Source organism: Hirsutella rhossiliensis (genome assembly GCF_020360975.1).
Source record: "Hirsutella rhossiliensis strain HR02 chromosome Unknown scaffold00003, whole genome shotgun sequence".
Classification (NCBI taxonomy): domain Eukaryota; kingdom Fungi; phylum Ascomycota; class Sordariomycetes; order Hypocreales; family Ophiocordycipitaceae; genus Hirsutella; species Hirsutella rhossiliensis.
The window spans coordinates 4566056-4701240 of record NW_025408669.1 but is presented as its reverse complement, the minus strand read 5'-3'; the positions used below and the strand labels follow the sequence as shown (position 1 = coordinate 4701240).

Genomic DNA, 135185 nt, shown 5'->3' with positions numbered 1-135185 from the left:
CGTTGCTGCACCTCAGTTGCCCCACGGGCCGCGCGTGACGCTGCCCAAGGATGGATCCTTGTTTTTCTCGTCGATCGAGCTGGTGCTTCTGGATGACTGGCCCAAGACCCAAGACGACGGTCCAGACAGACGTGTTCCAAGATTCGCCGGGCAAGGGGTCAAGCCGACTTGCCCCGGTCCATCAGACGGCGTGGCTGTTGCGGCATCTCGTGCCAGCTCGTCTTGCAGCGCCGCCGGCATGCACACGATAATCTGCTGTCGGTGAATGAGCACCTAGCATGTCGGATGTGGGCAAGAACAAGAGTCTCTCTGGCTCCCTCTCGTGGTGCATGGTGCATGGCTGGCGCCGCTGCAGCTATCCAAAGTGTCACCAAGAGAGGCTCAAGACATGGTCGCTGAAGCCGAGAGCTGGGCTGCCGCAAGCGCCGGCGCCATCTGATGCGTTCCGAGGGATACACTTACCAGACCCGCGGATCCATCCATCCCAGGTGCTGCTGCTGACTTGCATGCCACGGGATCGGGCTGCTGCGGCCCTGGTGCTCACACAACCTGCCAAGATGGCAGCCGTGGCGAATGTATGTATCCGGCCGCGATGACAAAGCTTCGCGGCATTCGCCCTTTTTTCTCGTATCTAGATGCCCAGGCGGTTGACGAAAAGCGCTCGAGGATGCACTGCGCCCCCCGGGACAGGCCCGTTTGCCCAGATCGCTTCGCACAGGGGGCATCCGCTGACTGGACCGAGCAAACCCCCTGGAGCTCATTTCCTTCTCTTGGAGAGGGCCGGTAGCACCTCGATCTGCTCAGCACCATGTCACGAGTCCCCCTATCGAGCACCTGTTGCACTCGACCAAGTCCGCCGGCTGAGATGCGCGTCCTGACATCGTCGAAGCCACGGCCAACAGGCAAGTCGTCGGATGTCGTCAAAATGGCTCGGGGATATACATGCATACATGGAGGAGTGCCGGGTAGCAGCGAGGGTTCACCGATTCAGTCAGAGGAGCTGATTGCAACGCCGGCTGGAGAGAGACAAATCGATGGATCATTCGATTTGCGCGGCAACGCCAGCATGTGCGAGCTCAGGGAGCGCCGTGCACAGTATTGCACAAGTAGTTCCGTGACACGGTGCGTCCGGAATTGGGCTTCAGCTCCGCGAAAGCTTGTGCGAATTTCCTGAACGGTGTTCCAGAGGACGATATCGATAGCCAGACAATGGCGCACGGACCATGCCCAGAAGCGTCTCTGGCGTCTTGCTCATTTCAGTAGGTACCTAGGTAGATAAGGTAGGTACTATGACCCAAGGTACGTACCCCCCACCAACGATATTCTATCCGTAAAGCACCTTGGCGCGCATAAACTCGAAGAAAAAAAATCCATCGTGCCCTTCACCGAGCGACGCGCCCAAAAGCATCTCAAGCTCGCAAGCCTCTCCAAGTAAAAGACGCAGACATGTTTGCCGTTCCGGGCTGGTCGGTCTCCGCCGACGCCCTTCAGGCTGAGCAGGCGCCGTCGGCGGCGAGCAGGCCTACTGGCGCCAGCTCCAAGAAGCGCAAGAGAGCTGGCGGCGCATCGGCCACGGAGAGCGTGACAGCCTCCAACGTCATCGACCTCTACGAGGCCGTCGTCGAGGGCAGGGGGAAGACGGGCGACGGCGGGAAACGGGTCCGGGCTGCCAAGAAGCAGAGGGGAGACGCTGATGCTAAAAGGGGGGACAAGAAGGAGGTCAAGCGTGATGAGACGCGGTCAAGCGACAAGGACGGTGCCCAGCATGAGCTCAAGAATGAGGCCAAGGGCAAAAAGGACAAGAAGAAGCAAAAGCAGCGGGATGACAAGAAGCGACAGTCTCCTGCCCCCGGAAGAGAAGACGCGCAGGAGTCCAACAAGGCACCAGCTCCAAACACCGACACCGTCGCCAAGACAAGTCAACCACCAAAGCCCCCGAAACCAGCCAAACTCACTCCTCTGCAGGCGTCTATGAGAGAGAAGCTCATCTCGGCGCGGTTCCGCCATCTCAACGAGACCCTCTACACGCGGCCCTCGGGCGAGGCCTTTACGCTCTTTCAGGAATCCCCCGAGATGTTTGACGAGTATCACGAGGGCTTCCGGCGGCAGGTCAAGGTCTGGCCTGAGAACCCCGTCGACAGCCTCCTCGAGGACATTCGGGCCAGGGCGAGGATAAAGCCGCCCCACGGCAAGGGCAGGCCGGGCGCACCCCCAGCGCTGCGGGCGAGGACTCCGCTACCGCGGACGGCCGGGACCTGCATCATCGCCGACCTGGGTTGTGGCGATGCCCGGCTCGCAGAGTCGCTGCAGGCCGACAAAGCTAAGCTCCGGCTCGACGTCAGGAGCTACGACCTGCAAAGCCCCAGTCCGCTGGTGACCAAGGCCGACATTGCCAACCTGCCGCTCGAGGACGGGTCCGTCAACGTCGCCATCTTCTGCCTCGCCCTCATGGGCACCAATTGGCTCGACTTTGTCGAAGAGGCCTACCGCGTCCTCCACTGGAAGGGCGAGCTCTGGATCGCCGAGATCAAGAGCCGCTTCGGTCCTGTGCGCAAGAAAAACGCTCCCGTCGATCACAGCGTCGGCAACCGCAAGCGCGCCGTCGGGAAAAAGGCAAAGGGTGCGCGCGACGGAGAGGGCGACGCCGCTGACGGTGAGGACCTTGCCGTCGAGATTGACGGCGCCGAGGACCTCCGGCGCCAGACTGACGTCTCGGCCTTTGTCGAGGCCCTGAGGAAAAGGGGCTTTGTGTCGCACGGGGACCGCGGCGAGGCAGTCGACATGTCCAACAGGATGTTTGTCAAGATGCACTTCATCAAGGGCGCCGCGCCAACCAAGGGGAAGGGCGTCAAGCCACAGGAAGCGCCGAGGCCGACAAAGGGCGCTGCTCTTAAATGGACGGCCGACAAAAACGACGATGACGGCGAGAAAGAGGGCTCGGGGGAGGCGGCCATTCTCAAGCCCTGTGTGTACAAGATTCGCTGAGGCAGCGAGGTTTTAACTCGTCATTACTTTTGTCCAAGTAGCTAGTGTATACCCAAAAGCATGGCGGATAGACCCAGACAACGTAGATGACGAGTGAATTCCTGAAAGCACCTGGCGGAGGATGCGGTCACGACTATCTGCGCTGGGCGAGTCTTTCATCCTAAGACCCTGGACCAACTTTTGAGGGACACCTCTGTCCGATCCCCCACACGCCTCGGTCTTTCGTCTCTAGCTCATGAGAGCCCCTTTCCCCATTCCCCTGTAAGCCAAACCCGTATGCCATGCCGGCGATGACCCCATGCGCTGCGGCCCATGCTTAGAAGAAAATCAGGCTGGCGGCCACGTCTACGTTGTCCTCGGCGGCCTGGAGCGCCTGGACGGCCTGCTCCCTCGTAGCCCCCATGGCCACAAGGCTGTCGACGTGCGCCGCCGTCACGTTTGGCGTGGAGGGCGCAGGCTGGGCTTGAGGAGGCGGTGCCGACGCTCGAGGTTGGAGGCTGGGCGCTGGCTGAGAGGACGAAGGGTTAACTTGCGACTGCCGGGCCTGCTCGGGCGGCAAGACGACTCCCGACCGCTGGCCGATGGCGGTGCCATCCGGGCCAGGTATCGTGGGCTCCTGCGCCGCAGCAGCCTCCTCGTCCTTGGGGATGTCGGCCTCTCCGAGAAAGGGAACCTCTTCGCCCTGGATGATGAGCCGGTCGCGGGCCAAGTCGAGGGTGGCCTGATAGCGCTTCAGCATGTCCAGGCCAAGCAGCAAGTCGGTCGTCTTGCCCTCCATGACAGTGAAGCTGCAGGGCAAGTGCAGGCTGCCAATCTTTATCTGTGCCGAGTGGACGCGGCCAATGATGTTGGCGGTGCCGACGCCGCGGGCAACGCCGGCGAACCTCGTGTCAACGAGTCTCATGATACCGCATGCTTCGGCACAGGAGGGGGAGATGATGGTGGCCTGGGCTCCGGAGTCGACAAATGCCTTGACCTTGTGGCCGTTGACTTCGACGTTGACGTAGAGCATGTGAACCCTTCCAAAGACTGGGAAAGAAAAGAGAGCACAAGATTAGTCTGGCTGAAGCGAGTAGAAAGCGGCAATTGCCGTTGTCGTCTGCCTCACCTTCGGGATTATGCTCCATGGCATTCTGCAGGTTCTCCATGACGCGTTCCTGGCGTATCATGTCCTCAATCTTCCTCTGGTTCTCAATATTGAACGGGTCGTCATTGAGTCTCTCGATCTCGCGCTGCCTGTCGAGTCGTTCTCGCCGTTCGCGATCTTGGGCCTCATGCAGTATGCGGGCAAAGCGCGCGGGGTCTTCGACGGCAGCGGCGAGCTCGGGCTGTTGGCTCTGAAGCTGCTGCCTCAAGGCGGGGTTTCCAAGGACCTGGAGACGCACCAGCTCGGGGTCGTTGTCGCCGCCCTGCCGTCGCCGCGGTTGCGCGGGCTGTTGCTGCTGGGGGCGCTGGGCCTGTCCCGGAGCAGCGGTGGAGCCCCGGGTCTCTCGTACGTGGACTGCGAGCATGTCGCCGTCGGCAATCTGCAGCTGCTCCATGGTCTTTGAGTCGTCGGAGATCAGGCGGCCGTTGTGGTAGATGTGCTGGGAGGAGGGAGGGACGTTGGCATCGGCGTGGATGGACTCGCGCAGGGTGGAGATGGTCATGTCGGGAAAGATGTCAAGGCTCAGCAGACTGTCCTGGTCGCCGGCTTGTGGGTTGAATATGTTGAGGGTGATGCGCCTGCGGCGAGTGCTGGGTCAGTGCCTGAATGCTGGTCCATGAAGGAGACAAGAAGCTGTTGGAGACGAAGGCGACTCACATGGCTGCTCGCGCGGGGGCTTTGATTGACAGGCAGGTAGGTACAGTAGGTAGATGCAGAGGATGGGGAGAGGCGGAGGGGAATCGAGCGGGTCGAGCGCAAACAAGGCGCCGTTTGTCGAGCGGGCGGCGTGAAGGACGATGAAGAGAGCTTCTCGAATGCCGTTATCGTCAGGTACCGGCGTGCAGTGCTCGATGCGGTGCAGTGCAGAGCCTCAGAGGCATCGCTGGAGGGGCAGCTCAGAGGGTTGGGTGGTGACGACAGAGCTCTGGGTGCCTGTGGCTGCCTGCCATTGGATGGGTGCTGCCGGGCCCGGCGCCTCTGTGGCTGATTGGATGAGTGCCTGCTGTGGAGGCCTGCCTGCGTCCGCAAACACCAATCACAGCTCACAGTTTATATACAGTACCATGCAGTAATAGTTAGTTAGTTAACTACTGTACGGTACCGTCCTCGGTCACAAAGCATCGCCTTGAGTGAGGTTGAAGTTGATTTTATCATTTTATAATTACCTCTTCCTACGCAACAGTGCCTATTTTGTCCCCTTATCTCCAAGAGCCAGTCTTGAATCTTCTCTTGGCCATGCACAATCCTCAGCCTGTCACGGGGTATGATGGATTTACAGTGTCTGAGTGTGGCAGACAGCAGAAGCTCAGCCTACATTTGCTTGCAAAGCGTGAACCGCCCACCCCCTTCCCGTCGACAATAACCCCATAAGGTGACCCCAGTGCGGAAATCTTTTCAACCAATCGGTGTCTTGAGTATCCTCAGGCAAGTGGTCTGCTGACGGGATCAGCACTGGGTGTTGGACTGTTGGTCAACACCAGCCGGGAAGATGCCACAAAGTTGCTCGACTCTCTTGAATCCTTGATCGCACATCGTTTGCTACTTCTACATTCAATGCCTGGTCTTGTTCCACGATGCCGCACTCTTGTTATTTCGAAAGCGCCTGCTTCCAAGGTGCCGTGCTACAAGGCGATTCCTGCCCACCACAGGTCACAATCCCCTGTCCAAGTCCATCTCTTGACTGTCTCTACTTGGCCCCCTCTGCATCACCACATGAGTTTGCCCAACGGTGGCACACTAGCCGCCTGGTTGGACCCGCCAACTACCATGAGACTCTTGGCAAGGCCGTCGCACAAGGGCGTTCTTGAGCTACTTCAAGGCCTTGCGAGTGTTCCTACCAGGACATGTCCACGGGTACACCTTAAAGTCACTTGCCGCTTCCCTGAATCCGTTGACGAGGCATCTAGATTAAGTCTTGAGAGCGCCGTTGTGCTTGCCGAATCGGGGCAGAATGTGCCGCCTATAGGCCTCGTTTATAAGTCGGCTCGCTCGACTTCCCTCAGCACTCGCCGCTCAACTGCCAGCCTCGTATGTGCGATCCCAAACTCGCACCGCTCGTTGTCTCCATCGACCAATGACGGACTCTATGCCTATCTGTCGGAACCATGACTCCGCGACATGCCTAATAGGGCCGTGGCAGGATAGAAAGCAGAGCAATAGGCATGCGGCATGAGAGGCATGGAGCCGATGGCTGGCGCCCGCGGCACAAACGCGGTCGAGACGATTGGTGGGCCCGTTAATATAAATGATGTTTCCAGCGCGTCGATAATTTGTGTGCCGTGTCTGCATGTGCTATCCAGTCCGTCTGCAGCCTTCAATGAAGACACCATCTCCCACGAGAAATCCTCATCCAATCTTTCCTTGAAACTCGGCGATTAAATCCGTGGCGGGTAAGACTGCGCGAAGCTCGGCATTTGCCGGGGTCTACAAGGCAGGCGACGGTGCGTTTCGAGTGGCCATCTTTGCAAACTCTACAGAGGAGGGAAACAGTTCATGCGGGCTTGCTTGAAAACGAGCAGTCTTCTCGACAATCATTCACCTTACGGACGGTACGGTGGAAAGGAAGCCTACTTGCTAAGGCTGCACAAGACCTGTCTCGACGATGAGAAAATGTCGGACCTTCGGGCCAAGCGCAGACGGCAGGTTGGCCGCCTTGTGAGCCTGAAGGTCACCTGCGTCTCGATTCGCCAGCCATCTCTCGGTGCATTGAAATGTTTGCCGCGGGATTGAAGGGACTACTTGTCGCCATGGCCCGGGCTGGTCATAAAGGCCTAGCGACACGTCGATTTTCTGTGCCGCAGGCTCCGGTCGCGATTGAACGCAATGCCTTGAAAGCAAAATACACCGCTCGACCTCAGGGGTGCGTACGGAGCAGACGGCAAGACATCTCGGCTGAACTGTGCGACGGAGGAAAGGGGATCATGAACGCTGCGCCTGGCAAGGTTGGGATTTGTGTGCGGCTTCGATGCTGCCAGCCCCGCACAGCTGCTGACGTTTTGGTTGGTTCGGTTGGGAGCATTCCGTGTCGTACATCTACAGCAGAATTGCGAGGGCGGGTACATCCCACAGACTCACGATGCAGAGGTGGGTGGACATGCTCGCGTCAGGAAACTGCGCCCTTGACGGTTACTCGCCATTGGACAGGAGGATTTGCATTCACGCGCCAGTAAGCGCGCGCGTTGCCTGTGATTTTTACGCAGCGCCCAGGCTGTTCCCCGATGGAGCGGGGCTCCTGGCGGACCAATCAACCATTGGCAACGCCATCATCGCTTGTCTTCCCCCGAAATCTATTCTGCATGCCTGCACGACCAGACATAAAACGACAGTCTCACGCGCCTATATCCATCATGGCAAGCGCCCGAGGATGCTTGGTTCATCCGTCCGACCGACTCCTCCTGGCCGGCGCAAGCGTCGAGTCCCCTCTTGCTCGGGTTGGGACAAGAACCAGCCAGCTCAACCTTCATCCAAGAAGCAAGAGCTCCAACATCCAACATTCCCACCTGCGAGATTCTGGGACAATCTCTCCGAGATTCCTCTCACGCGAAACGCACTACGAGAGCTGGACCAAAGGAACACCAAAGTCTTTTGCGGCTCGGCACCCCCCCGAAACATTCCGAGGCGCACGCTCATTCGGGACGCCCATTTGTTTCCTGGCAAGTCTTCACCAGCTTATCTGAAGCGCTTTGCGAGGCACGGCGGCCCGGATTTGACAGGCCTGAGGGAGGTAAGTGAATATTGTGCGCCCATTGTGCCTGTATTGACAGCAAGCAGTGCCGGACACGAGCGGCGCCGCGAGATAAGATACAAGACGAGATGAGCTCCAGTCAGTCGAGTCTCGGGCGCCGGAAGAGGGGCTTGCAGTCACCGGAGAAAAGGGGTGGCCAATCTACGTCGAAAAGCAGTGCCCTGCCACAGACAACGAGCACGAGGAGCACGGGGCCATATGATCGTGCTTTCCAGCAACACCTCACCTGATCGACCACAATATCTTTGTTGATGGTTACGAGTATTCAGATGGTCGATTACCACCGGAGCCCGAGAACATGGACGAGATCCTTCGCGCATTGGCTCAGCCTAGGGCCTCACTGTCTCCAACTCGGTTCTCGAATGATGACTTCCGGAGGTTCAAACGAGCGGATACACATGCGCCTAAAGAGAGACAAGTTATGACAACTGTTATCCCGATTATCGAAGGAGATGTTGGTGATAGCAAATATGTTGGTGGCGAGGTACCCTTCACGAATCTCGACCCTTTAACCGACGGTACGCTCGTGCCAGGCAATCCCGATTTATATTACGGCGCGCGTCCCGAGCAGCTTGACCGGAGCATTCGTGGACAGCTGAGCGGCAGGATCATCCCTTCCACCCAACATGATCTACCTATCGCGCCAAACTTTTCTCTGCAAGTAAAGGGGCCTGATGGAAGTCTCTCAGTCGCATCTCGACAAGCGTGTTACGACGGTGCGCTAGGCGCGAGAGGGGTTCACAGCCTGCAGTCATACGGACGGTTAGAGCCACAATATGACAATAAGGCTTACACCTTCACTTCCACATATCACGGCGGCACCTTCAAGATGTTCACTAGTCATCCAATACCGCCATCCGCGCCTGGGGAGCAAATTGGGTTTGCCATAACACCAGTTAATTCCTGGAGCGTAACAGGGAACTATGAAGCATTCCGACAAGGCGCTGCTGCGTACCGTAATGGCAGGGACTGGGCTAAGCAACAAAGAAACCGAGCGATCGAGCAAGCGAACGAGAGAGCAGCTAGACACCAAGCCGCTGCGTCTCCTCAAGGTGGTGACTTGGGGTTGGGCTTGGCAAGTGAGGCGTCGGCTGGCGGTCCGACTGTCACCAGCCAAGAGACCGGCCTGAACCCCAGTTCCCATGCACCACCATCCCTTTGCGGGTCCGATACCTCCGAGGATGAACTATCACGAGATTTTCGACCGCCAGCCAAACGCACGTCACGTTCTCCGCAAAAGAAACACTAAGATATTGGCATAATTGAGCTTTCCTGGATGACTAGGTCAAGATATGTGCTGCTCACCCCTCTGATAGACCGTCCAGTGGCCTCGAGGAGGACGTGAGTGCCACAAGAGATGGGAGAAACCCAGGTTTGAGCTGTTCCGATAATGCTGTGGACGTTGGGAAGAACGACGCAGGTGGGGGGAGAAGACAGATGGGCTATTGCTCATGACCATGACCTCGGCTATCTGGGCTACTGCGCTGTCATGATCCCATTCGGCCTATTTCTGGGCCTTGTTTTCCTCCATTTTATCTTGACAAGCGTTTCCATCGCCTCACTCCTCGTCTCGTTTCCATCGACAAAATTCATCGACCTGGTTGGCCATAGGCTGGATGGACTCATCTGGAGGGCGAAAATTGGTGGTTCCCTTGTACTCAAGGTGGTAAGTTCCACCGCTTACCGGCGCCGTTACGGCCGTTCACTGACGAAGACAAAGTTATGGGACACATAGCCTCATGAGGAATCCCGATATTGGGCACTTTAACGAGATTGCCAAAATGATTTGCTGCTTCAAATGATGCAGTTTGCAGTTAAATATTATTCTAATTCTATTTGACTTAACCCTAAGCCTAAAAATATTCAACAATGCGCTATGCAAGATGCAAGCATTTTCTGACGAGGGGTTGTCATCGACAGCGGTTTCGGGATACACCAGGCGCTGTTGATTACACTAATGCGCTACAGACGAGAAAATGCTTTGGGTGGACGATAATTAGTGTTAAGAAGCTTTGCATAATTACTGCATTATAATTCTTGCCCCCTGCCTCTAATAGAAATAGACGGCAGTACCCGAGAAATATAACCGGCTAAGTCCTAAAGTATATACCTAAACATTAGTGCGGTCTTGCTGTAGGTGTCCTGTAACTCCAGTTGTATTTCTATTTTTTGGCTTGGATGGTTTTGCTTAGTCCCCCCTGCGGAACCAGAAGAACCTTGGGATCTTGTTAGACCTGGTTGATCTTATATTTCCCTGGCAAGCTGCGTGGTCCTCCTCTCTATACAGGCGACGACGCATAAAGCAGTGATGCCCCAGAGAACACATAACAATAATATCTTGACAAAATACGATAATATCACTGCCAGAAGTGGATTCAATCGCGTATTTCTCACTCAGTATTCACTATTCGATGTGTCCTTGCTCAGTGTTATGAAACGCAGAGACATAAGAGAAGCACTGTATACTACACACCTGCCGACCAAAGATGTTTAGTCTCCTTCCTGAGGCAAGTTGGGCATGTAATACTGTTGACAGTCTTCTTACCGTTAAAAGGTTCACACTTTTTTCTGCTTGTTTGTATGCAAAGATATAGTTAGATGCAACGCTGCAGAATGATGAATGCATAGGAAGAGAATGCCATACGTCAGGTGGTCAGGCTGTCATATTTAATAGGTATCCCATAAAGCAATGAGTACCGCTGCCCAGCTATCAAGAGTGCTCTTAACCAGAAAAATCGAGGTAGCCAAGCAGTTCCAGACCCCGCAGACGCAGTCAAAAGAGTTAGTGAACCAACTGTAAACTTCACACATCCCTCGATCTGCCCAGCCGTCATGATCCGTCTGTAATGCGCCTGCATAGTTTTTCTTGAGACCGAAATGATCTAGGAAAGCCTATAAACGAGAACATTAAGCAATGCAAAGTCAGTGTCATAGGATTCATATTGCTATGTGACTGATGTGAGGTACACCGGTCACGAGACCAGTAGAGAGAACGGTTGCAAACAGAAGTGCGGTGATATCGTGCCCATGCGTAAATCACTGATCAAGAGCAATTGAAAGAAACAGATAGCGAGTTGGACAAGAGTAATGAATAGGGGCTTGGTGATAACCGTTGCGAGGATCACCCAGCATGTTCGGAACCAAAAGGGCTATCAGCAAAGCTTCATTGATAACCCTTTCATGTCTACGTGCCCCTGTTACGTTCCAGATGCGCACACAACCCGGTTTGGGAACAACCTCGCCTTAATGCTAACGCCTCTGTTCACCACTTGACCCAGGTACTGTGGAGTCAATCGCGGAGAGCGTGACTTGGTGCGTTCGGATGAGGATTAAAAGTTGTCGGTTGACGGGTGACCATTGTATCGGCCGTTGTAGGTATCAGCGACTGATTTCAGGCGTGGTCATCAGTGCGGCGTGTTTGTGTATATAAGTGGAGGTTACAACACTCGACCTTCAGCGGCAGTGGCCAGCAAACTGCGAAATCGCTGCCGTCGCATTTACAGGCCGGGGCGGGCGCCCATGCATCCGCCTGTGTCGGCTGAAGAGTAATCATCCGCATCCAAGGCAGCCCGCTTCCTCGGCCTCCTCGATGGCCCTGACTTGGCAAGCCAACGGCGGAGATACTCCCTTTGCCTGTTTTGACAAGCCCGTCTAGACAGCACGGGCTTAGACGTACGGATGCGTTGAACCTCCCGTGTTGGTAGAGCTTCTAGCGCGTGTTGATATCAACCAACCAACTGCGTTACTTGCTCAACTCGCTCGCCTTGCGTGCGGTTCTCCCAGTTCAGATGTCGTGTGTCAAGGTACTTCTTGTTCATCTTTCAAGTTACCATGATGCCGACTTGCAAATACCAGACCTTGGACCTCCCGGCACTCTGGGACGCCCACTCCCTCGACTCGGGGACGGAACTGGGCCATCATGAGACTCGGTCAAAACTGTATCGAGTACACCCCCCCCGGGGCGGATCGAAGCATCTGGCCAACTTGAACCGGCGCAACTCTACGCAATTCAGCACCAATGCCCTCTATATCTCCCCGCGCGAGCCCGTTTGCATGACGCGTGCCAGCATTCTATAGACGCGGAAAGGAGGAGACATGACCTCTAGGATCTACATATCTCTGGCGTGCCTTCTAGTCCGTAGCCTTGTATTTCTGCCGATACTCTTCGGTCCGCCTCACGTCGTCGGCGGAAGCAAAGCTCTTCATGCCTTGAATGATGTCGTCTAACGTCAGTATTGCGAGTATCGGAATGCCGTACTCCCGTCTGAGTTCGCCAATGGCGCTGGGGCCAGGCTTGGTGTCGTCGCCGTCTGCTGCAGGGAGCTTCTCCATGCGATCTAGGGCCACGACGATACCCGCCACGATGCCGCCCTCGTTACGAATCTTTTCGATGGCGTCTCTCTTGGCGGTCCCGGCGGTGATGACGTCGTCGACAATGAGAACTCTCTTGCCCTTGAGGGGCGCTCCGACGATATTGCCGCCCTCGCCGTGGTCCTTGGCTTCCTTGCGGTCAAACGAGTAGGAGATTCTGTCGAGCTGCGCGGGGTCCAGCTCGCCTATCTTGATGGTGATGGCAGAGCAGAGAGGGATTCCCTTGTACGCAGGCCCGAACACTACGTCAAACTCGAGGCCGCCCTTGTGCTGCGCGTCGATGATGGTCTGGGCAAAGGCCGAGGAGATGGCTCCGGCGAGGCGCGCGGTGTGAAACTCGCCGGCGTTGAAGAAGTAGGGCGATAACCTCTTCGACTTGAGCTCGAAGCTGCCGAACTTGAGAACGCCCCCAGCAATGGCGGCCTTGAGGAAGTCCTGCTTGTACGCGGGCAACTGAGACGCCATCTTGGCTGCGCGTGTATCCGTCGGTATTCTAAGTGTCGCCAAGGAGAGGTGTGTGTGCAGAGGCTCTTGCCAAACGCACCAGTGCCCAGGATCGCCAGCAATAGCCAACGCTATAGACGGAATCAGACGTGATTAACCTTATAGTAAAGATCAAGAGAGCTTTCGTGGATGAATTTTCTCCCAATTGGGTGGGGTTAGATGCCGACATGATTCCTGACCCCTCACCCCTCCTTTCCAATCGTATCGATTGTAGCTTATCGATAACGGTTTCGCCAAAAATGCCTCCACCCAAGAAAAAAAAATCGATTCACCGCCCGGGCCCACCAGTCTTGGAATTCGCATCCTGAACTCGAGAGCGCTTGTGGTTGCATCCTCACCCACATCACCTCCCCAAACAAAGTCATCATCCACGATGAAGACTACGTGGAAGGATATCCCGCCGGTGCCGACGCAGCAGGAGTTCCTGGACATTGTCCTGAGCAGGACCCAGCGCAAGCTTCCGACTCAGATCCGCGCGGGCTTCAAAATCAGCAGAATCAGAGGTGGGAATCTTCCTCCGAATCGCAAGTGGCAAACTGCGACTGACCGCCCGCCTAGCATTTTACACGAGAAAGGTCAAGTTCACACAAGAGACCTTTTCGGACAAGTTTGGCGCAATCCTCGAGGGCTTTCCTCGCCTTCAGGACATACATCCTTTCCACAAGGATCTGCTCAACACCCTCTACGATGCCGACCATTTCCGCATTGCTCTCGGCCAGCTCTCGACGGCCAAGCATCTCGTCGAAACAATCTCACGTGACTATGTCCGTCTGCTCAAGTACGGCCAGTCCCTCTTCCAATGCAAGCAGCTCAAGAAGGCTGCCCTGGGCCGCATGGCCACCTTGGTCAAGCGCTTGAAGGACCCGCTTCTCTACCTCGACCAGGTCCGCCAGCATCTTGGCCGTCTGCCGTCCATTGACCCCAACACCCGCACGCTGCTCATCTGCGGATACCCCAACGTGGGCAAGTCGAGCTTCTTGCGCAGCATCACCCGGGCCGATGTCGATGTCCAGCCCTATGCCTTCACCACCAAGAGTCTGTTTGTGGGTCACTTCGACTACAAGTACCTGCGCTTCCAGGCGATCGATACTCCCGGTATCCTGGACCACCCGCTGGAGGAGATGAACACGATTGAGATGCAAAGGTGCGCCTGGTTGACCTGATATCGTCGTGGATGAAGCTGCTGACTCGGCATGGCAGTATCACTGCAATCGCTCACTTGCGCTCTGCCATACTTTACTTCATGGACCTGTCTGAGCAGTGCGGCTACTCTGTCCAAGCCCAGATCCAGCTCTTCAGGAGCATCAAGCCCCTGTTTTCGAACAAGCTTGTCTTCCTCGTCATCAACAAAATCGATGTCGCTCGGCCTGAAGATCTCAGTGCCGACGTGCAGGCCGAACTACAATCTCTGCTCAAGTCTGGCGAGGTCGAGATGCTCCAGCTGTCCTGCAACACGCAAGAGGGCGTGCAAGACGTCAAGAATGCGGCTTGCGATCGCCTCATTGCAGATCGGGTCAATCAGAAACTGAAAGCGGGCACCACAAACAACGGTGCTATAGGCGGACGCCTGGCGGATGTCATGGCTCGCATCCACGTGGCTCAGCCCATGGGCGGGCAAACACTCGAGACATTCATTCCCGAGGCCGTCAAGAACATGTCCAAGTACGACAAGAATGACCCCGAGCGCCGGAAACTGGCACGGGATGTCGAGGTTGAGCACGGCGGCGCGGGCGTTTACAATGTCGACATGCGCGCCGACTACCTCCTCGAAAACCCCGAATGGAAGTACGACAAGATCCCCGAGATCTTTGACGGAAAGAACGTTTACGACTTTGTCGACCCCGACATTGAGGCCAAGTTGCAGGAGTTGGAAGAGGAGGAGGAGAAGCTGGAGCAAGAGGGCTACTACGATTCTGATGAGGAAATCGACGACGACGACGAGGCCGACGTTTTGCGAAAGGCCGAGCTGATTCGCGAGAAGCAGCAGCTGATTCGCAACGAGGCGCACATGAAGAAGAGGTTGAAGAACCAGGCCATCATACCCCGCAAAGCAATGAAGAAGCCGTTCTCAGAGCTTGAAGATGCGCTCGATCAGCTGGGCGTCGACACAACCAACTTGGCTGAGAGGGCCCAGCCAAAGGCCCGCACCCGCGGCCGCTCCATGTCCAGGAGCCGTCTCGGCACCGAGGATGCCGACACCATGGATGTGGACAAGACTGCTCGGGACCGCATGCGCTCGCGGAGCAGAGCCCCGACCACCAACCGCAGGGATGACGGTGTGCAGAACGACGGGTTGCGGACAAAGGCCGAACGGCTAGCCAAGTTGAACCAGAAGAAGATGAACAGGATGGCGAGGCAAGGAGAGGCAGACAGGCACACCACGGCCTCCATCGCCAAGCACTTGGTGAGTTGTGAAAGAATCAAAGAAGCACGAGTGCCCTTGACTAACGTTTCCCTCAGTTTTCTGGCAAGCGCGGCATGGGCAAGACGACGCGACGATAAATACGAAGGGTCATGGATCGAGCGGTGCGCGTGTTTAAAAAGGGGATTGTTCTGTGCTGTTTCATTCCTTATGAGAAGTTACACCATCGTCACCGGTTTCCGTGGAGTTGGGCGTCGGCACTGTTGAATGTGATGTCGAGGCTGCCGACCCTGATAGGGGCCAATCAAGCGGCCGGCCCGGGGCGGCTGTACAAGACCATGCTATCCCCAGAAGAGAAGATGCTTTCCAGTGCCGTGGCCGTATCGTCTAGTGTTTGGCGTCCTATCCGTACTTGGCACGAGTCTATGCCGTGCGACCAGCCAGACGTGGCGGTGCTCTGCTCCTGCCAGTCGACAATGTTGGTGAGCAAAGCCCAACTCCAGCCAAGAGTTCACCAAGTCCACTGGCACCTTGGTCAACTGAGGCTGCCCTCGGGCTCTGCCACGGGCTCATGGGCAGGGGCAAGATGCAGATTGACCCTTGGAAGGATATATCGGCAAACAGGCGTCACCCTCGGAAGCTGTCGCCACTCGTCGACGGCTGAATCATCCCACACGGCAAACCTCAATTTGTCCTAGGAACCCAATGACGGCATCCGTTTCATGTGTCAGTGTCCTTGCTGCGAGCCTGACGAGTCAACTGTCGGATCCACCTTTGAAACGAACCTCCTCTCTCGGTCTCTCTAGGTCGACGACATTTTCCCGAGCTTCCCCGCTTGCAACTCAGCCCCGAACAAGGGAACGAGATGTTAAGAGAGGGCGCCCGTCAGTGTGGCCGAGAGGTCAGCAGCGGCCGTTCGGTGCAAATCCAACAGCCGTCCGCGTCGCCTCAACTCCTTTTTCCTCTCCACGGCACCGGCCTTTCCTTTCCTCTGCTTCTCTTTGGTTCTGTTTTATGAGATACGCCTTGATTGTCGTCCGTATTGTGATTTTGGCCGCGTTGAACGCGTTGACCCTTGGTCACCTTCATGAGTCGCATTCAGCACCCTCTTCCCTTCCTTTTTCTACTTTGCAATATGCAGTTTAAAAGCACCTTCACTTTTCTTTCCATCGTCGGGCTCGTGTCAGCTCTGGCCGTTGAGCGACGCCAAGGTGAGAGCGAGATGCTCACGTCCCTGGCTTTCAAGTCGGGGAAACATTCCCCTTCACGAGATGCCCCTTCCGTCACTCAGCCCTATGAGATATTGATCGATTCTGAGATTGAAAGCTTGAAGTCAATCTATTTCGCGCCCTCTCTGGAAACCACATAGAGAGCGCAAGGAACTCTGCTGATGAAACCCAGCAGCAAGCCCAGACGCGCAGTCCCCCGAGCAGTTCGAGGCGTTTGCCCAGTTCTCGTTTGCCTCGTACTGCCGGGAGCTGCACGATGGCAAGGTAGATACGGCCGTCTGCACGACGGACAAGCAGGGGACGCCGTGCGCGGGCTTCGGGGACGTCAAGACGACGGCCGAGTTCACCGGCGACGGCAAGAACGGCATCGGGGGCTACGTCGCCGTCGACAAGGCACAGGGCCGCATCGTCGTGGCGCTCAAGGGGACGGATAATATCAAGGAAATCGGGACCGACATTGCGATTGCTCAGGTCGATAGGTGAGTGTTTTTCGCTTTGAGTCTTCTTCTTCTTCGTCGTCGTCTCCTTTCACTGTTTGGTATGGCGACCGCTGATCAGCTCGAACGTTGCTCGTGCAAAGTGATCTCTGCGATGGTTGCAAGGTGCACGAGGGCTTCAACGAGGGCTTCAAGAGCGTCAAGGCCCAGCTGGAAACGGCCCTCAGGGCCGAGACGGACAAGCCGGGCCAGCAAGCCTACAGAGTCGTCGTGGCGGGCCACTCGCTCGGCGCGAGCGTGGCAATGCTCGCCGGCGCAAGCCTGCGGAAGCAAGGCGTCGCGCTCGACATGTATCTCTACGGCTGCCCCTTCGTCGGCAACGCCAAGTTTGCCGAATTCGTCGCTTCCCAGCCTGGCCTGACGGCTCGCATCACCAACAAGGACGACCTGGTGCCGGCCGTGCCCAAGCGCGGCATCCCGCCGCAGCAAACGTACGAGCACGTCTTCCCAGAGTTCTGGTACGAGCGCGGCCTCGCCCTGCCCGGCCTCTACCGGGCCGCGGGGCCGCGCGTGTGCCGGAGCGCCGCCGAGTGCACCAGCGCCGACTGCAGCAAGCCGCAAAACGGCCTGCTGCTCTCGGGCTGCAACCTGACGGATCACGGCCTCTACGCCGGGGGCGCCGGCTTTCGGCCTTGCGCCGGCGAGCCTGACGCCCTGGGCACGGCCTTGGCTTCCCTGAAAGGAGGTCGGCGGAGAGGAGCGGGCGGGTGATGGTGAGGATGACGGTGGTGACGTCGAATCATGAGGTGGTTTCGTTGTTGCTCAGCCAGCAAGGCAAGGGGTCGGACGAGGCGCGAGTCGGGACAGTCAAAGTACTAGAGTCTCATATGAGTACTATTATCTGTCCACCATGCTCACCTTGGCAAATAGCTCGTTAGTGTCTGCGATGCAGTTACTGGCAGCAAAGGTCATGAATAAGTTCTGCCGCGCACGAGACCGCGTCGGGAAACCAGGCCGACATTAGCCTGCGAGCCACACGGTGAGTTAATACTCTCCGATGTCATCCCGATGACAGGCACGACGAGTAGACCAAGGCTTGCCAAGATGCATCTACATGGAGCTCCATGGTCGTTTGCGTGCTCTCTTGCGTCAAACGAGTGAGTACCCGTACACAGGCGACGCGAAACCAAAGGAATTTCTTCATCCGCACCTCTGCGGTCGTGGAAACGCACATGCTCGATGCCCTCCTATTCACATACGCAACCTGTCTTAAACGGCGACAACATCCGTCACATTGCCTCACCGGGACCCTGCGCGCCTCGCCTTTCTCGCGCGGCTTATAGCTCCGTCGCGACAGTGATGCCCTCCCTCAGGCCCTCCACCTTAAGCTCCTCACCGGTGCAGCGATAGTAAATGTCCTTGACGTCGTCCGTCGTCGTCTCAAAGTGGCTGGTGGCGTCGTAGCTCTTGGATATGAAGATATTGTCCTTGGTGCCGTTTTCGAGGGGCTCGTACATGGGGATCGGCGGACCCTACCCAGCACGCAATGGTTAGCACTTTGAACAGGCACCCAGACGTCATGTGGCGCGGCCGAGGCCCCTGTACGCACCATGAACTGCTCCTCAACCTTGCCCAGGCGGTCCAGACCGGGCTGGAGCTCGAGATGATGGTTGGCCGACGACTCTGCAATGGTCGACACAATGGCGATCCAGTAGCCCTTGGGGCAGACGTTGTGCGCAGACGATACGCAGGCAATGTAAATGTCTGTGCTCGTTAGACACGGCTGGCTACTCAAAGGGGTGCTCCAGCCATGACGTACCGTTCTTGCGGCCAACCTGCGACTGGGGAATGATCAGCTGGCACGAGTCGCTGTCGCTGGTGCCGGCCAGGGGGTGCTTCAAGATACAGATGGCCCGCAGCACGTGGCCAATGACCTTTGTCTTGCTGGCAAAGTACGAAGGGTCGCCGAGAATCATCTTGGCCTTGGTCTCGAATTTCATGTCCTCGGCCCCCGTGCTCATGGTGGCTTTGATACCCACGGCCTTGTCGCCATCGTAGAGCAGCTCGTCGACGTTTGTGTTGAGCATATAGGTGCCACCGTAAATGGCAGAGAGGCGGGCAAACCCCTGGGGTAGCTCTCCGAGGCCGTACAGCGGGTAGATGTAGGGAGACTTGCCGTACCGGGCCACCGAGTTGCCGTATAGGCGAATGCGCTCAATGGCCTCGGGGGCCTGGCCCTTGGCCGTGATGTAGTCGTCGGTCAGGTACAGGCCCATGGCGTGGCCTATAAAGTCTTTGGTCGTGGTCTCGAGGCCAAACTTGTCGTAGACGTCCTTCATAGTGCACTGGTTGATATCGAGGCCTGGCGGTTTGGTCAGCACGTCCACGGTCCCCAGCAGCGCGCCACGACGGTGTTGACGAACCCTTGTGAATGGCCGGGTCCTTTTGGTCAAAAGAGCCAACCCACTCGATAAAGGACTTCATGCGCCGCTTCTCGAACAGGCCCATGAGAGGCGATTTGAGGGCCTCCGCAGCGTCCGATGGGACCTTTGCCACAGTGGCCTTGGGCCCGGCGCCTTGCTGCACGTAGCTACCGGCGACCTGCTTGAACTCGAGGTAGCGGGTGACATCGGTGGAGACGAGGATGTTGGTCAGCTCGCCTGAGGACATCAGGAACTTGGGGATGAGGTCGATGTTCCAGTCGTTGGGACGGCCGTATTGCTTCCACGGCTCCTCGCCCTTTTGGTAGTTGCCATATTTTTTGAAGAGCTGCGGATGGCGGTCGCGGTCAGAAACCGAGACGAAGGCAGTTTGGGGTGCGGTGGAGCATATTTACCGTCTCGAGGTTGACAGATGCTGCCTCTCTGTGGTTTGGGACGAGCGGTCAGCGGATGGGGACAGGGAGTGGAAAGGGGGGGATTTTGGTACGCCCAGAAATGCCAATGAGTGGCATTCGTGCCGGGAACTCACCCTCCGTAGTGATCGTTGCGGTCAATGTGCAAGACCTTTCTGCCCTTGACGCTCAGGACACTGGCAGCAGAAGAGACCATCAGCTTTCAGCCCTATACGAGGGAAGATGGCCATGGAGCAGTGCCTGGCCCGGCTGCGTACCCGGAGAGAATGCACTCGGTCAAGCCTAGACGAACCAGGACCAGTCAGCAGGGCCGTGGCAGCAAGAACCGGCGCTGCAGTGTCGCCAGCGCCATGCAACCGAGGGAGGGCGCGGAGAACTGGTGCAACTCACCGGTGCCCACCACAATGACGTCGTACTCCTTTGCAATCTCCTCCATATTGTAGGCTCGAGGGTTCGGTTCAGGATGATGGTATCGCGGTCGTGCAAAGGGGGCGTCAGTCGGGGGTCGGAGCTGGAGGGGTTGATGAAGGTCTGTCTGAATTGGCGGGGTTTAGGGGCGAGGAGAAGCGTCGGTGAGGTGGGGGAGACGGGCCGTCCACACCCTTACCCTGGCTCACCTCTGCTCACCTTGATTCGCCTTGTCCTCACCTTGACCTCCCTCTCCGCTCTCTGCCAGGCAAAACGGGGTCCCCTCCTTGGCATCGCCGCCCTTGGAATTTGCAATCAAGACATGGCGAGGAAGCAAATTGTCCCGAACACTGGTTGAAATTAGCCAACGGGGCCCGCACAGTCCTCTGCGCCCTTTCTCTTGCGGATACAGTGCAGCGTAGTGCCAAATGACCTCGTCAATCCCCCATTGACGCCGACGATCGGCTTCTCCCATGCGGTTGGGATAAAACAGGGAGGGCGAGGTCATTCAGCCGATTGCTTGGCTGGTACTGCGATTGTTCACTATCTGAATAGCAGCACCCCTTGTCGAGCCGTTTATGTCCATCCGTCCTGTCGTTCCAACATTCAGGTGGGCGCCTTTTCCTCGTCGTGGAGCTCATCGCACGATGCCGCCCCGACCGTAGTAGAGGAGCCTGGCTAGGTAGTCATGCTTGCCTAGCCGTGTCATCTACGCACGCAACTCGCGATACATATCGTACATGGTTCTCCTGCATGTATGTACTCCATACTCCGTACATGTGGTCCAACCCCATCTTTCAGGGCATACGTCGCAATCTCAGCTTGCGACGGCCCAAACGGTCAATATATCACCGTCCCAGGGTCGTCTGCTCGTCGGGCTCTCTCCCTTGGGAAGTTGCAGCGTTTCCGTCGGCTCTCCTCCCGGGCTTTGACCAGCTGTCCGGCTCCGGGATCTCATCCTCGTATTCGGATGGCTTGTACACCTTTCCGTTCGCTGCCTCAAGGTCAATCTCCGGGTCCGACTTGGCGACGTCGTTGGCATCCTGCCACAGGTAGAATCGTTCCGTCAACGTGTGCTTTATGCGTCGCATCGTCCTCTGGACCTGAATTGGTTTTGTCAGCCCGGCCCTAGCGGAACAGACGTTCTGGGACGACAGACCTCGCCGTCTCGGAGCTCGAATTCCCGCTCGCCGAAGCCAAGCTTCCCTCTCTCTAGCTCGGCCCGGGACGTCGCCAGCATATTCCTCTCCTTGCAGCACACCCACCATAGCGAGTGCAAGTCCTCCCATGACTTCTTGCGAAGCTCCTCGACTGTCCACGCCCGTCCGTGCGACTCGGCCTCCTGGGGTGTCGGCAGCAGCTTGCCCCGCGCGGGAAAGAATCCCCAGAGGCCATGATTCTCGTCCACGGCCACCTTGGGCTTGAAGTCGCGCGGCTTGGGCAGTGGCACGTCCGACATGGACAGGTGCTCTCGGGGTCCTGAGCCGTACAGGCTGCTGACACCGCGCTTCTTGTTGTTGTCCTTGGTTTTGCGTTTGCACTGCCAGGCTGTGGTCGAGAAGGCCGCTGTTCGCATCGAGGGCGGATGGAGCGATGGGAGCTGGAGGGGGCGGCTCAGCCTCGACAGGCAAGCCGCCGAGGGCCACAGCGCATTCTGCGACGCCATTGAGCCGACGATGGCTGTGCGGGAGGCTCGATGATTCGGAGGACCGGCTTGAAGCTGCTCGCGGCTTCAGCAATACAGGTCACAGTTTTTGGGATGCTCGTAGTGAGGGGCCGTCTGATTGGATACTCGACCCCGTGCCGTGGCTCCACTCTCAATGTCTTGTCTTGAGGTGACTAAGCCATCCAGCCCGTCTTCCCTACCCTATAGCGAGACTCAATCCGACTTTCATGTTCAGGAGAACGGCCAACGTGCAGCAGGTGTCAAGTCTCGACGTTGTTGCCGCTCAAGTTTCTCTTTCAGTGTTTTCTTCGTGCCTTCTCGGGCAATTGCTGCGTTTGTGGGATTGTTGCAGCTCATGACATCTAAACATACAGATCTTCAAGTTTGCTGCTCTGCTGACGCTTACTTTCCTAACCCAGAGCTTAACGTGGCAGAACATTTGCTAAACGCCGAGGATGTATGTCATTTACGTACAATTTGCTGCAAGTCTTGCAGATGGACTCGAACATCGAAACAGCGTGGCATGCCTCTTGACATCAGTATCGCTACGAAGCACTCTTGGCAACTGCTGAGGCAGAACAGGCGGACACAGACTTGGTCTGTCTGCCCGCGAAACTTCATACATCGACTCGTACACCAGCCACGCGTAGTTCCTGGCACACATACCGGAGAAATGTTGGGCGTGCCGGTCCGACGAGGCACAAGGACTACTCCAACCCCCAAGAAGCCTTCGACTCACTTGTCATGACTTGAGAGCCTAGGCATAGGGGGCGAAAAGACGAAATACCGAGAGACAGTGTGGTATACACACACATACATACAACTTACGAGGAAACTCATCACGAGAGCTTGGCACTGCAGCTTCAAAGTCCAGGTCAGACCACGAGACGCTTCACGACACTGCCGGAGCCTCAAGCACACACCACATGCGTGACGCGACATCCCACGGTACACGCGTATCTCTACCAATACATACAGTACATAGACTCAGAGCGAAATATACATCTCCGAGCATCAACACCATGAGCTATGTGCGTTTACGTACAGAGCATGTCGCTTGCATTGTGCGTCCATGTACAGTACGCGTCGCATCGACACGAACGTTGCCGGATGCAATGAATGGCATGTGAGCACAATGTGCATAGACGCATCGTCGTACATACTATACACTGAGCCTGGGGGGGCTTGGAACCGGCGCAAAATACCACTGTACGGTACGCCTTGCTTTGCACATGACGGCATGTGGCCTCCCTCGGAGCATGCTCGTATCAGAGAGCCGAGCCTTTGCATGCGTCGCGATGCTACCTGTCAGTTCTGCGAGCGCTGAATTCCCAATGCATGTGCGGGCTGTCAAAGGTCCACAATGGCTGATACTCGACGAGTTGGCCCTGCGCAGTGACTCAGTGGTCATATCGTACAGACATATTCCCACGTACAGACTACAGTATGTACGTATATTGTATAGACTGCATGGGGGCAGTCGAGGCGTGTTCGTGTCGGATCCCACCAAGCGCGTAGACAAGGAGAGCGTCGTCGTCGCACAACATGCTGCAGCAACTCTATCCTGCAGCACAATACAACCCGGATGGAAGAGCACGGGTTCTTCCGTGAGGCCTGCATCTCAACGCGAGCCTTACTGCATCATCTCGCATCCCCATCGCAGGGCAGTGCAGCATCGTACATATCATAGGCCAACCAGAGGCCTACCATGCGTGGCGGAGGAGGCTGAATCGTGATGAGCGCATGTGCGAGGGACGGTATGAGCGCAATCTTGTCTTCCCCTGGCCATGGTCGACGTGAGCTTGGAGGCTCGCCAGACGGACCAAGGACAAGTGCCGTGTGCACTTATCCGCAAACAGACAGACGGGCAAAGGGGAAAACTTGCGGTCAGCCGAGGCGGAAACTGAAACGAACATCGCAGCTCGCCTGGGTGCCCGAGCCTGCAGCAACTGCCCATGGTTGACGACGCCCTGGACACATGCTGGCTCACGCCGCTTCGCAGGAACAAGGCCCGTTCCGCCAACTCGTCCGCCATGTGTCGTGTATTCAATGTCTGTACTGCATGTGTTGACATTGATACGTTGACAGAGGCTGCAAAGCTCTTTGCCTGTATGTACTTGGCAACGCGAGTCCAAGGTCGTGGCGACAGTGGCAGAAAGACTTGGGCTCGCACGGCAGACACCGGACCGACGGATGAAGCGTGGCCGGGGGGCCTTCGCTTTCGTCAACCCGACATTGGCCAACGGAGTTGAATCGTGTGGGATTGTCCCTGTGTGCAGATGCATGTCATGTCGTCCTTGGCTGGTCCCCCTTCGCGGCCCCTGCCTTGTGCTCATTAGCCTCACCGCTTCCGAGATCCGAACAAGGTTGTGTGAATATCATGTCTGTCCGGGCGCTTCTTTCGTCCTCCTCTGCATGTATCTTTTCCTGTTTTTCTCTCTTGGACGTACAGTACAGCCAAGGAGGAAAGAAAGAACGCTTAAGTAGAAGGGGAACACGACAAGAGCTGGCAAGGGTGACGCCCTGAGCAGCCCGTGAGTGCCTTTCGGAACCCACCTGGATACTCAACATGGCTGAGCCGAGATGCGACTGGCTGGACACGCAAGGAATATGTCCGTTAGGTATGCGTATATATTAGATACACAGCACAGAGTGCTCAACTTTACCCTGTGCTGTACAGTAGTTGTCGAATATTCCCGCCTTGCCCTTGAGCTATAGCACACGACACAGTATATGTAGACTATTGCCAAGGGTCGTGTGACGCGAAGCCAAAAAAATCAAGAGAAAAACAAACCAAAACTCGGTACGCCGCGGCCGTGACTCGATGCGGAACCCGAGAGCCGGGCAGGCTCGGTGGGCATAGCCTCAACGGTCTATGGCGGCAGGGCGTCGTCGGGTCAAGGGATCGAGGGCGGCAAATGAACGGGTTGCATATCCGAGATGAAGGTGGCCTCTCTCGGACTTTGTGGCCGAGGGTGCCAGTCATGGGCAAACCGACACGAAACGGCAGGCCGCAGTTGGCCAAGCTTTGGCTGCGCGTGGGCGGGATGTGATTCCCTCTCTCTCAGAGCGTGTGTTGGATCATTGGCGTGTTGGCCGGATGGATGGATGGATGTATGCGTCCTCCGGCTATCTAACAAGTAGATGCTCTTGGCTCTTGTATAGGTAGCCATAATACACGACGGAAGGCTCCTTTCGAATAACATCAGCACAGTACAAGCATCATGATGGCTCGAGACCTGAGAGCTAGCAGACGGGAACAAACACCTGCCCCTTTTGCACCCTCGACGCTGCGCGCACCCCGTCGAGAGCCATGCCATCGTTGCTGTACGAAGTGAGCGCATGTATGTATGTTATATGCACGTCGCCACGCTGCGGAGAGGCGTCGTGCATCCGCGGGGCCCCCTTGACGACGAACCAACTTGTCAGACATCTTGGAACCCAATGATTTACCCGCGCCAACACCCTCTCGGACACGACGACACTTTGGAGAAGCGCAGTCGATGACGACGAGGGTGGACGACGAGGGTGGACGACGAGGGTGGACGACGAGGATGGACGACGAGACGAGGGCAAGGATCTCTCTCTCTCTCGGCACGAGGACACGCATCATATTGCTACTTACAGTAGGTACAGTACCCTGTTAGCTGTACATGGTAATCGCGCGAGGGCGCGCTATAGACACCAGTACAGGCGTACACGGCACAGTGCATCACAGTGCACACCACTAGCCAGGGTTCCAATCTAGACGCTTCCCCTTCCAACGCACTACCTGTATGGGGCAGCCCTCACCGAGCAACTTGCTGCACTCGCAGTCTCCGGGTGCCTCGAGGGAGAATGGTGGCCACAGGTACCGGGGACCGCCGCAAGTACTCAATACTAGCAAGGCTGCGTGCGGCTCCGTCTAGAGCAACAGCCTCAGACTCGGGGCGCCTCAGAATGGCAAAAGCTCAGATACCATGCTTGTGTGGCCCCGGCGGTGGCGGGCAAACAGATCCCAGGCAGCGTTGGCGTCACCATTTCTCTGTCTGTTGGGCACTCACGCTGTTGTTCTGCGCACCGCAACAGACGTACGGAACTTTCCAGCGCGCATGGGCGGGCATGTGCAAGGTATAGAGTACAGAGCGTCTACCTCGCTCGTCTTGAGAGGGGGGGTGTGTGTGCGTGTGCGTGTGCGTGTGTGTGCGACCCGCACAGCAAGATGAGACCACTCCCACGTGGGAATTTGATCTGATGCTAGCTGCTACATAGCACGGAGTATCCACCTTTGGCAAGGTGCCTCAACTGCGGCACAGTACATGTCTGTCTTTGCGGTGTGCGAAGTACCGACCTCTTCGTTTTGTCCGAGCATGAATGAGCTCATACGTGGAAATACTGGCCGCGTCTTCGTCAATGTCGCATGTTGCAATGCTCTTTCCTCGTGGTCCAAGGAGTAAAAACAAAAACAGGGTCCACCAAATGACGTGGGGGGTTTCGGGGCCGACACCACTCCTTCCAGCGGGTCCCGCGCGTGGCCCATTGCTCCCACTGGCACCTTGCCTGCATCCCCTTTTATCTCGTCTTTTAAAAAAAATAAAAAAATCTCGCCCACTAAAAAGGGGGGGGGGAAACCGGGGATGGGCCATAGTCTGATCTACGAGGGCTTCGAGACGAACGCCAGCCAGGCCGGCCGCCATGTCAAAAAACAATCGAATGGATACATGCAAGCGGAGTCGACCGCCACGGCGGTAGCCAGAAGCGCACCCCAACACAACAGCGAGGGCGTCCTGTCGGCGGCTTACCATCCGCCCCCCCTCCCCGCCCCCCCCCCCTGGGCCGACAGAAGTGACTGTACTGTTGAGCAACTACCTTGCTCGTTTGCGCAAGACTCTGGCAATCCTCGCCCGTCATGCCAAATACCTAGCTAGCTCTGCACTAGGACGAGAGCGGTGGGAGAAAAGGGCAGCCAACGGGCACGTCGGCCATGGTCCGAGGTCGGCCTTCCCGACTCCTGTAACAGTAACTACTGTATGTATGTATGTTCGCGTATGCCTCGTACACCGAGGTACACAACGTCGGGTGCCGATTAGATGCTACAGTACCTTTGTTGCCACGAGCCTGTATCTGGTCACGGCACGACGGAGCTCGAGTCTCGTGAGACGACCGAGTACCGGGGGGCATGACTCGCGCGTGCGTGCGCCTTTGTCTGCAGGCGAACTGAGCTGTCTGCCGCGTGCATGCGCGTTCTGGAAACTCGCGAGCGACACTGACCAAAGAGCGATGAGAGGCCTTGTTTCCGCGCGTGACAATCGACGGGGGTGCGAAGCCCGGTGTAGGCACAATTGGCGCGCGCGCCCCCGAGGCCAACGAGCAGCATTGCCGACCAACTGGCCGTAACATTGAGACCGGGCCAAGGGGCCGTCGGGGAGATCTCAACACCCACGGGCTCCTCTTCAGGGCAGCTTGGTTGTCTCCCCGCTCTCCTCTTCCCCTGGTCTCCCGCCGTTGCACTACAAGCGCGGCACTGCCTCTTTGCAGTGAGGCCGTGTGGGACGGGAGCGAATGGGGTCCTTTTCTCTTGGAGACGGCAATGTCTGGACCGCCTCCACATGAGGCTCTTTCCAGTCCCGCTTGGCCAGGCACGCTGTCGAATGCCGTGCTGGCGCTTAGAGCAAGAATTGTGGTTCTTGTCCAACGTCACAGTCGCGCTCCGGACAGCTGGGATCTCTCGCTGCAGGGCTGCGCTGCGCCGACGCCAACGGCCAGAGACAGGGCCACCAGCTAGCCATCCTTGTGCAAGCCGACCCAGACTGCCTGCCTCACCCTCGGATTCGGCCCTCTCTGCACGCGTGACACCAAACCCCAACCCTCCGATTATGCACGACGGCGGAGCCATGTCTGATGTATGGCTATGCCGATGTGCGTGCGTGTGTGTGTGTGTGTGTGTGTGTGTTGGGGACTCTCCGTCGCACAGAAACGGGACAACAAGGCAATCGGCATCCGCCCAGAACCACGGACCGCTATCTGGCTGTCCGTAGGTGCAAGAGAAGGGGGTGCGAGAGAGTCGGGATCCCGCTTCTAGCAGGTCCGCCGACGGCGGCCGAAGCAGGGAGCGAGCGAGCGAGGGAGGTGGCCAGTGCCCCGACAGCCGAAGTGCGGCTCGAGACGCAGCGACTGCGAGTACATGGCCCGCTCGTACGTAACTCATGGCTACTGTGCAGCACACCAGTTGAGGGTGGAAAATGCTGGTGCCTTGTCCGGCAGCCGGCCGGGTTCTCTGCTGGAGGGGTCGAGATGTCGCAAACGGACGTGAATCCCGATTTGGCCTTGGCGCAGTGACAAAGTGAGATTGTCAGCCCATGCTCGTCGCCCTTGCCGACCAACAGCCAACTAGGGAGGGACTCGCTCGTGTGTGTGCGCGGCGTGTTTGTCTGAAGCTTCAGGGCAGCACATTGTCCTTGTCTCGCCCGCACACGCGCTGAAGGATGTATCAGGTTGCTGTCAGAGAATCCGCCGCCTCTCTGTTGACTCGCGTGGGCCAAGAAGCGGGATGGTGATTGGAAGCAGCTCAAGAGCGAGTTGCACGCACGCACGCACCCCCACCCGTGCCACCAAAGGGAAAAAAGCATCAAGAGAAGCCGCGGGAGCTTGGCGGTGAGAGCTGTGCTTCGTACTGCAGAAACGCCCCCGTCTTCGGAGAAAGCTCGGTCGGGCTTCGAAGCCGCCATTCCGCCACCCCGCGGAAATTCTTTCACCTTGTCTACCTACCTATGCAGACATCAGCTATTACTACATAACGTTCTCTCAAGGTGCTCATACGTTGGCAGTACCGGTAGTCGTCGACGTCGGCGCGCCGCCTCGTTGCTTTTTGCGTCTGTACATACAGATACGTACGGAGTACGTACCCTTCCTCGTGTTTCTTCCCCTCGTCAACGCCAGGAGATGACGAGACCAGCAGCAGCATCTCCGCAATGCGCACTTCAGTCCATGTACAGTGCAGTAGGACACTACACGGCACGGTACATAATAATAGCGGTTATTAATTCGAGCAAGGTGGCAGGGTCTTGCTTGATTGCTTGACCTCTGTTGTTTTCCCGCAAGCATGCTCTCTGCATGCGAGGTCCCAAGGTGCAGGGATCAGGCTACAACAGCGCATGGGAGAGCGATTCTCGGCCTTTTGCCGACCAGAGCAGTCGGCGGTTGACCATGCCGATGCTGATGCGCGAGGTCCGGCAGACCTGGCTGCCTGGCCTGGGCACATGCTGCACCAGAGTCGTCGCATGGAGCGTTTGCATGCGCCCGAGGCCGGAGATACTGCATGTGCTTGTCCGTCGGTGGTGGACACGAGATGGCGGCCTGCCTCCGAATTTCTCCAAATCTGCGTCTCGTCGCGGCAAGGACCCCGCCGTTTGGGGACCGCAAAAAACTTCTGGATCACTCGCCGAAGCTTTTGGCGTCCCCATTTCCGCACTGGAACAGCAGGCTATTTAGAGGGGTTGATGGGGGGCCGCCGGTCCCTTCCATGGGGAGCAGGACTGGACGGTCCACCGATCTGCCTTGTGGGCTCGAACGACGGCCTGGGAGGCGACGACAATCTTCAAGGTGCCGACGCGCGTAGCACGCCACGCGTGCGTTTCAGGCACCTGCCTCTCGACCTACTGCATCGCTCCCCTCCAAGAACAGACGCTGCGAGAAGAGCGCGGCACGCCGGCAAAAGCATACGGCAAGTGGCATGCGATGTTGATGCCCTACTTTGGCATGTACATGATGGATGTACAGAGACCTGTACGAGCAACAACCTGGAAGCAATACACAGTGCGTGTAGACGACTAGAACTATAGTACGCTCTGCATGGGCCATGCCAAAAGGCGCCGTAGTGCAATCGCAAGGAGAGTCGTCATAAAGAAAAGAGTACTATTACTATTTACCCCGGAGCAAATATCTATTCGGCCCAACCCGCTAAAGTGAAAGTACCTAGATGTTACTAGCTAGGACTTTATATTGGCTATCTCTTAATAGAAAATTCCTGGAAAATTGTAGAGAGCTCTAACTTCGGAAAAGCGTACTCGAGCGCCCGAGCCAGTAGACGAGGGGTCCCCCTTAGGGAGGGGCCCTACTGTGGGGGTTTATCCCCCGCGCGAGGTGAGCGCGACGTACAAGACGAGACTTGAAGATACTTAAGATATCGCAATGATGACTAAGATATATATCATCCAATTAAAAAAGAGGATTTCTAGAGAATCCGGGCCGAATAGAGATTTGCTCCGGGGCAAATAGTAGGTATTAATTAATACTCAAAGAAAAATGGATCTCGTCCCCCCCAGTACCCTGGTCTAATTACAAAAGGTATCCCGGGTAATGGCTGGGAACGTGCTCCAGCAACGCTTAAGCACCCGACGGCTTTTCCCTTGACTAACGCGCAGGGAAAAGGACCGACGAAAGACTTGGCAGCTGGCAATGCGTCGCGGGAGCCTTGACTCGTGGATGCTGCACATCATGGCCTCGGAACGCTTACGAGTCGACGATGCATACCAGAGGTACATACAGGCTTGGATACCCCTTCCTCTCCTCCGTCTACTTGCATGCCAGAGGCATCTTGCAGCCCAGTTAGGTACCGGCCCTAGGCGCATGCGTTACCGACACACCTTTCTGTCAAGAGTCGGCGACGACATTACTCGGCCTGCCCTTGTACCTACCTACCTACCTACCTTGCCTTTGGTGACAAGTGCATACGGCTACGGGCGGCCGGCGTCGAAGTCAGTTGGCCGACCTCTCTCATCGATTTCGCCAAGCCCCAAATGACCCCCTAGCTCGCTCGCTCGGGCGCGGCAAACCTCGACTCGCAGTTGCGTGCCGGACGTCTTACCAGAGGTGGAGGACAGAGTCTGGGCCAGGGCAGAACATCAGCTGATCAAGGCCGTCGTCATGGTTTGGACGTCCAAGGTTTCGAACGCGATCCCACCCAACCACCGCAAATACCGCACAATACACCTGCAATGCCTTGCTTGCCGTTTTGCCATTGCCATATCCAACACGGACAGACGCCAATTAATAAACCTTATTATTGGCGCGGCACACAAGGTCCGTAGGTGCATGCTTCGCACATTCTTCCACGCATCGTATCACAAGGCTAACCATGCCTGGGCTAGCAGGCACTCCGTTATCTGCGAGCAGCCCGAGCATGCAATACCTACTGACATACGACGCACCACCACCATCACCACCACCATCACCACCACCACCACCACCACCTACCTACTGTTTCTTTCCCGCCAACAGCAGCCTTCTACAGCACGGGCACTTGGCAGTGATGGTACACAGGTGCCAAAAAGAGGCGCTGAAGGGCCAAAGGCACTATTAGATGGCGCGCGAATGGGCGTCGTCACAGCCCCGAGGCTCGGTCGGCGAAGATCCGCGGGCCATCACCACCGTCGATGAGGTCATGCCCTGCAGGGCTACTTTCCGCTGGCCATGGTTCTTGTCTCTGTAGCCAACCGTGCGTCTGTGTCGTTGCCTTAGCAGCTGGCCGCAGACTGTCGGTGCAGGACCAGTGAGGTAACATCGACTATATGCGGCCTCGCATCGTATCGTCATTGAGGTTGTCGGCATACTGTACATACGAGGAACGGTATTGCGATGGGTGAAGGGCCGGCCGTTGTCGTCCCTCGTACTGATGAGGATGAGGATGCGCAAGTGAGAGCATGGGGAGCCCCGTTCTTGGCACGTGTGTACTCGATACATTCATGGTTTACGCCCCTTGCTTCCACCCCCTCCCCCTTTCTGTCGCTCGTCCCAAGCTGGCGTGGCGCATGGGTTTGGGTTTGTTGCCTCCATCCCTGACCGAGCAGTTTGCCATGGCTCGCTGGCATGGTTCGCCCGGCTGCTTCTCAAACCACCGGAACGTACTGTGCCCAAGGCAGTAGTTCGATGGCAGCAACCTCTGTCCTATGCACAAGATGTCCCGAGCCCTGAACCTGGTCTCCTCAGGGGGTCGAATGCAGAGCTGTACATGCCGAGTACCTACCTGGACCTCTGTTGATACTAATAATAAGGTACCTCTTAGTACTTGGGCCCCAAGCAGGTACTGTACAGTACAGTGCCGACGCTGTCTGCACAAAATGTTGGTGGGGAACTTGGGCTTGGAGGCATCTTTGGTACAGAACACGCCCCCTTTCCCCCACCGAAAATGGGCAACTTTGCCATCAGCAGCACAAACGCAAAGCCGCCTGCTTGTGGCGGCTACATGGTGTGGCGGTGCGCCGTCTCAACGCTAGGGCCTCGCTCCCTCTCTGCATGCAGACGGTGAGGCATTGTGTGTAATCAAACGAGGCCGAGTACAGGCATGATGAGCACGAGTAGTCGCATGTGTCGTAGAGATTAAAAAAAAGCCGTCAGTGGCCGAGTAGACGACTCATGCTTTACGAATCGCGAGTAATGGAAAAAGTCAGGCACGGCAAGCCTTGAGGTACTCGGGTACGCTCGCGGTACAGCCTGGGGCGCCGCCTGAGTCCCGAGAAGGGAAGGTGGGAAGGTAGGGGTCGAGTACCGAGGACCTGGTGAGCCGCCAACCGCCGCAGGCAAACTATTCAGGCAGGGTTGAAAAATAGCCCTCGGGCCCATGAAACTAATAAACGGGCCATAAAACTCGATTCAAACCACACGCTATGGAGAGTTTGATTTGCGGAGAGGCGAGAACGACAGAGCCAAGCAGCCAAATCAAGGGCGTGCTGAAAGTGAGTAATGCCACGACTAAGTGTGCGATGCGTGCTGTGCTTGCTTGCTGATGCGCGAGCATGGCGAGGGATCTGGCCTGCATGTGTGCCGGGTGCGTGCGTGCACACTGTACTGTGCAGTACGTTATTCTCGCACACACGAGCTGCAGCCGGCGAGACGCAACGAGACAAGGCAAGGAAGGGTGTGTTGGTCCGTATCCGGCATCAACCTCGTCCACGATGGTTTCTTTTCCCTACGGCATAGCACCGAGGGAGTGCGCATGATGATAATCATGGCTAGCAGGAGAGCTGCCATCTCTTTCCCTTTGCGTTCTTCCCTCTCCCCTCAGCAGGGCGCGCCAAGGAAGAGAAAGGTACTTCCAGGTACCCGGGTGGCAGGCGGGCAGGCAGGCAGGCAGCAACGCGCAAACGCTAAATGTCGCCGCTACACGCCTCCTGGGGCGCGTTTACTTGCCCAAGGCCGGCGGTCCTGGTACCTACTGCAGCCACTCCCCGCACGAGGTACATCGCACACACCCTTTGCCCTCACCTCACCTCGTAACTGGTCCGCTGGTTTCCGACCTCTCACTTTCTCTTTTTCCCTCTCTCTCCCTCTTTCACTTCCTCTTCCTCCATCCTCCCCGGCAAAGCATTCCCTCTGCCATCCCGTTGCAACAAGAGCCCTGCGCCGCCGCAACAGCCTCACGTCCGACCCGCGTGGATTCTGCATGCGCGCGCCATTTGCCAGTGCAAACACGGAAACAGGAGCCCCAGGCGAGGAAAAAATCGGCTTCGGTCTCGTCTTTTTACTGGATCCCAGTACCACCTTTTTCTGCTTGCGGTCTCTGGCAAGGGCCCACTTGCCATCATCGAACAGGCATCAGAAAAAAAACGGTCCCGCTTCTGCCGCTGCATCCACCATCGAACACACACACGCGCGCGATACAAGTACCTTCATCTGGGTCATCGCCAAAGGGCTCTTTCACCACCTCGGACCTTGAATCTCCACCCACATTTCCCACTGGGTTTGGCCTTGCGCGCGCGGTTGTACCTGACAGTCGCCGACCCCCCCTCCTCCCCCCTCCACCCTGAGAAAAAAAATTATAGAGAGCCCCCCAAGGGAAGGAAAAAAAATAAAAAAGGATCGAGACCCGGTCTCCACTCTGGAACCATCCCCCAACTACCACACCTTCCAGAGGGACCTGCTTTGAGCCACCTCATCCACCTCCCCGGAACGCCTTCTCGCATCGTCGCGTGGGCCTTGCAGCCGTTGCTCGCGACTCTCCATCTTTTTTGCATCCATCTTGGGGTCCCGATTTCATCCCGTCGTCCAAGATCCAAGTCATTATCGACCGCTCGAGCCGTCGCCAGTTCGCCTCGCCCTCACCTCTGTCGCCCGACGCCCGCCTTGCCCGCTTCACGACGCGTCTCGCGCACTACTATGGACGGTTCCCAATATCCTTCCAATGGTATAAACGCGACATCTGCGTCACAGTCATACCCGTCGCCTACGGCCCTGTCTCCGAACCAACTTCACTCGGGCTCACCGCTGCCGCAGACGCTCCCACCTCTGCAGCCTCCAACCTCGGCCATGCAGCCCATGTACGGCAGCCACCCGCATACGCCGCGAACTCCGGGAACGCCAAACACGCCAAACTCGACGACCAACAATCTGCCTAGCTACCAGAACACGTCGCAGCCCGCCTCGAGGCCAGGCGTCTACTCGATGGCCCAAAACCCGTACCCTCCCCACCATGGCTACGGCACCTCGGCCGCCATGATGCCGCAGTCCACCACGGCCGCCGCGCATCCCCAGCCGATTGCCCCCGCTCCCGCTGGCGGTCGTGGCCCCCCCATTTTGCGCCCGATGCCTCCTGGCGGCATCATGCCGCAGCCCGGCGTCTCTTCGCCCTACGGACCCGGCTCCATGATGCAGCCAAATCCGGTCATGCAGGAGGGCGATCAGCCTACGCATGTTGTCGGCTCGCAGGGCCGCAGAGGCATCCTTCCCAGCGCCCCCGGACGTCCTGCTGCCCCTGCAGCCGGTACAGGCGCGGCCAAGAGCACCGTCATCCCGGTCAAGGATGCGGATGGGAAGTTCCCCTGCCCTCACTGCACAAAGACCTATCTCCACGCCAAGCACCTCAAGCGCCATCTGCTCCGACGTGAGTGACGATCCACGCCCTCCCGCGTGCTGTTTACGCTGACAAACTCCTGCAGACACGGGCGATCGTCCCTACATGTGTGTACTTTGCCGTGATACGTTTTCGCGAAGTGACATCTTGAAGCGTCACTTCCAGAAGTGCTCGATCCGCCGGGGAAATCCCACCGGAGCCAGCCACTTGTCCCACCCTCAAGCCCACGTTAAGAAGAACGCCCAGGCCCAGAAGGCGGCTGGCCTCAACGAGGGCGACATGAACCATCTCAATGGCTTGAACAACATGCCCGGGGACGGCATGGTGCACCCTTTCGGCATGGTGCCCGTCTCGGACGGGATGAACAATATGCCCGGTGACCAGAGCCAGCTCTCTCGGTCAAACAGCATGAACAGGATGGAGAACGGCGGCAATCAGGATCGAAGGAACATGCCTGCCATGGGAACCTCGCAGCCCTACGGCGGTGAGGTCCCGAATTCGATGCACAATCAGCAGATGCCGAGTTACAGCATGCCTCCGGGACAGAATGGGATGCCCATGTATGCTGGTTCCAACCCCAGCCAACAACCCGGCCTTGACTGGTCTCAGATGTTCCAGGGTGCGCATCAATCTCCTCTCCAAATACTGATGGCATCACCCTCCTAATCATGGACAGAAGCAGATCGGAACCAAAACCGAGCCTAATACCTCGACGGGAATGATGGCGGATCGCCGACCCCGAGATCCCGTCATCGGCTCCAAGTGGGGCAAGCCGTCGAATGCCGAGAATCCTCCAAGCCAGCTCTTTCTACTAAATCCTTAATTTTTCTTTATCCACCCATATCGAGTCGATGGACCCACACCTCACCGTTACAACCCCGTGTCTGTCTTTGGTGGCGGATCCACGAAACCCTGCACAACCATGCACGACGGCCCTGCTCTGTCGCAACGTTTCTCGAGTGGAGGCGCGCTCTAGTCCTTTGCTCAAAGTGTCATCTGCTCGCAATCGCTCGGGAACCAGAATGCGGTGGACAGAATTGCACTGCCCAAGGGACTCCAAGCAGCCGTGGAGCGTATTTCGCATCAAGGATGAGTCCGGGCGGCAACACCAAAGGGGCGAGACAGCTACTCCCAAATTGCACGACAGGCGCCACCAGTACTTGTCGCGCGAGAGGCAGTTGCGCCTGGTCAGATCTACTCCCTACCACTAAGCTGCATGGAGTGTGTTTTATGTTGGGAATGGGATACCGACTTGGACAATGCCCCATGGCTTCTGCGGCTTGCGGTTCTCGAGTGTCGGATCCATCACACCGGATCTGCAGATGTGTGGGTTGCTGGGTCAACATGGCGGGCTATCAAAGCTGGGCAACTTGCGCAAGACAACCGAGCGACTAAATTCGACCCGGAATATGCGTTGCGCACGTCTTCCGTCTGGCCTAGCTTGGCCGCCTTGAAAAAGTTCGAAAGGGGAGTGATCGAAACGATTTGAGAGCATACGGGGCAGCATGGCATTGAAGATTGGACGTTTTATTGGCGGTGTATTCACCACTGTTTCTCTCGAGGGGCGGGCATGAGATTGGAGCCGCATCTACCCTCAACATCAACACCAGAGATTCGAAGGCGACATTTTATGATCGACAAGGAGCATTCAGGGGAGGAGGTTGCATCTGGTGGCGTTGAGATTTTGTTCGTGTTTTGTTTTTCAGTTTTCTTTTGCCTGGCTGTCGAGGACCCATTGCGGTTTGGACGACAAAGGACGGCCCGGGGGTTGACTCGGCTCATGACGCCCGACTGGCCAAGCTACGCGGGACATCGACATTGGCGGCCCAGCTCTGCAATAAATTTCCAAAAAGGGATAGACAAGGTGAGGGGAGTTGAGTGTGCATTATTAGACTTTCGATCAAGATAGAAGGGACGGTCGGTCGGCTGCTGTGGTTTCGCGGTGGGCCATGACGACTTGCTGGCCTGGACTGATCAATGACTTTGTCGCGTTGCGCTGTATGTATTTGGGCTTGAATGGACTGGTGGTGGCAAGCTTCACGGCAGGATGATGAAAACGGGCAGTTGACGAAGAGGAAAAGTGAATAAAGTCAAGTTGTAGCGATGGCTGATTGGACCACGGGCTTTTGCCGACGCGGCGCCCCAATGACTTGACAGTAGGTTGCTAGAGGCGTGGCTTGAGGCGAGGACAAGGCCCCCTGAAGCGACTATGAGGAACGGTGCTATTTGCCGTCTGGCTTGTCAACTGCTATGACTCGCGGTGTCCACTTGCGTAGCAGCTCCTTGTCCTGGTCGGACGGGGTGAGGCCGAATTTCTCCTCGGCGCGGTCAGAGAGGTAGAGGCCGGCCAGGCCCCAGGCGATGACGCCGACGCCGACGCCGAGGCGGAGCTTGGGGGAGAGGTTTTTGAAGGTACTGGGAAAAGGGGGGCGGAAGCAGTCAGCGCCTACTCAGAAGGAGACGGTTGAGGGGGGGGGGGGTTGAGACTTACCTCAACATGGCTGTGAGAGGGAAGGGACAGGGGAGCTTGACTTGGGCTTCTTTTGTTCTTGTCCAGCGCAATATCGACGTGCATTGGCCACGTCTACGGCGGAAGCGGAGGGGGGAGAGAAAGCATTCGAGATGTGGTGTGTTCAGGCTTTCGGACGTGAAGGAAAGGGGCGTGATGATAATGTGTGGTGGTGGCGTGGTGGATGTGAAATTTGAGTTGAGGCTCAAGGGGATTTCGGTGTGTGGGTCCCCGGAGAGGGGGGGCGTGGGGGCGGCCGGAGACCATAGGTGCCGCTGCGCCGGAGCCCGAGATTATTGGCGGGAGAGGGAAAGCCCGTCCGTCTCTCCGGCCCGTCCGGTAGTCACTCAATGGGACTGGAAAGGTATCCGTTACCTTTGGCTTATCCCAGGCAACACAACGGATAAAGCTGTGTAACGACAGCTTTTCTCTTTCTCACGTTTTGCTCTCCCTCTCTCGCCCAGGGCCTTTGGTAATGGGAGGGAGAGAAGGACCAGACTTTGCGCATTCTATCACTACGATTTATCTTCATGTCTACGAGATTCTAAAGCATCTTTACCAGCCGGATGTGGACGGGGAGATATGGATATGGGCGGTAGGCTTCGTCACGTGGCTGAGCGTCGTGTACGCTTCAAGGGCCCGATGCCCCCTTTTGGGTAGGAACAGATGGAGCTGGGAGACAGCGTCGCGGTTGCGGATGAAGCGGACTCTTGAATCCGGGAGGGCTGAGCAGACGTCACGGGAAGTGCAGCGGCCGTCGGTAAATGGGGCGTGTTGAGATTTGATGACGATGAGCGCAGATGGCATCTTGATTCACGTGAACCGTTGGTGATGTGAGCCTTTTTGCTGAGACGGCGGAGATTGCGACGACACATGTCACGTTGGACGAGGACAGAATGCGCAAGATGCCGATAAGAGCCGGGAGGCAGCTGAGGACCCCTGGCGGGCTGAGGTTCTTTTGTCTTGGGGGCTTTGAGCACGATGACTCTTCAAGGCGAGAGCCTGGCTCGGCTATCAGACGGGGCCGGCCCGCGTATCTGAGATGCCGCCAAAGGCCAGCCACGGCGGTAGATGGGGCGACGGGAGTGGCTCGACCGAGGGGACCCTTAGTTTCTTCTGTCTCCGATGGTGAAGCAAGGAAAGAAAACTCCGAGCGAGGGGGGGGGCGGCTAGACCAGAGATCGCGGGCGTCGGGGCGGTCGGTCGGAAAGCAGGGCCGAGCGAAAGAAGCCGGGGCCTAGTACGGAGTACTGGATATCCCGCAAGGAGGGGGGAGCGGAAAGCAGGGGGAAAAAAGAAAGGATCAAGATGGAGAAAGAGGCTGAAGCAGCAAAAAGAAAGAAAGAGGTCAGGGAGCAGGGTTCTCCAGCACCGGAGCGGAGAAGAAAGAGGGTCAGTGCGGTCGACGTTGCTTGATAAGGCACTTTGTTGTTAGCCGAGGGACGCGCTGTAAGTTACAGCCGGAGCAGCGCTGGACTGCACTGTATCCACAGGGGTTTCGGCGCCGGAGGAAAAAGAGATGGACGATAATTAACACGTGTGAAAAGGGCAAGACGCGCATGTGGCGCAGAGGGAGAGACGAGAGATGAGGTGCGGGTCTGGGATCGGATCGAGGCTCTCCCCTTTTTTCCTTTTTTTTTCCTGTCCCTCCCTCGTGATGAATCCACACAAGTGACAAGCAACCGGGGAAGCAGATGGGCTGGGTTGCTTTTTGGGTGGGACGCGCCGGCGAGGTCGAGGTAATGGCATGCCTCTAATGCCACGGTTGTAAGTGCCGTGCCGAGCCCTTGGGTAAAAATCACCAGGGACACCAGGGACACATCATGGCGGCAGGGCCTTTGAGAAGGCGCGAAGCGAGCTTCTGCTGTGGCATCCATACGTCGTCGTCAATAACGTAGCGGTGCATGTAATTAGCAGGTCTGCCTCATCCGTCGACGTCCGGCATGCTAGTCGTCTGATGTAATAACCAGGCACCAGATATGGGGGGTGTTCTGCAGGGAGGGCCTTGCGGGATAAACCTGGGAGCGTCGGTTCTCGTCGCGTCCAGGAATAGAAGTAAATAAATTTCGCCATTACGAGGGCCCTACATGTCTTGAGCCTGACGCCAAGAGCCCGCCTGTCCGGAAGCGAATGCTCAGGAATGCGAATAAAAAGAGAGGTTCCTTTGCAGGCCCGGTTTGCTTTTTATAGTTTTTGCAACCCTCGGGCGAGTGACACAACGGCGTACTGCATGTACAGTACAGTGCACGATTCGCACCCGCCGTCGCAAGCATTTCATGTCGATATCCGTTCGTACTGGGGCGGCGGCGGATGCAGCCGTCAGGACGGGGCCGGCTCGCAACGACGGCGGGTGGCGCCGCGAGCGTACGCGGGAAGACGAAGAGACATGTGAGATGCGAGATTCTAGATGAAGATGGCGGCCAACACGTCTTGGCCATGGCAACTTGGGAGCTTCAGAGGCGGCCAACAACGCCTGCAAGCCTGGGCGGTTTGGGAGTGCGGTGTTGGTGATGATGAGAATGAGCGAGTGTCAAGCACGGCGGCGGCTGCTTGCCTTGTCAGCGACGTCCAGTAATTATTACAGTACATTAGGTACTACGGATACATGCGTGAGCAGTATCGAGTCGCAGAACATGAATAACGTAGGTACTGCACTGTACAGTTCAGCACTACCTTTGATGTCTTTTGCATCTCGTGCATTCCCGAGGCGTTGATGACCGACCCTCGGCAGGTGTCGATGCAGTAACGTGCCGGAGCTGCCTTTGTCTACCAAGTCCCACTCCAATGATACAAAGAAAAGGCCTGGAGGACTGTATCCGTACTGTACGTGATTCCTGGTGATGAGAAACATGCAGCGACTCGCTAAGCCACACTCCCCTTCATTCCTGGCCTCTTGGTTCTTTGTCCATCCGAGGCCTGTCTCTTAGCGTCCGTCTAGCGCTGGCCGGCAGGTACCCGCCCCGCCGCCACACTTGTTCCCCATCAGGAGGACTCACTGGTGCATGCATAAGCACCACATGCGGCCACTTTTCTTTTCTTTTTGTCTTTGGGCGCGACTTTGTTGCAGTGGGCCGGCCGGTGGCTGCTTGGGCCCCCGCATTCTGGCCTTTGATTGCCTCGTCGTTTGACTCGGAGGGAGATGCGCACGGGATTCTTCAGAGGCTGCCTGGAGGACTGGGTGCTACGGATACTGACTGTGCTCGATCGAGGCTCCAAGTATAGCCCATCGGCCGATGCCAGCCAGCCTCTCTCTCTCTACAGGACCGTCCCAACACCGAAGCCCTGCGCAGGGACCGCCCTCATTCATGGCGCCAACGGCCGGACCCCTGCACGCGCTCTTGGCACTGCTCCCTGCTGCTTGGACCAGATCGCCCGCTACCCGTGTGCCCACGTCACTCACTGGCCGGGCCCGCCCCTGAATTTTCGTGTTTGTTGGTGACTTGCTTGGGTTTGTTGTCGTCCCAGCCAGCAGCAGCCACTGACTGACTGACTGCCTGGAGCCAGCCTTCCTAGGCAGCCGGCTACCTAGGTAGGTACCTTACCCACTGTAGGTCAAGGAACATACATACCATGTCCATGGATGCGCGCCAGGGTCATCGCTCTGCACCGACCGCCAGCACTCCTCTGTGTTGTATGTAAAAGTTACCTCGAGACGAGCTCAATCTTGCACCAGCCTACCTTCCTACTGTACCCTTTCACCTCCAACAAAGGAGGCGTCAACGATGTACCGCCGGCAAGGCATGCAGCCAAGACAGCTCCCGCTGCCCTCTGCCAGGTTTCCGCCTACCTGATAAACTCTCCAGCACGGTACGAGCTACCTTTTTAGCTAGCGCCTTGCCGTCAGCGACAGACGCCCACCCCTCGACTTCTCTCATTTCGCCCGCTCCACCGCTATCCGCCCGTCCCATCCATCATAAACATCATCACTTCGCCTTCCTTCGCCATCGAGCCCAACTTCAACCCCCCGTGGCTCGCGGCCTCGACTCGCCGACCCCGCCTCTCGCCCCCTCGTACACCATTTCGCCTGGCCACACCGGCCACGGCAGAGAGGCGCTCGCCGGCCACGATGCAGCGCGTCTCTGCTTTCCTGCCGTCTTGGGACAAGAGGAATTCGGGCGCCAGCAACAAGCCCACCGGCTTCTTCGGCTGGACACATCGAAACAACCACGCCCCAAAGCTCCCCTCCAGGATCAACATCGCCGCTGCAAATGGCCATCGCGTCCACCGTGAGGCCTACTGGCCTGCTTCGCTCGACGTCGAGTGCGACAAGGCCGCTCGCATCCTCAAGTCCTTTTGCAGTACGCCCGCCCATATCGCACCCTGCTCCCCTTCCCCCGTCTCGTGCTGACATTCGGTAACCCCAGCCGATGGCTACCTCGTGCCCGACGACGCCCCGGCTACATCATCCACGTCGTCCGCAGCAGACTCCCCTGGCTCCCCGGCACAGGCCCCCAGGAAAATCCCAAAACGCATCATTCAGAACGCCGCGGGCATCGCCGTCTTCTCCTGCATGAGGAGCGGCTTATGGATGACGGGTTCCGGAGGCTCCGGCATCCTTATTGCGAGAAAGTCGGACGGCACCTGGTCACCTCCCTCGGGCATCATGCTGCACACGCCCACCCTCAGCTTCATCATTGGCGTCGACGTCTACGACTGCGTCCTCGTCATCAACAACCTTGCCGCCCTCGAGTCCATCACGCGCCCCCGAGTCACCCTGGGCGAGGATGTCGGCCTGACCAACGGGCCGTCCGTCCTGCTGGACTCGGACGAGCTGCACATCAACTGGCGCGAGCTCGGCAACACCGTCCTCGCCTACATGAAGGCACGCGGCCAACACCAAGCCGTCAACCTGCATGGCTGCATCCTAGCCGAGCGAGCCAACGAGAATGAACGCTTCTACGAGAGCAACTCGACCCAGATGGACATTCTGGCCGGAAATGTGGGGCGCCATGTGGACGAGGCCAAGCCCCTGTTCGAGGTCATCAAGATGGCCGAGGGGAGGACCGACTTTGACTCGGCCGTCATCGGCAACATTGCCTTCCAGTCGGCGCCCGGAGACGCCGTAATTGCCACTCCCAAATCGACGTGTGGCTCTCCCCGTCCGTCATTTGGCATTCCCAAAGCCGACGATCCGGATCCGTTCGGCGTCTTGGCCCTGGAAATGGCCGGCCTCGAAATCCGCGAGGCCGGAACTCGTCTGAGGCCGACCAGCAGTCAGCTTGAACACAGTTCCGTCCCGCTGAGCCCCTCCATGTCCAAGTTTAGTCGACAGAGCATCGAGACGTATGCGACGAGGAGCAACCGAGCCAGCATCATGTCCTCTCGGACCGTCAAGAGCCAGGCCACGGATGCCTGCACTCGGACCGATGCCGTCAACACCCCCGAGACGACGCCCAGCCCGGGCCAGAGCGACGATGGCCAGGGCCGAGCCTCAATCGACCGTATGCCCGAGGTCAAGGAGGACGAAGAGGTTGACTACACCCAGGTCGACCTGCCCCCCCTTCGCAGCCTCAGTCAAGAACATTCGATTGGCGCCGTTCTCGCCGCCGGCTCTCCAACGTCAGTTCCCGAGCCGTATCTGGCTCTGCCCGTGCCCAACCATTTCGACGCAGACCAGGCGTCGCAGGCTTCCAGTGTCTACACCAAGAACGGAGAGGAGGAGGAAACCAACGACGCGGATGATGAAGATGACTTGGACGACGAAGACGCCGAGGAGCCAGTCGTAATCGAAGTGGCGGCGGTGCAGCAGACCAGCACACGCGCAATTGCATCGCGGGTCATTCAGGCGCGAGGCAACGTGGTCACGATTCAAAAAAGGCTTCCTCCGCCGCTTCCGAAGAGGAGCCCGGCCAGGAACTCGCGATCGGACAAGGCCGAGATCGAGGCCAAGGTGTCCAGCGTCGCAATCCCGCTGCGACGGTCCTTGGGGGGCGCAGATGGGAATGTGGAAAATGGTGATGACCAAGTCACTTCTGTGGACCTGAAAACAGAAGAGATTGAAGAAGGCAGTGTTGCGGAGCACGAGATCGGTACGGATAAGACCGGTACGGACACGGTCGACCAAGCCGTTTCCCAGGAACCCGAGGCCGACATGACCCCGTCTAAGACGCGCGTCTCCATTAACTCAACCATGGACGCTGCTGTTGCTGGGCAAGACCAGGCGGAGAAGGCTTCTGGGGAAGAGGACGGGGAGCTCGCGGATGCGGAGCAAGAGAGGGGATCTCTTGAAACCCAGCTGACAATCAAAGTGCCTGGCTCTGCGGAACGCCAGGACGGAAAGACTGAGATGACACAAGCCCGAGAGGATGGCTGCAAGTTCGATGAAGCCAACTCTCCCGAGGCGGCCCTGGACAAGTTTGCAACGGACGAGACAGACGAGGATGCGGTCCGAGATGGGAGCGGGCACGAGCAAACGGACAACTCGGACTCGACCACTCATGAGAAGCACACCTCGTCCATTTATACGGGGGCGACAGAAGATCGCTGGAGCTGCGACGGATCGTCTGTCACGACACCCACCTCGGAACGGCGGTTTTCCCTGTTGGTCGGTGAGACGGAGGGAGACAGGCCTACAAAATCGATGAAGGAGGAGGAAGCGGAGGCGCATGCGGCGGCGCAAAAGTTGATGAGCGGACCCGAGAAGACAGTTCTTGAGGCTGTCCCGACGGCTCACGCGCTATCGACGACGACATGATGACTTGCTACACCTAGAGCGAAAGCACGACTCGGGTGGATGATTTGCCACGAAACTATGGATTTCTAATTCTTAACCGTCCTCGGATAAGGCCGTTTACTTTCATGTCAATACCTTGGGGGGCAGGCGCTGTAAAATATGGGATTCTTGAGTACGGGGATGGGCTGCTTTGGGAGGAAACGGGCGTTTGGAAATCTGGAAAGATACATTTTGGAGTTGGCAGCCCGCTCAATCCAGCGGGCGGATGAGGTCGCCATTGAGGGACTCTGGCGCATGACGATGGGGTGGAAGCAGCCGCGGGGGGTATGGCGCGCAGAGGGTACTGGAAGCGCTTGGGATATGAGTTTGCAAAGGGCTCGCGATGCCTCGGTGGCGGCCATTTCACCGAGGCAAAGAAAGACTTGGCTCACGACAAGGAGCCGGCGGCAAAGCTTCTGTGCTACATATTCGCAATGCTTGGTATATAAATCTACTTACATGTCAACGCAGTAGAACTAGACATGCTTTATCACGAGTCGACTATATGGAACAAGTGCGTATTGGGCCTTTCCGGAGGGACATGCTTACTTGGTCAGTGGTGACTTGGCTGCCCCAGATTCCGTGTATGCAACGGCGGTCGTCGAGGTGCGCGTTGCCGGGGCGAGGGCAGCTGTTCATTGAACGGGGAGGATTTTGTTTGAACTCGCTGGCAGGCTTGCCAACGGGCCCTTTTCTCCCCTCTCTCCATGCGTCGAGTCCGATATGCCTGAAAAGAGCACTTCGGCCGCGCCCCTGTCGATCTGCTCAGGACCAGAGACTCTGTTTCACGACGGCGCCCGCATCGTCGTCGCCGCCAAGCGCCGCCAAGCGCCGCCAAGAGGATGCCACAGAGAAATGGTCACGTGCGGCTGGCGCCGAGGGCGGGCGGCACCGCCACACCAGTTCCAAGGGCATCCGCCACAGAAGCGCGGCTGACGCCTCGCGGCCAGACGCCTCGCGGCCAGGAGCGCAAAGACTGGTGCTCCGCATCGCCGCCGTCTGCCACACCGTCGCGACGCCGCAGCCAGCGCATCGTCAACAGGAGCAGCAACCGCAGCAGCAGCAACCCGGTGTCCCTGGCCAGCGACGACCACGTTCTCGGCACTCGCTCCCACGACGGCGGCAGGGCAAACGGACTCGCACGGCTGGCCGGCATGGCGAGCTCGGCGGCCAAATGGCGCGAGGAGCAGATTCTCATCATCTGCCCCGGCAGCCGCACCACCATGGCGCAGCTCGGGTGCAGCGAGCTGACGCCGCCCTTGCACCGTCTGCCCACGCGCATGTTCCGCGATGGCGACGAGTGGCGGCCCTATCACACCTACAAGCGCTCCAGACTCGTCGGCGGCGTCGAGCAGGTGGAATGGGTCGAGGACGTTGACTCGGACGAGGGCGCCGTCTTTCCCATCGAGGGTGCGTGCCGCTCGGTCGACCCTCGCGACGTGTATGCTGACCATGTATCCAGGCGGCCGCATTGTTCACATGGACTCCTTCCTCGCCTTCCTCGACCACGTCCACGGCATGCTGGCCTCGACCTACCACAACACCCCCATCATGCTCATGGCCTCACCCCAGTGGACCCGCCCGGACTGCGAGACCATTGCGCAATACATCTTCGAGAAGACGCGCACGCCGGCCCTGTGCCTGATCCACAGCGGCATCGCCACCCAGTACGGCCTCAGGTGGCCCAGCATGACCGTCGTCGACATTGGCTACGAAAAGGTCGACGTCACGGCCATTCACGACGGTCGCGTCGTCAATCACATGGACCTGGGCTCGCCCAACCCCGACAGGCATATAAGCGGTGGCCAAGTCTTCACGCAGAGGCTGCTCAAGCTGCTCGAGGCAAAGGGCTTCAACCATGACATGGCAGAGCAGCTCAAGAGGAGCGCCATCTGCGAGGTGCTGCCGTACGCCCCGGCGGAGACGGCCCTGGCAGAGCTGCCCAGGGAAGACACGGCAGGGGCTCCGCCAGCTCTGGCGGTGCCTGCGACCACACCAGGGGCAGAGGCCGCCGCCGCGGGCGAGGCGCCCAAACCCCCCGAGGTGAGCCGAGATGACGACGGCGAGAACGCGGGGAACAACGGGGACGAGGACGGCGTGCTGGATGTCGCCGCCATTGTCACGAGCGGGCAGACTAAGGAGTTCCTCGCCAAGAAGGAAAAGGAAAAGGGCAAGCCGGGGCGCAAGGCCAAGGACAAGGAGGGCGAGACCGGGGCCGCCAAGCTCGCGAGGCTGCCCAACTGCAAGAGGACTCACAACACCTTTTTCTTCGAGGAGGTGATCCAGGAAGAGGTGCCCCGCGAGCCGAAGCCGGGTGCGGCGGAGAAACCGGCCGGAGAGCAACCGCCATCGCAGAACGGCGTGGCCGTGACCGGTGGCGCTCCGGCGGCAGATGGCGCCGCGGCAACGAATGGAGGAGAGGCGGCGCCCCCGGCGAAGCCTGCAGACGAGACGCCGGCGGGGGCCAACGGCGCAACGACGGAACAGCCGCGACCGGAGCCGAGCAGCGCCACGGCCAAGGACACGCCGGAGACGAGGCCCAAGCGCATCCGGCGCGACGTCGAGGTCGGGCTGGAGCGCTTCACGTTTGCCGAGCGCGCCGAGATCGACCGCATCGTCGCGACCATCTACCGCACCATCCAGGGCATCGACGACATGTACATGCGGCCGGCGTGCTGGGACAACCTCGTCTTCGTGGGCAACGGCGCGCGGCTGCGCGGGCTGCGCGAGAACATCCTGCAGACGCTGCAGGCGCGGCACATCATCTCGCCCTCGACGGCCACCATGTTCACGTCGGAGCTGCCGTCCAACATGGCCACGCCCTCGGGCACCGGCTCGCAGACCCCCACGGGGTCCTTCACCGGCATGCCGCACCAGCTGCCCTCGAGCGGCGTCAACCCGCTCCTGCAGGCGGCCACCACGGCCAGCACCCTCGCGGCCGTCGGCGGCGCCGGGCTCGGTGGCGCTGCCGCCGCCGCCGCCGCCGGCATCGCCACCACCCCGGCCGCCGGGTCCGACGCCGCCGGCCCCGCCGCCGGCCTCCAGCCGTCGCACCACTTCCACAGCCAGACGCCGACGAGCATCAAGACGGCCGCCCTGCCCACGTACCTGAGCGAGTGGAGCAAGAACGGCTTCGAGGAGGCCATGTTCCTCGGCGCCCAGGTCGCCGCCCGCATCGCCTTCTGCATACACTCCAACATGGACGCCCAGGGCGTCGAGGCCCAGCGCCTCATGAGCCTCAGCAGGGTCGACTACAAGTGAGCAACCCCCCCCTTTCCTGCCTTCTCCCCCATCCCTCTCTCTTCGTCCTCAAGCGCGGCGACGACTAACGGACGGGTGTAGCGAGCTTGGGCCCAAGGCCATCCGCACGCATTCCATGCTTAGTTGACGCGGCATCACGACAGCCGGGGGGAGGCGGGAAGCGGTTGCTCGTCGGCCCCAGAAGCGCTCTCTTTCTTGTCTTCTCTCTCTTTTCATCTTAGAATCTATTCCTCGCGTTGGATTTTTTATTTTATCCCCCTTTTTTTCGCCCGCCGAGAGCCGTGCCATGGAGTTTGGAGGGGGCGTGGGAAGCAGAGCCTGAGAAGCGCCCGTCACGCCGGGGAAGTAGAAGAGTCGGGCCCGCGGAGCTCATGTATGATAGCGCAGAGACAGGGGCAGACAGAAGGAAATGAAAGAGCAAGGGGGAAACGCGATAGTCCAACCACGGGACCATGTTCACCAATCCCTAATGTGCCTCGGGCTACTACTACTCATACATTGACTGCTATGTTATATGCTCAGCCCAGCCTCTGGTGAACTCCTCATCTTCGGACAAGACTTCCCCTCCTTGCCTGTTCCAATCTTTTCCCCACCTACCCAAGCCTTGCATGTAAAGAGAGTGCCGCGTGCCTCGCCACCTCCACCTAATCCTCCAGACTGACAGCCTCGAAAGCATGCCAAAGACGCTCGCCCGGCGGCTCAACCAACCACCGCTGCAAGGGATGGAAAAGGAAAATGAGTAAAACCGAAAAATAAATAGTACTGCTTGCGTCCGTCGCTGGGGTATACGCCGAGAAGGAAGACGACTCGCGCAAACGCCTGCTTGTGCCGGTGCAAAAAAGAGAACAAAACCGAGTCGATGAGAGCACAATCCTACCCCGCGGCATTTCTGGCTGCTGCTTCCGCGGCCGCCTTGTGCCAGTCCGTGCGGAGTAGGTAAGTGTACTCGATGATCGAGACGCTGCGTCGGGAAGCCATGGTCAGCTTGGTTTCAGTTCCCAGGATCCGACTCGACTTACACAATCAATCCAACCGTCACACCGGCCCACATGCCCTCGAGCTTCCAATCGGCGGCAAAGGCCAGGGCGAGTGAAATGGGCAGCGAGATGACGTAGTAGGAAATGAGGTTGGCCGGCCCGCCGATGGACTGCTTGCCGATACCACGCAGCAGCCCGTGGGCCCCGGCGCTGAGCCCGTCCAAGACCTGCATGACGGCGACCAGAGGTAGCACCTGCGCGACCAGCTCGATGACGCCCTGGTCATTGGTGAAAAGAAGGGGCAGGTAGAACCGCAGCGTGCTGAAGATGGTCAGGTTAAGCAGGCCGAGGATGCAGACTGCCGCGACCGTCTAAGCAGGCCCATCAGTCAGCAGGTATCACAACAAGGTGACACAGGATCCACACGTACCACTCTGGCTGTCGTCTTGGCAGCGTCGACCATGCCGGCGCCAATGAGATTTGCTATCCTCGTCGACGCGGCAATGGACACGGGGAAAGGGATCTGGTAGGAGATGGTGGAAAGCGTGGCCAAGACGCTCTGAGCCGCGAGATACTCGGTGCCGAAGCGGCTGGCGAGAAGAGTCATGACCTCAAAGGCGAGCCATTCGGCCTCGACCATGATCATGCCGGGCAGTGCCAGCCGAATCATGACCCACCAATTGGCAAAGGCACGCTTGCTGAACCCTCCCCAGCACTGAGAGCCGCCAAAGAGCCGGACGTACAGCACGAGGAGCACAGGCAGCAGGTTCTCGGTGATGACGATGGCAATGGGAGCGCCGACGAAGCCCCAGTCGAGCTTCCACACGAGGAGCCAGTTGGTGAAGATGTTGACGGGCGCCGCGACGAGGAGGACGTACGTGGTGGCCCGGAACAGGCCCTGGGCCTGGAGGAAGCGCTTGCCCGTCTCGAAGAGGATAATGCCCGGGATGGCGAATATCATGACGCGAAGATACAGTCCGGCCAGACGCGCGCTTTCCGGGTCTGGGACGATGTATACGAGGATGCGCTCGGAAAACAGCCACAGGACGACAACGGGAGCGGATATGCAAAGGAGGAAGGCCGCCATGCGCTGACACTGGAGCCCGACGAGGTGCTTGTGGCCGGAGCCATAGGCCTGGGCACAGAGGGTGTCGAGGCTCGTGGCCAGCCCTTGAAAGGGCGCCAAGCACGAGACTGCGGCTGACATGTTGGCCACTGCAGTATATGATTAGCAACGGCTTGGCCCATGGGCCGGGAAACTCACAGGATACGGCGCCCAGCTCAACCTTGCCAATGCGGCCGACGGCGAAGATACTGGCCACGTTGATGGAGTACTGAAGGAAAAAGGTGCCAATGAGGGGCGCAGAGTAGGCGACGACGGTCTTGGTCTCGCGCTGCCAGGTGGTGCGGAGACGGCCCGAGGCCACGGCCTCCTCCCATTGCTCCTCGAGGTCATCTCCCGAGCCCGACGCCGAGTCGGGATGGACGCCGTTGAGAAGTGGCGATCTTTCGGTTGGCTGACGCGAGACAATGGGCCCTTCGTCATCGTCTCTGGGCGGCAAGCGGGTGCTGAAGAGACGGCGATAGATGCGGCTTCGCAGGCTCCGGCCCATTTCCTGATCCTGGTGCTTGGGCGGCAGGACACGGTTGTCCCTGAGCAGGCTCCGCTCGGCATCGCGAGACTGCTTCCTCTCGAGGGGGGTCAGGATGGGCTCGTCTATCTGCTGGCTGAAGACGGGCCGCGAAGTACCGTAGGCGACACCACTAGGACGACGGTACATGCCGTGCCCAATGGGCGGAAGGTCCTGGTCGAGGAACTCGTCATCGCTGGCCTCGAGGTTGCCGTCCTCCGAACAGGCAGCGATGTCGTCGGCCAGGGCTTGCTCGGCCAGAGGGGAGCTCGACAACATTCGACGGGTACCCGAGTTGGACCTGCTGTCGGCGCCAATCTTGGGCGAAAGAATGGGTCGTCCGCGATCCATGATGATCTGCAAGCCGACAAGGCGCTGAAGCGGTGTCTCACAGAAGCAATCAGGGACGGCCTTTGAGGGAGGTATTCGGTGATGGTGTCTCTGTTCAGATTTCGAGTCACCAGCGAGGGTGGGGGAAAGACCAGAAAAAGAGGGGGGGATATCCCAGTCGGCGAGAGGATCCGAGCGCGCTGCAGGACCGCTCGGACTCGAGGGTATGGACACTCGACAGGCGACGATAGCGGAGAGAAAGCCGCGAGGACGTCGAGGCCGAGAGGAGGAGCGTTGACGTCGGTCGGTGGCGGACCTGAAAAAGCCAGGGAAAGGATGTCTAATGAGTCGGCTAGTGCTGCGCTAATGCACGATTTATGTCGGTGATAAACTGATTGCCTGACTAATGAAAGAGTGAACCGTTGGCGTGGATGGCTGGTGCTGGTGCGTCCTGGATGCACAACCATCATCATTGCATACACGCGATGCGACTCTCTCTCGGGACGCCCCCTGGCAAGCGCACACTTTCCCCCCCGCCCGCCAGCCAGCCACAGGCCGTATCGTAAATTAAAAGTCCGTTAATATACGTGGCTTCGCAATCACTGCGTCACCTCCAGTTGTCAAGTCGTTGACAAAACAAGCATGGGAACGTTCATGCCGTGCCACCACCCCCCGGCGCCGCCTGCCGTGTTTGACCCCCTTTGCAAGGGCGTTGAATACAGTGTCCAGGACAGTCAACGGCTGCCGCCCAACAGATGCCGACTGTCTTCCTATCTTCCCGTCGTGAAACCAGTTGCTGCTCCTCCAGCCGTCGAAGGCTTCCGTCATCGGCGCCGTGCCTCTCCCGCTTCCCCATCACACATGCTCAGACCCGTCTCTGCACCTCCCAGATGCGACCCTGGCAGTCGGGTTCGGAGTGATTCATGCTGGCCACCCATGGCACCTCGTGCGGACCGTACCGCTGCAACGGCAAGCTGTACGGGATGCGGAGGCCCACGATGGCGCTGCCACCCCCTGCCCCTGTCTCCGGCCCGCTGCCGGGAGTGTCCGACTGGAACGAGCCCACCATGACACTGCCCTGCCCATATAATTCGGGCCAGACCAACACGCCAATCTCCCACGACGCTATTCGCATTTCGCCCGTCGATTTGCCCGCCTCGCCCCACGCCTGCCTCGACAGGTTGGCCGACGTGAGCAGGGCCCAATCGATCGTCCTCTTCTCGTTATACCGTATGTACGTCTTCACGTGCGGGGCCGCGCGTTGCCGCCCGCCGTCTAGAATGCCGCTCCCCGACGGCAGCTCTGTCAACAGTCAGCCGACTTCGGTGCGTCCAACTCATCTGCTGCCACAGCCAAGAAAACCTTACCCCTTCCATCATGGCTGTCATTGGCCCAGTGATGGAGCATTGGCTCGAGGTAGCCGAGTTGCTTGGCTTGCTGTTGAGATTGAATCTTGGTGTGGATGGAGCCCCCGGATGCATAGCCGTCAAGCGATCGCCCGACTTCATCAGCCGTCGGGAAGACCACCTTGAAACTCGGCCTCTTTGCCGTACCTTTTCCGCCGCCGGCGAGCGAGCCGAACAGCGTCTTTTGTAGCCAGTCGTCCTTTGCACCGAGAGTGGCCATGGACGATATCTGGACGACAATTTCCGAGTCGCCCTCGTCGCACGAAATGGATTGGAGGCGTGACTTGAGGGCCGCCCAGCCCCATGCCGCCTCCGGTTGGGCATTCATGTCGTGTTTTCCCGGCACGCTTGCCACCAAGGCTCCCTTGACACTGAAAAAGTCGTGCTGAGCGAGTTCGTCCGCCAATGGCTTGCAGATTCGCTTGTGACGGTCGTACGACTTCAGGTATCTCAACAGGTCTGATTTGAACCGATGCCCGCTCCCAAAAGGGGCAAATGCTGAAGCTTCCGATGCGGTGCTGCTTGACTCGTCCAGCTTTGGCAAAAGGGGAGACCGCCAGACGGCGTTTGTCATGTTAGTCCAGTCCTTTGCAATCATGTTGGCTGTGTGGATGATGACTTGCGCCGTTCCGTCATGACGGAAGAGAACCATCATTTTGGAATGGTGCGTGCCAAACATCTCGGGCATTGGAGCGGAATGCAGGCGGACGTTGCTGAACTCGGATGCCTCTTGCTGCCGGGCGTCAGCCCACGGTACCAACGGGATGGTTCCCGACCAGAACAGAATGCCCGATGCTTACCGAGAGCATGAGTCTGCGGGGATCATCCGACTTCCAAAACCCGTGGACAATGTGGACCTTGACGAGATGCCTGGTGTCCGGGTCGAAGGCGTTCATGAGGAAGGGCACATCATGAAGAAAGTTGAATTGCCAGCATTCGCGTATGAGAGGATTACCCAAGAGATCCTTGAGGGACAGAGCATCTTGGTTGAGATGTGGGGGGAGGTCACGAATCCAGGTGAGCTGGAAAGGAGACCTGAAGACTCTCTTTTCGGAGGCACGCTGACGTTTGTGAGAAGGAGGGCTTATGGGTCTCGACAGAGAGTCGGGAGCGGCGCCGTCTGTCCGTTGACGCTTGAGGGGACGTTGCATGGCGTCTCTGACTGCGATGCTGAGGCGTCGAAACTGCCTGAGAGTAGCCCCCAAGAGCTCCCATCGGCGAGCGGCTTCAGGCCGGTCGGGTCCAGGGTGAGCGTGATGAGATGGTAATCTTGTGCAATCCGTATCCCCTCGGTAGGCAATCAAGTCAGGGATGTTGGAGGAAGAATGAGGCTTGTTTAATCACGTGTTCTCTGGCATCCATCCTTTAACGGGTGGCACGGTTCATTTCTGTAGAAGGAGTTGCGGTGATCGGCTGGGGAAGGGACGATGCGAGCGCGCTAAAATCAAACGGTTTGATGGCGCCGCCGCTGTGGCTTCCTTGGGCGACCTTGTGTTTGTAGATGCGCGGCCGCGACAAGTCAGACACCGGGTTTCGCCCCGGGCATGTAAAGGAGAGACGGGCGTTTGAGTTGGATGGTTCAGTTTCTCGCATACCGTCCGCAGGCATGTGCCTCTAATTACTGCGTTGCTGTGTTCTGCAGTCGCAGGTGGTCTGTGGCCGTGCCTGTGGCTGGTGCTCCGTGCCAAGCTGCAGCGTCCTAGCGCCTAATTTTAGCACCTGCAGCCCTGAAGCCAGTTTTACAGCACTGTAGCCCGCGAAACGCCAGGCTGGCTTCCTGCGTGCCCAAGTCAATGCGCAGCGCTGCCACTGCACCGGGTAACTTAGTCCCCCCTGGCTCTCTCGCCCTCCTGGTCTCTCTCACGCCCCCTTGCTCTCGTTGCATTCCACGTCGTTAACTTTTGCCCCCCATCCGCATCCGCTGACGACCCGGAGCCTCGCCAGGCAGCGGTCCCCATATCCATTGCGGCGTCCTCCATCCTATGCCGCTCGAGACGCTCTTCAGCCCTTATTGTCTATAGATACAGGCCGCGTCGCACCATCCGGCCCTGAGCAACCTTGGCTCGACTCGGCCGCCTGCTCGAGGCGCCGCCACGTCCACCCGCCTCTTGCGAAACGCTGCGCTGGCCCTCGCCTTGCCCGGCCTTGTCCTCCCTCTCCGCCTCGCCTGGGCTGTTGCACCTCTTTGCCTCCGATTGACCCGAGCTCCTCTGCGCCCGACGAGGTGCACCCATATCCTCTCGCGCCATGCGGCTGCACGTCTTCGCCCTCCTCGTTGGACTCGCCGCCCCTGGCTGGGCGCAGTCTTCCGAGGAGCAAGACGCTAAACCGCACGATACGATCTTCGACGGCATTACCGTGCCCCCTCTGCTTGAGCTCACGCCCTCCAACTGGAACGAAGAGTCCAAGAAGACAAGATGGCTCGCCGTCAAGCATTACAGGTATGCGCCCGCCCTGCCGCCCCTTGGCCGCCGGCCCCCGTTGACCCGTCAACAGCCCTTACTGCCCTCACTGCATGGACTTTGCCCCGACCTACCAGACCATGTACGAGTTTTACTACACGTCGAAGCCCGCCGGCGGGGCTACCTTTTCGCAGTACTACGACTTCCGGTTCGCCACCATCAACTGCGTCGCTTATTCCGACCTTTGCGAGGAGCATGAAGTCAAATCTTTCCCCACGACTGTCGTCTACGAGAATGGCAAACAGTTTGACTTAGTCAAGGGAAACAGAGTCATGCCGGAGGTCAGCAAACTCATCGAGCTCGCTCTGGAAAAGGCCAAGCCCGGCTCGCGGCCCAAGAGCTTGACCCTGCCCGAGCCCGGCGACACAACAGCCCCCAAGGGCGATGGCAAGAGTACCACGCCGGAGCCTTCGGGCCTTCCCAAGGGCTCGGACGAGACCGCCAGCAAGCCCTCGGATGACAAGGCCTCCGACAAGGGCAAAGGGGCCGACACGGACAAGACTGGCAGCGACGGCCAAAAGCCAACCCCTGTCGACAAGTCCAAGGAAACCGTCTCCAAGAAACTCGGGGTCACGCCCAACCCCAGTGGCGTTTCAGTTTCCCTCACCGCCGAGAGCTTCCAGCAGCGCGTCACCATGTCGCAGGAGCCCTGGTTCATCAAGCTCTATGCTCCTTGGTGCCACCACTGCCAGGCCATGGCACCCACCTGGGAACAGCTGGCCAAGTCGATGCGAGGCAAGCTCAACATTGCCGAGGTCAACTGCGACAAGGAGCCTGTTCTGTGCAAAAAAGGTGTCAACGTCAAAGCCTTCCCCACCATCATGTTCTTCAAGGGAGGCGAGCGAGCCGAGTACACGGGTCTCCGCGGCCTGGGCGACTTTGTCCAGTATGCAGAAAAGGCCGTTGACCTGGCCAGCGGCGTCCCAGACGTCGACGCCGAGTCGCTCAAGGCGCTGGAGCAAAAGGAAGACGTCATCTTTGTCTACTTTTACGATCATGCCACCACGAGCGAGGACTTTGCGGCTCTCGAGAGGCTGCCCCTCAACATGATTGGCCATGCCAAGCTGGTCAAGACCAAGGATCCACAGCTCTACGATCGGTTCAAGATTACCACGTGGCCGAGGCTTCTCGTCTCGAGGGAAGGCCGTCCCACCTACTATCCACCGCTGACTCCGGACGAGATGAGGGACGTGCGCGGGGTGCTCGACTGGATGAAGTCGGTCTGGCTGCCGCTGGTGCCCGAATTGACGCCCTCGAACGCGCGCCAAGTCATGAACGGCAAGATTGTCGTCCTGGGGGTGCTCAACCATGGCGATCAAGACGCGTTCCAGAGTTCTCTGCGCGAGATGAAGAGTGCAGCCAACGAGTGGATGGACCGGCAGGTACAGGAATTCCAGCTCGAGAGGAAGAAGCTGCGAGACTCGAAGCAGATGCGAATCGAAGAGGCGGAAGATCGCAACGACCAAAGGGCGCTGCGCGCGGCCAAGGCCATCCGCGTCAACATGGACTCGTCTGGCCGCAAGGAGGTGGCCTTTGCCTGGGTGGACGGCGTCTACTGGCAGCGCTGGATCCGCACCACGTTCGGCATCGACGTCAAAGACGGAGAGCGCATCATCATCAACGACCAAGACGTAAGTGGGCCTGGCACATTGCATGGGCAGCCTTTGCTAACAGCACACAGAACCGGCGGTATTGGGACAACACGGTGACTGGCAACTACATACTCGTGTCGCGCACGTCGATTATGGAAACGCTCGACAAGATTGTTTATGGCCCCAATGTCATCAAGCACAAGCTTACCGTGTCGGCACCGGAGAAGATGCTGTTTGACATTCGCGTTGCCTTTTCGGAGCACCCGTTCCTGTCGCTTGGGTGCGTCGCTGGCATCGGCTTCGGCGTCTTTTCGTGGTACCGCGGGCGCAGCCGCAGACGCGGGGGGAACTTTCGACTCGACGACACCATGGGCATCAAGGAGCTCAAGGAAGGGTTGCTGGGAGCGAATGGGAACCAAAAGGCCGACTGATGGGCCGGGGGCAGCAAGAGTTGGAAAGAGTGAGTGGAGCGAGGAAAGGCGTTTGTTTCCGGTGCCATTTCAAGTCGAAGTCGCGGGTTCAGGATGAAGAGGCGGGATTGGAACCCGAGTGCCGGGGGTCTCATCTGCCCCCGAGGGTGGGCGAAGGGTGTCTAGCACTGGCATGTGTGTGTCGCGATGGTGGTGCTCGAATGGACAGGGAGTCTGATGCAAGGCTGTGCACACGGCACCCGACGCTGCTGGCAGACGGGCCATGATTTTACCCGAGACGCTTTCCGGCGGTGGAAGTCTCGAGGATGGTATATGTAGGCCTGGATATGGGGAGATGGGGGTGGCAAGTATTTATACATGTATTCCAGCCCGGCGTCGACTCGAGGTTGATTGATGATGGGTGATGGTGAAGTGAGTGGGTGAAGTGAGTGGGTGAGAAGTGAGTGGGTGAAGTGAGTGGGTGGAGCAGGCGCGGTGGGGAGGGGGTGGAGCCCGCCATGCCGCGCCGTCCCGCCATCGCAACCTGCGCCAATCCAACGTAAAGGCCGAGAGAGAGCTCGACAGCTGCTGCCCGGCGATGAAACGGTCGTTTTCCTCGCACTCGTTGATGATCGGCTGACGCCCCTCGTCCTGCCTTTCCTCTCCTCCTCTTCTGCTTCTTCTTCTGCTTCTTCTTCCTCGTCTTCTTCTTCCTCAGACAGCGTGTCAAGATTCTGCGACCGGATGATTCGGCCAGACAGCCTGCGGTGAGCCTTTGAGTTCCCCCCTCTCTCTGTGCTGTGCCGAGGACGTCTCTCACGCAGCAAAGACAACAGTCTCTGCCCTCCTCATTCGCTATTCTGCACGGACGCTGCCTGTCGCTGGAGCACCGCCCTGGCTTGGGATACCCGAAGCATCCTCTGTCCGACATCAGCCGGAACCTCTTCCCACCGAACCGCCACGCAGCAACACCTCATCGTCATCATCGCCACTGCCGGCGTCTTTTGTCGCAGTCAGTCGCCGCTCCACCCACCCCCCCTTCCCCCCGGGGCATCATGTCGCATTCCGGCACTGTGCTCCCCTTCAGCGCAAAGGCCCACGCCCACCTGACGCCCTACCTGGCCGCCATCCACGCCTCGTGCATCACGCACGACCGCGCCATTGCCACCTTTCTCCCGCCGCTGTCGCACGAGAAGCTGCTGGCCTGGTGGAAGGAGCGCATCGCAGAGGTCAGGGACGGCAAGCGGCTGATCTGGATCCTCGTCAGCGGCGAGGTTGACGGCCCGGCCCGGCCCGTCAGGGGCACCGAGGTCATGGGCGTCGTCATGCTGTCCTTGCCGAGCTCCGAGACGGGGCCATTTCGCGGCACCGTCGAGAAGCTGCTGATACACAAGAGCTTCCGTGGCCGTGGCGGCGCGAGGGCCCTCATGGCTGCCCTCGAGAGCGACGCCGCCCGGCTTGGCCGCACCGTGCTCGTACGTCCTCTTGGCCCTTGTTCTCCCTGCGACCGTCTGACCCTGGTGAACCTATAGTTGCTCGACACCGAGACGGACAGCCCGGCCGAGGCCGTGTGCAAGAAGCTGGGCTACACGGAAATGGGTAGGATTCCCAAGTACGGCATGAGCCCGTCGGGTGAGCTCAAGGACGGCACCTTTCTTTACAAGCACCTCTAGTAACATGACGGGAGAAAGGGGAGAGAGATGGGTCCCACGGCTTTGGCAAGGGGAGGACGGGTTCCAACTGGCGTTCGGTGCTTGCCTGATGTTTTGAGAGGGCAATGCGTGGTTTCGATTTTGATCATAGACGACCAATGTCTACGTATACCTTAATGTTGATGACGACACTGCGGCCGGGCTTGGTGGATTGGCCGCGTTGTCTGTACAATGAAGTCTGGTTCAGAGTGTAATGGACATGTTCGAAACGGTCGCCTATTGCTCTTTGGTCTTTGATAAAGAGCCGGCTTGGACCCCATCCCAAGTCCCCTCACCCGCGTCCCACTCCCTCGCGGCAAGACAAGCCATCCTTCTCTATAAGCTGACAGCTATAACCAGCTGGCTGCTTTCTCCGCAACATGTGGCCAGCGCCAGCCCAGAACAAGTCGCCAGGCCGCAGCGGGCGGGCCGCCCATTGGCCCGTCTGCAACGACAGCCAGCTGCAGGAGGAGGAAGCCGATACCAGCAACGGCACGACGGGCATCGCGTGGGCTACAAAAAAAGCCGGCTGCCCGCCTACCGCAGCTGTTGTTCCCGGCAATCCGACTTGTCTGATTCGACCCGTCTCTTCACCGTCGTGTACAGTGCAGATACCACGTCCTGTACCCCCGTTGGCACGGCCCTGGAACCAATCTCGGCCGACGACCATGCATCACCGCACCGCAGTCGCAGCGACGGCGCTGGTCCGGCTCGCGGCCGCGGGCCTGTATCCCGGCATCACGACCGCGAACCACACGTGTGCGCTCGGTAAGGCTCGATGCTCGCTGGCCCCGTCTCCGGTGTCTTACTCGTGTGTTCTATGCCCACGCAGCCGAGCCGGTGCTGTCGTGCTCGCCCGGCGCGCTGCCGGACAGGGCTGCGGATAGCTGCTGCACCGAGACGTTTGGGGGACTCGTGGTTGGTGTGGCCCTGTTGCCGAGCTGGTCCGGCACCACGGCTGAGGCAGCGAATGGCTACCTAGGTTGCTACCCAGCTTTGGAACACGCATACCGGCCTCGAGAGCAAGGGGCAGGTCTATGCAAAGAACGCCTGGTCCATCCACGGGCTCTGGCCCGGTGAGTGCAGAGTTGCTGTGCCGCCGAGACGGGCGGTGGTTGTCTAACTAAACACCTGTTCCATTCAGACTTCTGCAACGGTGAGTCTCGCTTCGCAGACCGAGCATCATGGACGCTGACGTACACGGCCCCAGGGACGTATACGCAGTACTGCGACCTGAGGTATGCGCTCCTGGTGGCGTAACATGCGTCGGCTCACCACCTCTAGTCGACAATATGACCCCCAGCCAGTCCCCAACACCACCGACGGCACCCCCTCGGGCGTCCCCGTGCCGCCATACGCGGGCGAGCCCATCGACAGGTGGTTCGGGCCCTACGGCAAGCTCGACCTGCTGGCATACATGCGCCGGCACTGGGTCAGCCAGCACGACGCCAACTGGGTCTTCTGGGCCCACGAGTTCTCCAAGCACGCCACGTGCTTTTCCACCTTCCAGAGAGGGTGCTACGTGCGTTCTCCCCGTCTGTGCGCCCCATCATCCGACGGCGGGCAGCCCGAGTCCTGACCCGTGTGCTCCCAAAGGGCCCCAGAGCCCCCCCGCACGCCGACCTCTTCGACTTCTTCGACGCCGCCGTCGCCTGGCACCGCCCGCTCCACACCCACCGCTGGCTCGCCCGCGCCGGCATCCGGCCGTCCAACGCCACCGCCCGCTCGCTCGCCGACCTGCAGCGCGCCCTGGCCGCACCCGCCTCGGCGAGGTCTGGTACTACTTCCACGCCAGCGGACGTCCCCAGCGCGGCGACTCACGCGCTCACCCGAGGCTCGGCGCCCACGAGGCTACCCTCGACGGCACCCTGTCCAACTGCGCCACGGCAGCGGGCGCCGTGTGGTATCATGAGCGTGCCAGGGGCAGCGAGCAGTGAGCACATGTTCGACGAGCACGCAAAGGGGGGCCTTGCTCTCGCGTCACCCTTGATCCTACAAATACAAGATGCACGGGCAAGGGGGCCCGGCCTGGGACACATGTTCCTTGCTGTGTGTATGCTTTTGGCCACCCCTGAACTAGGGAGCATCGGCTTCCTCTTGGAATAAAGGCTCTCAAGCTATGCAAGTGCCGCATTCGCTCCCGCGCCACCGCCAGCTCCTTCTCACCCCCCCCTCCACCACTGCGTGTGCAAACGCAGAGTCCTCCCATCCGCGGCGTCCTCCCTCTTTGGATACCCGTCGCCTGCGCATACCCCTTTCCTCTCCATGATCAAACGGCCTACTCGTCGTCGCCCGGCTCCTCCTCCACCTTGGGCGCCGTGTAGTGTCGCTGGTGCATGTCGCCCGTCTGGATCTGTGTGTCCGTGCCGGTAGTCGTAGCCGTCGTGGGCGCCACCTGGCCTGTGGCTGCGGCAAAGGTGGCATTCGTGCCGGCGCCAGAGGCAGCTGTCTTTGACTTCTTCTTTGACTTTTTCTTCAACTTCTTCTCCTCGGCCGTCTGTCGATGAAGTCAGTGAGGTTCACGGGTGCTATCGGAAAAGGCCCGGGGAGAATGAGCTTACCTCGTGCCAAGCCCAGACGGGTCTGAAGCTGTCCATAAAAGAGACATCTTCCCACAGATTGGGATAGAGCCAAAAGCCGGGCGGGACGGCAAAGTACGTGATGCAGAAGAGGATGACACGGAAGATGGCCATGAGAAAGAAGAGGCCCAGCAGGCCCAGCAGGCCCCAGCTGAGGTAGTAGACTCCTTGGCGGAGCTTCAACGGCCAGAGCGGGTACAGGACAATGATGAAAATGATGAGGAGGGCGAGAGCGGCGTACAGCTGGCGCTTGATCTGGCTGCCCTCCCACAGCCAGGCGTAGTACATTTCTTCTTTGGCCTCCTGCTGCTGCTCGATGCGGACGTTCCATTGGCCCTTGACACGCTTGGCCTTTTTGCTCGAGTCCGACTCGATTTTGCTGACACGCAGGGCGAGCATGCTCAGCGGGAGCAGCTTGAACGTGTTCTCAAGAGAGGCGCGGTCGTTGATCTCGGGCAACAGCGGGTTCTTCTTGCGCGCCTTCTCGTAAGCGGGCGACTGCAGGGCCCGCAGGGCGCGCTTGACTGCGGCACGTGTTAGCAAACCGTGGCTGAGCGCTGTCCGGGGATTCTCTGGCCACGTGCCCTTGAACATGTCCTTGCGCTCTCCGTTCAGGATGCTTGTGCGCGGCTTCAGGTCCTGGCCCCTGAGGAACTTGGCGACAGCGATGGCCTTGGGGTTGGGGGGACCGGGGGTGATGGGCTGCGACTGAGAGTGATGGTGGTCGTGGTTGCAGTTGGGGCCGTGTTCGTGTTCGTGGTCATGATCATGGTCGTGATCATGGTCGTGGTCGTGGTCGCAGTCGTGATCATGGCCGTAGTCATGGTCGTGGTCGTGGTCGTGGTCGTGGTCGCAGTCGTGGTCGTGGTCGTGGTCATGCTGCTGATGCTGCTGCATGCGCATGCGCTGCTGCTCCATGGCCTGGCGCTTGATGTGTTCGATAAACTCGGGCACAGTCATGCCCGCCTTTTGCGCGTCCTCTGCCACCCTGCGCTGGATCTCGGCGATCTGCTCAGGGGTTGGGCGCTGCATGCCCGGAGGCATCTGGCCAGGTGGCGGCTGCGCAGACATTGTGGCCGCTTCTGCTGATGCTTGCGGGGCGGTTGCAAGCTGTACCGTTGGGGCGAGAGCCTGTGACAGCAGAATTGGTACGAGGGAGGTGGACGATGGGAGAAAGGGAGGAAAGGGGAGAAAGGGGGCGAGGCCGAAGAGCGCTCTGCTTGGACTGAGGCTGACTGGAACTGACAACAGGGTGTTCACTTCCCGAGTAGTTTGGTTAGGGTGCCTCGGATCGTTTTTTGCCCGCAATCCGGGGTACGGTACGGCTACAGTGCGGGAGACAGTGCGTCGCCCCTTGCGACTCGCGGCGCGGCGCCAAGCCCGTTCGGCGCTTGACGAGCCTCTTCAATCCACCTCCGGTCTCGCATCCGGCCAAGGATTGACCGCATAGCCATCGTGCCGCGATGGGGGACCGACTCACGCAGCTGCAGGATGCTGTCGATCAGGTACGCTCCTTCTCTTGACGCCTCGATCCTTTCGGCAAGCACGCGCTGACCCGACGAATAGCTAGCCCAGCAGTTTGTCGCATGCCTGCACTTTGTCCACCGACGACACGACCTCGAGACGCTGAGCCCCACCGACAAGATTCGCGACATCAAACAGGAGCCGCACCAAAAGGAAGGTTGGTCTCGCGATACCGCTGCTCGGCCGCGCGGGCGCTCACCCATCTCTTTCAGTTGATCCGCTTCCCGCCGACGAGTTCCAAGCCGGTCTCAAGGAGCTCTCGAGAGACCTCATTGTCAAGGAGCAGGAGATAGAGTACCTCATATCCTCGCTTCCTGGCCTCGATAACAGCGAGAAGGACCAGGAGCGAAACATCAAGGATCTCGAAGAGGATCTCAAGGCTGCCGAGGCGCAGCGGCAGGATGCGCTGAGGGAGAGGGACCAGATCCTGGCTCAGCTCGACACCGTCATTCGCAGTGTCCGGAGGCCTTGAGAATCGCCTTTTGCGGCCGCCATGGGCCGTGCGTGATTGTGGACAGAGCATAGCGCGGAGTTTGGGTCGATGGGTTTCGGTCAATGATGGAGCATCTCGGGGGTGGCGGGTTTGGTCCTATGAGGGTTGAGACAACCAAATTTTAGCCATCTTCTATCGTGAACAAAGTCTATGGTGCTACTGTGCTTCTCCTTCCTCTATCCTTGCCCCAACGTCCGCCCTATCCTGCCCAGTCAAAGTCCACGGAAGAAACTCCCATGCAGCCCCCATTGGCCTGTAGAAACCCTCAAGGTGATGGCAACTTGAAGAACTGGGGGAAAATCTTTCGCAATTCTCGCAAGTGCCGGATCTGGTATTGCGAAGCTGGCGTCTTGGGAACCGGCAAGTCGTCCTCGACGAGGTGAGCGACTGTCCAGCCAAACTCCTTGGCTTTCGTACAGTTGAGATGGGAGTCGTCTAGTACCAGTCAGGCGCTGATGCAGTGTCAAGATGGGAGGGGTAGAACGCACCCACGAAGAAGCAGTCTTGGACGTTTTCGACGCCAGCCTCGCGCATGGCCTTTGTGTACATTTCAGGGTCCGGCTTGCAAATGAGCGGCCGCGCCGCATAGTCGCAGTACGTCAGCCCTTGGAAGAGGTCCTCGACGCCAAGCAGCCGCACGACGCGCTGACCGTGGGTGACGTAGGCGTTGGTGAGCAGCCACATGGTGACCTTGGACTTGTCGATGTCCTCGAGCAGCGCGCGCAGCTCCGGGTCTGGCTTGATGATGTCCTCGAGGGGCAGGGCATCGTCGACCTTGGCGTTGTAGTCGAGGGGGTCAATCTGGTGGTGGCGCACGAGGCCCTCGATGGCCAGGCCGTAGTTTGTGTAATAGTCCCTGTGCAGCCTCGCCGCCTCCTCGGCAGGCACGTCGAGATGCTTGACAAAGTACTGATCAATTAGTTCTACCATGTAGTCGTGGACCTTGGCGCCTGCACCCCACGTTAGCGACTGTCGAGCGTGAGTCACCGCCAGATGCAGCTCACTCCGGGAATAGAGGCAATTGTCGACATCACTTGCTCGGCATGTCAGTTTCGGATTGGATCGAGAAGTAAGCGGGAGCAATGTGCGCACAAGAACAGCACCGGTTTGGGGGAGCCGGTCCCGTTGACGACGGCCATGCTTGCGGCGGCGGTGGCGGGGCTTTGGCGGAAGCCCGAGAGACGAGGTGCCGAGGGGGGGGCTGCCTGTGGCGAATAAAGCAATGAAGAGAGACCGCGAGGGGAGAGGGAAAGGGGGGAGGTTCGACAGTATGGCAGGCCAAGATGGGCTCTATATAACGACTTATTGCTGGTCGGTTGTAAGGAGAATTTGGCAGCGTGGGCTAGGTGGAGGCTACGGCGTGGTCGCATGCTGCACCGGACGAGACGGCCGCAATCGGGCCCCAGTGCAGAGAGTGGTCAAAGTCTCGATCGAGGGAGCACCCCATGGCCGTAAATCACGTTCATGTTTTCAACGACCGAGTGATTCGTCCATTGGCTTTGGAATGGACTCTGCGCTGCCTCGATTCAACAGCTTCATGGCGACGCCAGGGCTAGCGCCTGTTATTATTCCCTGAGGACGGACGGGACAACAGCTAACGGGGTACCGAGACAAATTCTGCCACCCACACCGCCCAGTTCGTCCGTTGACAGCTTGGGCCTCGGCCGCCTGAAGTCTTTCAACCCCTGCCTCAACCTCTCAACGGCCCCCTTGCCCAAACACTTCCCCTTCTCTCTCACTCACGCGCACTCTTTCGAGCGCGCTCATGGCCGGTTTGGGGAACTGAGGCCCCTATTGCCTGCTCCCACATCCTCTCCAGCTTCTGTCGCAAAGGCCAGCTGGAGACTCGTGCCTCGTCAAGGGAGCATCAAGTGACGCATCGTGGCAACCTGCGGACATGGCGCAGGTCGGAGATACCGAGGCCTCCTTGGGCACCCCGGATGCTGCTCCGCGGAAGCTCACAGACCAGGAAGCCTACGAAATCCAGCAGTATGCCAAGATTGTGCGCTTTCGAGACGCCGTTTTCTCGGGCGCCCATCCCACCATCAAGCTTCCCAACCTCGCCAGCTCTCTGCCGCTGCCGTCGCCTCGCGCCGCGGCCACGGCTGTGCCGCTGTCGCAGGGAAATGGCGCTCCTCTGGGGATCCTCCCTTCGTCTCGGCCGACGAATGCAAAGGACCAAGACGCCGCTAAAGGCACTGCCATTGTATCGTCGGCCATACCGAAGCCCTTTGCCTCTGGCCAGACTGAAATCAACCCCATTCTGCTTGAAAAATCAGACGAGCTCATCAGAGCAGAAGTCGCCCTCCAGAGGCAGCGGCTGGAGCGTGCTTTGCGGGATGAAGTCGAGCAACGCCGCTCCGCAAAGACTTCGCAGTCGGAGCGCTACACTGACCTCGACATCTCTGACGTGCTGGCCAAGGCTTTGACCTTGGTGCCGCAGACTGCTGCTCCCTCACCTGTTGGTGAAGACTTGACTGCTAATCATGATGCCGCGAGTGACTCTTTTGACGAAAAGACCTTTTACTCTTCACAGCACGACACTCCCCAGTCGCAAATGACGTCGCGCGTTCGCAACGACTCGGTTGAGCCGCAGAGCTCTGGCGCCGTGCCTCAAAAACCAGACTCCGCTTCGCAGACTGTCGACGAGACGCAGCATGGGCGAGCTCAAGCCGTAGTCGCGCCAGAGCCTCCGGCGGCCATTCCGACACGGCAAAAGGACAGTCAGCACGGCGGCTTGTCTGCCAACCCTGTGGTGGCTGCGCCCTTGGCCAATGTCGTCCCAGGGCTTAACAATTACGTCGGAGCAGGGGCTGTTGCGACTCCGCCCAGCCAGAACACCGCGAGCGGGGCGCAAAGCCAGTCCGAGGACTCGGCGAATCTGGAGCTTGACGCGGCGAGAGTCGAGGTTGCCAGGAGTCACACGCAGCTACAGCGTAATTCTTACGTCGATCTCCATCCTCCATCTCCCCTCATTAGAGGTCATGCTCTGCAGCCTGTCGCCCCCCAACCAGCCCAGATCTCTCCCTTGGCTGTCCCGGGACAGGGCCACGACGGCCCCTCCCAAGCCGTACCGCGTACAAGGGGTACGCCAGCGCAAGTTGCTGCTCTCAGACAAGAGCCGTCGGCTGCCACCAGCCCCGACAGCTCGTCCCAAGGCGGGAGGGCGTCGGAAAAGAGAAAGAGCAAAAGGAAGAAGAGGAAGGCGGACCGGCAAGCGCCAGAGGTCGAGGCCAACCCATGCATCAAAGTCGAGCCCCGGTCTGCTTCCCCATTGACTGCGCCGTCGTATGTCCGGGCAAACAAGCGTCAGCGCCAGTCTCAGGGGCAGGCGATTGAACTTGAGTACGAGTCAAGCTACGAGAGGCCCCTTGTTCATGGCCCAGACGGCCAATACCTGACGCGGCAATACAGAGACGAGCAAGTTTCCTTGGGCTACGACAGTGCCAGGGCGCACCCCCAACGCGCCGTGAGCACGGCCTTGATTGGCGACCAGCGATACGGAAGAGAGTACCTGGACGAGCGAAGGCTGCCCGCCGACGGCCACGTCCGAGGTTACGGACTGCCTGGCCCGGTGCCGCCATACCCGTACTCCCCCAGAATGGCTTATCCCCCACGCCCAGTCTCGCAGGTGTTTGCGGGCGATGGGTATCGGGAACCCCCGCGCTCCTTTCGTGAGTACACCGAGGGAGGCCGCGTGAGCGTCCGCCCTGAAGGCGACGCATATGCGGGGCAGCCGAAACCCCCTCAGCCACGGATGCTGGTGGACGCATTCGGGCGTGAGTATTTCGATCCATCTCATCCCGCCGTCCACCGCCCCAACGCTCCTTCGGTCGGGCCCGGCGAGCCCGGTCTCGTGTATGAGCGGCTGCCTCCGAGGGCCGTCTCTCGGCATCCCGGCCCAGAGCCGTATGGAGAGGGGGGCCTTGTATACGGCGGCGCCCCGGCAGCGTATGCGATGCCCAGACGCGTCGTGACCCAGCCGGCCGAGTACGCCCCTTATGAATACAGAGACGGTCGGCACAGAGAGTACCAACCACGGCCGATGGCACCGCCCGGGGAATTTATGGAAGTTGGAGACCGAAGACCTGTGAACGAGGCGCCGGGGGGGTATGCTACGAGGGCCGCGAGCATGATGCCGGTGGAGGCGGTTCGATACGAGGTGCCGCAGGCATACGGGCGAATGCAGAGTGTGCGCCCCGAGATCCCGGGACATGAATACGCACCAGGTGTACATGCAGAGGGCCGGCGCGAGGCTGCGCAGCCGTACGTGAGGGAGTATGCGGCGCGGCCCACGGAGCCGTACCACCGACCGCAGGCTCCGCGAGCCGACGAGATTGCCTTCATCGAGCGGCCCCGAGGCGCGACGCAGGAGATTGTATATGCAGACGATGCGCGGAGAGAGGTTTATCGCTGAGGAAGGGCGCGAGACGAGGCATCATGATCGTTTCAGAGGTAGCAGAAGCGTCGGGTTGGAGATTACATACAAAGCTTTGCACAGTCGGGTGGGCGGATAAACGGATTAGCACCTCGATACCCCGGAACAATGAAGCTCTTGTTGAGATGGTGAGCGTAGAGGGGGTCGCCGAATTGTGGTGTCAAAGTTGAGGCGATGACGAAAGCAGTAGCGCTTGGGTCTGCCACCAGGGTGGGAGCCGGGCCGCCGTCGTCGCGGTACAAGGCCCCGTAGGGTGGAAGGGGGGAAGGGGGGTTTACAGTTTGGGCTGGGGCTGCAAGTCGACACAAGAGCGAGCATCCGAGGTGAGAATACCAACTGGTTCCCCGTAAAGTGGGAGGGTCCGGAACCAGCGGAAGTGGTGCGCCGAGGCTTGGAACGCACGAAGCTCCATTTTCCATCGTTGGGGAAGTTGCGAGACGGGGCCATGGGAAGAGCTGGGGGAGGACGAATTGAAGAGACGGGTTGTCCTGACACGGCGGAGAGGATGGAAGCCGGCGGGAGGCTAATAATGCACAGTGCCCTTTGGGTTGGGCTCGGGCGCTGGGGCTGAGGCGATAAGGAGCGTAGCCTATATAGTATCGTCGTCTGGCACAGATGCACGGTGGACGGGCAGTAATACATCGCTTGTGCTGCGGACGCGGCCAAACCGACGGGAGTGTTTGGAACCTAATCCTTGGCGGCTGTGCTCGAAACAGCCTCAAGAAGAGAGCAAGTCGCTAAGAGTAAAGGCGGAGGAGCGAATGGATGCTAGCCCGATCAATCACACAGTAGGTATCACGAGCCCGGACCTAATCTTCAGCAGTGGGAGAGAGAGAGAGAGGGTCGAGAAAAAGCTACGGCTGTTGGGAGCAAAAGGCACGCCACCAGTCCTCCCAGTCGCTGTTTTGGTGACGGCTTGCATGTGCTTTTGAAGGCCAATTATTAGGTACTACCTAAGGCCCGACTGTCCCGGCTTGAGGAAGAGGTATGAGGCATGTACATACACATAATACTGTAGGCTGTAGGTCCTACGTGACAGTGCTATCAAAATACCTACCTCTCTCCTCTGTCTGGCACACCAAAAGCCCCCGGGCAATGATTCACCGGCATCAAACAAACACGTACGTACGGTACACCCCTTGATTCTGCGACATGGTCCGGGAAATCTCCCTTCCTCAGCAGGTTGATGTCTTCCCTGAGCAGAGGTGCCGCTCTTTTGGCGGGTCCACTCCCGAGGCCGCGCGTTGTCTGGGGGCTTTTGACTTTGCTCAGCTTTGGCTAACCTTATTATCTTGCCGTGCCCATGAACAAGGAACAACATTATTCCCGTACGTTTGGCGAATGGATGGAATGGTGGCTCTGTGGCATGCAGAAGCCTCTGGCGTCGGGTGCCCATGCTACCCTAGACGGGTATTTGTTGTCGACGGTCCACGTCTTGATGAACGACTCGCAGGTTGAGAGCGTATCGGGGGATATTGAAGCTGTTTGATCCATGGGGCTTTTGTTGCGGCGGCTTGGCATACGTATGCACTTGCGCACTCCACTCGCTTTGGTGCGTCGGCGCTCTCAACACGAGCGCGAAACAAGCTGGGCGGTACTCGGTAGGCATAAAGTGGAGAGGCAGCTCAGGGTTCACCGGCACCCGCCAGGCGGGCAAATCCACACGGTGCATCTCTTACCGGTAGTACTGCCCTTACCCCGTAATACCGTGGGTCTTGTGGGCGTATCCGTACTGCGTGCCGCGTGAGCGCTGTGCCTCCTCCCACAGTGTGTGCATGACTCCGGCTCTTGGTACCCAAGTAAGGTAAGGTACTATTGGCATTCGATTTAACATGCCCATTCATACCCTTGAACACTCTGGCTCGCGTAGGGCGGGATTGCTGCTATTTATATTTCCACCAGCATGTCACATATCTCCTTGCTTTGACGAATGCCACACTCCCTCCCTACGGTATGGAGGAGCGGGAGGCATGGACCGAGGGGGTTCAGCCCGCACCTCCAGGTGCACAGCAGTACTACTTGCGTGCGTACTCTACGGTTCCTCGGTGTACGGCGCCGCGTTCCAGCCCCAGTACGATGGCAGGGCTGTTGGTGGAGCTGGCACGCGCAACTTGTACCCGAGGTCAACGACTTGCTGGGGAACTGCCGGCCGTGGCTGCTTTCAGGTGGGCAGGGCAAGGGCTCATGGAGCACGGATGAGTTTATCTCGGCCACCTCGAGCGCAATCATGGGGCCTGTTGCATGGGCCAAGGAGGTGAGACAGATGAATATGGCACTGCATTTCCAGCCTGTCGTGCAGTGCAATGACGGCGCACAGGACAACCGCCCCAGCACGGTGCGAGAGACTCCACAGGCTGCGCGAGGTACCTGACCAGCTGCGGACGCGCTGTGCTTCGCGCCTCCCACAAACCGGGTATTTTGCCGGGCAGCCCCAGCCAGCAGCGCACTACGCAGCAGGCCACCGCTGCATGAAGCGAGTACTGGCATCCTGGCATCCATGGATGGCACGTTAGGTACCAGTACAGTGGCCTGCCTGGAGGCAGTAGGGCCCTGCCGGTGCAAGCTTAAGCGTCGAGGTACAGTACTTGCGGCTGGTCCCCCCCCCCGGCCGTGCGGGCACATGCCCTGGTTGGCTGCCAACACAGTGGAGGGCCGGTGGACAGCGCCGTGAATGGCTCCCGTCCCTCTGTCTCTGCCTGTGAACTGCCCTGCTGGCGGCCTCGATTTCGACGACTCAAGGGCTCGTCCAACCAAGCCCCGCCCCATCCACCCACCCACACCCTCTCCTGTCTCGCCTTATCCTGCGCGCCCAAGTGTACCTACCTCTCTGTCCTCACGGCTCCTCCACCTCCCGCCTCCGCCTCCGCCTCCACCCTCATTCACTCTCACCCTTGGGCCAGACAGAGAGAGGGCTTTCCTTTCCTTCTCCACCCGCGCCCTCTTCTCTCTTCCCTTTGCATCACCGCCTCGCGCCACCACCCTTCGACAAGGAGCCTGGAAGGACCACGAGCGCCAATTCTTGCTCTTGCCGCCGTCCGCTTCCCTCTGATTTTCTCGTTTTTTTTTTCTTTCTTCTCACGACCTGCCTCTCCTGCGATACCCACCCCCATCCCTCTCGACCTCACCTTGTCCCCTTGCACCTGCGGCTTCCTTCGCTTCGACTTCGACGCCTTGTTTTCCCTGGATACCCATCGGCCGTCTCCCCTCCTCGCCGCTCGGCCGCGTCCCCTCCGGTCCCTCATTACCGCCCTCCATCGATACTGCCATTGTTCGCTCACCATGAATAAGTTGGCCAACATGCGTCATTGGTCCGAGAGGATGAGCCCCAATTTCGGCATGGGCCGTCCCAACATGCCCATCAATCCCCTCAACCAGCACCCCAAGAACACGGCACAACCGGGCGGCCCCATTGCCCCGCCCCAGGCTGCCGATGCCACGATTCACTACTCGTTCAACGTCCCCTTCTCCGCCGACCTTGCCGGTCCGAACACCGAGGATATCGTACACGCCACGACCGATGCCGTCCTCCGATGGACGCACCCCGAGGACGCTCCCGACGACGTCCAGGTGCACGAGCTGCCCGCCCACGCACAAAACATAGCCAACCTGCGCAAGCTTTGCAACGACTTGTCCGTTGGACCGCTGCCCGTAGAAGCCCATGTGCTGTCATCGTCGGCCAAGAATGGCAAGGGCCAACAGGTCACCACCGTCTGCCTCTCGGGTTCCCCCGAGCTCGTCAACAAGAGCCGAGAGACCATTTTGAATGAGATACCCATTTCCATGGTACGCCAGTGCCTCGCCTGGCAGATCGGTCGTTGGCGGGCTGTTCAGAGTGCTAACGTGCTTGCAGCGCTGCACAACCATCGACATTGATGGAAACCTCGTCTGTGACCTCGGAGCTGGTGTGCTCAAGAAGCCCGTCGTCGAGACACTCGACTACATCTCCAACTTTTGCGGTGTCGACATCTTCCTGCTCGGGCCGAAGCTTACACCGATGGTGGACGGAATGACAGGTGACTCGGAGATGCGTATGGACCAGAGATGGCGAGTCGCCATTTACGGTGATATCCTTTCGTCGGAACACGCCAAAGCGCGTGTTCTGATCCATATTGACACCCTGGTACGCTTCACTCTACCTGTGTTCCCTCACCTATTCCCCCTTCTGCTCCTAACCCTATCACAGCTTGGCCGCGTTGTAGACGTCACCAAAGTCGAACTGTCCCTCCAACAGCTTGTCTGTGGGCGACATCGAAAGAACATTAAGCTCATCGAATCCTCGACCGGTACCGCCATCTACTTTCCGCCCCTGTTCTCTCAGATGTATCGTTACTGCCCCCCGAACTCGCACCGCCGAGACCCTGCGGACATCTTCATCACCGGTGAGAGCCCTCATGCGATCGAGCTAGCCAAGCAGAAGTTGCACGAAACCGTCTCTCGGATCCGGCTTTACGTCAAGGACGTAACTATTCCCGCAGCCAAGATTGATAGCATCCTGCTCTCGCGACTCGACAAGGTCCGAAAGATCCTCGAGGCCAACGGAACTTACATCATGTTTCCCCCGCTCGCCTGCCAGCGCACCATGGTTCGTGTACAGGGAAGCGAGGGGCTACCGGTGGAACGCACTGTGCGCGAGCTCATGTCCTTGGTAGGTGCTGCCTCTGAGCGTTGGCACATGTTGGTGTCTAACTTGTCTTCAGGCCGGTCAATTCTACGGTGCGGGATGGTACACGCAACAGTCTGATCAGAGGCAGCTTCCTGGCGCCGCGGACATTCGGACCATGCTGGGCGACATCTGCGCCAACTCGGACGCTGACTTGTCTTTCGACAAGGTGAATTTCAGCGTCACTGGATCTGACGACGCCGTCAAGTCCGCCTTGACGGTCATCTCGGAGCTTCGATTCGTCACCCAGTCTCCGTACCAGATTCGCGTCAAGATTGAGCTTGCCAACGAGCACAAGGAATTTGTCAGCGGCAAAAAGAATGGCAAGATAAACAAAATCATGGGACAGAGTAGGTTCCGCCAATGTCCTCGGTTGATATGACGAAGCCAAAACTGACGTTCGCAGGCAATGTGCAAATCATATTCGACGGCTTCAACGAGTACAACTTCAACATCGATGTCATGGCGGCTAGCTACGACTCGATGAAGCAGGGCCTGACTCTGGTCGAGCAGGAAATGCCCGCATCCATCTCCTTTCATGTTCCTGACCAGTATCACAAGCGCATCATCGGCATCGGTGGCCAGCATATTCAGCGAATCATGAAGAAGCACTCTGTCTTTGTCAAGTTTTCCAATGCGATGGATCGAGGTAAGCCAAAGACACCCACACACATCACCGCATCGTTCCCCTTGCTTACAGTCCTGCAGGAGGCATGAGCCGCGAGGATGACGACATTAAGGTCGACAACGTCATCTGCCGCACACCTGCTCGCAATGCTCAGAACTTGGACGCAGTCAAGAATGAAATCCTGGAAATGGTCGACAGAGCAGTAAGCCGTGACCCAAGCATCGGGAAGTCTTGTGCAGATGGCTGACTGGTTCCTCAGGATTCCGAGTACACAACTCAAGTCGCCAGTGTCGATCGCCTTTACCACCGCGAGCTCATTGCTCGCCTTCCCGAGATTGACGAGCTGGAGCAAAAGTACAACTGCAAGATCAACTTTCCCAGCACCGAGGAAGCGAGTGATGAGGTGACGGTTACTGGCCCGCAGTGGCAGGTTCCCCACTGCGTCGACGAGTTTCTGGGCATGGTTCCCGACAGGCACGAGCTGGTTTTTGCCCGGAGTTTCGAGCTTGTCAAGTTCCTCGAGTCGGCCGAGTTCGCCTCTGAGCTCGTGACCAAGTTGAGGGTCCAGTACGAGGTCGAGGTCACTGTGCACCATACCCCTGACGAGGTTACAGAAGACGGCTCTCCAACCGTCACCTTGTTTTGGGGCTTCACCCGTAACAACGCTGGTGGCCTCCGAGACGCCATCGACCTCCTCCAGGCGCAGCTTGCGGCTGCGGGCGTCGAACCCAGCATTGTTAAGGGATCGATTCCTCGACCCAAGTCGGACTCGTTTGAGGACTCTCTTCAGTACTTTGATTCGAAGCTGCTTCAGCACGCGCCCACTTCCGTTGCCGCCGACTCTCCCGTCAAGGCTGCTTTTGGCGCCGAAGTTGCTCGTGAACGAAGCAGCATCCTCGACCGGCTCCGCAGGCCCGGCAGCATGACATCCATTTCGTCCTTCCTGGACCGCAGAAAGAACAGCTCGCACTCGATCAACGCCAACTTCTTCAAAGGATCGAGCAACGTGTCCAAATCGTCTCTCATTTCTATCGAGTCGACCCGCAGCTTCAATGCTGACCGAAACCCCTGGAACGATAGTGGCGTGAATCTTCCAGACGACGACCACCCGTGGGCCCCGCGTCCGATGAGCAAGCACATTGACAGCAAGCTGGCCATCCCGCAGCCCGGCGATGCAACGCCACGCCACGGCAACCGCGTGTCTGGAGACAGCGGTCGCCCTTCGACTTCCCATTCTTTGAATTCTGGATACCCCGCCCCGGTTGGGCCTTTCCGTTAGATGGCTTAGAAACACATGATGCGAATACCCGGCTGGATATACCCTGGCGTAAAGAATACCCCCAACGTCTTGATTCTACATCGGTCGGCTCTGATTTTGCTCCGATTCCTGCTTGTTGCTGCCTGTTGATTTTTCTTTTCTTTTGAGTGCGCCTGTGCCACCACGCTGCGAATGTCGGTGAAATTTGAGATTTGGTTACAGGATAGGTGGTGTCGATCTTGACGACTGACGTCCACTCTTTATACCCCCGCGAGTGACAAAAAAGCGAGAGAAATGGAAGTGAAGAGAATACCCCTGGGATGCCACGCAGATACAACGCTGCAGACAAATGGAAGGAATTATCTCGAGCGACGTAGCGCAGAAGAGTTATACCAATGAACACGGCCAAACAAGGGCATAGGACAGTCGTCTGGGCTGTGCCCGTGTTGTGATGTGAGAAGGCGGAATCTGGGCCTGATGTACGTGCGGCAGTTCTTGAACTCGATCTTTGCTTCGCCACAGCCTGTTTCAGGTACGTCTCCAGCCGAAAGACTTCAGCGTTGACGCTCGCATGAGGCTGCGACAACCAAGAAACCTTTTGCAATTCTCGGGTACTGAGACCAAGTTCAATCTTGAGATGAAGGAGTTTACGGCACGGAGATGGCGAGAGTAGAGCAATGGGCACGAGTGAGTAGCTTGAAACAAAATTTTGCTTGTGAAGCGCTCCTGGCTCAGATAAGAGCTGTCTGCTCCCGGCTCGAGTCGAGATTGACCTATGCAAACATACTTGTGTTATACAACCCGTGTAAGCCACGGTTCTTTTTTATGAAGCCCATCAAATCACCGATGGTATATCTGCACAACTAAAAAAAAAATCAAATCAATCGCGGCGTGCGGCGCGGTGCCAAAGTCGCGAGGCCGACCGCCCGGCCGCTCAAGCCATGAGAGGTCCGACCCTCACTTGCTCGCGGCCCTGCCTTGCCTCCAAAACTATGGCCTGCCTCTCGCGCTTGCGATGCTGCGCCTCCATCTTGGCGAACTGGCCGCGGGCGCCGTGCTTGAGCTTGGTAATCATGTCGGCGACCTTGCCCTTTGTCAGCTTGGGCGGCGTGGGCGCGTCTCCGCGAAGGCGGTCCAGAAAATTCAGCTGGCCCTCTGTCGGTGGCAGGCTTCGCCAGTACTGGTGGCGATGGATAAAGGTGTGGGGAAACGCGTCCGCGGCATATCGGTCGGCGCCGTGGACGGCGTCGCTAAATGTGAGCGCCGTGAGGATCTCCCTCGGGGCGGCGTAGGGGGCCTTGGAGGTGCCCGGGGGCAGGGCGCGGACCTCGAGCGCTCGAAACTTGGGACCGGGGCCGGCGCCCATCCGCTCTATTCTAATGTAGGAGCCGCTCGGGGCCGAGAGCACGAAGCGATCGGGTCCTACCTGAACCCAGGCGTATTGGCTGATGGCGCGGATGTGCCGCTCCCCAGACGTGTCGGCGATGAGGTCCAGGACAGACGAGTAGTCTGTAAAGGTAACAGCCGCATCCGAGCTCTCTGCCTGCCCCTGATATGGAGCGCGCGCCTCCTGCTCGCTGGCCTGCGGGGCTGTCTGATGGTCTTTGAGGGACCGCATGTCGCTGACCGAGGCCTTGTCAACCAGCTCGCTGGGGTCGAGGCCGAAAAGGGTTGGCGTCGTCACGATGCCGGTCTCGAGACTGGAGACGAGATCAATAATGTGGCAATTCTTCTTGCCCGGGTGCAGTCGCATGCCTCTCCCGATCATCTGGACGAGCAGATTCCGCGACCTCGTCGGCCTCCCCAGGACGATGCAGTCGATGTTGGGGATGTCGGTACCTTCGGTGTAGACGCCGCAGTTGACGAGGACGGGGAACTCTCCCCTTTTGAAGGCCTCGAGTATCTCGCTGCGCTCCACCTTGTGCGTGTCGCCCGTGACGAAGCGAGCGTCGAATCCGTATTGGCGGAACTTGTTGGTGAGTCCGGCAACATGAGCCAAGTCGACGCAAAAGGCGAGGGTCGATTTCCTGTCCGAGGCCTTGGCCATCCAGCTCCGGACCGTCATGTCGTTGACCTCGTCCGTGTTGACGACCTTGGAAAGCTCGCCAGTCTGGAAGTCACCGGTGAGGCCCCTCTTGACCTTTGAGAGATTGGCCGACGAGGCAACCGTGGTGAAGACGACGTCGGAGAGCCACTTGTCGGAGATCATGTCGACATAGTCCTTGTGGTAGACAATCTCGTCAATGGCGGCGCCGAGCTTGACGCCGTCAAAGCGGGAAAAGGTGGCCGACACGCCGACGAGGGTAGGCGAGTTGGGCTGCTTCTGGTCGAGGCCAAAGTGCTTGAGCGTCTTGAGATAGCCCGGGGCGACAATGTGATGGGCCTCGTCTACGAGCAGCAGCTTGTACGTCGAGGGGTCGAACTTGTCCAGGCGCTCTCGCGACGTGATGCTCTGGACGCTGGCGACGGTGATGTCTGCAGTGCCCGAGGCGTGCAGAGAGCCCATTTCGATGTCAATGGTCTTGTCCGGGTAGGCGACGTGGCAGTGGCGCGCAGCCTGCTCGACCAGCTCGCGCCGATGGGCGAGGATGAGGGTGCGATCGCATCCGCCGGGGCGCGAGTTGACCTCGTCAATGAGCTGGGTGAAGATGACCTGGGCAACGTCAACGGCGAGATGACAAGGGGCACCAAGCGCACGGGGGGCTTACGGTTTTTCCGCTGCCCGTGGCGAGTGAGATGCCGACACGTTTGTGGCCCTGGCGCAGAGAGGAGAGGACGGACTTGATGCATTCTTCCTGGTAGTCTCGGAGTTTGGGCTTATAACTCGGGGCAAGTGTCGCTGCGCCGGCTCTCAAGGAACCCAGACCAAGCAGCTGGGAGCCTGCCGCAGAGACCGACCGGAACGCGCATCTTGCAGCGATGCGTTGCATCGTACATGACGACGTGACAACGTGGGCGGCTTGGTGGCAGGCAAACTGTTGTCGGCCGGGATAAGGACAAGACGGGCAGGAAAAAAAAAGGCCTTATCGAGAGCGCCTGGACGAGTAATTGTTAGTGCAGGGTCAGCGCGAGGTCAGCGCGAACGTGTCTTATGTAAGCGCCCTTCAGGGGTCCTATCCTTGCCTGCCCGCGCTGGGAGGCAGGCTCTTTGCGGAAAAGGCGACAAACAATCCCCGGAGACGCCTCATTATGACTTCTCCTCCATCCACCGGGCGTCTCGCGTGGCCCAACCCGCAGCATCGCTCGAGGCTTCGCTCCAAACGCTGCTCGAATAGACTCACTTGCTGCTACCATGGGCCCGCCCGTCTCGGCTGCATACGACGCTAATCAGGGACCATGGACCCTGACGGCGACTTTTCCAGTCATCACGACGAATCAGACGGAGAATCACAGTCTACCCTAGCACTCGAGCCAAGCAGTGCTGACGAGCGCTCGCATCACAACAACAAGAGGCTCATCCAAGACAGTGCTGCCCATCGACCGTTCAAGCGCCAAAAGGGCCGGTTCAATGCCGACTATCTCGAGCTCCTCAATCGGGACATCGACGACGCCGCCCACGGAGTCTGCCTCGACGATGACTTTGACCTCCCGCGCACCCAGCTTGGTCTCACCACCTGGTCGACCCTGGAGAAGCGACAGTTTTTCGAGGCCCTCGCACGTCTGGGCCGCCATGACTTACCCGGCATCGCGTCGCGTGTCAACAGCAAGAGTATGGTTGAGATCAAACACTACATCAACTTCCTGGAAGAGGCCCATGGTCTCCGCCGGCGGCTGCAACGTCGTTCATTTCTCGAGACCGCCGAATATCCGGCAGCCGTCGAGCTCAGCCAGCCGTGCTGCCACGCGCAAGAGGAAGCTGCTGACGCCATTGCTCTGCGCCAGGAGCATCGGGAGACGCAGCGTGAGGAGAAGAAATGGGGCTGTCATTGGGACATTTCACCCATGGTAGCCCAGAGGCTCGACCATGGCCACGATGCCGACGCCAGCCAGCCCCTCCCCTTTGCCCAGCTGTTTCACCTTGGCCGTTGGCTGAGGCTCTCGGAGCGCTTCTTCATGAACTCATCGATTCCAGGTGGCAACTGGACCTTTGTCGACCATGTTCCGCCCTCGGTGTGGGCCACAGCGTTTGACGACTTCTACTCGCTGGTAGTGTCCATCACCAGGCGGCTTGTTCAGACAACGTTATTCATCAGCATGTCGAGGATCAGGGCCAAGAATGAACTCATCCCCAACACGAGGAACATTGTGAGAAAAAGGGACGCCGAGGCCGCAGTCGCTTCCTTGGGCATGGCTCCTAATGCACGGCAATTCTGGCTCAAAAGTGCGAGAAGGCTGCGCCTGAATGTCTACCAGGAGCTGCTGGACCAGGAGGAAGGTAGCGACGAGGAGCCCATGACATACGACCAAGTCGAAAGCTCACTAGACGAGGGCGATGGGGACAAACCAGTTGAAGCAGGGACCATCAAACAAGAGGCAGTTTCTGACCATGACCAAGACGACCTGTCAGATGACTCTGGAGAGGACAACGTGTCGCCCGAAAACCAAGAGCAGCGCGACATCAGCCGCGAAGCAAACGAGGTATTGTGGTACTCTGCCACGGATTTGCGAGACTTCCGGGGCGCTCGGCGGGCGCTCGAGCGGGCCATCGCCATGGAGAGACGGCAGGAGGAGCAGGCCGAACGTGGCGACGAGTACGCAAGCTATCAAGCAGAAGTCGAAATGTGGGAGGTTCTGCAGAGAAAGCCGCCGATGGATATACCCAAGAAACAGGACCCCGGCCCGCTAGAGAGGTCCAATGTGGACGTGGAGAGCATATACCCCATGAAGAGAGATTGGACGAGTCAGCTCAAGTATCGCAGCGAGTGGGAGGCGTGGGACCAGGACCGATGACGGAATTGGTCTGAATCCGTGTTGGAGTTGGCGGGCGCAAAGTGGTGAAGAGAGATGGAATTTCAATAAATAGTACACTAGTATCGTGGCTGGGTATCTGTATCGGCCGAGGGACATGCAATTGGTCCTCGCACATCCCCATCTAGCCCGCATGTGTTGTGCGCCGTCATCGCCTGCCGCCGCCCCTACGCCCCCTGCCTCTGCCTCGTCCGCGACCCCGGCCGGCTCCTCTGGTGGTCCTAGAGACGGGCGTGCTGCGTTCCTCGACACTCTCTTCCTCGCCGTCTTCCCCCGAGTCGCTCTCGTCGTCGTCGTCATTGCTATCCTCTTCTTCGGTCGTCTCTGCCTTGTCCTTTTCCTTGTCCTTTTCCTTGTCCGCCTTGGCCTGGTGGCTGGCGGCCCTTGTACGGCCCCTAGCACCTCTGGCAGGTCTGGCCGCCGGCGATGGCGCGTCGGTCGCGTCCTCGGTGTCTTCGGCCGAAGCAGCTCTGGCCTTGGCCGCACCGCCCCCGGCGCGCCTGCGTTTCTTGTTGGCGGGCGAGGGGGCGGGCGACAGGGCGAGCTGGGGGGGAGACGTGGGCGCCTCGCTGGGGTCGGCAGGGGCGCGCTGCAGCATAGACGCGAGGAACTCGGACTTTGGCAGGGTGAAATCGACGTACTTATCATCGGAATCTTCGTCGTCAAAGGACTCGCGCTCGTCGATGGCGTCCAGGTTGTAGTAGGTGCGGAGCTTCTGCCAGATATGGGGGATGCGCGTGTGGGGGTACACGTCGGGATCGAAGCCGTGGTTGCGAAGGTGTTCAGATATTGCTATCATTCTGAAGTGCTTGTGCATGCCTGGCGTGCGGAGCCGTCAGTCAAAGCGCCTCTGGGAAGCCCAGTCCCTCTTATCCCGCGGGGAGAAGACGCACCGGCCGGCTTCCAGCGAATGACGGCCTTGAAGAGCGACGCTATCTGATCGTCGGTCCAGAGCTCGTTGTACTTGAGCACGTCGGCCTTGGCCGCTGGTGCGGGCGCGGGCGTCGCGGGGGTGGCCGCCGACTCCCTGGCCGAAGCTGTGGCCGCCGCGGGAGTCGCACTGGCTTGGGGCGTGTCAATGTCCATGGCATCGTCGCCGGCGCGAGCGGCTGTGGGCGTGGCAGCTGCGTGGCCGCCGCGGGCGCGCTTCTTTGGAGGCATGACGGCTCGATCAATTGCCTGCCGGTGGAACGAGCTGTCGCATGGCAAAGGGGGATGCGCGCGGAGGGGTAAATGCTGTGCGGTGGCAGTGACTGATTAAACAGCTAAAGTGTAGAATCTCTGGCTGTCAAGGTGTAGGCGCTCACATATATAGCTCGACGAGCAAAGTGATGAGGTGGGAGAAAAGTAATGCGTCCGACAGCGGCGCGCGCGGTGGGATGGAGGTGAGATCATTAACCGTCAGGTACCGTCAGGTACCGTCAGGTACCGTCTAATTTTAGCGCCAACAAGGGCAGGCAGGTAATTACCCGCTGCCCACCAGACGGAAGGTGCATTAGGTCAGCCAGGCCGGAACGCGATCGCGTCTCGATGCCTCAATCCAATGACTTCGTACTGTACACCAACGGAGAACATGGTTGCTTCGTCTACCCTGGCTCTGCGTGACGACCAATGCCGCACGTATTTGGCCGGCGCAAAATGAAGTCATGGCCCGAGGCGACCCCGAGGCCGACGTCTTCGCCGTTCCCGACTTCTGGCAGACGTCGAAATGGCTGCAACAGGTGATTCAGGATGCGCCGCCAACCCTGTTCACAACGGACCTCGGTGGCCTGCCTGGAAACCCGCCGTTTCGTGGTGCTAACGCTAGCAGCAGCGCTGGAGCTGCTCCAGATGAATCAAGCTCAGGCTTCATTACCTTTGATACAGTTGCGCTCCAGCAGGAGGGCTTCTTCAAGCTCCCTTCGCTCTGCCTTGTCGAGCCCAAGCAGACGGTCACTCAGCCAGAGCAGCAATGTGCCAGCACTGCTTCCACCAGCTCGAGCAGTACTGAAGATGCCCAAGATGTCTGGATCGACACTGCAGAGCCGTCGGATGACAAGGTTAGCTTCAGGACATGGGATGCTTTCAAAACCACAGAGTTTGCGGTACATCAGCCCATGTTCGTGAGCGAGGCTGGCCCAGCCGCCTACGATGCCTTGCTGCGCCAGGCCGCAGATCCGCCGGAGCTCCAAAACTCGGATGCTGCCATCGTGGAAGCCAGGACCTACATCTCTTGCTTATTGGCACTGGCTCTCGGCCGAGACTCCATCTTCTTCAAAAAGGACAACAAGCTGCAGACATTCCACCCTGCGCTCCCAAGCTTTCGCATCTCGGGATATTCTCGACAAGTCCTCGAGGGAATCGAAAGTCAGGCCCTCCGGTGCGGGGGCTCTTTCTTGCAGCTGAGTGCCTTTGTCCGGAGCGCCTATGCCAAGAACTCGAGTCGCTGCGAGGTGGCTCTCGCCAGTAGCATCTCCCACGTCTTGCAAGCCGTGGAACAGAGGCTAGCTGTAGATGGCATCAAGCCCCGTTCCCTCTTGCAACTTCAGGCGTCCATCCGGGACGTCTCAACCGCATTGGCTCCTCCTCAAAGACTCGTCTCGCGGCTGCGTCAAGAATTTTCAGACGAAGAAATTTTGTCCCTCATTTTTCATATGGCGTCCTCCTTGGACGACGGCCAAGGCTTTGTTCGAGTCATCGTGCGCGAGATGTTGCGGCGAGTGTCTGCCCCATGGATCGAGCTATTGGAAGAGTGGATCGGAACGAAGCGAGAGGAAGGCATTCCGCTGTCAAAGTCTTGCGTGGGAGAAAGCAGAGGGTTTGTCAAGGTTGAAGCGGAGACGTACGTGGACGATTTCGGCCGCGAGGTAGAAGACGTCGACTTCCGACTGGATCATACCAAGGTGCCGGACTTTATGCCGAGCGATGTGGTCGAGTCGATGTTCGAGACGGGGCGCAACTTGCGTTTCATCAGATCCTTTCACCCAAATCATCCCTTGGCTCAACAAGCCGTGATTGAATCAACGCAGCCGCCAAAGGCCGAGTGGCTGTACGACTGGGCCTCGATATTGGAACTCGAGAGACGAACCGCCCGGTATCGCGACAACCTCTACGAGGTCCTGCGAGCAAGTCGCCGCGACTCTTGGTCCCGCACGCATGGCATTGGAGCCGTTGCGCCTGCCCCCAGCTCGACGTTTCAACTCGATTTCTTTGGACTGGATCAACATGGCATGGAAGAGAAAATGTTGGCCTCAATCAAACAGCTGGACCAACCGATGACTGGGCCGAAAGGCGAGGATTCTCTGAGCGAACTCTTGCGCGAGCGACTCTTCGATATGCACGGTGCGGACATGGATCGAGCCGACGCCACGCCGCACTGGTCGCTTCTTTCCGTTCTCTCATTCGGTGGGATTGCCTCGGCACAGGCTCAGATAGTCAACCGTGAGAGCCTGCGGTTGCTCTTCGACGCACACGACATTCGTGGGCAGTTGAGGCTGCAGCGAGACTTCCATCTTTTCGGCAACGGAATGTTCTGCAGTCGCTTGTCACACGCATTGTTTGACCCCGACTTGACGTCGGCGGAGAGGCAGGCTGGCATCGCCAGACAGGGAGTCATGGGGCTCCGCCTCGGTGGGCGGGATGCCTGGCCCCCAGCTAGCTCGGAGCTGCGGCTGGTTCTTATGGGGGTTTTAACTGAAAGTCACGCTTCTCGAGACAGCTCGAGCTTTAGCCTTCAGACTGGCGACTCTTCTCTGCCGGGAGATCTAAGTTTTGCGGTTCGGGACCTGTCGACCGAGGAGATTGACAAGTGCATGAACCCAGACTCGCTCGAGGCGTTGGACTTTCTTCGGCTTTCCTACAAAACGCCGGCGGAATTGAGCGGCATCATCACCCCCATCCACCTGATGCACTACGACCGCATCTTCAAGCTCCTCTTGCGGGTGTTGCGGATGCAGTACGTTACCAATCAGCATTGTCTCAGCGTCAAGGCCCAGGGTGACAGCTGGCAATGCCCGAACAATGCGTCATTGCGCTTCAACAGAGAGGCCCATCACTTCGTCTCGAGCGTGGCATCGTATTTCCTTGATGTGGGCGTCGCCATTCCTTGGCAGATGTTTGAGCAAAGGATGGGCCAGGTGCGGGCCGACCTCGAGGACGGCAGCGGGGATGTCTCGACCAAGAAGCTCCAGAGCCCCAACGAGCTACGAGAGCTTCACTCACAGGTTCTCGACCGCATCATGTTTGCGTTGTTCTTGCGCAAGCGGCAGCAGCCGGTGCTCAAGCTACTGGAGGAGCTGTTCAGCATTGTGCTCCGGTATGCAAAGCACGCGAGGTTGGAGGCCTTGGGGAGAGGCGGCGAGACGGAAGAGAAGGCGGACGCCGCGGAGCTGTACGCCGAGTTCAAGAAGAAGATGCAGGTCTTCCTGACGGTCTGTCGGGGGGTGTCGGAGAAGGGCCGGGCAGGGAGTGGCAAGGCATACGAGGAGCTGGGCGTTGGGGAGGACAGCTTGGTGGCGCAACTGCTGATGAAGCTGGACATGGGCCACTTCTATGTCGCGCAGTTCAGGGGCTAAGCCGAGGAATTGACGGATATATGTATGAATAGGATGAGACTTGGCTGGAGCATCTGCCATGGGCTGTGGTCGTGCCCACAGTATTATGGTGTTGTGCTGCTCGGGCGCGCTACTCCGTGCCCCGCCAATTCCTTCACCTCCATTCACCACCCTTACGCGACGGTTCCTCATCATCCACACTTCGCTTCGAGCCTCAACACGCTCTCTCGTGCCGCCTCCGCAAAATGGCTCGTCCAAGCGCTGCAGCCCGCAATTTGTCACTGACAGAGGAGCTCGAGAAGCTGGAGCAATCCATCACACTGACATTGCAAGGTAAGACATGCCGACTCGCAATCCGCCACCGTCCAAGCTCACCAGTCGACCAGAGATTGACCACAACTTCAGCAAGGCCCACAGGATCGTCACGACCAGCATCCTCCCCGTCGTGGAGCAGTATGGCGAGCACTCGCGCGCAGTCTGGGAGGCGTCCAAGGTGCGGCGGCGGCATCCTACGACTCGTCTGGTGCAGAAGCTGAACATTTGCAGTTCTGGAAGCAGTTCTTCGAGGCGTCGGCCAACGTGTCACTGTCGGGCTACGAGGAGCTTGCCAACGACGACGACGCCGACACCACCACAGCCGACGACAGCACCGCCATGAGGGACGATACGACGGCAGACTACACGGCTCGGCACCAAGACGACGTGACCGGGACCTCGGGTGCGGAGCAGTCGACATTGCATGGCGAAGACGACTCGCTGCTGGACGACGGTGATCTTACGGGGAGCACCCCTCGTCCCCCGGCAACCAAGACGATGCAGGCGCAGCTGTCCAACCTCGAGTCTCCCTACGAGGCCATGCGGCGCGAGATGATGAAGGAGGAGGAGACGAGCACCACGAGGCTCGACGAGGACGAGGAAGACTCGACGGTTCTCTTTGCTCAGCGCACCGCCCGCCTGCCCGACATGTCAATGACGCCCCGAGGATCCCTGGAGCATCAGGACTTGGGAAAGTCGGTGCAGCGGCACAAGGATCCGCTCCTCCACCGCGTCCTCGACAAGACCTACCGTCTCCAAGCCACGCCCCATAAGCCCGCATACCGCATCTCTCCGCTCAAGAAACCAGGCCAAGACAAGACCAAGGAGACGACGCACGCATGGCAAGACTCGCCCATGTCGTCGCCAGATATGGCGGTGCCGACGCTGCGCAGCGAGGCCTTCATGTCGCCCTACAAGTCCAATGCCCGGCAGCGCCTGGCCGCGGCGACGCGAGGCCCCAGAACGCCCGGCGTGAGCGTCCAGACGCCGGCGACGGCCAAGGCGTCCCGGGACGCGTTTGCAGGGGGTGGCGAGGACGCGACGGAGCACACGCGGGGCAGGCAGCGGTACGAGATTGACTGGGAGAGCGATGACGAGGGCGACGACGGGGACCTCTACGCCGGCATGAGCCCGCCCAAGACGATACAGTTTGCGCTGCCGCCGTCGAAGCTGCTGCAGACGCCAGGTGAGTGACGCCGACGCGCGTGCCTGCTTGAACGGGGAACGGCGAGCTAATATGGATGATTCGATCGGCAGCGAGGGAGGCCAGCAAGAGGATTGTCGACGACATTTTGATTGATGCGGGAGCGGATCCAGCGTCGTCGGAGTACAGCCCAACCATGGTCAAGATCAACGAGGACATTCTCAACGACAGTTTCTGAACGGAAGTGGAGGGTGGTGAGATGGGGGATTCAATCCGACACAGAAAATGCGCAATGGTTGTGGCCGCGATGAATTGTCTTTGGCTGTGCCAAAGTTGGGCTTGTTTCATTATCTCGAAGCGATGACATCGTATGCACCCAACATGAGAGACAGTTCTAAGAACGACGGTCCTGCAATCCAAAGCCGGCAAATCTATCCGGTGGCCCTCCATTTTTCGTTCTGCAGCAAAGCACAACCCCCCAGCTGAGCGTACTCGAAGCTGTACCTACTGGAAGAGTGACGCTTGAGCTCATCTAATCATACAAACGCACACATATCAACGCCGCCGTCGCATCTTAAGGTATATATATCATCCGTGGGGGCGCGGGTCGAGCGAACTGCCCGGCCCCTGGTTTCGTCAAGGCCGTCATGAACAAGTGGGTCTTGGTCGCTATCAGAGGTCGAGAAGAGGTCTAGTTGGAGAAGCGCATCGGAGGCATGATGAGAGTAGGGACCGATATCTTCTCCTTGTTGGGCTTCGGGCGCATAGGCGTGGATGATTGCCTGCGGGCGTCGTCTTGGCTGGAGGAGCGCCACGAGGCGACGGAGCTGGTTTCGCCGATGAGATGGCGCTTCTCGTCGGCCGAGGTGCTGGGGCGGGAGGGATGGAAGAGGTTTGACAGTGCAGCTTTTGTGGACGGCATCTTGGAAGTGGATGTGATGGTGATGGTTGAGGAGAACAATGTGGTGGAGAGGGGGAGCTTTGGAGATGGTATAAAGTCTTTTCTGAGAATGGATTGTTAATTCTCTCCATCTAGGAAGAGGCAGGATGATATACGTCTTTATATCTATATACACATGTATCGAGTCCGAGGCTGGATGCCGTGGTCGTGTAAGCCGGACTCTGCCTCCCAGACTAGCCCAGTCCAGGCCAGTTCCGAGGATGCGCAGCGCCAATGTGCAGACACTAGGCACCAAGGTTGCAGACGGAAGGAGAGAAAAGAGTCAATGGATGATGGATGGGTCACGGTTTGCTCAGCCGCGTGTGTCGTGCATCGTGTCGTGTCTGCCTGCCGGTCTGCGTCATGGCTGTTGGCCCCCCCCCCCTTTCACTCTTCAGGAGGAGTTATGACACGATTGGCACGATTGATATGAGATGACTCGACATGCAAGGCTTGGGTGTGACTCATGGCGGCGCAGTGACGCACGGGTTCGCGGCGAGGAGGGGGGGGGGAACGTTGACGCTGACAGCAAGGACCTGGTACTGTGTAAGTAAGCTGGAAAGGGTAGGGCAGAGAGAAAGGGCGGGCTGACGACCAAGTTTGGGTGCAGCGTGCTAGAGCATGCCCGCCGCGCGGCAGGGGTCGCAACAAGAGTCATCGTTTCGGCAAGGGCAGAACAAGGCGGTGATGAAGCGCGTTCGTCTCATCGCAATCCTCGAAGGACAGTACCATTATTCGTTCGAGTGCGTAGATTCGAGTTGGACATGGGCCCTGCGAAACCCCCCGAGGCCTTGAAGTCAAGGGCGTCGTTAAAACGGACGATGATCTGGATAGCCACAAGATCCGCTCTTGAGGTTATTTCGAGTCGATGCCGTCGCTGGTACCGGCGCCGACTTGGCCAGGAAAGCCGTCTGGACCGACCCAGGTCCGATGTCCACCGGGTTTTGACCCCCGGCATCCATTGGGTCATGGGCGGGCCTGGGATCCCCTTTCGGCCGACAGCCCTGTCCGCGGACGCCTGCAAGGAATCCACATGTACGGATACCGGCCAAGAACTGGCCTGACGCCTGTCCGTTCAGCCATGTCTCACGGCGAGCTGTCCCGGGCTTGCTGCACGGCTGTCCAGGCACCCGCTAGTCCAGCAGGTTCCCCCCCCCCGTCAGCCGAGGGCACCTCGGCCAAGTCCAGCAGAGGCGGGTGGTGATGGACTTGGGCATGATACTCGTCCCCCATCGTTGCGCAGTTGCTGCCGAGGGCGTGTCCTCGCCCCGACTCATGGAGACGACACGAATCGGCAGCGGCAAGGTGATCTGTTGTCAGTCAGGGCACCGACGTGGCACCTGTTGGAGCGTTGATTTTGCCTTGTCCGGAGTGATTGTGCTGGCTGTGGGCCAAGGGAAGACGACGTTCCTGCCGGTGCGCGTGCATGCCCACAAGGCTGACTAAGCCAGTCCCGGCACCTTGCCCTCAGACAAGCTTTAAGGCATCACGATTATAATAGCTCTCTTCACGCCTTGCAAGGTATTCGCTGAGACGTGAAAGCTGCCTCTGGATGTCACAGCTCGACGCCTTTTGCGAGACTTCCGCTTCTGATGATAGGATCAATCTTGGTAAAATCCATCCCTGGTTGGCTGAGCTGCCAAGCTACTAACCACGCTCTACTGTAATAAATCGACGTGCCTTTTAACTTACCTGCAGACTAATTGCTGCATCTGCCATACAAAGTCTTTTTGTCCTCCCATTTCCGTCCCGTCCCCTCCGGCCTCTAATTAGTAGTGTTGCTCTCTCGTCCTTCCCCCGCCACCGCCACTACTAGCCCCCCTCCCCCTCCCTCTCCTCCTCCAGCATGCTGCTCCTCACCAATCCATCATCGCCAATGCACCAACCGCCGCCATCATGATGCCCTCCATTGCCCAGTAAGTCCATGACCCCGACACCAAGCCCGAGAGGCCAGAGGACAAAACTAACGGCTCTTCCCGCCTCGCAATCCAAAGCCGCAGCCGCGGCATCGTCGTCCTCGCCGCCGCCGCCGCCACCACCGCCGCCCTCTCCTTCAAATACAAGGCCGCCGCCATCCGCGACAACGACATTGCCCAGCAACAGTACAAGGCACCCAACGGCTACGTCAGCGTCGACCGCAGCGGCGGCGGCATCTGAACCCTTGGGCCTCGGACCAGGCCATCCGGGCCGAGAGCCACTCAATGAATCCGACGAGGCGCGAGAGCTGCCTTTATCCTACCAGTCATCAAAAGGCAGCTCGAGCCCAGGCAGTCGTCATGTAAAATAACAATACATAAACTGAGAGCTTAGATTCGGCAAGTTGGCAAGCCGAAATACCAAGTCAGCACATATCAAAATACCATCCGCGCAATCGTCTTCTCCTGCCCGCTTGGCAAAGCAAGACGCGCAACGCCTGCCCTCGCCAGCCGGTTTGGCTTGCCCTGCCCCTTGGCCCTGAGAGTACACGCAATACCGTGACGCCAAAGACCGAAAACGCCCGTAGATGCAGTCCAAACGTGCCGCCTCGTCACATCGAACTCCCCCTCAAGCCAAGGTCAGCCTCGGCCTCGGCCTCGTCGTCGGTCGTCGAGTACCGCACCTCCTTGCCCTTGCCCTTGGCGTCCAGCCGCGATGTCATGCCCACCTTGCCTTCCTTCATACTCCGCCGACTCACAGGCCTTTTGCCGTACCCCTTCTTCGGCGTCGCATCGCCCCTGGAAGCTCCCTTCGACCGCTCGTATCCACTCATGCCTGCCGCCACTCTCAGCTCCTCTCCCGACGAGTTTCTCCTTGATTGCGGCGCAGTCGAGATGCTCTTGAGGTCGCGCATCTCCTTGATTACGTCTGCAAAGCTTTCCTCCAATGTCTTCATGCGAGCCAGCACCAGCCTCCCCATCCTGTCCCTGTCGGCCACGTCGACTCCGCCGGCGACCCGGAGGCGGTTGTCCTTCATCATGGCCATTGCCATCTGCGTCTGGAAGCTCCCGGCCATCCCCCCGGCGGGGTCGTCACCGCCAAAGTTGTCCGAGAGCACGCTCAGGTCCACAGACGAGAGTCTCCTGGCCTCACGCAGGCGGTCCTGCGGGTCAAGGCTGAGCATGGCCGTTCGGCTGACGCCTCCCGTCTCTGTTAGACCGCGGGGCGTCAGTACAGGCCGAGGGTGAGAGATTGACACATGCACCGGCCGTCGAGGAGAGCTTCGTCGCACAGCCTGGACGGGCGTGTTGGCGCCCGTGTTGCGTCCACTCGGCCCGGACTTTCGACCGGGGATCGGCTTGGGGGGTGATTTTGAGGACGAAGACACGTGCATCTGCGGCAGCTCCTCGGGCTTGTAGAGGATGGTGTTGGTCGACACAGAACGGCTGTGCCCGCCGCGCTTCTGGATACTCACACGAGGGGGGGCAGGAATTACTAGACTGGCGGATGAGTCGTGAGACGACGTCGGCTTCGTCGAGCGCACCGGAATGGGAGTGGTGAAGTAATCCTCATCCTCGACCCCGTGCTTTGCGAATTGATGGCTGCGGTCAGCATTCGTCCCCGCGTCGTCTTCATCCTCGTCGTTGGTAACCAGCTCATCGTCACCATCTGCATCCGTATGATCCTTGTAGTCGGGGGTAACGACAATGTCCAGCCGCGATCCATGCCCGCGCGCAACGGACGCTCCGTGGTTGGACATGAAGTCGGCCGGGTCGCTCGCCGTTGATCTGACGTCAGAAACCTGCCTGGGATGCGAGGATCGCTCCCAGCCCATGCTCAGCCGTCTATGCCAGTCTGGAACCGCCCGGCTGTCGAGGGTAGGCCAGTTGGACAAGGGCACGCCTGCCTCGTCGTTTTGATCCATCCAATTGCGAATGGCTGTCTGCGTCTTGCGCCTCTCGTACCTCCTCTGGGTGCGCAAGGTGCTGGCTTCGGGAACGCGCCGGAAGACTTCTTCCAGCGCTCGGTCCTTGTGAAAGCCAGCCACGGATTCCTCGCGGACCCGCACGTTGGGGCTAAACATGGCGGAGCGCTCTATCGGATCGCGGAACGATATCGTCCTAGGACGGCTCCTGCCATGGTTTTCGACCAAGTCTGTCGGCTCGTATATGGATGGCGCGAGCCAGAATCTCTCGTAGAGGTAGATACAGAACAGGACCGGAAAGTGGGTGATTTTGATTATCGTCCGGTTCAGCCAGACAAAGTGCCTCAGCGGCATGCAGTACCGCAGGGGCATCAATAGCCACGCAAAGATATTGCTGGGGGCAACGTAGGAGAACAGCGCATCGTTCTTGACCATTGAAATGGTGTTGATGGCGAAGAGGAACCTGCGCAGTGCGTAAGCAGTCGGAGCTTTCAGGGCTTGACAGCTTCTCTTACTGGTGCTCCTCCGTAGCGTTTGATGCAATGGTCATGAAGGAGTTGGTCAAGACGGTGATGAGAATCGTCCTTCCATGTCTCGGTATTAGCAAAGGCACGCAAAGGCACGATACTGCACTTACACGATCAAGAAGTGGCAAATGATGAGAAACATCATCATCAATATCCTCGCGAGCCAGTTGTACGTGGGCCAGCTAGTCTTCCGTTAGTGCACTCCATCGGCAGGACGGGGCTCCTGCGACTCACACATCCCAGGCTGCAGGGCTGAAGCCCATGAGAATCTGAAAGATCTTGTAGGCAACATCGCCACCGCCATTGGCACTCTGCGACAACGTGAAAAAGACGTAGAAGCCGCTGCACATGATGAGGACCAAGACAAACACAGCCGCCAGGTCTACCGCCATGAGACGGAGGGCGATTAGCAGCTGGGAGAAGTACTGGTAATGGTCGAGAACGCTGAAGATGCGCGGCAGGAGCAGGATGGCGTTGGCAGCCAGCACATCGTACGCCATGGCATTCCAGTGATGGGGATCGACCAGAAAGACACCATAGGCGCGCATGCAGTAATACGCGATGAGCAGGACGAGGATGCCCAGGTCGAATATGTTCCAGAAGCTCATTATGTAGAGAGCAAATCCCTGCTCATTGAAACCAACCAGTTCATCCAGCATGAACCCGGCACTCCAGAACCAGAACACAAGCTCCAAGCCCGTGATCTGCACAGACCGCTGGGTCAGGACGGCCAGGAAGAGACCGATCAAGACGGCAAGGGAGAGGGTAGACAGGAAAGACCGGTACCGAGGGACACGGAGGCGGGAGAGCTTGAGCATGGACGCCTGCCGGGGATCATAGAGCATCACGGTCCTTCTTCCCGGCGGCAAAGAGGAGTGGCCTTGCTTGGGCGGCAGAGATCCGAGCAATGGGGTTCTTGCATCCGGCTCAGCAGCGCCTCCATTCATACTCCGGAACGGGCTGGGAGGGGCTTCACGGTGTAAGCGGTCTGCCGCCGAGTAGAAGGTGATGGCGCCATTCCATATAGCCTCGAGCTGTTGCACCACGACGGGATGTGCAAGAAAATGCTTGGCCGACGCACGAATGGCAACCTCCAATGTAGACGTCCTCGAGGCCGACAGGGTCTGCTTGGCCTTGGATGAGTTTCTGTTCAGTGGGAGGGGACCCTGGGCTCCGGGAAGACCTTGGAGGGGATAAAAGTCATATGCCAGGGCGTCAATCAACTCTCGAGTGGTATACTCCTTGAGCAGCTTGAGGGCGAGAAGCTCGCAGACCTTTGCTCTGGTGTTACTCGTGCCCGCGTTGGCGGCATATCGCTGCCCCTCCTTTGAAAACTGCAGGCAATTGGCCATGAGGGCGTACAGGGTGGCGCGGGAAAAGTGTTGGGTTCGAATCTGCTGCTGCATGGGCTTGACCAAGAACTGGGAAATCTGGGGCGAGCGCAATTGTTCCCACGTGAGGGTCGTCTCGGTGCGCGTGCATACGATAATGCGGATGGCATGGGTGATGTTGTATATGGACAGCGCGTCTGAGAGCCAACGGGTTAGAAGCTGGCAGCCAAGCTCCATCGAGCGCGCAGAGCCATGGGGGGCCGGGGCTTGACGATACCGAGATGGGTGGCAGAAAAGAGTGGGAGGACAGGCAGAGGCTTGATGGCGCCATCCTCGTCGGCGTCATCGGCAGCTCCGCCGGATTGTGGTTGGCGAGGGTCGCGACCCCGCGGATTGGCACGCTCCCGGCCGGGGTCGGAGTGGTCGTCGCCGTCGTCGTCATCTTCGTCATCGTCGGCCTCGGTGAAGTCGGCGGTGGCATGCGTGCGGCCGGTGAAGTGGCGGCGAGGCGGGAGAGAGGAGGGCGATGGGCTCCCGTCGCGAATGTCGACGCGGCGGTGGCCATTCTTCTGGCGGCGCAGCAGCGAGGAGAACATGATCCCAGACTAGAGTCTTCCCTGCCACTTGGGCTTCCGGAATCCAGCGCGGCCGCCGTGTGTGCGACGCGTCTCAGGGTGAGGCCATGAGGAGAGGAAGCGCAAAGGATTTCTCTGCAAGACGTCGGAGATGTGGGATGTGGTCTGGGGATGAAGAGCAGAGAGAGAGAGAGAGAGAGAGAGAGAGAGAGAGAGAGAGAAAGAGAGAGCTGAGGGCACCACGCGCCACAGAGGCCAGGGCGTGCATGGTGCGTCTGGCAACCACCATCCGGTCAGACGCACCTAAAAGACGGGCTCGCTTCGCGCTAGCGAGGACTTTGATGGCGAAGCTCGTCCATACCCTGCCTATTCCATATGGGAATTTATCTACCTTGCATGAAGACGCATTTATGGATGCTACCTAAGTAGGTATGTACGTACTGTACGATGAAAACTGGAGTATCTGCTCGAAATCCAGCCAAGAGAGCAAACATGGCGCGGCCTGGCGAGATGCGGAGATGCCGTAGAGGTCGGCGCCGTCTTCCCCCCAAAAGCAGGAGAGCGAGTCTTGAGGAGTAGATAGATGGCTACGGACGTGTACTTCATTCCTGGCGCTCCGTGGGTGTTTCTGCGCCACGAGCCTCCCATCTTCTACCTAGAATGAGCGGGGCGTCAAGTAGATACAAGTACACAGCGTAACCCGGCGCGCAATCAATCAACATCACGACGGCAGTGGGCCAGACGCGAGATTTGGGCCCAGCATTAATACCGGGGCAGCCCAGCCTTTTATGCGCCAAAGAGACAAATGGTGACGGGCCAAGGAGAGCAAGAGAGAGTTTCTTGGGGGCATCCTCTCGCCGTTTGTGACCAAACGCTGTCGCCGCACGAGGGAGGACACAGGGCGAGAGAGGGGCCCGCGAGGCCATCACCGCCCGTTTCCCCCCCCGCCCGCACGCAATCCACATCTTGGCAATCAAAACACCCAACCGCAGACCTGACCCATGCGCCGACGAATCCAGGCTAGCCTGGCCACCATTATGCTCACCGCTGGCCGTCGTTGGACACATGACACTCGCCCCCTAGAGTCGGAGGACATGTTGCCGCCAAAAACACCAACCACGGGTGCCATGGACTCGTGGCGTTGCGAATGTGAAAACACCTCGCTGCGGAGGGGCATGATGAAGGGGATTTCCGTGCATGGGCTGCGGCGGCGGTGTGCGACATAGAGGGTGGCATGCATGCACCACGATCCTCTCAGTCTGTGGGTGCAGCGGGCCGCACATGCTGGCTGCCAGGATGCTCTACTGTGCTGCTCTGCACTGTACTCTGCTGTACGGAGTACTACAGCATGCGCGTGATGGGGCTCCGAGTGGATACGCGCCCGAGGCTCGTGGCCAGAGCGTGACGCGATGCGGATGCGACGTCTTTGCGGTAGCCAAATCGGCAGTCCAAGCAGCGAGCTGCTTCATTCAGTGCCTTGACTCATAGGAGGCTACCGAGCACAAGGCGCCCTCTGCCGGCGTCCGATCAGACTATACCTGCCGCCACCAACTGCCGCCAAAGGGCAAGAAACGTAATCATTGGCTCTCCGAGTCAAGACTGTAATGGGGCCGTGACACTTGCTTCCCTTGAGTTGACGCTGATTCTCCATCATCGGCTTGTGCTATTTTGAAATGCAGCTACGTACTTGGTTGGCCAGAACATGCTGTCCGACTCCTGCAACAGCGTGTTTCAACCACGAGGGCATTGCCAGAACAAGAGGTCCAGCCATGTTTCGGTTCGTTGAGATTGTCAGCATCCTGTACGTATCTGGATGCCATGATAAATCCATGGATGGTTTGTCAGATACATCGCCGCGTCCCATACCTGCGGCGGCAACAAAGATGAGAATATGTTTGCAAGAATCAATGCTCCCTGGATGGTAGACGGCAATACTCGAGGCCGACGACGGACGACTCCGGCCGGCCACGCCAATGCCCGAAAATCGACGAATTGCGTGCAAATGTCCCACCATCGTGAACGCTATGGAGTATCCAGCAATGCAAAATGACTTGGCCCAGAGTAAGCCGAGAATACAGCACCAAAAGGCATTGGACGACACTGAAGCAATAGCGTGCCAGGCCGCACGGACAAAGGGTAGTGCGGGAACAGAGCGCCGGCTGGAGCAGATGGGACGCGTCTTTGCGCAACACCAACGCCCCGGGACGCTGGCAGAGTAGACGTGTGGCTGAAGCTATCCTGAGCGAGCCGTTTCCATAGCTCGCGCCACAGGGGGTGGCACGGAGCCCGCTTTTCCTGTTGGTGCCTTAGCGGCAGCCGATGTGGATTAGGTGGAGAGGGAGCGCCGGGCTTTATTCTAAGCCCAGACGGCTCAATGTCCTTTTGAACGCCGCCCTTCGCCGCTACGTGAAGAAGACGAAAGGAACAAATGAAGATGTGGGCGAGCAAAAGGGAAAGGGAGCCTTTCGTCCGATTCTTTGACCATACAAAGCTGTCTTCCTTTGAAGCGAGGCGTGAGCCGAGGCTGTTCTTGAATCAGATCACTTGCGGGTATCCATCGTCAAAGGTACTTGTTCAAGTGTACCCGCCATGTGCCGCATTGTCTCGCCAAGGTCTCTCAGTGTCTAAGGCTTGTCATTGGCCAACGGGGCAAGGGGGCCTCAGGGATCGGTCGCGTCCCTTGTCTGCGAGCAAAACCACCCCTTGGCCACTGCAAAATTGCATGATCTTGTCTGCCCTTGCTACGGGCTGTCCCCACCTTGTCTTTCCCCCTTCACTGCCGTTCCTCCTTTCTCTTCCCTTCAAAGGCGCCTGCTGATCAGCGCGAGACCTCTCATTGCACTGTCAGGCCCCCGGGCATCAGGGTATCTTTTTCGCTAGGTACAGGCAGCGGGGGCACAAGCGCGGGGCCATACAGGTACCTCGCCGTCTCCGCTACATCGCTTGTGGGTACTCGTCTGCGAGCCCGAGGTACCTCGACTGAGTCGACTCTGCACGCAATGTACATGGACTCCAGCGGTTCCCTGCCAGACAAGGGCACTATTGGAGATGCTGCTACTCAATCACCACTGCCTTACTCGTAATTCCGCAAAACCATCCCCTGCCAAACTCCAGCACCCCCATATTGCGTCGCTCGTTGCTCGACCCTGTCAACCACTTTCTTTTCTTCCCGCTCTCTCTCGTTTTTGGTGGGAAACCCCTAGGGCTTTGCATCCTGGCCTGGCAGCCAGTTCGACACTGGCATTCACTTACAGATCCGCAGCAACTCCTGGCATCTGGCTGTCTCAGCCTCTGCAGGCCCCTCGATGAAACGGAACACTCTCGCCAGAGTCTTCTCGAGGTTGGCAAGCTTCTTCTCACTCGGCATCGTCGAATCGACGCTCGTAAACCCCTTCCATTGAAGTCGCCAGCTCGGTGCGGGAGAGGAAAGTGGCCGGCCTTCCACGACCGCCCGCAGACGTGACTCGAAATCGCCCAACACTCATCGCTGGATTGCACCTGAGCCTTGCCCCGTCATCACGCATTCCAACCCCCGACCCCTCGATTAGTCTCTCGACCTCGATCATGGCAACGACGTTGGGCAGCCACCAAGCCAGTCATGAAGACCTCCCTCCTACAAAGCCAGCCACGCCAACTGCGACGGCCGTTGACGAGGCGGGACCCCAAGCCCCTAAGATGACCCACGACTCCATGGTTACCGTCAGGCTCTCAGAGTCTTCAGCTGCGACTCTCGAAACCGCCGCTTCGTCCGACGCCGATTCCGAGCAGCTTTCCCCGTCGGCGACGGACTGCCACTCTGTCGACACTGGCAGTGACGAGCAAGATCGCCCACGGGCCACGCACCGAGACTCGGCCCTCACGCTTTCGCCGACTGCGGCCAGCGTGACCATGCTAAGCGAACTCGGAGAATGCAGCACTGAAGGCCACGAAAGCGATTCTTCAGAAGAATCGGACGAGGTGAACTGGGAACAGTTAGAGAAGACGGAAGACGAGCAAGTCAAGGACGACGAGACGGATAATGTAAAACCCCCCATTCACCCCTTTGATCCCGTCTCGCGCCACCAACCACCATGCTGACAAACTCGCAGTCAACGGCGCTTCTCCTCGCGCGGTTGGAGCAGGAGAATGCGAAGCTAGCTACCAACCCAAAGAGCATCAAAGTCCAGACCGTGGAAAAGTCGACTGCCGGCAAGCCTCGCCCGCCCTCCATGGCCCAGCTGAGGCAGATGATGCATGGGCCAGCTCCGCCCGCTCTGCGATATTCAATGCTCCCTCCGCCGCCCATGACAGACCTCGAGTTCTTCGCAGCTCTTGTCAAGGACTACCAGCAGACTGCCGCACGCCTACCAACCCTCTTGTCCAACAAAATCCGCAAAGGGATCCCACCACCTTTGCGGGGCGTGGTGTGGCAGAGCATGTCCGGTGCCCGTGATGCGTCCTTAGAAGAACAGTACGACCGGTTTTGTGGCGAGTCCAGCCCCTATGAGCTCATCATTGGAAAGGACCTCGGCAGAAGTTTCCCGGGCGTCGACATGTTCCGAGATCCTGAGGGCGATGGGCAGCGTATGCTGGGCCGCGTGCTCAAATCATTTAGTCTCTACGATGCCAAGATCGGTTACTGTCAGGGGTTGGCCTTTCTTGTTGGCCCGTTGCTGATGCACATGCCTGACAAGCAGGCCTTCTGCGTCCTAGTCCGGTAAGTTTCTCTGCAAACACTGCGGTTGACGGGAAAAACACCATGACGCTGACAATCTTCTAGACTGATGGAACGATACGATCTACGGGACTGTTTTCTTCCCGATCTGTCTGGGCTTCATGTTCGGATACACCAGTTCCGAGAGCTTCTTCGATCCAATCTTCCCGTGCTGTCGAGTCACTTGGAGGATTTGCAGGTGGAGACGGCCTATGTATCGCAATGGTTCCTCAGCTTCTTTGCCGTGACATGTCCCTTACCGATGCTCTTCCGCATCTACGACGTCATCTTCGCCGAAGGGGCCTCCGAGACCCTCATGCGGGTTGCGCTATCTCTAATGAGGAAGAACGAGGCGAGGCTGCTGGCGTGCACCGAGCTGGAAGATGCCATGCAGCTCCTCCTGTCTCGTGGTCTATGGGACTGCTACCATTACAACGCCGACGAGTTTGTTCAAGATTTTGTGGGCCTCACAGGCGAGGTGACGAGGGAGAAGCTTGCGCAACTGGAACAGGGATACAGAGAGTCTCTCGTTGCCACTGCCAACGCGGCACGCGTGTTGGACATCACAACGGCGGCGACTCGCTTCCTCGGCCGCATCTGGGCGTCGTCAACGATTGCTAGAACCGCCACGCTCCAGCCCGGGCTCGGAGCCCCCTCGCGCCCGCTGAGCATGCTGCGGCGCAGCACGTCAAAGCAGAGCCTTGCCTCGACGCTCAACTCAATGGAGGCCAGCTCGTCCAGCGTCTCCAGCTCGTCCTCGTCGACGGACGCAACAATCATGTCCCGCGACTCGGCCAATTCCTCGGACGACTGTTTAAGCCGCGAGTCTACGCCTGTTGGCTCCAAGTCCATCGCCAGCGTCAAGACGACGGATGAGAAATATCTCCACAGCCAGATTGAAGACCTCTTGACAGCCTTGAGCGAGCTGCAACGGAACCACGCTCTCCTCTCGAACGACCTCCAGTTGGAGCGAGAGGGGCGCGAGGAGGACCGCAAGGCGGTTATATCACTTCTCGATGGCCTGAAGATAAGGGGGATCGGCCATGACCGAGCGTCGGCCGAGGATAGGGCCCAGGACAGCGCCGAGGAAAGCATCGAGAACAGCGTCGACACGAGCGAACTTGCGTCATCCATCAGCAATGAGGCAGACCAAGCCACTCCATCGTCGGATGAAACCGAAGTCGCAACCAGTCCGGTAGCAGGGGAGACGAGAGAGGCGCCGTCGACCGATGGTTTATCGGAGCTTCTGGATCAAGCGGAAAGTCGATTTAGGTGCGAGGGAAAACAGGACCGATCTTCAGTGCTCCTGTCAAAGTCTCAGCTCCGGGATGAATTGCTCGGCGCCAAGGACCAACTGACGAGTGCCATGTCGCATTCTCAGGAACTGAACCGCCGGATACACGACATGGATCAGGAGATAGCATCTCTCAAAGAGCAGCTTCGGGAACGGCATGGCCATGTGCGGTCTCTCCATCAGGACAAGCAGAGACTGGAAAAGCAGGTCCACGCGCTACGAACCAGAGCGTCTGCCAGTTCTGCGTGTGATGCTAGCAGCCGCGAATTGGACGCGGATTGGGCGAACAAGGGCGTCGCGGGCGGCTTGAGAGAGCTCAAACTGGGCCGTAGCCAGTCGACACCGTCCCAGGCCCCCGGGTTCAGCAAAAGAGTGTCATCACTACCCCGGTCAGAATCAGCCACGTCGCCAGCGTCATCCTCGGGCGCTTCTTCGCCCCCCAACGACCACGAAGCATTGTTATTGGAGCTTGTCCAAGCCAAGACGGCCGAGGCAATGGCAAAGCAAGAGGCAGAGGAGGCAAAGCAGAAGCTCGAGGCCGTGCGAAAAGCTCACGGGGTGGGGGCAGGAGACGGCGGGGCTGGCACGACGCTGACACCATCAAACTCTACAATTGCGATGGGAGTGTTGGGCCTCCTGACCGGGCACGGAACGGCGCCAGCTTCGGAACAGGGCGCAAAGTCTGGAACCTCGACGACGGGGGCTTCGACGGCTAGCGGGGAATTCTGGGGCTGGCGAAGGTGAGGAGCACGGGTGTTTGACGGAGCCACGTCGGGCAAGGGCCTTGGTGCCACCTGATTTGGTTGGCGAAATATGGTGCTTGCCATGGTAATCGCTCACTTGTACATATGCATCATCTGTGCTGCATCTGGTGGCGGGAGGGTACACGCGTGAGAGGAACCGGCGCGATCATGATTACCTGGACCGGGACATGGGTCGGCAGACTGATATGCGTGGCGAGAAGAGGGCCTGGGTTTCTTCTTAGCATGGAGTTTAAGGATTGATGGACAGCTCCTTCATTCGTTTTCGAAACGAAACATGATGTAGTAATTATCCAACCTCGACGACCCCGGTTTTGTTGCTGCAGCAGGGCGACGGCGATGGCGTAGGCATGTAGTGAAGAAGCTGCACATGTAAAGTGACAGACACCCTCGGCATCTTGGACAGCAGCAGTCACGGACACGTACAATACAGTAATTACAGCGTGTCCCTGCATGTACCGCAGGGGTCGGTCGGCGGTTCGATGCAGGGAGGTTTGCCTCGGGATCGAGCAAGCAGCGGCAGGCTCTGGGATGATTAGAAACGACGTCGCGAAGCAGGATAGTGGGCCGCGAAGAGGTTGGCGGGCTGGATTGCTTACCTGGCTGGTATCCAACCAGACTAGGTGTCCGTAGGTGTGTGAAGAAGAACAAGCAAGGTCGACTGGAGAGCGGCAGGGTTGGACGGGACAGCAGTGGTCCATGCATGAACAAGATTGTATGCAGGGCAATCAAGGTCTGTTCGGGAACGGCTGTATTATTAGTTACCGTAATAATTAAGAAGCAAATGGGAAAGAGTGCCGTTGCCACTAGTAGTTAGGCGTGGCACGACCTTTGGGTGGAGCCCTCACCAGCCACAATCCGCCTAGGGACTACCAAACTGTCGCATGCTTGTACCAAGAAAAAGGAGGCAGTTGGTACTCGGGTAATAAAAGTGACCAGGTGTTGTGTGCCGGGCTGAGCTGACCGACAGAGTATTGGGAGATGACGAATGACGCATGGCAAAACAAGAAAGGAAGGGGGAAAAAACCAGGCCCTGCCAGCCGGCTACTTCGTACAGTGCCTTATCTGTACACTCCTGCGAAATCCATCCACCGTCATCACCTGTCATTGCTGCTACTTTCTCCCCCCCCCCACACACTCCCCTCTCTCCCTCTCCCTCTTAGCTCTCCCATCACGACTTCTCTCGTCTCGTCTTGCGTGCTCCTCATCAACCTCGTCAACCTCTCGACCTGCGTGTCTGCATCGCATCTTCCAGGTACGCACGCATCAGAACACACAAACCGCTCCCTCCATCCCTCCCCCTTCCGCAAATCGGTTCCCCCTGCCGTTTGATTTTTTCTGCCCCGACCCTCAACCAGCTTTCTTCCCGCAGATACCGAGCTTCGTCTCTGACATCGCTTGGCCTTGATCCATCCAGACAGCCAATATCCCCAATCCGCTAACCTAAACCCTCGTCCATCACGACGAGCTCCATCACGCCATCTCAGCTACCTACGTCGCGCTGAGCTTCAATCACAATGTCTGACCCGGTCGATGCGCCCCCGGCGACAAACGGTGGCTCTTTCGAAGCTGCCAAGACCAGTAGGGTATGCTTTTCCATGGCTTCCGTGATGAAAGAAAGAAAGACGTGCTGACCCTCGACAGATTCCTTCTCCTCTTCAAGCCAACCATGAAATGTATCCGGGACTCGCCAGCTGACACGCTTTCGCTAGACGTCGCCACTGCCTATGACTCTGTCACCAACGGTGAGCTCGCTGCTTGCTCCTTCCATGCCGACTGCCACTGACATCACTCGCCCCTCTCTCTTCTAGGCCCTGTTGCACAGAACGTCAAGGACCACACTGCAAAGGCCTCGTCTGAGTTGTCCACCCTGGCAGCCTCTCGCAGGACTCCTGTCAACCCCGCTGCTACGGGCCAGTCTCTGACACACTACCACTCCTTCTTCTCGGAACTCCTTTCTTGGAAGAATCCTCGTACGCCCTTTCCCCTCTGCTTGGAGTGTGCGCGCCCGTCGATGATCAATGCTGATGCTCGTGGTCCCGCTAGGCGCCTCGGCCATTGCCTTTGCTTCGATCGTTTCCCTCATCTTCGCCGCTAGGTACCTCGATGTGATCCGTTACGCCTTCAAGCTGTGCTGGATGGCCCTCGCCGTCACCGTCAGCGCCGAGGCTGCCGGCAAGCTTGTCCTTAACCACGGGCTCGCCACCCAAATGAGGCCTCGTCGATACTACACCGTCACGCGCTCCACCCTCGACAGCATGATTGGCGACGTCCACGAGCTCGTCAACTTCTTCGTCATTGAGGGCCAGCGAATCCTCTTCGCCGAGAACATGGGCGCATCCGCTGCTGTAGGGCATCACCTTGATGGCAATCTGTAGGGTTTTTGGGGGCTAACGCATGACAGGCCTGTGTTGCTGCCTTCCTCTCCTACCACCTCGCCAAGCTTGTCCCTTACTGGGGCCTCGCTGTCATCGCCACCACGGTCGCTTTCATCGTGCCTCTTGTCTACAACTCCAACCAGGAGCTCATCGATCACCACATCAAGAACGCCTCCGAGGTGATCAGTGCCCAGACGGCCCAGGTCCGCGATGTGGCCCAGAAGCAGGCCGGCCACCTCACGTCCATGGGCAAGCAGTACGCCGGCGACTACACCGACAAGGTCCAGAACATGATTCGTGGCCGATCAGCCTCCCCCGAGGCCACAACCAAGCCAGCATTCGCTGCCAAGGAGCTTGAGCTTCCGTCTCCTCCGACTGAGGACCCCCTCAAGGCCACGGAGCCCGAGGGCGATGTTCCCGCAGGTCCCGTCGTGCCTGAGCAGGAGCCCCTGATTGCGACCTAGGTGGCTCATCACAACAAGTTCCACGCGCACGCGAACTGAAAAGAGGGGCATACGCGGGCTATGCAATGCTAAGCTGAAACGGCTGGATGGTGCGATTGTCTTTTCTTATGCGATGCGAAGAGGCCTGCGAAATCGGAGACTTTAGGCGTGCTCGGCACTTTTTTATCCCTTCAACAACTTCTCTGTTACCTCAAGGACGCTCAAGAATGACTGCGATTCTGGTGAGAGCAGCAGCGACGACGGCGATGATTCTAGGAAGCCACGTTATGGGTCTAAGGATGAATGTGTAGGAGGCTGCGGGACGGGTTCCTCCCGGCGGTGGGCTTTTAGCGACCACAGCAGGTGCTATTCCTATTAATGGACGAACTGGCGAACTCGTCTGTCCCCTCGCTTCTCTGCGCTAGGCACATTCTCTTGAGCATTGTTTTGACAGGTTATGGACGGTGTTGCGTTGGAGGATGCGTATGCGGTGGCGCGTGTCTGCTGCTTAGCCTTTATAGTTGAGACTGCATGAAACATGAATACTCAAACATGCTATGCTATTCATACGGACGTGTTCATTACGTTGGGCCGGTCACGCGGGCGCCACGCTGGACATACCCCTGACGTGGTGGGCATCTGCCCATATGCATGGTACGAATGGATTGCTATTTTCTGCGGTTAAGAGACGAACAAATAGCGAAAGCACAGGGTACAGGCGACCAACCCAAGCACGCAAACATCAGACAGGACGCAATCTCTAATGGTTCCCAGAGTTTGTGCGAGACGAGAGAAAAGAGAAAAAAAAAGGTTGGAGAAGACCCTACTTCCGTCTCTTGCCGCCTCCGCCGCCCTCCTCACCGGCACTCCTCTTCCTGCCATTCTTGCGCCAAAACTCCTTGGACTCGCGCTTCTCCCTGGCCTCCTTCTTCTGCAGGTTGTCGGCCATCTTCTTCTGAAAGGCGGCGCGGGACTCGTCCTTCTTGGCGCGGCGGCGGGCGGCGGCGTCGTTGCGGACGGTGAGGAGCTGCTGCATGAGGGCACGGGCCTTTTTCTCATCGGAGCCAGGGGCCAGGACGACGGCGCGCTTCTGCATGTACGTCTGGCGGCGCTGGCGCTTGGTCTGGACAATCTGTGACCTGAAGGGCAGCTGGGCGGCGAGGGCGCGGGGCACGCGCAGCGGGTTGAAGCGGCGCGTCTCGCGCTCGATCTTGCGGTACTGGCTGTTCTTGGGCTGGGGCGCGGACAGGCCCTGGTCGCGGCGCACCTCGCCCGTCAGGCGCATGGGCTGCCAACCGACGAGGTTGGTGGCCGGGTTGTAGAAGCGGTGGGGCTTGACGGGGTACCAGGCGCGCAGGAAGACGATGTCACTGAGGAGGATCTTGTCCTCAAAGGTGGCGCGGAAGTGGCCCTCGGGCTTGGCGAGCGCGCGCTTGATCTGGCCGCGGACGCCCGAGACGGTCTTGATGGAGGCGCCCTCAAACTTTGCAATCTCAAGGGCCGAGTTGAACATGTCCTTGATGAAGGCCGTGTTCTTGAACACTTTGTAGGGGTGGCCCGTGAGCTTGAGCTTCTTGACAATCTCGGTGCTCTCGTCGACGCTGAGGACGGTGCCCGTGGCGGCGATGCGGAAGCCCGGCGTGTCGGCGGCGAGCGAGTTGAAGCAGACGAAACCCGTGTTGGGCGCGATGAGGGGCGCGTACGTGGTGCCGAAGCAGTGCATGTGCTCGGGCGTGTACTTGAGCATGCGGTTGCGCGTGCGCGAGTCCGAGATGCTGTATATGGGCAGCGACTGGAAGCGCCGCCACCCGAGCGAGAAGACGAGCGGGTCATTTGTCTTGAGGATGCGCTTGTGCCACCGGTGCCGCTTGATGCGCACCTGCACGAACCCCCACCGGTCCTCGGTCGGCGTCAGTCCGCCCACGACAACAGGCAGCCGGGCGCTGAACCTCGTCACAAACTCGGCCGGCACGCCGTCGAGCACCAGCTTGGCGTACTTGCCCGCCCGGTACCCCTCGACGGCCGCCCGCTGCCGCTCGTCGAGCGTCTCAAACTCGTCCTTGTTGATGTCGAGCTGCTTCTGGATCATGGCCTTTTGCGCGTCGTACCATTCGTCCTCACCAAACTCATGCATGTTGCCCCCCTCTCGCCGCGCGTTTGCCTTGTCGTTGAGGAAGCCGTCCCTGTCCTCCTCTTCGAAGCGCGTCTTGAGCTCCTCCTTCCGCTTGGCATTCTTTTCGCGCTCGGCAGCGATGTCGTCTGCCGGCTCTTGCTTGGGAGCCTCGCCAGCCTCCAGGTCCTCGAAGACGCCGTCACCGTCGTCACTCTCCGCGTCTCCATCGCTGCCCCACTCCTCGTCATCCTCGCCGTCGCCGTCATCTCTGCCTAGTTTGGTCGTCGTAAATCTCCTGCGCAACGCCTCCACATTGTCCGGCTCCGTCCACTTGGCCACCAGGCTCTCGTAGTCGTATACCGGTATTGACCTGTCCTCGGCCGTTTCCTCTTGCTCCTCCGACGTCTTCTTAAAGAAGTCGTCGTCATCGGAATCCTCTTCGATGTTTTCCTCGTCATGCTCGTCATCCTCGCCTCTCCATCTCTTGAGAACATCTTGCAGGCTGAGTGAATTGTCGTAGATGTACCTCGCAAGATCGCCGGTGTGGTATGACCGTCTTCTGCCGTGAAGCTTCCTGGCCTTTTCGACGATGCCTTCTTTCCATCGCAGGGCAGCGGCCTCCTCGTCGGAATCAATCTCTTCGTCATCTTCCAAGAATTCATCTGCGTCCGACATGGACCCCAGGTCCGAGTCGCTGTCGGCAAACGCAAGGTCTTCCTCCCCATTGGCTTTTTCAGAATCCTTTCCCAATATGTCAAACAATTTGCCGGCCTTATTCTCGTCGAATTCATCCACTTCGACATCCGAGCCTTGGTCGTCACTGCCGCTGACGAAGCCCTCATCGTCGGCGGCCTCATGCCCTTCTCTTTCTGACTCGTCTCGCTCGACAAAGCGGGCCTTTCGCTGAGTTTTCCTCCCCATGTCCTCCTCAACCACCTCTGTAACCTTTTGGCCGCCAGAAAACAGCTGCACGCCGTCGTCCGTCTGGCCGAGTAGTTTGCGCTCAGCTTGAAGACCTATGATCATTTCTTCTCCTTCGCCCCGTTCGGCATCGTCGTCGTCCTTATCAAACGTGAAGCCCTTGTCTCGTGTGATCCAGATGGCATCACCGTCGATTTTCAGACCGCTTCGATCCGACATGGGCGCATGCATCTTCTTTTCCTTCTCGTCTAGTCGCCGGCGCCCAGTCTTGCCCGTCATTTTCGCCAGGGCCTGCTCCATGGAAGGGGTGGGACACGGGTCAGGGAGCAGCTCCATGTTTGCGACAGTAAAGTCTCCAAGGCCTGCGACGTGGACGCGCTGGCCTTGAGCGGCGAAGTTTGTGCCGCGCAGATAGCCCGAGAGGACGATGGAACGGTCGCACCTGGGGTCTTGCTCGATCTTGGAGGGGTGTGTGATGTCGCGGAAGCTGTCGATGATGGTATAAGGGTGCGAGTTGCGCCAGACGAGAGGGCGGGGGTTCTTCATGACGGAGAGGAAGCGGGAGAGGTTGTGGATTTCGCGATCGGGGTATCGGCCATTCATGACGCCCGAGAGATAGAAAAGGTGGGCGCCCTGGTAGAGCTCGGTCCAAAGCCTGCGCTTGAGACGCTTCTTTGCGTCCTTGAGGGCCTGGGGCTTGCGGAAGAGATCGAGATGGGTGAGGATGCCGAAGACGTTGCCGGGCATGCCGGTGGCGGCGAGGATGTTGAGGAACTCCATTGTTTCCATCTCGAATCCATAGTTTCCGTCAATCATGAGGAGGACAATGTCGGCGACCTTTGCGATGTCGATCATGGCCTCGAGCTGGTTGGGGCATTCGACGAAGGTGAGGCGCTGCTTCTTGGAGATGACGACGGTGATGGGGCCCTGGGGATCGGCGATTGTCTCCTTGGCATACCGGCGGACCAGGGATTTGAGGAGGGTTGTCTTGCCGACGCCAGGGGGGCCGACGATGGCGACGAGGCGCGGGGGGGCTTCATTGGGTAGTCGGTCGACGAGGGGCACGTGAAGCCGCCTCTCTTTGATCTAGGGAGAGGCTGGTGTTAAGAGATGGGTGACGAGGGAGAAGAAGCCTGCTTACATCCTGAGACCGGGCGGCTGTCCGCTGAAGCTTGCCTGGCTTGGAAAAGGCAAAGGCCTTGGGGTTGCGGTCTGGATGGAGCGGTGAGCGAGCTGCGGCTGTGGAGAGACGATGGCGAGGGAAATACCTCCAGTGTGCTGCTGCTTCTTCTCCTTGGACTTGCGGTGCGGCTTGTGCACTTGCGCGTCCATGGTCGGCCACTGTGACGGGGCGAGAAAGCGTTGACGACGGGGCAGCTTAGAGAGAAAGTTGGATTGGAAAATTTCCAGTTGACGATAGTCGGGCGCCTTATCGATAAGCGAGGGGTGCACATTTTCCCCCACAACGGTGGCGGTGGCTGCCAGCCGCCCCCACTGCCCCACTAACAACGACACTGGGCCTACGAGCCTGCGAGCCCCACAATGTGTTTACAAGTCGAGGCGGAAAGTCCATGAGGTGCCCCCCCCGCTAGGAGGGAAGAAGTCGTACAGCCTTGACCAGCATGGCGATGGTCTACATATTCTCCATAGGGTTGTCGATTGCTATTGGGAAGGAGCCGCCCACCCAGCCCATGGAACAGCCCCGCGGGTAGAAAGTAGAAACTAGAAAGTATCGACTATCGACCGACTATCGAGACGGAATCAGGGGTCAGGGAAAGGAGGAAAGGGACAACGAAGAGAGCCAAAGGGTCTGCCGGATTCAAGTTTCTGGATTTGCTTTGAAAAGGAAGATGCAGCTGAAGTCGACGATGGCCTGCGAGAAAGTGACAGCTGCAATATGGGCAAAGCTATGGCAGGCCTCGCATTCGTCTTCTATCTCATCGTCTAGTTTCCAACTTCGTTGCTCAAGGCTTTTCTGCGCAACCTATGACCGGGTTGCCACTCATATCTAATAAGCTTGGGGCTCCATCCCTTCAAAGTCCTAGTGAATCCAACACTCCATACATCGCCCCCCCCCGCCTCCCCCCCCTCTCTGGATCGCGGTAAGTTGCCTAAGCAACTTTGAGCTTGGCTGCGCCTTTGAGCAGCTGACCGAGACCCGAGGCCGCCTCGCTCAGTGAAGAGCCTCCGACTTCAGTCAGCTCAATGCCTTCGACAGAGTCTGCGCAAAGAGCGGCGAGCTCGGCTGCGTCGGCTGCCTCACCCACGCCAGGGATGAAGTTAAGTACAGCAACAGCGGGAAGGAGGGCAACGGCCCAGATATGCGACTTCATCCAACCCCCTATTTTATCCCATGTTCCTGGTTCGTGGGGAGCCGAGACTTTGTTGTTGGCCTTGGCCTGCTTGGACTCTTCAGCCGTGATAGCCTGAGGAGCCTGGAACAAGGGGAATCCGCCCGTCCAGCCCACGGCCACTCCGTTCTTATTCATAAACCCTACCAGGTCCTGACTCGAGCTGAATTTCTGCGGTACATCTACCGTGGCGCTATAACTGTCGAACTTCTTGTCATAACCATCGTTCTTTCGGAAGAGCTCCTTGTTCGCCTCGAAGGCTTTTTGAAAGTGTTGCTGTATATTAGCTCGCTCTCGGGCGTCGTGTTGAGGAGGCGCGTAATTTTCAGGCACTTGCATCCAGCCTATTACCTGAGACCATAAGATTCCTCCGATGGCGGCCGACTCATTCCCCGAGTTGACGATATTCGGCGTGGCGTGGACGGCATATACCACGCCGTTGAAGCCCTTAGTATGCTGGGAAGCAAGCTCTGCTGCATGCTTTGCCGCCGCACCCAGGGTCAGGAATGTTGGAAGCAGGTACGTAGCCCATTTGATGTCGACCTGTTCTCCCTCCGGCGCGGCAGCCGGATCTGACGGTTCAACGTCATACGTCGGACCAGGCGGCGTCGTGTCCGCAGGAAGGAATCCACGTAGTTTCTCGGCCTCCTCCGGCCATAGGTAGTCGCCGTAGAAGACAATATTGGCAGGCGCTGGGGGCTTTTTCTGTCCTTGGTCCTGCGCCATTTGGGGTTTCTGTCCCTGGTTCTTCGGGGGTTTCTTTGACTTTCGGGGAGTCTTGCGCATCTTGCTTTTCACTTTGGCGAGAATCTTGCAACAATTGTTGCCCCCTGGTTTTCCTATAAACCGTCAGTCTCAGTACGCTTTCCACCGGCAGGGTCAGGGTGCTTATACCCTTGTCGCGGGTTCTCAGTCCGACTCCCAGGTCCGACCTCTTCGACTTGCCGAACTGATCGGTCCAAGAGGGACAAGCCCCCTGGTTAAGTTCGCCAAGGATTTCTCGCATCAGCTGGTCGGCCTCGGGGAACATTCGGTCCAGTTCTTCCTCGCCCAGATCTATATAGTGTTGCAGATCTCGCGCGACTTCATTGGGGATTGTTAGCACGAGTGCTGCATGCGGACCGATGTCTCCGTGGGAAGGGGAGCCTCTTACCCTGCTCGGCCACATTATTTGCGGGCGGTACTGGATCTATAGCATTGTCCTCGGGCACTGGATGATCTGGTCCGGGAATATCGTCCCTAGGTTGGGGTGGCCTGAATTCAGGCGGGAAAGCGCCGTAAAGTTCAAATATACCTTCAGTCGAGTCCATAAACCGATCCGCCGCTGCATATGCGCGTCCATAAGCCGGCTTGCTGGCCCCATTGTCTTCTTCGGAATCGCTGTCGCTGTCGGAACCGCTGTCGCTGTCGGATTCACTAGGTATCCCATTTTCAAATATCGAAGGATATTCGTCGTTGACGAGGCAGCGGGCGGCATGCTCAGACCGTTCGTATAATTCAACATCGTAGTCCGGATTGTTGATCCAAGCGGATTCATCAACTCTGTCGTCCCCTGTGTTTCTCATCCGTGTGTATCTCCGTATCTGCCTCCAATGAACACCCCCCAACGCCATAACTTCACTCTCTGCGTAACCGGCATCGAGGATATTTGGTGTAGCGCGAATCTCATAAAGCCAACTGCCGTATGTTTCCGACGTTGACCTTTGTCGTGCCAGTGATACATATGCAGTTTGAAAGACGAAACCCGGCTCGTCGGAGTCAGGTAACCCGCAGCCACCCGGACCTGCCTCATAATGGCGACTCAAATTGTACGAGGATTCCTGATTTTCCCAGCCTTGGCCTTGAGGCTGGAATCCGTCCGTTGCCCTGACTTCCCGGGGGGACCTTCCGTCTCCACGGTAGACAAACTCCCCAGACGGACCAGGTTGTCGACGGGCAAGAGTAGACTTTGGTAAGGCACTGGCATTGCCGGACCCTAGCCATGAAAGCCATAAAGGGGCTGTAGAGACAAAGAGTGTGGCCCAGCGCATCTTTGGGCTTGTTAACGAGTGTTTTTTCTTGTGTTGGAAATGAGTGTATAGTCTTGTGTTGAAGAACGAGTGCGTCTACGGTGGGTGACCCCCGGTACCGTGTGTGCTGCGATGAGGCTGATTGAAGAATGAAAGAGAAGATTGATCTCTTATATGTACAAGAAGTAATCAGGCTCTCAAACTCCCCGACTCCGATGGAGTGGACTTGTTGCGGCTCCTCTGGTCCAACACACGTACTACGACGTCCTCCAATTACGTCTGACTGTCTACTATCAACCATTGACCGCGATTTATGACTCGACGCATAATCTGCTAGTCTCAAGGCTCAGGGCCCAGATGGCGATCATGACCAAAAAAATCAGATAACATCAACCATCCACCTCGGAGCAGTGCCTCAGAGCATAATGTCGAGGGTCCATTTTCATTCACTATTAAGTCAGCCCTGGGCAACAGGATGCACAGATCTAGTCAATCGAAGTGTACCAAGTCATGAAACATGCCAAGATACTAACATTCTAGTGGTAGAGCCAAATTCGTCATGGCTGCCTGGCCAGCATAGAGAGTTAAACATCCATCCCATTATGCCGGTAAGTCATGATGCCTGCTCGAGAAGTTTTCCGGAACTAACCACTGGATGACGGGATGAATGTTTGGCTAAAACCCCTGCCTCGGCTACCCACATGTCCTGCTAGGTACTATAATGGGTAATAACGAGCAAGCAGCAGCGCCTTCTGACTCCACGGAGACGGCATTCGCCAATCTGATTGATCGAGGCGGGCTTGCTAAGAAAGAAGGACTGCCGGTGTGAGCGTATGCAGAGGTGGCCTTATACAACAGAGGCGATAGAGGCAGCAAATAGCACCAAAGAAGAGGCAATAATGGGTAGAGACAATAGAAGTATGGGCAATATAGAAGTACCATAGGGACCTCTATTATCCACCACCGGCTGTTCCTATTGCCTCCATTATAGGCGATGCCTCGACGAGGTATTCAATGTTGCTTGCACAGCCCCCGCGCTCCCACTACCCCGGCTATGATCCCTCGCCAGGGTGAGAGACCGTCTAGCCAAAAGGGGCAGCCCTACGGTCAGTCTGTTTCAAGATTGAATGTTCAGTATTCCTTGATAATTATGAGGAATGGCAAATCGAGAAGTAACCAAGTAGATTGTGCCAGCTGTTAGTGCTACAGGTTGTAGGGTCACAAGACCACATGTACTTAAATGTAGCTCCTGTTGGCGAAGAAGCGCGAAGAACCTAGAGTGAAGGGAAAGGGGGCCACTACAAATAGACACCGTCACCGGCTTCATCAATCAATACACTCCGCGAGCCCTTTTCCGGTTCTACTTACGTGATCCCCGTGCTACTGCCCCGTTGAAACGCCATGCGAGAGAATAGGGGCGACAGGGCTGTTGACAAGCGAAACGGATAACCCTTTAATACTACAAGGACGGGCTGGCCGGCATATTTCTTTGCGCCGGCCCAACAGCCGACTCTTTGCCGATGCGTGTATCAATACGTACGAAGTGTTGACGCATAGTTATTTCTTTGAATGCTGACATGTCTCTACTTGTCCGCACGAAAGCTCTTTAACAGGGTCACAGCCAGAGCCAGACGACTATTAACGCGAGGGCAACGGTCAAATCGGCTGATTCGTAACTATTCATTCGTTAAATGACAAACCCTGCACGCTGATTTGCAAGTCCTGACGAGCCCAGGCACGCAGACACGTCAATGGTCCAACATGGACTTGCAGGACTGTGACTCTTCACCAGACGCTGTACCATGCGTATTTGAAATGCACTTGGTAGCTGACGAGGCGATCATCATTCTTCTTCGCCAATTCCTTGATTCATACAAGCCGGCACCGCTCGGTCGCCCGCACAATGCACAGGCCGATGGACTGTCCTGCGCGGGCTGTCTCATCGCGACTAGGCTTCCCATCGGCGAATCCTCAATTTTTTTTGGGTTACTTACTGGGACCAGGGCACTAGCCATGTCCCCAATCTGTCAGGGGCTCCTGAATCATTATGCGCGGAGATCCTAGTGTACGAAACGCAGCGGGACTTACTCCTGGCCCCGTGGGTCTCCTTCCGACCTACTTCTGACTCGGACCACGGTCGACGAGGTAGGTGGCAAGTTGGGGAAGCTATCCCGTTTCAAGAAGGCCGACCATCATGCCGAGGCTGTGTTGTCCATCGGACGGTGGCCAAGGGAGAGGAGAAGACGTGGCTCGCCTCCGTCTCAAGCGATTTGCCGAGACGGCTTTTCAACTTATGCTGGACGGCGGCTTCAACGGCATCCCCATGGACTGGGCGTTCCCCGTAGTAGACCAAAAAAAATCAAGTACCATGCAGAGCTCATGAAGGCCCTTGGGCAGAAGCTCGACGAGCTCGAGGAGACGCATGGCGGCTGCCACTTCCTCCTACCCTGGCAACCTCGGTCAGCCCTTGGTGGCACAGTCGCCTCTCCTACGCTGATCTTACACCCGTCCTCGACCTGGAACCACGCTGCGGCTCAACGCTGCCCTCTTCCCAACCAAAAAGGACGCTGCCGGGACCGAGTCCAGCATCGACCCAGGCATTTAGTTGCTTGGCCGCAAAGGTGTCCGTGCAAGCAGAATGGTCTTTGGCCTCCCGCCCTACGTTCCTACGCTTACGTCTTAATCTTTTGCAACCGGGAAACAAGAAAAATGGTGCCAAGTCGCCCAAGGCCCTGAGCCTCGACAGACTCAGGAAAACACGCCGCGAGGATGCTGTGGCCTGCATTGGCTATGACGAAGATACCAAGCAGCTCGCTTCTCTGAATACCGTCGAGACGGCTGCCGCCAATGTCCTCGATCAGCTTGATCGCAGCCTCGGCTTGCAAGAGTCATTATGCGGCTCGGAAGACTCCTTTGCCAGTAGTGCTGCGGGAGACGAAGACAATAGAGCAAGAAGGGACCTTTCATCCTCGGATGCAACTCGTGGGAAATGTTTGCCGGGAGATAAAACCCAATAATCGAGTCGACAAACCGGAATGCTCCATTCTTAGCTCAAGGATATCGCTCCTGCACAAGAATCCATCGCGCGATGCGGTCGACAAGAGCGTACTTCGGAAATGGGAAAAAAGTGAACGGCCAGCGTGATGTTACTGATTGTGTAGAGATGTTACTTCGTGAGGAAGACTCTAGTCATGCCATTGCTGTCTGACGGAAGACTTAAGCTTTTCCCCCTCTTTTCCAGCTGTTACCGGCATTTCCATCTTATCTTTCGCTACTTCTACTGGAAACTCTTGTCACCTCTTCTTCCTACTACCACTTCTCAGCTCTTTATACCTCGTTTTAACTCCTCTTATAGCCCTTCTTGCTAAAAGATATCCTTAAGATAAGACTTATAAAATCCAGCCATGCTTTATGTAAAGGGGATGATTCTTATAAGTTGATAGATGATTGTACTTCCGAGGCGACGAGCCGCTATCCATAGAGAGGCAAGGGTTAATGTATTAGGAATACTTAACGTGATTGCTGTTGCCACAGAACGAGATCAGGAACTGGGTAAAGATTAGGCTAGTAGAGTCTTTGAGAGAGCTCGACGTACCCAAATAAAGGGTCATTGGTTTCCATCTCCTCATCCAGTGCCCGTGGGGCCGCTATGAGATTCAACGTTTTCCCTAAGAGAGTTCGGGGAGTGCCATTGCTTAGCCGGCACTTGCTCACCCGCCTGAGTAGAGTGAGCCGAAAAGACATCATCTCACTTCTATATGGGCCTCTTTAGCTTCTACTAAGAGTGAAACTTTACATTTTTCCACAGCTCATTCTCGAGCGCAACTAGCTTTATTGTCACGCTTATTTAATCTCGAGTTTCGCAGCAGTTTTGTCGTCCTTGAAGTAGTTTACCTCCTCCGCATCTATGTTCTCCGCTACGTGGTCCGCTTGCCACTTCTTGAAATTAAAGCCCAACCCTTCGTGGCTGTAATCCTTCTCGTTTGCTTGTTCCTTGTGGTACTTGACCTGGATAAAATCCTTGTCTATGGTCGCAGGGTCAAGGCTCAACGACACGAGAGTGTTAAGGGTGGCCGATTTGGGGATGAGGCGAAACGTCCACTCTTGCTCGTTTTTAAACTGGATCAGATCCTTGCCATCCTTGGTAATTTCGTAGCCCATATTTTTGCTGGCCTTGAACAACTTGGGCAAAGCGAACCACTGTCCCGCCGTCTTGTAGCGGTCATTGGCATAGCCGAATTGGTCATCGTACACGCAATCAGGGGTGTAACGCTTAACACGCTCGATAGTGGGCTGGCACGAGTACAGAGCGATGATGTCGTCGACCAAGGCTTGACGTTGTGGTGAAAGCTTGAGGGATCGGGACGGGTCGGGTTTGTAGTCGGATGTTAACGAGGTCTGGCGCGGCTCAAATAATTCGCCGGGGGCAGAGGAAGCCATGGTGCGTGGGTTTGCGGAGGTTTTGCCAATGCTTGCGAAACGGTGGAGTCGGTGTTGTTGGTCCGATGTGCTGGATAGCTTGTCGTTGAAATTTTAAGTTTGTTTTATACATGAAATATGCTCTATAAGTTGGAGTATAGACGTGGCGATGATTTATTTAGAACAATAATGGTCGTCATCAGGGGTTCAATCCACGACCTGCCTGCTATTTAAACCGAGGTTCTTTTATGTACCGCTGACGTGTGTACTGTCTTCACGTCATGGAATCATACGTTGTGTGTACAGATGACGACATGTGGGGTAATATATAGTTGGCGATCATCTGGGACCCGAACGTTCATCGTGAATCGATTATTATGACGGCACTTTGTTGGAAATAGCATGTCAATACCAGTCGCTTCCCCCGGTACCCAGGTCCCTTTTAAGTACCGCCTTCTTAAGCCTAAATAAAGAAACTTGGTCGTCGATGTCATCGTCGATGTCATCGTCGAATTCAACGCTTAGGCGCGTCCATGTTTCGAGATTGCCAAGGGGGAAGTACGAAGTACATCCAATGCATTGCTGCTGATCCAACGTCGCTGGCAGGGCAAATGCGTTGAAATCTCGGCCTCTGTTCCCGCTCGTGACGCGACCAACTCGGACTCGTGGCCCAGAGTGGAGAGCAGCACACATCAACGATTGCCTTGCCCATTATATACTGAGTTCAGGAAGACGGCAGCATGTGTCTGCTTTCTTCCTGGCTATGTACAGTCCTTGGGTTATAGACACAGTCTTGGACCCCGAGCCCTCCAGATGTCGTGTGGCTCTTAGACTCGGCGAGAGCGGGCGTTGACCAGGGGTGCCATGCCTCTAGCATTCCTCTATTAAATGTACGAATATGCCGTTACTGATTTTATTATTATTCTTCGCTCGATGATCGGGTTCTTACTTTAGCCGGCTAACATAGGTCGTTAGGGAAATCCTAGGCCCTAACCCTGCGCGATACGCTATATCGCGGTTCTTCCGCACTATCTTATTATAGTCTTTAACTGCCTGACTAAGCGAGGTCTCCTCCGAGGCGGCCCAGCTATCATCGCTAGGCCCGAGGTAGAAAGGAAACTACGGCTTAGCCTATTATTTTAGAATAAACTCCCGAATAGGCGATAAAGTTTCCTTCGTTGCCCTATAATCTAGAGTAAAGCTATTTATACAACGCCCTTTTACTATTAGTATAACAGATCCATTTTTTCGGTACGTACCCGCGCCAGGCCCCCGCACCACTTATACCGCGTCCGCCCTAGCAAGTACCCGTACCTTCTAAATGCCCTCGTCCATATATACATACACACTTTGCGCCCCTTCCGCCGGCGCAGCTGCGGCCGCACAACGCGTCCGCTTAATTCGCTCAAATAACGCATTTCTAGCCTCAAGTTTATATTGCAATAGCCCACTAATTAACCCGGCTGCAGCTGCCGCCGCTGCCGCCGCCGCTGCCGGATAGCTTTAAATTTATGTGTATAGATAAGTAGGTAGGTGTAGGTGGGCGCAATGTATATATGTGTGGACGAGGGCATTTAAAAGATACGGATACTTGCTAGGCCGGGCGCGGTACTTTAGGCGGGGTGGGCTAGCGGGTGTACGTACCGAAAAAATAGATCTATTATACTAATAGTAAAAGGGCGTTGTATAAATAGCTTTACTTATAATCTAGGCGACGCGTCGCCGGAAACTAAAAATTTCCCCCTTCTTAGAGATAAACACTGTCTATAAGGAGCCCTTTATATAGCGTTTCTCGCTGCTAACTCTAAACCTAGGTTCTTAGACCCCTTACTATATATACTCTAGGGCTCTTCTAGATAAAAGCTACTATTTATATTCTATAGAGCTTACGTGCGATATATAGCTAGCGTTTTCTTTATTTAGGCTCCTATAGTATATTACGTATAATGCCCCTTTATAAAGGTACGTAAGGAAAGCATAGCCTAGACCCCTAATCGAGGTAGAAGGGGGTTATATATATATAACCGGCGTTCTTAGCTTAAAGGCCCTTATTAGTCACACGCCTCTATATGCCCCTTAAACGAGCTAGTATTACGGTGTATAGGGTAATTCTATAGCCCTTATTTAATAAGGGAACACTTACTTAGACCCTATGCGATTATAAGACCGGGTAGATTACCGGTAAATCCCTTATATAGCCGAATCGTATAAAATCTTTACTGCCCTTATTATTTACGAGACCCCTCAAAGACTAGCAGCTCTCTCCTTTACTTTACGTATTATACCTATCGATATTATCGAAATAGTTATAATGCCTTAAGAGGATAAGTAGCATTTAATGCCTAACGGCAGCTTATATAACGGCAAGTACCTTTTAGATCTAGTTCGAGATAGTAAGAGCCCCTTCGACGTAACTAGGACGTTAGACTCCTAATCCGAGAGATTAAAGAGTCTAAATATATAGGTAACGGACATCCCTATTATTTCTAAAGGCTTAAATAACTACGTAAGTATATTATCTTATAGCCTAGTACGAATTAAGTCTAACTCTTACTAAGGATTTTTATACTAAAACCTTAAATAGACCGGCCGGATATAGTTATACGCTTAGCTTATAGTAACCTTAATATAGCCGATATTAAAGGCGCCCTAGTAGAGGACTAAGCTCCGGAAGCTTATTTAAGACGACTATCTATAACTTACTACGTATAGATTCCGATATCTAAGTCTCCCGTTTACTTTATTCCTATATACCGGTTTAATATATAGCCTTAAAGAGTACTACTTCCTAGGACCTCGGCGTTCGCCGGCTATTTATCTTCGAGAGATTAAAAGGGGTATATAATATATAGAAGGATCTTAGCCTTAATAATAAGGTACGTATAATAATAATCTAAGAAATTAATAGTACTAAATCTTAGTATTAGTTTCTCTTCCTTAACTAGCTAGTATTATAGAGTAAGCAGAGGTATATATATAGGTACCGTTTATAAGATAATATTAATAAGCTATATAGAGCTCTTTTATACGCGGCTAGCCCGCCCTTATACTTACGGGATCCGGCCCTCTATACGTAACTATATAGCTTAGGCCGCGGCCTAAGCCTATTACCTATAATAGTTAAAAACTCTTATATAATACCCTCCCTCGAGCGCGGCGTAGCGCTGCCCTATTAACGGCTCCTATATAATTAGGCCTATACCGCGGGCTCTTCCCTACCCTTTCTTATTAATAGGGCCGGCCCTACTAGCCCTATTATCCCTACGCCCGTTAGCCTAGGTAGCTAAGACCTAGCTCTATACTTATCGGCTAGCTAGCTATTTAAATAAGGGCGTAACCTATTATATACGCCCCTAGGTAGCCGGCGGCTAGTCCGGACCTATATAAGCCTTAGGTTACCCGTCCCCTTTACCTTAGGTAGTATCCTCTACTAAGAGGTATATAAAGCGGTATCCCCCCCTTCCCCCTTCCCTTCCTTCTCTCCCTTCTTTAACCGTAATAGTAGTATTAATAAGTAAGTTCTACTTTACCTAAGGCGTTAGTCCGTTCTTAGCTATATAGGCCGCTCTATTAATATATACTTATAGTAGTAGTAGTAGTAGTAATAATAGCCTTAATAATAATAATAACTCTAACTAATAAGTTCCGCGCCTTATAGAGTAGGAGGCTATATTCCGTCGTACTAACTTCCGCGATAGATATATCTGCCTCTCCCTCTTTTACCTCCTCCTTCTTAGAGCGTGCGGAGTTATTCGTCGACGCCGTGCTAGCCGCGGCCGACGACGACTCCGCCGCTACCGCCGCTCCTACCCGCGCCGCTACTACCGCTCCTACCGCCGCCGCCGCCGCCTCTACTACGCTATTCGCTCTTACGTCGCCCCTTAAGGTAACGACGCCGTCCCCGCCGCTACTTATAACGCCCGGCCCCTTAGCCCCCGCCTCTATCTCCGCTACCCCTATAAGTCTATAGTTAGGTAAGCGTAATTATAAGAGTCTTTAACTATTATAGGTAATAGGCTTAGGCCGCGGCTTAAGCCGTATAGTTATATATAAAGGGCTAGATCTTATAAGTATAGGGGCGGGCTAGCTACGTATAAAAGAGCTCTATATAGCTTATTAATATTATCCTATAGATAGTACCTATATATACGCCTCTACCTACTCTATAATAGTATAAGCTATTAACTAATAGATCTAATAGATATCTCCCTAGAAAGGGTGCCGCTTCCTTAAAGGAGCACCCTACTACCCCTTAAGCGGATAGGAAGTATTATAGCTATCCTAGAAGCGATTAAAAGCGCGATAGCTAGCGAGAAAAATAAGGTTCTCGCTATACTAAGGGAGCCGTCTATAAGACTAGCGTTAACCCCTATAACCTTAGTAATACCGGTTACGGCGGCGGTACTACCGATATAGAAGCTGCTTCCTTAGCCGACTTAGGATAGTAAGCCTAAGTCCTTTTACTTCTTCCTTAGCTAGCTATAAACGAAGTTTATAATAAACGAGAAATAGGGCCTAAACGGCTATTATAATATAGCGTAGTATTCGCTCCTTTATATACTACCGGAGCCCTAGATATAGCGGATCTCTAGATTCTAGGATAAGGGCGGCCCTAGAGGCAGACGCGACCTATAGGACTTCTTCTAATACCTTATATATACGTTCGGCAATATATAAGAGCGGGAGAAGGTATAAGATAGGCTATAGACCCTTAAGTAAAGGGATAGGTAAACCTTTAGTAAATTCCTCCTTAACTTTAAAGAGACGCTCTTATAAGTAGTAGGAACTACGATATAAGAAGATAGCGCGAAGCTTATATAGTTATAGAACTCGATTACGCTAGCCCTATAAAAGCTACTTATCCCTATAATTATACCTACTAACTACGGCGAGTATATAAGCTAGTTAATAAAGGTAGTATAGGGCTATAAGTAAACGCTATATTTCTAAAAGCTTTATAAGCGTACGCTATATAGCGGTAATAGGATTACCGCCCCTTTATAAGAGGAATAGCTAACTATTAATACTAATAAAGATACCTTAATATCGGCTACCTATATAGACCGAGCTAAACGCGGTAGGAAGTCGTTTTCGAATATCCCTTATACTATCCTACTCTTTAAGTAGCGGGTAAAGTAAGTAATAAGTAAGGAAATTAAGAAAAGGAAAGCTAACGGCCGCTACCTATATTATAGCGCGTCTATATACTTTATATTAAAATGCCCCTTCCTTTTAGCTAAGCGGCCTATAGTAGTTTAAGTAGTAAAGATAGAACCGCTCTTTACTTTAAACGATAAAGAGGACTCCGCTCCCTTAGGCCTAGAGGAAAAAGAGTAGCTTTAGAGTAAAGACGGGCTCTAGAGCCTTAATTACTAGTACTAGTAAAGGAGAAAGAGGAATTATCCGCCTATATAAAAAAGGAGCTTACTTTAATATAAGTTATAGTTAATAACTCCTTACCTATCGCCGCCCTTATAGATAAGGGCTACTAGTGCTATGCTATAGTTAACGAGGCGCTTATATAAGAGATATAAGTACTAGTAGAAAAGATCGCCTTAAGGCGAGTAAAGGGCGCCTTAGGCGCGATAAAGGGCTTAGGAAACCCTAGTTATTATATATAGAGTTATACTCGGTTTTATATTAAAAGAAGCTATAGTTTAGGCCTACGTAATAGTAGGTCCGCTATAACGATAGTTCTATAGGCGTAGGACTAAGCGTACGAGCTTTATACTTAGTATAAGAAGTCCTTACCTCTATCTTTATAGGAACTATATAATAGTTAAAGCGGGAGGAAGGCTAGGTAGCGGCTAACGTAGTAGTCTATATAGTTAGCCTAGCGGATATCGATAAGGCCCTCTAAGTAAAGAAGCTAAAGTCGCCCTCTAAGCTATAGTAGTAGATACTAAAGCGCTTTTACGACCTCCTACTACTATTTAAGTCCTAAGAAGTAGATAAGCTTAACCTATATAAGCTAGGGGTAGACTATAAGATCGTACTCTATACCGATAAAAAGGGGTAAGAACTACCTATACTATTTAGACCGCTATATAGTATATTATACGTAGAGCTACTAGTACTAAAGAAGACGCTAAGGGACCTCCTAGATAAGGGTTTTATTTAAGTAAGTAGCTCTAAAGTAAGAGCGCTAGTCTTATTTATATATAAACTAAGGGGCGGGATATAGTTCTATTACGACTATAGGGCTCTAAATATAATTATAAGGCTAGACCGCTACCCCTTACCCTTAATCTCGGATACGCTTTATAACCTTTTAAAGGCAAAGTAGTTTATAAAGCTAGATATAAAATAGGCGTTCTATAAGGTATAGATCTTAAAGGGTAACGAGTAAAAGATAGCGTTCTATATACGCTATAGCTTATTCGAGTAGCTTATAATACCCTTTAGCCTCTTAAGAGCGCCCGCTACCTTCTAGCGTTATATTAATAACGTGCTTTAAGACTTCCTTAATAAGTTCGCCTCTATATATATAGATAATATCCTTATCTATATAAGCGGCTCTTATAAGGACTATATATAGAAAGTATAGAGGGTCTTAAAGCGCCTTTAACTTTATAGGCTTTACCTTAACTTAGATAAGTACGAATTTAAGGTTAAGAGGGTTAAGTACCTAGGCTTTATTATTTACGCTAGCGTAGGTATATAGGCAGATCCTATAAAGATCTAAGCGATTCGGGACTAAGCTGCCCTAACTATATAGATAAGTATATAGAGCTTCCTTAGGTTCGCGAACTATTATAGGATATTTATTAAGGGCTTCTCCTATATTATAATACCTTTAAACGAGATTACTAGGAAGTAGACTACTTTTCGCTAGGGGCCTATATAGGAAGGAGCGTTCTATACGCTTAAGGACTTATTTTCTTAAGCCCCGGTACTACTTTAGTAGGACTTCGACTAGTCTACGTTAGTTAAAGTAGACTATAGCGGCTAGGCACTTAAAGGAACGCTCTCTTAAGAGGTAAATAGGTAAAAGTAACTAATAGCGTTCTACTCCTATAAGCTAACCTTAGTAGAGCGGAATTACGCTATTTACGATAAGGAGATACTAGTAATTATTAGCTACCTTAAGTAATAATAAGTAAAGCTTTAAAGCTATAAGAGCTTTAAGGTTCTTATAGACTATAGGAACCTTAAGTACTTTATAACTCGCTAGTACCTCTTAGAGCGGTAAGCCCGCTAGGTAGAGTATCTCTTACGCTTTAACTTCTCGATTAAGTACCGGCTAGGGCGGGACTTTATAGTCCTAAATACGCTTTCTTAGAGGGATTAAGACTAGCTAATAAGAGCGGATATCGAGGCCTAGGATCTATAGCTTATCCTATAAGAAGCGCTACGGACTTATATAGGAGCTTCCTTAGTAAGGGAAGGCGCGGCGCTAACGGATAAGCCTTCCCTTATACCTTTACCTTAGCCTAGCGAGGAAGGATAGACCGGCCTAAAGGCGCGTATGGCGTAGGTATTCTAAGATAAGGTCCTCTAGCGCTTATAAGATAGGATATCGTCTCTAGACTATACCTATAAGAGCGTACGCCGCGCCGTTAAGTCCGGCGCTCGACGCCTTAATCTAAAGCTAAAGCTAAAGGTATAAGTAGCCGACTATTATATCGACCTATAAGGGCACCTACGTTAGCGGGGGAGACTATAGGTACTAAGCGCGCCGTATACTATAGAAGCTAGGAAGAAGGATAGACCGCTAGAGCTAGATAAATAAAACGAGCTCTAAGGGAAGCTAGTTTAGCTCGTCTATAACTTTAGTATCGTAGGCTACCTAGGTAAGTAGGGTATAGTAGTAGGCCTTACGAGGGATTTCTACTAGCCCCTCTTATAGTATTACGTTCGCTGCTTTCTTTATAACTATAATATCTACGGCCGTACTAAGATTTAAAGGGCGTAGCTTAATGGGCTACTTAAGTAGCTTCCGGTGCCCGACTAGTTTTATACGTATATATAAATAGACTTTATAATAGACCTCCTACTTATAAAGGGCGGTAACCGCTATATATAAGTAATTAAGGACCGACTTAATAAGTTTATAATATTAAAGCTAATACTATCTATAGATATAAAGTCTTATATAGAGCGCTTCCTATAGTACTAGGCCCGCTTATATAGCTAGCTAGCCTTTATTATAAGTAATAGGGGATTAAATTAAACTAGCCGCTTTTAATAGCACCTATACTAACTACTTTAGATTATATAGCTACTTAGTATAGTATATTACTTATAGACTAACGGAGGGCCTAAGAGGGTTAACTAAGAGGTATAGGCTTACTTATAGGCCGTCGTAGCCTATAACTAAGTAGACTAAGACCGTTAGCTCCCCGCGGCCTAACTTACGTTAAATAGTAAACTATTATAAGGAACGGTGTTCCTACTATAAATAAAGCAGCTATAATATACTCTCCCGATTATATAAGCTAATAAGTAGTATATTAATTATAGACAAAATCTTATCCTATAGAGTAAGAATCGCTCGTTATTTTGCATGTTATTATGCATTAAACGGGTTGCCGGTTATCATATAATCGGGAATCGAAGGAACAGAGCTAGCTTAGAATGCTAGCTAAGACCTCTTAAGAATACCGGCACGACCAACCTCCTTTAAACACGAATATTAGTAGAACTAAGACACTTCTAGATTCACTCGAGGTATCACGGAATTCCCTAGTCTTAGGGCTATACGGCAGCCTAAATCTGGTCCCGAAAGGTTCTTCCGTTTAGCTACAATTGTCTATATAAGACAGCATTTCCGCTAGTAGATAGATAGAGAATTATTAACTTTAACACCTCTTCTATATACTAATACACTACTAATAAATTCCGTTGAAAATCCTACCTTATACTCCTTCCTCCCCTCTATTACGTAGTCTTACGTGATTCCTTGATTTCCTAAAATTCCGCTTTTGCTTATATACCTTTAGAGGTTATAAGCCCGGCTTGCTCCTTTTAAGCCGGGAAATTAACTACTTATACCTTTGAAATTCCTCGTCGAAATATTTAATTAAAATTCCTTTCGAAATTCCCCCCGACTTCTTTTACCTTCCTACGCTCTTAAACTCCCGTCTAGACTTCTCGATCCCTACGAACGAAATAATACCGAATTTATATAAAATAGGTAGATAGAAAGAATATAAATTTACTAGACTTAAGGGAAATTTAAATTATACCTTATAGACTACGAGGATAGAAGCTATCCTTATAAAAGAAAAGCTTATTGCTGCTCTAAAGTAAGTAAATTATATATAGACTACGGAGGCTTTATCTATAATATTCCTTTAAGTCGAAGATAGTCCCTTAATATAAATTCGGTATCTAAAAAATGCTAAAGAAGCGTGGGATGAGCTTAAAAAGCTATATAATCCGTCGAACTTTTCGTCGAATTATCTACTTATTAAGCAGCTCTTTAATCTTAGTCCCTCGGACTCTAATTTAGAGAAATACCTTTATAAGGTAAAGGAAATCTACGAGGATTTAAAATCCCGTAATATAGAAATTCTAGAAGTTATTCTTATAGCATGGATTCTTAATTGCCTTAATAAGGAATTTAGAAGCTATATTATAAATATTACGTAGAGCCTTAGGTATAATTCTACGGCGTTTACCTCGAAACCCTATAGCTAGTCTTTTAGACGAAGCTAGAAGAATAGAGGATATAGACGAATCTTCGGAGAAAGCCTTCTTAATACAGGAAGGCCTTAGAAATCCTATAGAAATTCTACGGATACTCCTTATTATAAGGAATATAAAAACCAGGGCATTTTATAGTAAATTGCTATAAATTACACCTAAATAAGGCTCCCCTTATTAGGTATTAAATAAAGGAAAAAGGACGATAGGACTCGAATTTCTAAGAAGAAAATCTTCTTCTTCTTCTTCTTCTAGGAAGAAATCCTTCTAGTAGCATTTCTACTACTAATAAAGAAGGAAGGCTCGAATTACCGAGCTAGAGTCCGATTCGGAAGATAGTAATAAGGTCTTAAATATAGCTTCGTAAGAAGAAAATATAGACCTAGATATCGACCTTATAGACCTCTCTAGGGCCCCGACCCCTATATATACGTCTAAGGATTTAGAGGTAATTTTAACCTCTATAATTACCCCTATAGCAGAAGCTAATAAAGACTCTTTTTAGGACCTCTAAAGCCTCGATTCCTAGAATAAAGGAATTAGTCTTAAAGGTAAGAGAAGGAGGATTTCCTAGTTATAAGAATAAAAGGATCTTTGATTTTATATATAATACCGGAGCTACTAGGCATATAGTATCTAATAAGAATTTCCTTATTAACTATAAAGAAATTAAGTCTAAAGTTTACTAGGGAAAAGCTTCCTTTATATTAGTAAAAGGAAAGGGGGACTTAGTATTTAAGTTCCTGTATAGTAGAAAAATTATATCTTTAAAGCAAAGGATATAGATTTTTATACTTAGCACTTACGCTTAGGGCATATAAATAGTAGGGCTATTTTAGAAATATTAAAAAGATATAATAAGGATATAAAAATGCCTCTAGAAGAGGAAAATAAAATAAGGCAGTGCAAAATATATATTAGAGCTAAAGCAACGAATAGGGTTAATAAATAACCCTCGTATAAGTCTTATTCCTATTTAGAAAAAATAGTATTAGATATTTAGGGGCTAATTAAAGTGCCTACTTATAATAAATATTACTATTATATTTCTTTCCTAGACGTAGGAACCCGATATCTAGAAATATACCTTCTTCGAAGAAAAGGGGAAGCTTTAGATAGGTTCCTAGAATTTAAAAATAGGGTAGAAAATAACCCTAAAAATACTAGGATTAGAGAAGCATTTTCTAATAATGCTAAAGAATTTATATATAAAATAAAGCTCTACTGCGAAAAGGAAGGAATTACCTTTAATTCTAGTCCTCCTAGGACGCCTAAATCTAACGGTAGAATAGAAAGAATAAATCGTATAATATTAGAAAAGTACGAGCTCTTTTATTTACTGCTAGGCTTCCTAAATACCTATAGGGAGAAGCTGTTTTAATAGCTACCTATTTATATAATAGATCACCGTATTCTACGATAGGATTTAAAAGTCTTATAGAAAGAGGATAATATAATACTACCCTTCGAGACCTTAAATAAAATTAAGACCTTCGGAAGCCTTATATATTATAAAAATAAAGACCCTAAAGATAAGCTAGATAATAGAGCTTTTAAGGGAATAATAGTAGGCTATTTAGAAAATGCATATAAAATCTAGGATTTTCTAAGAGAAAGATTACTATCTCTAGAGATATTACTATACTAGAAAATAAATTTATAAAAATCTAGAAATCTCTAGTAGTAATAATACCTTTGATTTTAATTATATTCGAATAAAGATAAGCTAGAAAGCTATATCCCTATAGAGGAAGCTACTAAAGAACCTAGAGATAAAAGTCCTCGCCTCTATAGAAGAAGAGTCTCTAAATAACGATCCTATTCCTACTACTAGTAAAATAGTAGTAGAATTACCTAAGAAGCCGGAAGGGTTCGATTCTAACTATATCGAATACCCTAACGTTAATTTATTTCTAAACTACGATTTTATAGAGTTAATTCTAGCTAGTATAGAAAATTAGGATCTAAAATTCTAAAGACCTATAAATAGGCAATAAATAGCCCTAAAATAGCATTTTAGAAAGAAGCTATAATTAAGGAAATTATCTAGCTAATTAAATATAAAACATAGAATTTTCCTACCTCCTAGGGATAGGGAGGCTATAGGAGCCGCTAGGTCTATACTATTAAGAAGGATAGTTAAAATAATATAATAAAATATAAAGCCCGTTTCGTAATATAGGGATTTAAGCAGATCTATAGCTTAGATTTCCTAGATACCTTCTCGACTACGGCTAGACCTAAATCTATTAGAATTCTACTTATTTTAGCTATTATCTACGAATTCGAAGCTTTGTAGATAGATATAATAAATGCCTTCGTATATACCGATATAGATAGCGAAGTATATATCGATCTTCCTATAGGCTACGAAGAATACGCTCTTAAAGAATATTATTTAAAATATAGATTAGCTTATAGAGCTAAAGGAATTAAATTAACTAAATTCCTAGACCTATATAAAACCGGTTAAATTAAAGCAAAGCTAAAGAAAGCATTATATAGCCTAAAATAAAGTCCTAAGCTCTAGTATAATCATTGAAAAATTATACTAAATAATCTCGGATTTCTTCCTCTTTTAATAGATAAGGAGTATTTATAAATAAGGACTATAGTATAGCCTTAGCAATTCACGTCGACGACTTTCTTATAGTAGGGCCTCTAAATCTATAATAGAAGAAAGATTATTTAAAGAATTATCTAAATTCCTAGATTTTACTATCTTAGGAGATATAAAAGACTTCTTAGGTCTAAATATTATAATAAACCGAGAAAATAAAGAGCTATATATATCCTAAGAAAATTATACCTTAAATAAATTAAAGGAATTTAATAAAGAAGGTTTAGGAACTTGAATTTACCGCTATAGTAGGCTTTAAGCTTATAAAAGCAAAGGAATTACCTTCTAAGGAAGATATATTATAATTTTAGAAAGAAATAGGATCTCTATTATACTTAGCCTTATTTACTAGGCTAGATATCTTATATTCTATAATTTCCTATGCTAGATTCGCGGCTAAGCCCGACTAAACGTATTTTAAGGCTTTAAATATAATTTAGAAATATTTAAATAAATTCCCTAGCCTAAAGATTAAATATAATTGCAATATCCCTTTTACCCATCTATATATAAAGGGTTTTACCGACTCTAGCTAGGCGTCGGATTTAACGGACGGAAAATCCTTTTCCGGTTACTGTTTTATATATATAATAATATAATAAGCTAGCTCTGCAGAAGGCCGTTGCCCTTTCTACCTACGAAGCAGAGTATATTAGCCTTAGGAAGGCAAATAAAGAAGCTATTTATTTAAATATGCTTTTTAAAAATATTACTAAGGATCTATCTATTAAGATTCCTAATACTATACCTCCTATTTTAACGGATAATACTACTGCTATTAAATTAGCAGAAAATCCGGAATTTTATAAAGGTCTAAGTATATAAGATTAGCTATTACTATACTAGAACTAGTATAAGAGAAGGGAAATTAGAGTTTTTTATATTAAATTAGAAGATAATATAGCTGATATTTTTATAAAGGAATTAAGACCTAGATTACTCTATAAATTTAAAGACGGTCTATCCTTAATATAAGTTCCTAAGCAATTAAAAGGGGTTTTTAGATATTTCTTATGCTTTCTATATCTTTCCCCTACTAGGTTTTTCCTTTTAGGTTTCCTAGAGAAATATTTACTAGGTTTTTATCTATTAAGATTTTCCTAGCAATAATAGGTTTTACCTTATATAAGGTTATCCTATAAATAATTATTATAACTATAGATTTTTCCTACTATAGGTTTTTCTATTAGTATATACCTAAGGATTTTTTTCCTAAGAAAGAATAGGTTTTTATATATCCTATTAAGGTATAAGAATGGTTTTCCTAAATTAGGTTTTTACCCTATATATATACTACTATAAATAAATCAGTAAAGAGTATATAAATCTACTCTTTAAGGGAGGCTATAAGGAACGGTGTTCCTACTATAAATAAAGCAGCTATAATATACTCTCCCGATTATATAAGCTAATAAGTAGTATATTAATTATAGACAAAATCTCATCCTATAGAGTAAGAATCGCTCGTTATTTTGCATGTTATTATGCATTAAACGGGTTGCCGGTTATCGTATAATCGGGAATCAAAGGAATAGAGCTAGCTTAGAATGCTAGCTAAGACCTCTTAAGAACACTAGCACGACCAACCTCCTTTAAACACGAATATTAGTAGAACTAAGACACTTCTAGATTTACTCGAGGTATCACGGAATTCCTTAGTCTTAGGGCTATACGGCAGCCTAAATCTAGTCCCGAAAGGTTCTTCCGTTTAGCTATAATTGTCTATATAAGACAGTATGTCCGCTAGTAGATAGATAGAGAATTATTAACTTTAACACCTCTTCTATACACTAATATACTACTAATAAATTCCGTTGAAAATCCTACCTTATACTCCTTCCTCCCCTTTATTACGTAGTCTTATATAATTCCTTAATTTCCTAAAATTCCGCTTTTGCTTATATACCTTTAGAACTATATACCTTTATTAGGATAGCCCCTTTCTTTATAACGTATAGCTTCGAACTACCTTTATTAGTTCCCTTTACTATAGATATAGTAGCGGAGTAGTATAGTAATTCGTTACTAGAAGGCCGCGCCTCTACGTTCGTATAAAAGCTATAAGAGACTATAGATTATTACTAATCCGCGATAGCTACCGCGGCGTAAGATTAAGAGCGGCACGCTAATAAGACTAGGGCCCTAGTAAATAGGTTTATAGTAAGAGATAAGGTATAGCTAGACCTCCGTAACTATAGGTTAGTATAGCTAAAGAAGAAGCTTAACTAACTATACGCGAAGTTTATAGTATAAAGGGTTATTAGCCTATAGGTTATAGAGCTCGATAGTCTCTTAATAGGGGTCTATAATAAGATTAATATAGACCTCCTTCGTAGAGCCTCCTTTAACCCGCTGCCTAAATAAGAAGTAGTAGACGCCTAACCGCCTATAATCGAGGTAAAAGGAGAGGACGAGTTTAAGGTTAAAGAGATATAGGCCGCGCGCTAGAAAAAGGTTAGTAAGGGGAAACGCTAGGAGGTCCTCGTTAAGTAGCGTAGGTATCTCGACCCTATATAAGAACCTATATATAAGTTTACGGGAACTATAGCCCTCGATAAGTTTAAAGCTTTATTTAAAATAGTAAATAAGAATAATAGACTAGCGGACTACTAATAGTAGCCTAGGCTAAGACTACGAAGTAGGTATAGTAAAGGGGGCAGTTATAGTAATATAGGCAATATAAGCGTAATAGTATAGGTAGAGATAAAAATAGCGTTTATTATAGGGCGGAGCCCTTAGACTACCTAGGCCTATTTTTTATTATTATTATTATTATTATCTTTATTATCGTCGTCCTTATTAGCCTCCTCCTTCTTATTAGCGGCGGCGGCGGTCTCTAGGGCGCTAAGGCGGCCCTTTAAGCCTATAAGCTAGTTAGCGGCGGCAGCGGCTCTAAGGGTAAAGGGGCGGCGGCTAGCGGCGGCGGTAGGGGCAGCGGCGGTAGTAGAGGTAGGCACGGCTAAGGAGACCGCCGATAAGGCAACGGAGGTAGTATCCCTAGCGCCGGGTACGTTAAAGGTAGAAATAAGGGAGCGGAGGAGTAAGACTTACTTAGGTATAAAGCCCTATTACTTAAGGGCGCGGAGGTTATAGTAGGCGGCGGCGGCAGCGGTAAGGCGCTTCTTAGTAGCCCCCCGCGCCTACCTATATAAGCCGGCCTTCTAAGCTAACGCCGTAGCGAGTAGGATAGGAGGCGCCGCCTTATAAGCGCGGCCGGCTTACGCGTACTAGTAGTAGCTACCGCTATAGCGGCGCCCGGCCTAGTTAAAGTAGTCGAGCTCTTATAATATATAATATATATAAGGGGCTAAGTAGGTAGCGCTAGCCTATACTTAGCGCTTATATTATAAGAGGTTAGCGGATAATATTTATTATACTTACTTAACTATAGACTTATAGGGGTAGCGGAGATAGAGGCGGGGGCTAAGGGGCCGGGCATTATAGGCAGTAGCGGGGATAGCGTCGTTACCCTAAGGGGCGACGTAAGAGCGAATAGCGTAGTAGAGGCGGTAGCGGCGGCGGTAGGAGCGGTAGTAGTAGCGCGGGTAGGAGCGGCGGTAGTAGCGGAGTCGTTATTAGCCGCGGCTAATATAGCGTCGATAAACGACTCTATATACTCTAAGAAGGAGGAGGTAGGAGAGGGAGAGGTAGATATATCTATCGCGGAAGTTAGTATAATAGAATATAGCCTCCTACTTTATAAGGCGCGGAACTTATTAATTAGAGTTATTATTATTATTAAGGCTATTATTACTATTACCGCTACTACTATAAGTATATATTAATAGAGCGGCTTATATAGCTAGGAACGGACTAACGCCTTAGGTAGAGCGGAACTAACCTATTAATATTACTACTATAGTTAAAGAAAGGAGAGAAGGAAGGGAAAGGGGAAAAGGGGGATACTACCTTATATACCCCTTAGTAGAGGATACTACCTAAGGTAGAAGGGATAGGTAACCTAAGGCTTATATAGGTCTAGACTAGCCGCTAGCTACTTAAAGGTATATATAATAGGTTACGCCTTTATTTAAACGGCTAGCCGGCCGATAAGTATAGAGCTAGGTCCTAGCTACCTAGGCTAACGGGCGCGGGGATAATAGGGCTAGTAGGGCCGGCCCTATAGATAGGAAAAGGTAAGGAAGAGCCTACGGTATAGGCCTAATTATATAAGAGCCGTTAATAAGGCAGCGCTACGCTACGCTTAAGGGAGGGTATTATATAAGAGTCTTTAACTATTATAGGTAATAGGCTTAGGCCGCGGCCTAAGCCGTATAGTTATATATAGAGGGCCGGATCCTATAAGTATAAGGGCGGGCTAGCTACGTATAAAAGAGCTCTATATAGCTTATTAATATTATCCTATAAACGGTACCTATATATATACCTTTACTTACTCTATAATAGTAATAGACGTTATCCGCTAACCTCCTATAGTATAAGCGCTAAGTATAAGCCGGCGCTGCTCGCTTAGCCCCTTATATATATTATATATCGTAGGAGCTCGACTACTTTAACTAAGCTAAGCGCCGCCGCGGCGGTAGCTACTACTAGTACGCGCGAGCCGGCCGCGCTTATAAGGCGGCGCCTCCTATCCTATATACTATAGCGTTAGCTTAGAAGGCTAGCTCGTATAAGTAGGCGTAGGGGGCTACTAAGAAGCGCCTTATTACCGCCGCCGCTACCTACTATAACCTTCGCGCCCTTAAGCGATAGGGCCTTATACTTAAGTAAGTCCTACTCCTCTACTCCTTTATTTCCGCCTCTAATATACCCGGCGCTAAGGATACTACCTCCGTTGCCCTATTAGCGGTCCCTTTAGCTATACCCGCCTCCGCTACCGCCGCTACCCCTACCGCCGCCGCTAGCCGCTGCCCCTTTACCCTTAGAGCCGCCGCCGCCGCCGACTAGCTTATAGGCTTAAAGGGCCGCCTTAGCGCTTTAAAGACTACTACTACTACTAGTAAAAAGGAGGAGGCTAATAAGGACGATAATAATAAAGATAATAATAATAATAATAATAAGGAATAGGCCTAGGTAGTTTAAAGGCTTTACCCTATAATAAACGCTATTTTTATCTCTATTTATACTATTACGCTTATATTACTTATATTATTATAACTACCCCCTTTACTATACTTACTTTATAGTCTTAGCTTAAGCTACTATTAATAGTCTATTAGTCTATCGTTCTTATTTACTATTTTAAATAGAGCTTTAAACTTATTAAGGGCTATAGTTCCTATAAACTTATATATAGGTTCCTATATAGGGTCGAAATACCCGCGCTACTTAACGAGGACCTCCTAGCGTTTCCCCTTACTAACCTTTTTCTAGCGCGTAGCCTATATCTCTTTAACCTTAAACTTATCCTCTCCCTTTACCTCGATTATAGGCGGTTAAGCGTCCGCTACTTCTTATCTAGGTAGTAGGTTAAAGGAGGCTCTATAAAGGAGGTCTATATTAATCTTATTATAGACCCTTATTAAGAGACTATCGAGCTCTATAACCTATAAGCTAATAACCCTTTATACTATAAACTTTATATATAGCTAGTTAAGCTTCTTCTTTAGCCGTGCTAACTTATAGTTACGGAGGTCTAGCTATACTTTATCTCTTACTATAAACCTATTTACTAGGGCCTTAGTCTTATTAGCGTACCGCTCTTAATCTTATACCGCGGCGGCTATTATAGATTAGTAATAATCTATAGTTTCCTATAGCTTTTATATAAATATAAAGGCGCGGCCCTTTAATAATAAATTACTATACTACTCTACTACTATATCTATAGTAAAGGGAACTAGTAAAGGTAGTTTAAAGCTATATATTATAAAGAAAGGGGCTATCTTAATAGAGGTATTATAAGGGAATACGTATTATAGTACGATTAGTTAGGTAGTAGAGATAGCTAGAGGTACTACGCTATATATATTATATTCTCCTTATTATAAGACTAAAGCTTACGAGAAGAGGGATTTCTCCTCTTTAGTTAAAGTAGCGAGTAGTCTATAATATATAAGTAGGGTAAGCACGATTCCCTACTAATACCTTACTAATATATTAGTACTATATACCTAAGTACTTTATTAGCCTATACCTCCTAGTAGCGCTCTTATAATTATCTCCCCTTTTATATAGACGTCTTAGCTATATCTTTAATATATATTACTTTTACTACGCTATATATATTTAGTTAGAAAGAGAGGTAGTTTCGGTTATATATCGCGCGTATACGCCTATATAAGTATACGTTAGTTTACGCTCTATAACGTTAATAGTTATTATATTAGCGGTTGCCGCCGAGTAACTATTATAGTATCGCCTATATATTAGCCGCGTAACTATAATATAAAGAGCGTATATATATATCTCTTACTTCTTTTATTTTCTTTTCTTCTTTAACTCTTCTACTTATAATTACTATAGAGTTTTATGCCTTTTTTTATTAATCCCTTATACCTTTTTATATTACTTTTTATTAACGATTTATTAATAATAATACCTTCTATATTAAAAAAGATAAAGAACTATAACGCCGATTTCCTATACTATATATAGGAGTAGGTAGTAGCGGGTTCGCCCTTAAAGTATAAGTAATTAGCCTAAAAGTCTTATAGCGACGTTAGTTCCCCCTTAATAAAGAAAGCTAAGAAAGGTATAAGGGAATCTTAGTCTTAAGAGACTTTTAGTCTAGGACCTAACGTTAGCGAGGGTCGTGCCCTTATTACCCCGCTAAGTGCCCTAACTCCGACTACTAATAAGCCTACCTCTATAGGCCCGGAAACTTATAAGTTTATTACCCTTATTAGCGATACTAATACTAGTAAGGAGATCGTACCTAGGCGCTCCTAAGTAAGTACTAATAACCTAGCTACTCTATCTCGATAAGGCGGCTCTAGCTAATAAGAGATTATTGCTTAGGCCGCTCTTTAAAATAAGTAGGCTAATATTAACGACGAGGCTTAGCTAAATAAGGGCTAAGACTATCCTAATACCTAGCTAAACGAGGGCTAAGATAACAATAATAGTAATAATAGAGACGGCCGCGATCCGACTTCTTTTACCGACGAACCTAAGAATAGCGGCGCTAGAGACGAGGGCACCTAAGCGGCGGTATAAGGCGGTCGCGCTCTTACGAAAAAGCGCACCCGATCTAAGGCTAAAGCCCGCCTAGTTAAGGCCTATAAGGTTATCCCTTATAAGCTCTAGTATATATATTATTTTAGGATAGTCGTTAAGGAGTATAGTACGACTAAGCCTAAGCTTATTAAGGTACTCTCGATTAGCTATATTTTCTTAGGGGTTTCCTTAACGCGCTATAAGTAGTACTATAAATATACCGCGACCTATAACTAGGTAAGTTTCCTTTTAACTTTAAATATTAAGATTAATAAGCTAATCCTTCTTAAGGCCGCTACTCTTATATCTAGTAACCGGGCCGATATAGTCGCTATCGTTAAGTACCTACGCGAGCTTAATAAGCTAAAGACTAGTAATAAGGATACCGAGGACGATAGCTTAGACGCGGGTATACTCGTTTTCGAGGAGGCTAATTAGCGCCGTCTTACTATTATAGTATAGTATTTAGCCGAGGCTTTTAACGCCGCTAAGATAGCCTATCGTAAGTCCTTTAGGACTATAGGTATATAAAAGTTTACTATTATAAGTTTTATCTAACCCTTTTATTAGCGACCGCTTAATAATATACTAGGTCGAGCGTGCTAACTACTATATACTAATTAATAAGCGCCGCGAGCTTATTATTCGCCTTAACCCTACGCCCTTATTCGATATTACCTATATAAGCCTAGAGTACCGGGCCTAGGAATCTTAGTTAAAACTCTACTTTATTAACGGTAATATAGGCTATACTTTATAGTAATACGCCTTACTATTTACTAAGGCCGAGGTAAGTGCTATATTAATAGAGAAAGGTCTCGATATAGAGGATAAGGAAGGAGCGGAGGATAGGGTAGTTCTAGTATTTCCGGAGGTATTTAATATAGTAGAGGGGGCGCCTTAGTTAGTTCCCGCTACGCTAGCGAAGAAGAAGGGTAGTTAGAAGTAATAGATAGGTCTTATCTTTCTTTTATTTAGCTATAACTATCCTTCTCTCCTTTATTATTAGGGCCTTAGTAAAGTTATAGTTTAGTTTTATTTTCCTTAATAATATTTAATAGGTAGTATAGATAGTTTTTCCTATTCTCCTATTTTACTATTTTATATATAGTTATAGGACGTTTAAGTATACCGATACGTTAATAAGTTAATAGCGATTTAATAGGGATTCGTTACCGATTTAATAGCGTCTCCTTATACTAGTAGGTTTCCCTACCTTACTTAGTCTTATACCTCTTTTTCCCGGTTAAGCGAGTAGTATATTCTTTAATAAGGTCTTAGCTATTTACTATATCTTCGGCCTTAACCTATTAGTTATACTTAGCTAGCTATCCTTTTTATTTAATAAGGAAAAAGGTACCGCCCTTAGATCTCTTTCGGTCTTTAATCTCTTAGACTTCCTATTTACCTTCGTTATCTTTTAAGTCTAGTATTAATAGGGGTTTGCTATCTTTATAAGTGCCTTTACGCTCTTTCTATAGCTCTAAGAGACTAATATAGAAAACGTTATAGAGGCGTAAGTACTTCTTAAGGAGTATAAGACAATATACTTACTTTTTAATAGCTTATAGGACCTAAAACGGTCTAATATACTTAGGTAAGAGTTTTCTTTTTTCGTCCTTAAAGCATAAGTTCTTTATTAATAATACTATAAGGTCTCTTACTTTTAGTATAAGCGGTTAGTGCTTTAAATTATAGTATTTCGCTTACGATTTAATAGCCTTTCCTTAGTATTCCTTAAGCCTCTTTTATAGCTCCTATAGCCTAGTAACTCTTACTCTTACTTTAGGTACCCCCCTTTAAATAATATCGTCCTTAGTATTAATATAGAAGTTTAGTAAGTAACCTATTAATGCTTTATTAAGTAATAACCTAGTTATTACGTTCTTTATATTATTATATATAAATTAAGTAATATATAGGAGTAACGCTTAGTTAGTTTATTTTAAGTTAGTAAACTATCTTAAGTAATACTATATAGCTTAGTTTATTTATTTTATTTACCTATTAGTTTATAGGTAAAATACCGTCGATAGCTTATATTTTACTTATAAGATAAAATAGAGATCTAACTAAAACTTACTTATAAATAGGGACCCTTTATCTAAGATAATACCTTTTAGAGGTCTATATACTAATTTAACTTAGTAATAGAATAATTTTACTAGCTCTAGGGCTATTATTATCTTAAAGATAGGAAAGAAAAGGTAATACTTAGTATATCGGTCTATAATTACTAAGATTATATTAACGTCTTATCTATTATACTATACTTTAGGTAGACCTATAGTAAAGTCTATTAATAATTCTTCCTATAGTTATATAGGATATAGTAACGATTATATAGTACTATAAGGGCGATACCTCTTAAATACTATACCTTAATATACTAGGTATAACTAAACGTATTTATTTACGTCTTTTATTATTCTATCTTAGTAGAAGTTCCTCGCTAGTAGTTCGCTAGTACGTTAGGAGCTAAAGTATCTTATTAACGGATCGTTATAAAAGAGCTATATTAGCTCTTACTATAAGGCTGCCTTTAAAGGTACTATAATACGACCTTTCTATAATAGTAGTCTATCTAGGCGTACTAACTAAAAACCCTTCCTTTTTAAGAAGTCTTCGGTCTCTTTTAGCCTACTAATCGCTACGTTAACCGACTAAGTATATTTTAGTAACTCTAGTAACGGTTCTAGAACTTCTACTATATAAACCTTTATATAGTAGGCTGCTTTTTTAGCGGTCTTCCTTAAGAGTAACTATTTATAACTAGCTCTCTCTTTAGCTTAATTAGCTAATCGTTTAGGTCTCGCGCCTAAATTATTATAGTTTCGCTATAGATAAGCTTATATATTTTCCTTATATAAAGGCACTTTACTACGCTTATATTAACTTAAGGTTAAGTATCTCTTTACCTATAAAAACGCCTTATTATTTCTCTATATAGATATAGTATTAATAGTAGCTAGCTTCGCTTATAGCTCTAGTAATAGTTTTATAGATAGGGGCTTCTCGCCCTTATATCTAGGTATTCTCGATAGCGCGTCCGCTAGGTTAGATTTACCTATATAATACTTAATCGTAAAGTCGAATAGTACTAAATATATATACTATCTTACTTACCTCTTATTTAAGGAGGTTTAGTATATAAACGTCTAGAGGTTATAGTAGTCTAATAATACCTTTACTTTATATACTACCC

The 135185-nt window shown here is 54.8% G+C and overlaps 34 protein-coding genes across 34 annotated transcripts; 18 read left to right on the top strand and 16 right to left on the bottom strand.

The window, feature by feature from the left end:
• Window positions 1-1446: 1446 nt before the first annotated feature.
• Window positions 1447-2985, top strand: HRG_03687 (putative methyltransferase domain-containing protein; the record flags this gene model as incomplete). Its single annotated transcript, XM_044862158.1, has 1 exon — window positions 1447-2985. The coding sequence occupies one exon, from the start codon at window positions 1447-1449 to the stop codon at window positions 2983-2985; it is 1539 nt and encodes a 512-aa protein (XP_044723184.1).
• A 316-nt stretch (window positions 2986-3301) lies between these two features.
• On the bottom strand, window positions 3302-4634 carry HRG_03686 (aspartyl protease domain-containing protein; the record flags this gene model as incomplete). Its single annotated transcript, XM_044862157.1, has 2 exons — window positions 3302-4014; window positions 4094-4634. 2 exons carry the CDS (start codon window positions 4632-4634, stop codon window positions 3302-3304), a joined length of 1254 nt encoding a protein of 417 aa, XP_044723183.1.
• A 7374-nt stretch (window positions 4635-12008) lies between these two features.
• Window positions 12009-12713, bottom strand: HRG_03685 (phosphoribosyl transferase domain-containing protein; the record flags this gene model as incomplete). Its single annotated transcript, XM_044862156.1, has 1 exon — window positions 12009-12713. The coding sequence occupies one exon, from the start codon at window positions 12711-12713 to the stop codon at window positions 12009-12011; it is 705 nt and encodes a 234-aa protein (XP_044723182.1).
• A 412-nt stretch (window positions 12714-13125) lies between these two features.
• On the top strand, window positions 13126-15254 carry HRG_03684 (nucleolar GTP-binding protein; the record flags this gene model as incomplete). Its single annotated transcript, XM_044862155.1, has 4 exons — window positions 13126-13255; window positions 13311-13896; window positions 13953-15156; window positions 15213-15254. The coding sequence occupies 4 exons, from the start codon at window positions 13126-13128 to the stop codon at window positions 15252-15254; spliced, it is 1962 nt and encodes a 653-aa protein (XP_044723181.1).
• Window positions 15255-16249: 995 nt separating this feature from the next.
• HRG_03683 (lipase (class 3) domain-containing protein) lies at window positions 16250-17551 on the top strand (the record flags this gene model as incomplete). The annotated part of the gene is made up of 3 exons (XM_044862154.1): window positions 16250-16325; window positions 16519-16822; window positions 16924-17551. The coding sequence occupies 3 exons, from the start codon at window positions 16250-16252 to the stop codon at window positions 17549-17551; spliced, it is 1008 nt and encodes a 335-aa protein (XP_044723180.1).
• A 566-nt stretch (window positions 17552-18117) lies between these two features.
• Window positions 18118-20070, bottom strand: HRG_03682 (GDP dissociation inhibitor domain-containing protein; the record flags this gene model as incomplete). Its single annotated transcript, XM_044862153.1, has 8 exons — window positions 18118-18312; window positions 18390-18544; window positions 18600-19142; window positions 19204-19549; window positions 19617-19644; window positions 19751-19810; window positions 19892-19916; window positions 20025-20070. 8 exons carry the CDS (start codon window positions 20068-20070, stop codon window positions 18118-18120), a joined length of 1398 nt encoding a protein of 465 aa, XP_044723179.1.
• An 820-nt stretch (window positions 20071-20890) lies between these two features.
• HRG_03681 (mitochondrial 39-S ribosomal protein) lies at window positions 20891-21618 on the bottom strand (the record flags this gene model as incomplete). The annotated part of the gene is made up of 2 exons (XM_044862152.1): window positions 20891-21145; window positions 21202-21618. The coding sequence occupies 2 exons, from the start codon at window positions 21616-21618 to the stop codon at window positions 20891-20893; spliced, it is 672 nt and encodes a 223-aa protein (XP_044723178.1).
• Window positions 21619-33990: 12372 nt separating this feature from the next.
• HRG_03680 (zinc-finger double domain-containing protein) lies at window positions 33991-35239 on the top strand (the record flags this gene model as incomplete). Its single annotated transcript, XM_044862151.1, has 3 exons — window positions 33991-34564; window positions 34620-35153; window positions 35211-35239. 3 exons carry the CDS (start codon window positions 33991-33993, stop codon window positions 35237-35239), a joined length of 1137 nt encoding a protein of 378 aa, XP_044723177.1.
• Window positions 35240-36756: 1517 nt separating this feature from the next.
• Window positions 36757-37033, bottom strand: HRG_03679 (uncharacterized protein; the record flags this gene model as incomplete). The annotated part of the gene is made up of 2 exons (XM_044862150.1): window positions 36757-36949; window positions 37026-37033. 2 exons carry the CDS (start codon window positions 37031-37033, stop codon window positions 36757-36759), a joined length of 201 nt encoding a protein of 66 aa, XP_044723176.1.
• A 4076-nt stretch (window positions 37034-41109) lies between these two features.
• HRG_03678 (las17-binding protein actin regulator domain-containing protein) lies at window positions 41110-43737 on the top strand (the record flags this gene model as incomplete). Its single annotated transcript, XM_044862149.1, has 4 exons — window positions 41110-41341; window positions 41408-42602; window positions 42678-42774; window positions 42829-43737. The coding sequence occupies 4 exons, from the start codon at window positions 41110-41112 to the stop codon at window positions 43735-43737; spliced, it is 2433 nt and encodes an 810-aa protein (XP_044723175.1).
• An 860-nt stretch (window positions 43738-44597) lies between these two features.
• Window positions 44598-47143, top strand: HRG_03677 (actin domain-containing protein; the record flags this gene model as incomplete). Its single annotated transcript, XM_044862148.1, has 5 exons — window positions 44598-45165; window positions 45218-46069; window positions 46148-46766; window positions 46821-47012; window positions 47098-47143. 5 exons carry the CDS (start codon window positions 44598-44600, stop codon window positions 47141-47143), a joined length of 2277 nt encoding a protein of 758 aa, XP_044723174.1.
• Window positions 47144-47889: 746 nt separating this feature from the next.
• Window positions 47890-49975, bottom strand: HRG_03676 (matE domain-containing protein; the record flags this gene model as incomplete). The annotated part of the gene is made up of 4 exons (XM_044862147.1): window positions 47890-47977; window positions 48036-48364; window positions 48424-49208; window positions 49258-49975. The coding sequence occupies 4 exons, from the start codon at window positions 49973-49975 to the stop codon at window positions 47890-47892; spliced, it is 1920 nt and encodes a 639-aa protein (XP_044723173.1).
• An 844-nt stretch (window positions 49976-50819) lies between these two features.
• On the bottom strand, window positions 50820-52511 carry HRG_03675 (tyrosyl-DNA phosphodiesterase domain-containing protein; the record flags this gene model as incomplete). Its single annotated transcript, XM_044862146.1, has 3 exons — window positions 50820-51256; window positions 51322-52093; window positions 52161-52511. The coding sequence occupies 3 exons, from the start codon at window positions 52509-52511 to the stop codon at window positions 50820-50822; spliced, it is 1560 nt and encodes a 519-aa protein (XP_044723172.1).
• Window positions 52512-53607: 1096 nt separating this feature from the next.
• On the top strand, window positions 53608-55845 carry HRG_03674 (thioredoxin domain-containing protein; the record flags this gene model as incomplete). Its single annotated transcript, XM_044862145.1, has 3 exons — window positions 53608-53801; window positions 53857-55453; window positions 55504-55845. The coding sequence occupies 3 exons, from the start codon at window positions 53608-53610 to the stop codon at window positions 55843-55845; spliced, it is 2133 nt and encodes a 710-aa protein (XP_044723171.1).
• A 1034-nt stretch (window positions 55846-56879) lies between these two features.
• HRG_03673 (FR47-like protein) lies at window positions 56880-57497 on the top strand (the record flags this gene model as incomplete). The annotated part of the gene is made up of 2 exons (XM_044862144.1): window positions 56880-57299; window positions 57357-57497. The coding sequence occupies 2 exons, from the start codon at window positions 56880-56882 to the stop codon at window positions 57495-57497; spliced, it is 561 nt and encodes a 186-aa protein (XP_044723170.1).
• A 686-nt stretch (window positions 57498-58183) lies between these two features.
• HRG_03672 (ribonuclease t2 family domain-containing protein) lies at window positions 58184-59452 on the top strand (the record flags this gene model as incomplete). Its single annotated transcript, XM_044862143.1, has 8 exons — window positions 58184-58283; window positions 58348-58433; window positions 58498-58591; window positions 58660-58671; window positions 58726-58753; window positions 58800-59037; window positions 59112-59287; window positions 59350-59452. The coding sequence occupies 8 exons, from the start codon at window positions 58184-58186 to the stop codon at window positions 59450-59452; spliced, it is 837 nt and encodes a 278-aa protein (XP_044723169.1).
• Window positions 59453-59793: 341 nt separating this feature from the next.
• Window positions 59794-61165, bottom strand: HRG_03671 (translocation protein sec62 domain-containing protein; the record flags this gene model as incomplete). The annotated part of the gene is made up of 3 exons (XM_044862142.1): window positions 59794-60012; window positions 60077-60618; window positions 60679-61165. 3 exons carry the CDS (start codon window positions 61163-61165, stop codon window positions 59794-59796), a joined length of 1248 nt encoding a protein of 415 aa, XP_044723168.1.
• A 392-nt stretch (window positions 61166-61557) lies between these two features.
• Window positions 61558-62090, top strand: HRG_03670 (subunit 21 of mediator complex domain-containing protein; the record flags this gene model as incomplete). The annotated part of the gene is made up of 3 exons (XM_044862141.1): window positions 61558-61599; window positions 61661-61775; window positions 61831-62090. 3 exons carry the CDS (start codon window positions 61558-61560, stop codon window positions 62088-62090), a joined length of 417 nt encoding a protein of 138 aa, XP_044723167.1.
• A 286-nt stretch (window positions 62091-62376) lies between these two features.
• Window positions 62377-63250, bottom strand: HRG_03669 (haloacid dehalogenase-like hydrolase domain-containing protein; the record flags this gene model as incomplete). The annotated part of the gene is made up of 4 exons (XM_044862140.1): window positions 62377-62546; window positions 62600-63061; window positions 63116-63144; window positions 63204-63250. 4 exons carry the CDS (start codon window positions 63248-63250, stop codon window positions 62377-62379), a joined length of 708 nt encoding a protein of 235 aa, XP_044723166.1.
• Window positions 63251-64008: 758 nt separating this feature from the next.
• On the top strand, window positions 64009-66528 carry HRG_03668 (uncharacterized protein; the record flags this gene model as incomplete). The annotated part of the gene is made up of 5 exons (XM_044862139.1): window positions 64009-64695; window positions 64750-65207; window positions 65250-65785; window positions 65828-66020; window positions 66078-66528. 5 exons carry the CDS (start codon window positions 64009-64011, stop codon window positions 66526-66528), a joined length of 2325 nt encoding a protein of 774 aa, XP_044723165.1.
• A 3300-nt stretch (window positions 66529-69828) lies between these two features.
• On the top strand, window positions 69829-73116 carry HRG_03667 (KH domain-containing protein; the record flags this gene model as incomplete). The annotated part of the gene is made up of 7 exons (XM_044862138.1): window positions 69829-70332; window positions 70400-70669; window positions 70733-71194; window positions 71247-71559; window positions 71616-71858; window positions 71918-72039; window positions 72097-73116. 7 exons carry the CDS (start codon window positions 69829-69831, stop codon window positions 73114-73116), a joined length of 2934 nt encoding a protein of 977 aa, XP_044723164.1.
• A 913-nt stretch (window positions 73117-74029) lies between these two features.
• Window positions 74030-76032, bottom strand: HRG_03666 (type III restriction enzyme, res subunit domain-containing protein; the record flags this gene model as incomplete). Its single annotated transcript, XM_044862137.1, has 3 exons — window positions 74030-75748; window positions 75804-75911; window positions 75994-76032. The coding sequence occupies 3 exons, from the start codon at window positions 76030-76032 to the stop codon at window positions 74030-74032; spliced, it is 1866 nt and encodes a 621-aa protein (XP_044723163.1).
• Window positions 76033-76431: 399 nt separating this feature from the next.
• On the top strand, window positions 76432-77985 carry HRG_03665 (Homeodomain-like protein; the record flags this gene model as incomplete). Its single annotated transcript, XM_044862136.1, has 1 exon — window positions 76432-77985. The coding sequence occupies one exon, from the start codon at window positions 76432-76434 to the stop codon at window positions 77983-77985; it is 1554 nt and encodes a 517-aa protein (XP_044723162.1).
• Window positions 77986-78151: 166 nt separating this feature from the next.
• Window positions 78152-79164, bottom strand: HRG_03664 (chromatin modification-related protein EAF7 domain-containing protein; the record flags this gene model as incomplete). Its single annotated transcript, XM_044862135.1, has 3 exons — window positions 78152-78822; window positions 78897-78989; window positions 79065-79164. The coding sequence occupies 3 exons, from the start codon at window positions 79162-79164 to the stop codon at window positions 78152-78154; spliced, it is 864 nt and encodes a 287-aa protein (XP_044723161.1).
• Window positions 79165-79649: 485 nt separating this feature from the next.
• On the top strand, window positions 79650-82556 carry HRG_03663 (spc97 / spc98 family domain-containing protein; the record flags this gene model as incomplete). Its single annotated transcript, XM_044862134.1, has 2 exons — window positions 79650-79797; window positions 79870-82556. 2 exons carry the CDS (start codon window positions 79650-79652, stop codon window positions 82554-82556), a joined length of 2835 nt encoding a protein of 944 aa, XP_044723160.1.
• Window positions 82557-82780: 224 nt separating this feature from the next.
• On the top strand, window positions 82781-84232 carry HRG_03662 (DASH complex subunit ask1 domain-containing protein; the record flags this gene model as incomplete). The annotated part of the gene is made up of 5 exons (XM_044862133.1): window positions 82781-82868; window positions 82922-83028; window positions 83082-83866; window positions 83912-84036; window positions 84108-84232. The coding sequence occupies 5 exons, from the start codon at window positions 82781-82783 to the stop codon at window positions 84230-84232; spliced, it is 1230 nt and encodes a 409-aa protein (XP_044723159.1).
• Window positions 84233-84685: 453 nt separating this feature from the next.
• HRG_03661 (uncharacterized protein) lies at window positions 84686-84916 on the bottom strand (the record flags this gene model as incomplete). Its single annotated transcript, XM_044862132.1, has 1 exon — window positions 84686-84916. The coding sequence occupies one exon, from the start codon at window positions 84914-84916 to the stop codon at window positions 84686-84688; it is 231 nt and encodes a 76-aa protein (XP_044723158.1).
• Window positions 84917-86830: 1914 nt separating this feature from the next.
• Window positions 86831-87091, top strand: HRG_03660 (uncharacterized protein; the record flags this gene model as incomplete). Its single annotated transcript, XM_044862131.1, has 2 exons — window positions 86831-86850; window positions 86929-87091. 2 exons carry the CDS (start codon window positions 86831-86833, stop codon window positions 87089-87091), a joined length of 183 nt encoding a protein of 60 aa, XP_044723157.1.
• Window positions 87092-87461: 370 nt separating this feature from the next.
• HRG_03659 (ion transport protein) lies at window positions 87462-91229 on the bottom strand (the record flags this gene model as incomplete). Its single annotated transcript, XM_044862130.1, has 5 exons — window positions 87462-89238; window positions 89291-89359; window positions 89413-89484; window positions 89537-90830; window positions 90911-91229. 5 exons carry the CDS (start codon window positions 91227-91229, stop codon window positions 87462-87464), a joined length of 3531 nt encoding a protein of 1176 aa, XP_044723156.1.
• A 3543-nt stretch (window positions 91230-94772) lies between these two features.
• HRG_03658 (rab-GTPase-TBC domain-containing protein) lies at window positions 94773-97939 on the top strand (the record flags this gene model as incomplete). Its single annotated transcript, XM_044862129.1, has 5 exons — window positions 94773-95228; window positions 95297-95904; window positions 95968-97096; window positions 97283-97839; window positions 97912-97939. The coding sequence occupies 5 exons, from the start codon at window positions 94773-94775 to the stop codon at window positions 97937-97939; spliced, it is 2778 nt and encodes a 925-aa protein (XP_044723155.1).
• A 1534-nt stretch (window positions 97940-99473) lies between these two features.
• On the top strand, window positions 99474-100798 carry HRG_03657 (reticulon domain-containing protein; the record flags this gene model as incomplete). Its single annotated transcript, XM_044862128.1, has 5 exons — window positions 99474-99537; window positions 99669-99701; window positions 99768-99929; window positions 100003-100304; window positions 100361-100798. 5 exons carry the CDS (start codon window positions 99474-99476, stop codon window positions 100796-100798), a joined length of 999 nt encoding a protein of 332 aa, XP_044723154.1.
• An 802-nt stretch (window positions 100799-101600) lies between these two features.
• Window positions 101601-105143, bottom strand: HRG_03656 (40S ribosome biogenesis protein; the record flags this gene model as incomplete). The annotated part of the gene is made up of 3 exons (XM_044862127.1): window positions 101601-104897; window positions 104953-105023; window positions 105080-105143. 3 exons carry the CDS (start codon window positions 105141-105143, stop codon window positions 101601-101603), a joined length of 3432 nt encoding a protein of 1143 aa, XP_044723153.1.
• Window positions 105144-105922: 779 nt separating this feature from the next.
• HRG_03655 (heat-labile enterotoxin alpha chain domain-containing protein) lies at window positions 105923-107727 on the bottom strand (the record flags this gene model as incomplete). Its single annotated transcript, XM_044862126.1, has 4 exons — window positions 105923-106438; window positions 106496-107001; window positions 107057-107245; window positions 107316-107727. 4 exons carry the CDS (start codon window positions 107725-107727, stop codon window positions 105923-105925), a joined length of 1623 nt encoding a protein of 540 aa, XP_044723152.1.
• A 4287-nt stretch (window positions 107728-112014) lies between these two features.
• On the bottom strand, window positions 112015-112611 carry HRG_03654 (FAD dependent oxidoreductase; the record flags this gene model as incomplete). Its single annotated transcript, XM_044862125.1, has 1 exon — window positions 112015-112611. One exon carries the CDS (start codon window positions 112609-112611, stop codon window positions 112015-112017), a length of 597 nt encoding a protein of 198 aa, XP_044723151.1.
• Window positions 112612-135185: the final 22574 nt, after the last annotated feature.